The sequence below is a fragment of the Leptidea sinapis genome, chromosome 37 (genome assembly GCF_905404315.1).
Source record: "Leptidea sinapis chromosome 37, ilLepSina1.1, whole genome shotgun sequence".
NCBI classification, from domain to species: Eukaryota; Metazoa; Arthropoda; class Insecta; order Lepidoptera; family Pieridae; genus Leptidea; species Leptidea sinapis.
Genome location: NC_066301.1, coordinates 2,408,528 through 2,552,706, shown reverse-complemented (window position 1 = coordinate 2,552,706; position 144,179 = coordinate 2,408,528). Strand labels below are relative to the sequence as shown.

Here is a 144,179-nt window from a genome sequence, read left to right as displayed (position 1 = left end):
TTTTAAATATTTTTACTTCTTAATAATTAGGTTTCTTTATGATGGATTTAAATAATCTCAAAATTTATTATCAAAATACTCGCGGGTTACGCACGAAATTACACTCACTTTATAATAATATAGAAACAAGCAATTATGATATAATAATTTTAACAGAAAGTTGGCTATGTGATGGAATTTTAAACACGGAAATATGTGACAGTCGTTATGATGTATTCAGATTTGACAGGAAACACAAGAGAAGGGGCGGGGGCGTTTTGATATGTATTAAGAAATTACTTGCTGCGTTTATTTCACAGGACTCAAACTGCGAGCAAGTAGAATGTATATGGCTAACTATTCCGAAGGGTATATATTTAAGCAATCGCTCGCTACGTAGTGACAAGGATTTACATATTATAGCGGCATACATCCCCCCTAACTCGGATGCGAATAATTTATTACGTAACTTTAATAAGACCCTAATATCATTTTACGATAAACATTCGAATGATAATTTTCTCATAATAGGAGATTTTAATTTTTCTTTCATTTCATGGTATGGTAATGATAATAGTTACAGCATTACAAAATACTGTAACCCAGAATTATTAGAATCGGCATTGAGTTTACTAAATACTTACAATCTGATGGGATTAAAACAATATAATTTCAACAAAAATAGCTGTGGTAACATTCTTGATCTTGTCTTATCAAAATATTTACTTACAGTGTAACATATGTAGCGATTCACTTGTAAATATTGACCACTTTCATAGTCCCCTGGTTATCGTCGTAAAAGACCTTTTTATGAAAGCCCTACAACCACATTTTTGCGTGATAAAGAAATTTTTTAAGGGTGACTATGAGACGATAAATTTAAAATTAAAAAATACAAACTGGTCCGACATCCTAAATGGCTCCGTTGAAGAGGCCGTGGATAATTTTTACAGAATTATTCATTCGCTCATAGAATCTCATATACCTGTTATAAAAATCTCCTCACGTCATCAATACCCGAAATGGTATACTCCAGCTCTAATTAATTCAATAAAAGAGAAGTACAAAGTTCACACTAGGTGCAAAAAGTTTAAAAATCCAGGAGACTATGCCATCTTCTCCTTGCTGAGAGCCCGAGTAAAGAGGTTGCAAATCGAATCATATACAAAATATATGAATCGTTGTCAGAGTAATATCAAAACTTCGCCTAAAGAATTCTGGAAATTTATTAAAAATAAACGCACTGATTCTGGTATTCCTCACAACATGTACTACGGAAGTAGTTTACTTACGAATGGACATGATATCTGCAATGCATTTAATGAATACTTTCAAAGTGTATTCCAACCTAGTGACCTAAATGATGAGACCCTGAACGAGGAATCAAATATTTCCGAAAATCTTCACACAATTGAGATCGATGAAAGAATACTTAGGAGGTTGTTTAGTAAATTGGATATCCGAAAGGGCGCCGGTACTGACGGTATAGCAGCTATTTTTATAAAGAAATGTGAATCGGGCCTATTACCTCCGCTACTAACACACTTTAAGCGCTCCATTAATGAAGGGACCTTCCCTAGATGTTGGAAGGAAGCCCGAATAGTACCAATACATAAAAAGGAATCAAAAACAAATATTAGTAACTATAGAGGTATCTCCATTTTGAATATATTTGGTAAAATGTTAGAAAAAATTGTATATGATCATATTTATAGAAATTGCCTACAATGCATCCCTATCAACCAACACGGTTTTATTAAATCTCGTAGTGTCCTTACTAACTTGCTTGAGTTCACTCATACCGTTAAGTGCGACATGAATGATAGATCACAAATAGATGTAATATACACAGATTTTGAAAAGGCTTTTGATAGAGTCAACCACAGTATACTATTAAAGAAGCTTTACGCAGTTGGAATCAGAGGGAACCTTCTTAGATGGACAGAATCGTATATAAGAAATCGCTGTCAGGCCGTCGTCCTCGGTGGTTTTAGATCAGACTTTGTTGAGGTGACTTCTGGTGTACCTCAGGGATCGCACCTGGGTCCTTTGTTATACAATATATATTTATATGACATCAGTAATTGTTTTGCTAGTTCAAACTTCTTGCTGTATGCTGACGACAAAAAGATTTATAAAAAGATTTCACAAATAGACGATTGCTTTATGTTACAAGATGACTTAAATAGACTGTCACAATATTATAAAATAAATAAAATAACAGTTAATATTGCTAAATGTCAAATTATTACATTTTCACGAAAGCATAATAACATAAAATTTGATTATACTTTAAATAACGAAATTATTCCAAAAATTACTCAAATAAGGGATTTAGGTGTGATCCATGATAGCAAACTAACCCATAATAACCACATCGAAATAATAACACAGAAGGCTTATAAAAATCTAGGGTTTATTCTTCGCACTTGCGAACCTTTCAATGACATCTTGTGCCTAAAAGTGCTATATTATGCTTACGTGCGAAGCATCCTTGAATTCGCAAGTCCTATCTGGAGGCCTACATATCAATGTTATATTGACCGCCTTGAAAAAATACAAAAGATATTTATAAAAAAATTGAATTTTAAATCTCAATTCATTCCTATAGACTACAAAGAAGCCTGTAATTATCATAAAATCGATACCTTGGAAGATAGAAGAGATGTAATTGATATGTTACTCCTTTATGATATATTACATAATAAATTTGACTGTCCAGATATCTTAAATAAAATAACATTCCAGGTACCAACATTACGTACTAGGCATACTAATTTATTTAACATTCCCTTTGCCTCTACTAAGTATCTTAAATATTCACCTCTATTTCGAATTCCTGACATATATAATAAGAAATTTTCTTCCGTCGACATTTTCAACTTATCACGTCTGAGGTTCAAAAAACTGATATTAAACTGTTTAAATTGCAGGAGTTAATCATCAGTATATTCAGGATAAATTATTAGTCTCACATCGTAATTTAAACATTATATTCGAACACTCACATTCACTCACACCACTCACATTCACTCACACCAATCACATTCACTCACACCAATCACATTCACTCACACTACTCACATTCACTCACACTACTCACACCACACAACCTACTCACCGTTTCAGTTACTCAATATGGATACGATTTCTTCTTTTCTTTCTATGTAATTTTTTCTTGTAAGTTTTTCTAGTATTTTTCGTTTTTGTCTTAAACTACTTTGTCACATACTTATTGTACTGTTAATAGTATTCCTTTTAATTGGCGTATCTATTCTGTATAATTTTTAATATACTCTTTTCATTTTGTTAGCTGTAAGGAATCATAAATAAATAAATAAATAAAATAAAATAAATAAATAAAAAAGTTCAATTAGAAATCCGTGTCTTTCTGTTATTTAGCGTCAATATTTAGACGTCGCTTAAATAGTTAGACACTCGTTAATGAAACACGTGTCTAAGCCATGTTAAAATTACTTTTTGTAATAGAACCATTAGTGTTTTTATGCTCGTTATTAAACTAATATCCCGAATTCTAAGCGAAAAGTAGCAGAAGAGAGCTGTAGCCAATTTAATATTATGTTAAACAAGTTTGTATGTTAATTTATAAACAAGCTTAAGTTTGTGGCTATGTAAAATAACAATTAATTAAGAGTGAAGTTGAGCACGGGGCAATTTATTCGCCTTTGAAGCTGTGAGTTGTCTACGGTTGAAAACTTTTTATATGAAATCCCACGAGATTCTTTACAAAGAGTTTTGCATTTTGTCGGCAAGAAAAAGAGACAAGGCCACTAAAATAGCGTTTTCCTCGTAATATTAACTTTGAATTTTTATTGTTTATTTTTATGCTTTTGAACACCGGCCAGTGAGAAAAACAACCAATTTTCTTAAAAGAATGACAATTACTTCTCTTTTATTTTAAGATAACATTTATATATGGATAACATATAAAATATATTATCTTTTGATTACATCACAATCACAAGAGTAGATGAATGCGAAATAGTTTCCAGGACGATGGTTGGGCTTTTTGTTCTTCCATTCTCGCTTGTAAACTACAATGTGTATAAAAAAGTAAGGCATTGGTATGATAATATAGGATGTTTTATTATGAAAAGTGAGAGTTCATGCCCCCTGTTTCATAACAGTTATAAAAAAAATCTAATTTTTTATATTGTATAACAAGTACTTGTAATTTAATTAATTGCGTGTAGAGGTAGCCTGTAAATGGGGTATATGATGTGTTAATTTACCATAAGACCATAAAGAGACATAGATGTATACAACATGGGCTGTCCACTAAATAAATAAATAAAAAACATGTTAAGTGGCCACACGTTTTGTCATTCTCATTTATTAAACTAAGTTAGCTTGGCATTTGTTAAATTCGTATTATTAGAACTTAATATTTTTATTTTATTTTTGGCCAATCCGTAAATGAAATAGTTGAAATAAGTAATAAATTAAACAAATTGTGATCAAATTACATACCAATATAAACAAAAATTCGAAAATAAATGTAGATTAAATTAAACAATCAATAATTACAATTAGTAAATCTTATAATGTCGTAATATTATTGTACTATTTTTACTATGACTAGACGATTAAGGTTTTATTAGGCTTAGTAAATATTTCATAATTTGTCTGACATTATTAATGGCAACCGAAAAATTACAAATCGGAATGCAGTTTTTTGTGTTTGAAAGTACTTAATATGGGAAATCATATTATCTATAATCTATCTAGTATAGATAAGATACATTGTTCACGCTAGCATAAAATTTTATGTGGATGTGTAAGAAATACCCAAAAATCTTTATCAGACTATATTTGCTCACACTGTTTCAAATTTCTAACGCCATTTGAATCACAACATGGTTTTATGTCGCGTCACATCCGCGCAACAGATTGATTGATGGTATTTAGAATGACACTTATACGATACAATTTATCAAAGAAAATGAAGCAAATCAGTGAATCAACCGCTTGACAATATTTTGAGCAATTCACGCACACTATCACAAAGTGTCATACTAATCGAAGGTGTATGACGTAGCTTGTCGCGCACACTAATATTCCTGGCCTGTTTTTTATCGGTTGTCTAACATCAAGAGACTCTTAAAATTTTAAAAACAAAATTTTATGAACGATGCGGGACTCGAACCCACGACCTCCGGCGTTCCGTCCCGGTATTCTAACCAACTAAGCTAACCGTTCGAGTGACGTTTCGTCATAAAATCTTGTATGTTAAACTCTCAAATTTGGATTTATTGAAACATAATAATAATGCTAATGAAATGTATGATATGTTATTTAAAATAATTAAAACAGAGTTTGCTTCTATATTTACTTCAAAGACAGTCAAATCAGGTGGTCTCTTGTCATTTAATGATTGGGCAACAGCTGGCATTCATAGGAGCAGACAAAGGCTATATGAACTATATAGTGAGAGATCATTATATAATCTTGATGCATCTTTTCTCGAGTATGTTAAAAAATACTCTAAATTATTTAAAAGTGTTTCTTCTATTGCAAAGTCTATGCATATCAGACAGATAATTAAAAATGCACCGGATAAAATAAAGATGACTTGGAATGTGATTAACTGGGAATCTGGAAGAGTGAAAGACCGCAACATTGAATACAATTTATCAATAAGCAATACTATAATTCAATTTCAGCAGGAAGTTGCTTCTGCTTTTGAGAAATTTTCTGACATTCCAGTTTTTTTTTTTATGGAATAGGAGGACAAACGAGCGTACGGGTCACCTGTTGTTAAGTGATCACCGCCGCCCACACTCTCTTGCAACACCAGAGGAATCACAGGAGCGTTGCCGGCCTTTAAGGAAGGTGTACGCGCTTTTTTTGAAGGTACCCATGTCGTATCGTCCCGGAAACACCGCACAAGGAAGTTCATTCCACAGCTTTTCATTCTTTCTATCACAAGCACTCTTGTCTCCTCAACCAGTGCTGCTGAGTCACTTCTTCTGGAAAATGTTAAAGAATGCCAACAAACTTTCAATTTTAGTTTTGTTAGCCCTGGAGAAATAATTAAAACTTTTAAGTTTCTCGACTTGAAAAAAACTGCTGATATATGGGGCATTTCTGTTAAAATAATAAGTTCAATAATTGATGTCATAGCACCATATCTTGCAATAGTATTTAATAATTGTATTAATCGTGGCGTGTTTCCTGACCTTTTGAAACATTAATTACACCAATATTTAAGTCGGAATGCTCTTCCGACCCGAACAACTATCGTCCTGTGTCGGTTTTGCCGACCCTTAGTAAAATTTTTGAAAAAATAATATTAAGCCAAATGCTTTCTTACTTTGAATCTCATTAGTTACTTCATTTGAAACAATTTGGCTTTACTAGGGGACGTTCAAAAACAGATGCAGGTGTCGAGCTGATCAAGAATATTTTTGATGCCTGGGAGGAATCGCAGAATGCACTTGGCATCTTCTGTGATTTATCTAAGGCTTTTGATTGTGTTCAACATTCAACGCTGGTCAGGAAGCTATACCACTATGGCATAAAAGGAACTGCGCTCGATCTTCTGACTTCATATCTAAACAATAGAATTCAGAGGGTCGACGTGAATGGCAGGAGATCTCCTGGGACTCCTCTCAGTATGGGGGTACCACAAAGGTCTATTCTTGGACCGTTCCTCTTCCTTATCTATAAAAATGATCTTCCTAATCTTATAGAGAAAAAACATAAGGTAGTATTGTTTGCGGATGACACTTCACTGATTTTCAAAGTGAAAAGAAACCAAGCTATGTATGACGAAGTGACCGATATTTTATCTGACATCGTGTACTGGTTTAGCGCTAATAACCTATTGTTAAATAGCAAGAAAACTAAATACATTAAATTTACCGTACCAAATGTCAAAAATGTAAATGCAAATGTTTTGTTAAACGAAGAGGTGATAGAACCGGTGGAATCTGCTATATTTCTTGGCATAACTCTAGATTAAAAATTACAATGGGGCCCCCATATTGAAGGATTGGCGAACAGACTTAGTTGTGCAGCATACGCAGTTAAAAAGATTAGACAATTAATTGACATAGATACGGCGCGACTAGTATACTTTAGTTATTTCCATAGTATTATGTCCTATGGTATATTGCGATGGGGCAACGCTGCCGATATTAATACAATATTTGTGCTGCAGAAGAGGGCTATTCGCGCTATTTATAACCTAGGTCCTAGAGAATCATTGTGAGCAAAATTCAAAGAAATTAACATCTTGACTGTTGCTTCTCAATATATTCTTGATAATGTAATGCATGTTCATATGCACATAAGTGAATTTGCCAGAAACTGTCATAACCATAATGTTAACACCAGGAACAGACATAAACTGATGATGCCTACTACTCGGCTAAGTCGAGTAAGTAAATCTTTTGTGGGGCAATGTATATGCTATTACAACAAGATCCCAGAAAATGTTCAAAACAAAAGTATTACGTTATTCAAAAGAATTGTTAAAAAACGTTTGTGTGGTAAAGGTTACTATAACATAAATGACTTTCTTAATGATACCACAGATTGGGAATGGAGCGACCGCCCTCAGGCTATTAAATAATAAGTTTAATTGTACAATGTTACTTTGTTACTTTGTAAATGTACCTTTAATTATAAAACATATTTTTGATGAAAAAAAAGCCCGCTGAGTTTGTTGCGCCCATTCTTCTAAGGCCTGAGGCATTCATTTTGGAATGGGTGGTAGATTTTTTGACTTTCAATAAGTGATTTCACATCCTCTTTTGAATAAAAATATTTGAATTTGAATATGCTTTGTTCAACTTTTGTGAGTTCGAGTCCCGCATCGGTCATAAAATTTTGTTTTTCAATTTTTATTTGAGTAGTAATCCTAGAAGTGAGGTTTATCACTTTAAAAAACATAAAAAATCAAGAGACTCTATCTAGAAATATAAGTTATGTAAGGCAAACTGTGCATTCAAGCTCCAGAAGAAAATGACAAGAAGATAATAATAATAATATTAATGGAATGAAGTAATCTTGAAAGCATTTCTAATTGTGTTTGTTTCGAAGCTACGGAACTATTAATGTAGAAGCTCTTTAGTGTTATAATGATACTTCTTGCTCTGATTTTTCTATGTTGAAAATTTGTATGTATATCGGGTAGGTCTGAGAATCGGCCAACATATATCTTTCATATGATAAGGGTAAAATATTTTTTTTGACTATTTTTCTTATTTTTATTTTGTTATGATTCAGCATTAAAATACACACAACTTCAAATTGTCACCTGTCTACGATCAACATCTATTTTTGTATCTCGATTTTAATATTATTCTATTCCACCCACAGATACGCAAGATTGCACTAGAATATAACGAATATTGTAGTACGATAAATTTTATGTACTATATATATATATTTCGTTGGTCTGAGAATCGGTCGTCATCTTTATTTTATAACTTAATATGTTTAATAATTGAACTTTTATTACTTTATGTGGCAATACAACGTTTGCTGGGTTAGCTAGTAATATGTATGAATATAACAAAAACTAATTGCCGGTAGTTCAAAATTGCAAAACCCTTAAAACTATTTGCTGTTCATGTTTGATATTATACACGACATTGTATTTTAGACGAAATTTCTTTATTCATAAAGGTAAAATTTTTACTTTTTATGAAAGTAAATTTTGATTCGGTTCAAGAGACCACCAGGAGGCCTTGATCAGAGAAGAACAGGCAAGAAACTTAGCAAGTTGTATGCTCCCTTTACTGTGCTCACAATATGCATACATATTTTTATATGAAAATAAGGGACGAAACGCCCTGCCCATTACAATGCAGTGCTGCTCAGGATTCTTGAAAGACCCAAAAATTCTGAGCGGCACTGCAACTGCGCTCGTCACCTTGAGACACAGGATGTTAAGTCTCATTTGCCCATTAATTTCACTAGCTATGGCGCCCTTCAGACCGAATCAAGTAATGCTTACACATTACTGCTTCACGGCAGAAAAAGGCATCGTTGTGGTACCCATAATCTAACCGGCATCGGCATTGCACAGGCAAAGGAGCCTCCCATTGGTTTCCCATTCCCACTCCCACATTTTGATCGTCTGTATATTTCTGTACTTTATAATACGCTTTCTTCATTGAAGTTTTCGTCATGTTAAAAATGGTGATTAATTAAAACATAATCAGGATCAGAATATTAATCGAGTAATAAGTAACTCCGGGTTACGGCGGGGTTCCTATTGATTCCGATTAATGAGTCCCGTGGCTTACCTCGCCCTGATTAGCAGCGCTACTCAACACCTGTGACCAAACGATCCTCCTAAAATTTTTAATAACTCTCCGTAGCATTATAATATGTAAGAATATTTATTTTATTTGGAGAAATATAGATATAGATTTAGACAGCAGATTAAAAATAACATATTGTGTACTAGTTATGTTCCATGTAGCAACACGGACAGGATTTATTTAAAGTGAAAACGCCTTAGCAGCGTTGAGCACTTTTCTTGGGATGGATATAAAATAATAAATTCGCGTCAGGCTACGTGACCTGATCGAAAATTCGTAAGATATTTTTATTAGACATTTAAATAGATTCGAAACAAAACTGTTCGTTTCTTACTTCAGGTACCATAAAGCTATTGTATCCGTTTAGAGATTGGCGATGACGATGCTGGTAATGAAGATGGTGAAAGAGTCGTTGAAATTATGGATGAAATTTGATTTTTCTTAGAGATAAACATTTTAATGTAAAATAATTGTAATAAGTTCTGAAGTGTTAATTTCTTATGTAATATAAATTGTCGTTTTTGTGGACGATAGCGCAATAAATAAATATTGCACTTAACCACATGAATGCTAGTACTTTCATACTGATAAATAAAGCAATTCGTACAAAATTATTTCCTAAACATTTCAAAATATATACAAAGTTAATGTTCAAGTTTTCACTTCTGCCTACTCACTATCGGAGTGCAACCCGTTATTTTTGTAAATGAAGTAACGTATTCTAGTCACCTGAATTACAATTTAGATAATATCTTAGGGAGAGATCGTTTACTTCGTTATCAAATGCAAACTTTACCTTCAGTTCATTTAGAAATTTATTATTCACTCCATCGTTCAACCAAATTTCATTATATTTCTTCTTTTTTATAATACAATCTTCAAGCGTCTGTCCGACGCTGGGTTTGGCGAATGGTCTAGGTGAGTTTCATTAAAGTGACCCCCTAAACAAGGCCAGTGGACTATCCTTCACGAGGTTGCCGCCCGTTCTTTGGCCAATTACCTTTGTAGAGTCACAAATATTTACGGCAATTGGCTAGACAAAAACCTCTGGCCGCCCCACAACCTTTACCCACCCCTAATCCCTTCCTCCCTCCCTTCCTCCTACACGTCACCTGATGTGGTCGTGAGGTTGAGGGCTCATAACACTAATGGGTAATGGACTTCCGACCATCCACGTGTTTGTGCCGTGCGTGGAGACCCGTACGGAGGGAGCAGGGAGTCCTGGTGGTTGAGCGGATAGCGGGTCGGTCAGTTACCTGCTTGTCGTAACACACCTCTTCGGGTCTGGGCTTCCTCTTAAACGGGCGGTCGAGGGCCAGCCACCCTCGATCAATCGGCTGTGGCTTCCCGTCAGAGGGCTGCCGGCGAGCTACCTAAAATCCATGTGGGTTCCTATGGCCCGGTCGCGGGTGCTGGGGTGAGCGCGGGGGGCTCTCGTCTCCCTTTATGCAGCTCCTGCATTTCTCGACCGTCAGCCGTCAGTCACTCACGGTGATGTTTGCTATATCCCCGCAGTAGTCCAGGCGTCCATGCACATCAGGGTGTATGGCGTGCCCTACTGATGCTCCATGGCGGATGGGGCACTGTCAGGGATGAAATTTACAAAAATCTTAGTATGGACAAAAAGAGAAATACTGACACGCCTATAGATCCAGCTGCTCTCCCGGGAGCGCTTATTCAGGTGACCGCAAAGTTGCCTAAGACCCTAACTTCGGCTGCTCCTACAGCGCCAAAAAAGACTTTAGACCTCTCCACTCTTAAGGAAGCTATACCGGCAACTACCTTCACGGACGATGCCTGGACGCTTCCTATCAGAAAAGAAGAGAGCAAGCCCAGCTACAAAGCACCTAGTAAGGCTGCACGCAACCGTGCGCAAGCTGAAGCTAGGAAGGCGAGGAAAATTGCCGCCAAAGCCAACCTTCCCAAACCCCAAGAGATTAAAGGAGGTGGCGCGGTGGGAGAGAAAGGCAAGCCTCACATCCCGCCAACAGAATCAGACAAAAAAGCACAGAAAAGGCCGCGCGGGAAACACGGGGGCAAACTAGTCCACGAGAGGGCAGAAACTCGAGTTGCTTTCGGGCAGAGATCACACCCTCCCAAAAGCAACAAACGAGCTCGCCCCGATGACACTTTGTCACCACGTGATGACGCAAAGCGCCCGCGTACGAACCCGCGGGCCACTCCCATAAAGGGCCTCATAAATTATGCGGACATATGCAAGTCTAACGACCTGCTGGTCGCTATAATGAATGAGCCCTTTAAGGACATCAAAACGGAGTAAGCCGAGGCAAACCAGATGGCTATAGAGGAAGCGATAGATGCAGACATCTGCGCCGCCACCTCCTCTACATACCCGCTAAGGCTGCCCAGCTTCAGAGGCAGAGCCAACCACGGCGATGGTACCCTCAAGCCTTGGTGCGAGGATACGTACACTGTGGAATGGCTTTAAAAAACGGCCAAAATTAGCTCGCCACTGCCACACACCAGACTGGTTGTTCGGCGCCAAGCCATTTCAAGCAACAGATCTGCGTGGTCGAGTCCAGAGCTGGAAAAGCTGCGAGGCAAAGTAAGGAAGCTGTTCAACAGAGCCAAGAACATCCGGACACCAGACGACTGGGACGCGTACAAGCAAGCCCAGTACCGGTTCAAGAAGCGTATCCGTGATAGAAAGAGGGAAGGATGGAGACGCTTCTGCACCAGTATAGAATCCACTAATCAAGCGGCTAAAGTTCAAAACATACTCTAACGCGACCCAGAGCGTGACCTATGTTGCCTGAAAAAATCTGACGGAACGCATACCAAATCCGACACCGAGACCTGCGAATTGCTCCTGAAAACTCACTTCCCTGGCTGCCGCATCACCAACAACCAGTCGTGGAATGAGGCGTCGCAGAGTAGAAACCGGACCGGACGGATTGGACTACAGCTCACAGGGTGGTAGACACAGATAAGGTAATGTGGGCAATTAATAGCTTTCTTCCATTTAAAACAGATGGCCTTCACGGTATTTTTCCGGGGTTGCTACAATGGGAAGATACCGGGGTGCTGGCCCTGCATCTCACAGCTATATACAGGGCCTATCTAGCATACCGATACGTGCCACTCCAATGGAGGGAGGTGAAAGTAGTATTTATCTCTAAGCCCGGCAATAGTGACTACACGGATCCCAAATCGTTCAGACCAATAAGTCTCACATCCTTTCTGATGAAGACATTAGAAAGACTTTGCGATAGGGATATTAGGGAAAATGCTCTCCTACACAAACCACTACTTATCAACCAACATGCCTATAGTCAAGGCAAATCAACTGAATCTGCCCTTTACTGCGTAGCATCACTTGTAGGTAAAGGTCTATCACGCAAACAATCAACTTTAGGCGCATTTATTGATATTGAAGGCGCCTTTGTCAAAACTCCTTTTACTAGCATAGGCCAAGCGCTAGCTAAACATAATGTCGATCCTACAATTATCGGGTGGATAGACAACATGTTGAGGCACAGAGCGATTCGTTTTACTGTGAACACTAACACAAGATGTGCGGTGGCAACTGGATGCCCACAAGGAGGGGTACTCTCACCACTCCTTTGGAACCTTCTGGTGGACGAACTCATCGTGGAGCTAAACAGAAAAAAATTATACACAGTAGGCTATGCGGACGATCTCGCCATTCTAATAACAGGTCCATTCGAGAATGTCCTATGTAATCTCATGAGATCTGCTTTTAAGATAATCGAAGAAATCAATAAATCGAAGGTGCACATAACATCGGCTAACCGCTAATCTATCAAAGACGGAGCTAATACTTTTCACTAACAAACGCAATTTTGGCCATATTCCATATTCCAATGCGAATGCATAGCCATCAAGGAAGCTGCAAACGCGATACTAAGAAGGAAAATACATGGATATTATATCCGTATTCTATCCGATAGTATGGCTGCGCTGGGGAGCAATACCTATAACTCAGCGCTGTTGTACGAGTGTCACCGATCCTTAGAACGAGCTGCCTCTAACAACTGGGTAACTCTGCAATGGATCAAAGGACGCAGCGGTTCGTTGGGGAACGATGCAGCGGATGAACTTGCAAGGCGGGGGTCGGAAACGCAAGTGGCTGGCCCAGGGCCAGTCCTGCCGCTACCCTTCAGCCAAATGCGGTCATGGATACGCTCTCTCACGAACAACCTACACAGAACCCGATGGACAAATGTCTCAGGCTGTAGACAGTCGAAAGAGGCGATTCCTGCACATCGCCCAAACTGACACGTAGACTTATTAGCCTAAACAGACACGACATCCGAATTATGGTCGGCACCCTAACGGGTCACACATCACTGAACAAACACGTATTTACAGTCGGCGTTACGGACAGTCCTAGGTGCAGGGGCTGTCTAACCGAAGATGAAACGGTTACTCATGTAATCCTGGAATGTGCTGGGGTGGCCAACCAACGGGCACAAACCTTAGTAAATACAAGGTCGCTCCAGGCTATCTACGAACACCCCAGGAGTGTTCTGAACTTCTGGAAGGAGCTGGGCTGGTTGGAATGACTGGCCAACACTGCACGCAAAATGGACCCAATTAAGCGGTCTTATTGCGGAAACAGGAGCCCTTTACCAATACCAATACAAATACAATGGATTTTATCGTCACTATTTCTGATTGAATTTAAATTTATTAAAAAAATATTATTAATTACAAAATTAAAATTAATTGGATCCGTCCCATTTAAATATCGCTATAACCAACAAAGGTATGGTACAAAATATTTTAGATTAAATTTAATGTGATCTTTTTTCTTATGATAATAAGGGACGAGACGAGCTAGACGTTCAGCTGATGGTAATTGATACGCTCTGCCCATTACAATGCAGTGCCGCTCAGTATTCTTGAAAAATCCAGAATCCTGAGCGGCACTACAATTGCGCTCGTCACCTTGAGACATATGATGTTAAGTCTCGTATGTATTCGTATTATATTCCTGATTGTCATCCCATTAGGCTACCGTAATGGAACGGGTATTTAATAAGAGTATTTTAAATGGGTCATTTGGTACCAGGTGTGGAATAGCAGCATTAATCAGACCGAGTGGAGCCACGGTAATCACAAATACAAATTAATGGCAAGTAGTTTTTTTTGTTTGTATAATTTAAAGTAGAGTTTGAATTTTTAAATTATCATATACAATTGATTTGTTCAGCTTGAAATTGTTTGACAAAAGTTATGAAAACAAAAATCTGTTTGGATATAATTAATCAATTATTATGTAATAAAAAACAATAATCTATAAAAAAAAAAACACTTCGTATAAGTATTAACAAAATAAAGATGATTTACCTTTATTAAATAGGTAATACAGTATTATTTATAAAAAAAATATTTCGCATTTACTTTAAATATAGAAATTTCAATGTCAAAACGTTTAGATGGTAGCAATTTGATATGCATAATATATGCAAAATATTTTTTTCAATTTTATAATATTATGCGATGATAAATTAATTTGAACATTGTTCTTGTTTTTTATTAGCATAATATTTAACAACATGGCCTCTAAATGGACTGTCCAAATTCAGGTACAAAAATGAATACTTAGATAATTTATACGTCTAGATAGAGTCTCATGATGCCAACCGTCTCATGAAGACAACCGATGAAATCAGTCCAAGAATATTAGTTTAGTGTGCGTGACAAGCTACGTCTTACGGCCGTTCCCAATACACGATCTACAGATAGAGATAAATTACTACCTTCTACTGTCAGTAATTAGCTGTCAATAATCTGAAGCTATCCCAACATACCCGATAAGTCATTCTTATCGCCTTATATTCGATGCGTGAATTGCAATTTCCATACAAACTTCTATTGCTGGTAAGCTTTACGTCCTCCCATTGACAGACAGCGTGTACAGATAAGGTGAGTTACCGTCGATAAGTTTATTGGGACAGAAAAGTCAACGATAGTTACGATTTTTATCTCAAGTAGGCCGCAACTGGAGATAAACTGAATATTGGGAACTGCCGTAACATTCTCGATTTGTCAGTCTCACTTTGTGTTATTGTGCGTGAATTGCTCATAATAGAGGTTAGTTATAAAGTCTATTTTTTTTCGACGTTTTCACAGCTGTCATAGTCTATCTAGACGTAAATATGATCTAAGAATGACTAAGTTATCTTCATTCAGTTTCATTCTTGGCGATGTGCCGCATGAGATATGCATTTGATATTGAAAAGTGAGTGATACAGAAGTACAATGAGATCAATCATCTGTTGACTTGGCGTGCAGCCAGACAACGGTGGACAGAATCAGTGATGAATAAAGATTTTGCACTGACAACAGGAAAAAATCAGTGTGGGAAATATTGTGCTATATATTTACAGGAATATTGTGCTATAAAACGAAGACTGGACTATCCAGAATTAAAGTAGAATTAATATAAAGATGAATGTTTATAACTTTTTTATGAAAGAGGTACAAACATGCATAAGTATCACCTGTAATCGGGTCATTTCAAATAAATATAATTTGTTGGAATCAAAATTATTGCTTGCGTTAGTAAAGAACAAAGAGATAGAATCTTTTTATGATTGTTAGTTAAATTTTCAACGACGGTCAACTAAATAGTTGGATTTTTCAATAAGATTTCTTAAGACCATAAAATGCTAAGAGTCAAGACCGTAAGATTCATACGAATTACAAATTTTCCAAATTCAAAAATTCTTAAACCCAATTCCGAATTACTTTTAACAATATTATTTATCTCTGTGTTTAAAAAAAATTAATTACTTTACCTCGCAGATTAACAAAATATACACTTTCCTTTGACATTTCGTAACATAGAATTGGCAATAGGATGTGGAAAATGTAAGATATTAAAATTATATTTAATGACCTCGACTTAGTATATGATAATTTTGTTGTATGTTTGCATTTTCATTTTTGATAAAAATGTGAATGATAGATTGCAATAGTTATGCATTTATTTTTATTTATCAGTAAAGCCAGTTGCTTTGATTGGTTTGCTCTGGTTATTTAAACAGATATATCAATTCAGCAATTTAATTGCTCTTCATTGGCAAAGAGAACGAGAGCTGCAGTTGAGCTAAAGAACTATCTCGACTGTGAGTTGAATGTAATAAATAATATACAAAGAAACTGTATTGAGATAATTTTTTGGAGTTTATTGGAGTTTACTCCATAAGAATCGATTTTCATATAAGGCGCCCGGTATGAGAAAAATATGGAGAGTGAATCTGCTCATCAAAATTTGATAGTAACGTTTTTCTCATTAAAATAAAAACAGTCTTTGTCAGCTTACAAATAAGGCAACAATTAGCATTGTATTTTCCTATCGGCCACCTAGCGTTACTTTTGAGTATTATTTTATTTTACAATAAGAAGTGTTGTGACTAGTGAAAGTTAGTTTCCTAAACTTTAATAGATGGCGTTGTACCACAGTCACCCCTAATCTTAGTTCAAATTTAAAAAAACAGATGTGTGGCACTCGGGGACTGCCGCGGTAAAGCTATTGCATAGCATTTTTTATCAATTTATGCAATTATTTATTATTTATTAATTCTTCTTTGATAATAATTCAAGTTTTTTCATTGATACAAGTTGCACTTTTTGAGTGTGGTGACCGATAAGAAAACTTTTGTTTTTCTTTTATTGAATATATGAGAAGTTACTTAATATCGTTTAAAATATTTTTATTATCATACAATACCTACATGTAGGTTATTCAGGAATTTTTATCATTGAAATTATAGGTTTATGGTAACTGAAATAAGAAACCTAAGTTTGAGACTTGATATCCTCTAAATATCTAGAAAATACCGCGTCAACGGTGGTCTCATATTTTGTTGTGGATTCTTATAGCAGTTAGTTATTATTAATTACATTAATAAACAATCTACCAACATAGGTTTTTCGTATTTATGAATCAGTTATTGGGTGATCTGGTCACTAGGCTTGGCTAGAGGTCCTAGGTCTATGTGTTGAATTTAAATAGACATCTATCAGTGAAGGCTTAGGACTGTCTACAGCAAGTAAATATGTTCCTTGGTCTACAGTGTCTTCGCTCAAAATAGTCCCATTTAGCAGCAAAACGTCGTCGTTCCGCCATAATTACAAATAAAAGCTTTTTCTACAGTTATTTGCATATTTTGAAGTTTTTGTACACTGTGATCAATACAATTAGTAATTACTAGCAATAATCAAGTAGAAATGAGAATTAAATTTAATAACCAAAATGTACCTAACAACCAAAAATCAAAAATATTTCCGAACCAATAATGTTCGCTCGACTTGTCACGGCACCGCTATGCAAAAATTATGAAAATTAAGACTAATTGAGATTTTGGTTGCAGTGGCATCGTCAGGTAAACAGTACTAAAGGTGTGTAAAATACCGATGTAAATACATTATACATCAAAGAATAAAGTGCGATTTTTCGGTATTACCTTCAGAATATTATTAAAAATCACGTTATTCATTGTCAGACACTTACCATCGTCGCAACCCCTTGCCAGACACCCGTATGGTCACAAAATTATAATTTTACTCCAAGTTGAATTTAAAAATAAATAGTATTAGCTTATGCGACATCTAGTGTCACTTTCATAAACTATTTCGTATGTCCAAATCGAACGTTCGAGTGCAATACAACATAACAGTTTCCGATAGATGGCGCTGATCACGGAACACTGGGGGGTGTTCGGTTTTAATTTCTTGATTCGGTCGCCGCGACACGACCCGATTTTGTATCATGTAGCGTTTTTACCATCGACACTAGTACAGTCGCATAGTGACTACGCATTCATAATTTAATTTTTAATCTTATCTAAAAAGGATTATAAGACATTATTCGGTTCATCCGATTAAAATGAAAAGAGAATAAGTACTGTGGAGCATTCAATACCTTATTTCCAGACCTACTAAATGATGAAAACAGGTTTTTCACGTACGTTGTGAGACAAAACGACTTGATTGTACCTGGGCGACTGACCGCCCACACCGGTGCGTATGAAAGCTTGTTACATGTTCTATACACCACTGTGTGTCCAGCCGCCGGCTAACCGGTATCCGGCCACCGGGCGCATAGTGGTAGATCCGGCGAGCACGCAAGGTGTGAAAGCAACCGGGACGAAATTACGCGCGGCCAAACGTCGAATATAGAGACGCGTGGTCCCTATATGCCATGCGCGGTGACTCCAGCACTACCGCGCTCTAATGTGCCTCGGGGACAACCGCTAGCTGTCGGGTTTTGAGACTACATTAAAAGAGCTTCTGTCGTTCGCTCGTACTTAGTTGGGACGGTACTAGTTTTAGTAAACTGACTTGCGCGGCAAATACGTAAAAATGGGCAATTGACAATTGAATTGACTGTTTTGAAACTCAAAAAAGGTATTGCTGGCTAGTAAAGGCGTTTCTTCGTTTGTTGGTGTGTGTTATTTTTAATTTGGTTTACAAGAATGAACTGGTCTGTCTGGTCGGGCTATGCAAGCTGTATTAGCTGCCACGCGCGGCAATCACATTCTACATTTTTTTTTTAAATTGACACACTTCAATACAAATTATCTTTCCCAAAATTACGCATAGCCTGTACTATGGGTAGAAGACAACTATATATTTAATATAATATACTTACATAATTAAGCATACATAATTACATATAAACATCCATGACTCGGAAACAAACATCTATATTCATCATATTAATGTTTGCACCTACCGGGATTCGAACCCAGGACCTCTAGCTTTATAGGTAGGGTCGCTAACCACTCGGCTATATAGGCCGTCAAATTTACATCAACATATCGGCTTCCGCGCGTTATTAGTATGTACCCTTAAGCGTACAAAGAACATGGTCTATGAAACCCACTAAGAGGTCTCCTTACTACCTTCTCAGCAAATGATAGCTGGCTAGAAGAGTACCACAGAAGAAGTGTGTTAGCATTATTGTGTTTCTGTTTGAAGGGTGCCGTAACATAACCGGCTAATGAGACTTAAAATCTTATGTCTTAAAGTGACGAGCACAATTGAGATGCTACTCAGAATTTTGATATTTTCAAGAATCAGGAGTGACAGTGCATTCAAATCAAATTAAAGTTACTTTATTCATCTAGGTAAATGAGATGACACGTATGAATATCAATTTTTCTCTTTAGAACTTATCACAACATCAGAAAATTCAATATTTTCTGCTTTAATGAGAAGAAGAGGCAAAAAACTCATTGCCTCTTTTAAATCAATATTTTACAAAATATGTAAAGAGTTACAATAAAAATACTCCAACGTCAAATACTAAATGCCTTACGGCCATTCCCAATATTCAGTCTATCTCCGGTTGTGGCCTACTTGAGATAAAAATCGTAGCTATCGTTGACTTTACTGTCGCAATAAACTTATTGACAGTAACTCACTTTATCAGTACACGCTGTCTGTCGATGGGAAGACGTATAGCTTACCAGTGATAGAAGTTTGTAAAGAAATTGCAATTCACGCGTCCCAATATTATAAGGCGATAAGAATGACTTATCGGGTAAATTGGGATAGCATCAGATTATTGACAGTAGAAGGTAGTAATTTATCTCTATCTATAGTTAGTATATTGGGAACGGCCATTACACGAGTTCGCGGTACTTAAAACGGTCTTTTGCCCAATGTTCAAAGAACTAGCAATTTCGCCAAAGAAACTCACTAGCGCTCAGTGCGTGATAAAAAGTTACGAGCTTTCTTTCCTCTTCCTTCTGGACCTCCAATCAGAACCTGCTTGCTCCTTCCTCCTTTTACATAAAATAAAAACAGATATAACATGTAAAAGTACTAGAAATGAACAATGCTTACAAATATCGTGTCTATAATTAATAACAATAGTCGTTAATATTTTCACTGATAAGAATTCGTTTATTCAGTTGTATTGTTTTGCTACTTCTAAATTAAAGTGAATTGTAAAATGTAAATCAGTCAGTGTCACATAAACTACTCTTGATTAATCCTCATAGTTATATGTATTATATTAAGTAAATAGGTATATAATAGGTAATATAATAGTTATATATATTATACTAAGTAAATAGGGCTAACGTTTATTTCTTTTGCCATTTTTCACCCTTTACATATTTCGACCAAGATTCGTAAAAGATTCAACTCTCACGATCCAATCTTTCCATCTATCCAATGCGAAGGAATTCAAAGCCAATTGACTTCACTTGTCCAATGGTCCTTCCACTCCAATGCTCGAGAATGTAAAATTATAAGCAATTTGTTATTTTTTAAAGTGATAACCCACACTTCTGGCGTTGAGCAGGTTATTAACGGTGAAGTAGATCCTGAAGATGAAGCCCCAACCTGAGAGTTGAACAAGACATGCAATGTTTATCAACGTTACGTCACTCGAACGATTCAGTGGAAGTGTGCTCGCACGGAACGCGAGAGATCGCGGGTTCAAGTCCAGCATCGATCATAAATTTTGTTTTCAAATTTGATTTATGTATATAAAATAATCTTTATATTGTAATAAAAATAAACATACTAGGATTTGCTTTAGTAAAACACTTTTAAACGATTTTTTTTATGGAATAGGAGGACAAACGAGCGTACGGGTCACCTGGTGTTAAGTGATCACCGCCGCCCATATTCTCTTGCAACACCAGAGGAATCACAAGAGCGTTGCCGGCCTTTAAGGAAGATGTACGCGCTTTTCTTGAAGGTACCCATGTCGTATTGAGGTTTGATTGAAGTTTCCTCCTCACGAAACGTTGAGCTAACTAAAATAATAATAAAAATGTAACTTTTACGCGAAATCTAATGTAAAATCATATTTACAATTACACGCGTTTTAGTCCTTTACAAAAATACTATAGAATCTGCTGCTACGTAATACTGACTTGAGTGGTGGGATCGGTATTCAATGTGAGGCCAATGGGGCAAGGCCGGTTACATGGACAGGATCCTAGCCGCTGCCCACTGTTATGAGCATTTAACACGACAGCAAGCAGAACACAGTCTAACAAACACACGGCTTATACCGTTTATTATTATTAATCAATATGAAACATTTAACTTGACAAAGCTTTTACTTCACTTAACAGCTAAAATAGATTACGTAATAGAACATGGCGCTCTAGGGAAGTGCGCGCGACACAACGGCTTCGCTCAGTAGTTCTTACCTGACCGCCTGCTCGGCGCCCGCTCTCGCCCGCTGTCACCCGCTCTCGCCCGTACTCGCCTGCTGTCGCCCGTACTCGCCCGCTGCGCCCAGTCTCACCCGCTCTCGCCCGCTGTCACCCGCTGTCGCCCGCTCTCGTCCGTACTCGCCTGCTGTCGCCCGTACTCGCCCGCTCTCGACCGCTGCGCCCAGTCTCGCCCACTGTCGCCCACTGCACCCAGTCTCGCCCGCTGTCGCCCGCTCTCGCTCGCTGTCGCCCGCTCTCGCCTGCTGTCGCCCACTCTCGACCGCTGCGTACGCTGCGTCCGCTCTCGTCCGCTGTCGCCCGCTCTCGCCCGCTGCGTCCGCTCTCGCCTGCTGTCGCCCGCTGTCGCCTGCTCTCACCCGCTCTCGTCCGCTGTCACCCGCTCTCGCCCGCTGCGTTCGCTCTCGCCCGCTCTCGTCCGCTCTCGCCCGCTGTCGCCCGCTCTCACCCGCTGCGCCCAGTCTCGCCCACTGTCACCCGCTGCGCCCAGTCTCGCCCGCAGTCGCCCACTCTCGCACACTCTCGCCCGCTCTCGCACCGCACGCCAATAACACCCGAGCAAAGATGAATACCGAATCAACTTCATACACGTTTCTTCTTCCTAACTACGACACGGCCATTCTGACCAGTCATTCGCCAACGTATGACGCCTCTGGAACAAATTATAGTATCTCATACATGGGTCTTGCAAAATAAATGATCAACAAAGTACAGAAAAATTTAACAAATCTACTGAATCTACCAGATTTCACATCAAACTACACTACCCTCTGAGTTCTGCAACATACCATTACCTAGTGGAAGCAAATAGACAGTCTTTCCCCACTCTGCCACTATCATTTAACCAGCGATAGCAAGAAAGAAAATAGCGCTTATCCAGCACTCTGCTAATATCACTTCACCAGCGATAGCAAGAAAAGAAACAGCAAAGGTTACCCATCACCAAAAGCATAAAGCAAGGCCAGTCAAATGAGTCAACGGAACATTAGAATAAAATCTTAATAACTCTCAGTAGAGTCCTGCTCTACAGGGTCCACCATATCGTCTTCATACGTGATATGATTCATCAAATGCGTACTTATGCCCCATTTCCAGTAAGAGTTTTGACTTTAATATGACCAATGATTTAACTGATGGCTCTACGGATGACTCTACCAATGACTTTAAAAATGGCTCTACCGATGGCTCTATCGATTGCTCTACAGATGGCTCTACATGTGCCTCAGATGAAGGTTTATGGCTCACTGGGTCAAAAGTTAGAGTATCGTTAGTTCTTTTAACTATCACATCTTAGCTCAAAGTTTCACCAACAACCACAATATCATAGGACGTAATTTTAATTTTCAGGTATCACACCTGGAATTTTATATAAAAATTACGTCATTTAGTTAGCTTATATATCCAAATTTATCTATGTTTCCCACGTTGAACGACTGCCATAATTGCAGTCAACCACAACGAATCTATCTCAAGGAGATCTTCCAGGTAATGATCTCGTCAGTCTCCTGCAAGTATAAATAAACACAGAGGGCGCACGGGAACGCCCTTTACGTTATGAATTTTCAAACTAGAATTATGCTCCTCAGTCTCTTCACTGTCCATGTTGTCATCACAAACCATCAGATTATGCGATCCAAAGCGGGTATGTGCATGTGTCACCGGGATGCACTACTAGCAGAGTCAGTTGTAGATCCAAGTTTGAAACATGCTGGGCCGTGGCCACATCACGTCGACCACTTTCAAAGTCGTACTCTATAATGGCAAAAACTACAGCACAGACCATATCCAAAATAATAAAACAGCTGATAAGGAAATCTTTGGGAAAATACAAAATTGCATTAAAATTTGACACTTGAAAACTAATCGATAGCTGCAATTTTACGATTTTTAGTGAATTTGAAGTACACTAACTAACAGTTTGTCTAAATATGTATAGATATGCAAAAATTTTCAATGCAGCAATGAACGTAAGCGTTTTGCAATTTGATAACAGACAGTTAGAAATTCTGCCACAGATCGCACCCTTACTGTAAGTCGTTAAGGAGTCCCATTTATAATCATATTCGACTACGACAATTACTTGACCATAACTATGTTATGGTAGATGATTTAAATATCTGGATAGCATATAAAGATTCGGCCGAGTATAGTTAATTTGCTCCTAAGAATTTAGGAGTACTTTGTCATGGATTCCGTAATCAGAACGTAACCAAGCTCTCACCAAAGTGTCTTTGAAGAATATAACAACTTATTTCTTGCTTAATTCACGCTATTATAATATTGTAAATTTATGGATATTCTAATGATGACGTCAAAAAATAATATTACATCATATATACTAACGTATAAAAACATTATATCACCTGTGCCATTTAATGTGTTTTAAGTTACTTTGTTTCATGCGAGCGTTACACTTGTGTAAATAATAACCTTAACTGTAGAAGCTGTATGTGAGGAACATAGATTGTGTTTTACGTGTATTTTATTTTTTATTTAACGGTGAGTAAAGTAAAAATCAGAGTACTATGTTTTATTTGTTCTTAAAGTAACAGACCCGGCTTTCCCCCAAAATATCGTATATGTAATTATTATGATTTTATGAATTTCTCATAGACTATTGGAAATATTATGTTTATAAATGCTTGAATATAGAATTTTTTGAGACCCCTTTGATTTTTTCTTGTAAATAATTATATAGTATTTTATCTAATTTGATTAATATTATTGGAATTTATTTCCAGCGCCCTATTCAAATTAAAATTCAAATTCAAAAACACTTTATTCATGTAGGTCACAATAATGACACTTATTAATGTCAAAAAAAAATATATAAATATTGTTTCTTATTGAATTTACCGCTACTTCGTAAAGGGTTGAGCTAATGAGAAGAAGTAGCAAGAAACTCATTGCCACTCTTTTAAGTCAAGATTTACATTTTAGTTGTTTTACAAATCATTTCAATTACAATATATGCAAAGTGACGCAACAAAAATACTCAAAAGTCAAAAACTGAAAGGCTTACATGAGTAAGTCAAAAAAAGTAAATTAATACTTATAAACACAAGAGTTATTGAGTATAGTAGATGCATCAATCCACACATACCGTAAATAAATAGAGGCATTATGTGAGCATTTCATAAAATAAAATATATAATAACTTTAACTTTAAAGGAAATAATAATAATAAAAAAACACATCAAGCAGACCTCCCGGTAACAAGATCATCCAGCCCCCACGAGTAGCACCCGTTCACGAGCATGACGCATGGACCAGCCATAGCCTCCCTCGACCATATTTTAGGGAAGGGAACGACCCGCCCCACGTCGCCGCCACAAGCAGAGGCATTTAAGCGAGCATGACGATACCTGCCACGAGAAATCTACCGAATAACAAAACAATTCAAGTTCATCTACATATTATGCAATACTTACTAAATGCCTCTACTTACAATTTTGTTTCAAATTACATAACTCATGATAATGATTATTAAAATTGATTAAAAAACAGAAACAATATTAATATTTAAATTATATAACTATAATGACATTTATCAAACTAAGACAGACATGTAACAGCCCAGCAGCTCAGTTCCAAGGGTTCTTTAGATCCAGATATTCAGATATTTTATAGTACCCTTTTGTATATAACTTTTTCTTTAGCACTGATTTATATTCATTTAAAGGTAAGTTCTGAATGTCAATAGGGACCTTATTATAAAAACGTATACACAGACCTCTGAATGAAGTTGTGACTTTTTGGAGTCGACTTACATGAACAGCAAGCATATCCCTATTTCTAGTATTGACATTGTGAGACTATTTCTAGTATTGACCTAGTCAAGTCAACAAGTTGAAATACGTGTTGATTCTTGATATAGCTCCTAAAAATATGAACGATGACATCTAGATAAATATATCGAAAGTATGTATTAGCAAATAAAAAATTGCAATTGTTACTAATAAATTGTGATGAAAAAAAGATAACATTTTGTTTTTTTTTAAATGAAGAAAAACTATTAATATTTAGATATTAAAATAAACATTAACGTTAATAAAGAAAAGTATAACTTTTTGAAAAATTTACTTAATTTTTTTTACTGCCACTTCAGTTTCGCAACCGGGTTATCTCGGTGACTGAGTTTCTCCAACATCACAGGGACACTCCGAGCAGCCTTCGTCATTGTCTTCTGAGCGACCATGAGCTTCCTCATAAAGCCCACAGCTATCGAACATGTCACGTTTTCCATCTTAATTTTGTAAACAATTGCAATTGTTATGTGCTAATTCATACTTCCGACACATTTTTCTAGATGTCGTTCGGGGTCGAATGAACCAAAGTTTTTTAATTGGTTCAATAGCCTATAACAGTACGTAGCTGAGCCAAGGCAGGTCAGTGATAACATAATGTTTTATACAATCACAATTAGTAAGGTCTTAGTGATCGGATCCATAAATCATTCGAGTTTTTATGACTTTTTTTAAGACAATAAGGGACGATACGGGCAGGACGTTCAGCTGATGGTAATTGTTACGCCCTGCCATTACACTGCAGTGCCGCTCAGGATTCTTTAAAAATCCAAAAAATCGCTCAGAATTTTTGGATTTTTCTTATGCATTACATTTGCCCTTGAGACATAAGATGTTGTCTCCTTTGCACATTAGATTCAATGACCGAAACATGACTTCTCGATCATGCTGGGAGAGTTTCTTGTGTCGCTTCTTCTCTCTCAGAGCGCCATTTGTTTCCAAAGCGGTAGTAGTATCTAGTATATCAGAAATGACATCAAAAAGTATTGTAAAGGAATCAATTTTGGGAAAATTTTACTGCCTTTTATGTTATGTTTGTTATAATGCTAGTAAATGTATGTAGATGTGCATTCATAATTTAACCGGGTACTCGTAATACAATTTTGTTTTTATTCGAACAATATGTCCCTCTTAATTTATAGTGCAACAGAGTAGGTTAGGATCGATATTTACGTATATAGTATCAACACTTTTAACTTTCCTTATTTTTTTTTTGCGTGGCCTTCTGGCACAGGTGTTACTCACTTAATAGAAGGTCACATCGACTATTATGTTTGTACCATGTTTGTTACTGAAATAAATATTTTTCATTTTTACATATTTCTGTTCAATTCAATGAGACATACAGTTCACACGAAGTCGAGGGAAACTAATACAGTACATGCTCATAAAATATTATACCAAGTATAAAATGTTTATTAATTTCATGGCACGAATTAGTTCATGATCATAAATTGTAAGGCTTATGTCATTTACGAAACATATGTTGTGAAATAATTGGTTTGAATGTGTATTCTTATAATCATTCTTATAATCCTAGGGTGAGTCTTAGCAAGGCAGTATTTAAAGTAATTCTATTGACTTTGTCCGCATGAAAATCAAAATCAATATTAGTAATAATAATAGTAATATATTTTCACGTAGCAACGCTTCGACGTCCATGACGAGAGTTGTCAAACTTCAAGACAATGATAATTTCGACAGCTCCTTCAGCAATACTCGTAGGTCAGCGGAAAAGTGTTTACTTCAGACGCTGTAGACCCGGGTGCGATAGGTACACCGAATAGTGTATAGAACTTTTTGAGTTTTGTAAAGTGAATGGAAAGGTCTAGTAAGTTCATTATCAAATCGAACAGAGAAAATAGGATGGTAAAACTGTAAGCAGGATAAAAATAGTTAAAAGAAATTTCTAGTACAATTTAAATTTAAAGATGGAATGGAAGGGAATCATTTTAAAAATAGCTGTTCTATTCTCTATCCGGGGGTTCTAGTTCAGACTCCAAAGTGAAACGGGAAAATAAAGAGGAGAAGACGAAGTAGTGAAACGTGGAAAGTGATTAAGAAGAAAGAAGAAGAAGTAGATAGAAGAGAACTAGTGTTTGGTGCGGTGTGATCTGCTGAAGGTACCGCCGCCGTCTTGCCGCCGACAAGAGCTGCAGCGGCAGACCGGCGAAGTGCAAGTTCGAAAAGTAAACGCAAATTCAAGACTCGTTCCTTTAAGGGGAGTTATTATTTCCAATTCCTGACCCACTCTATTGTCAATACTTCAGAGATACCTATTTACAACATAGATGAATACAAAAATACATCCATGACTCTGAAACAAACATTCATATTTAATATAAATGTTTGCACCCGGACTCGAATGTGTTTTTTACCGGGACTCGAAACCGGGACATTTAGTTCAGTAGGCAGGGTCACTACCACTTGTCTTTAGCAGTCGCCATATAGTTGTCAAAATCAAATCATTGTATTGCAAACCATATTGTTAACGACAAGGTGTTACAATAAATACAACGAAACTAATATTTTTGTTTAACACTTATTTACCTACCTACTTTATTTATTTTACTTATATTTTGAGATAGGGTGATAAATAAATGCACATTTTATTAATTAACGCCTATTTCTGCCGTGAAGCAGTAATGTGTAAGCATTACTATGTTTCGGTCTGTAGGGTGCTTGATAACTTATATCTCAAGGTGACCAGCGCAGTTGTGTGCCACTCAGAATTTTTGGATTTTTCAATAATTGTAGAGAATGTACAAAGTACTATCTTTGCGCCTCAATAAGGCTATTGGAAACCTAAGTGCTGGCAGCTATTTCGGTCAACCGATCAGCCTAGCTATACAACGCGGAAATGCTGGCAGTATTCTTGATACGCTTCCACGTAATGATAGTTTTAATTTTATGTAGTCATAGTATTGTAAATACGGTTATAAGATTTGTTAAGTTAACACGTGAAGTCATAATAACGTTATTACGAGAATAATATTAGTTAGGATGTGCAGTATTGTAGGTAAATGAAGATTTTATACTGGATGAAAATGAATAAATGATAACATAAGTTTTATTAACGCTCGTATAAAAGCGTAACTCTAAGGCTAGATCTATAGTGAATACTAACCCCCTTATTCATAATGGTCCGCTAACTTATAACAGCTGCTAAAGAGTGTTATTTCTCATTCTAACTTACGTCAATAGAAGAAGACAGAGTGAGAATTAGCAATGCTTTAAGTTAGCAGACTATTATGAATAAGGGGGTAAGACTTTACTCACGTAAAACTTGACTTTTGTATTGGGCGGTCTTAGCTTAAGCTCAGCATAATTTCAGCTTTCAAATGAATTTACGTTAGTACTAGTTGCTTGAGCAGTGCAGGCTAAAGCCTTATTGCTTATTATTAAAGCTAAAGTTTATACATTGGTCAGACTTTACTAACTCAGCTTGAGAGTACTTAGGTGCGCTCTATAGACTGTGGGGAGCGGAGGCGACCTGTGCATAAAGGGCTGACTTTTTTTATGAAAAGGAGAACCAACGAGCGTATGGGTCACCTGGTGTCAAGTGATCACCGCAGCCCACATTCTCTTGCAACACCAGAGGAACCTTTGTAAGCGCTTTTTTTAAATTTACCCATGTCGTTACGTCGCGGAAACACCGCACAAGGAAGCTCATTCCACAGCTTTGTAGTACGTGGAAGAAAGCTCCTTGAAAAGCGCACAGTGGAGGACCGCCACACATCCAGATGGTGGTGACTGATTTCACCATTGAATAAGAACGCGATTAAAACTGTTTGAACTTAGTTTACGGCAGACTTACGGTTTACTGCAGGCCAGTTTATAACTACGATTCGCATCTCACCAACACAAACTAAACGTAGTAATAGCCTAAACGCGTTTAAATGCCGACCACCGATCGGTCTAAAATATTAATTCGGATTGTCTTGTCACATATTTTTGTTAGTATTTCATGTTTGTACTAGTGCACTCAAGTATGAGCTCGAGGCTTCATTGTCTTCACGCATTTATCTCGGAGAGTATACGAAATAATGCTAGAATGTGGTGAAACTATCACCTCATTCTAGCAGCTGAATATAATCATCAAAGACAAGTCACAAATTTAAATATTCTCTTCAGTAACTCTATGTATGGCTCTTTCACAATCAAATTTTTTTTCTTACATCTAGAGAACATAATAATATAGATATTATAATGTTGCCCTCATTTGCATTACAATCTAGCCTTAACTTAGACTAATAAGTTATTCTACTTTAATTTAAACTGCTAGATAGATTTAACCAAGAATGTGTTCATTAACACATTTCTTAATGTCTCTATTAATGGGAAGTCACTTTATACAAATGATTTGAGTTTTCTTTAGTGTTAATTCCGCCAATATTTGTCGATAAACAAATCGACACGTGTTTCGCCTCTACACGAGGCATACTCAGGACGTGTTGTCTCGCCAAAATCTGGCACGAGACTGAATCAAATGAGCCGGAAGCCGCTGTTATATACCCTCGTCCCAAGAAATGACGCGCTGTGATTGGTCGGCTGTTGTGACGTATTACCCCCGGAAGAGATACGTAACAATGGTGATGGGACTAAATTTGTTTGTTCATTCAACAATGTAAACATGCTATTTTTGTGTTTTATTATTTCTAATTGCTCTAACACATTTAAGCGGAATCCTTTTTCACTTGTATGTAAAATATTAAAATTATTATTGTTTCCGAGTGAGTGACCGGTATCAATTAAGTGTTTCGCGAAGTGTGATTTTTCGGGATGATTATTCCTAAATGCGGCAATATGTTCCTTTAATCTAATTTCGAAATTTCGACCTGTTTGACCTATATACTATATATATCTTAGACAAATATTGGCGGAATTAACACTAAAGAAAACTCAAACCATTGGTATCATTATGGATTTCCGCAAAGTAACGCCCACTTCAATAAATTTTCGGAAGTCACTTTGTTCATGTGTCTTTTATTTTATAATCTAATGAATATTATTTTTCTTCATATATCCTACTTTTTTAGATTTGCAGAGAAGTTTGGAAAGGATCAAGTTATTTGTCGAAGGATATGACGAAATTAATTATTAAGCCTGATTATCACATGGGACATATATTACTGGAGTCGATGAGACGACATTCGGACTGTATATGCCAGGTCAGTATTTTTTTTATGGAAGAGGTGGACAAAAGAGCGCTCGTGACACCTAGGGCTGCCAACCCTACTGTCTTACTAATATTATAAAAACTTTGCAATAATATAGCTTACACATCAAAATAACAAATAGGCTATAATATATAAAAATATAGTGTGAATTATCAAAAATATAAGAAGTGTGAAGTAAGTAGAAAAGAAATCTGCAATCTGCAAGCTATTTATGCTTACTCCCCAAATATCACAGGAGTTACAAATATAAATGTTCATCATAAATAATCCTACAAAAACGTGAACCGTAAATACAATAGAAATTATTAATTTATTTGCATGTAAATATTGTCGTACGCGGGCGCCGTGCAGACAGCGATGAAGGTTGTGTCCTTAATGCGAATTTATGTATTGTATGTATTGTAATAGTTTTAAAGGTTTTTTTTGTGTTGTTTTTATTTTAATTACATAGTTTAGTAGCTGTTTTTTTTATTTATATAATTAATTACATAGATTAGTATTTGGTTTTCTTTTTGATATTTATGTCATAAATTTCCTTGTGGTGAATAGTTAAATAAGAATGCGAAAGTTTGTGAGAGTGTGTGTATGTTTGTTACGTCTTCACGCATAAACTATTGAATGGATTTTAATGAAACATTACAATAATATAGCTTAATAATTTTACTCTAAAATCCTACATTAGTAGGATTCTAGATTATATGAATGATAAATAGGAATGTTTGTCCGTGTGTGTGTGTATTTATTACTTCTTCACGCAAAAAGTACTGCAATCTGCGATAAATTCATGTTTAGGTAGGAGTTACAAAAATACATATTACTCGTACTACAAATACTATGTATACTACAACAAACCTATTATAAAATCAAGAATAAGAATACTAATAATCTTACTATAAAATTAAATTATAAGTCATCATTTGATTACATTGTGATGTAAAATTATTTTTAAAAATAATTAATCGAAAACACGAGCCCTATAAATACGGTCACATTGTCGATACTCGAGGCATTCGTGCTCGGACTGTCGTACGGTACGGGCCTCTCTGGGTCGTCGTTACTTTTGCTGTAGAATATACGAAGGTGGTCAAATACTATTGCAGTTTTCTTTCGATGATCCAATTATGAGTGATAACCACCAAGTTGAAAATTGTGACGTCACACTTTCAGAAAACAATACGGAGGCTCTTTCTTCGTCATCGAAGGTATAAAGGGATAAAGGATTCAAATTAACTTAATTTGGTAAGACTTGAATTTACCGATTATTCAATGTTATTTTTGATGGTAGTTTTAAAACAAAAAAAAGTCAAAGCAAAGTACAAAGCCGTGTGATAGCGAAAAAATATATTTCGCCTCCCTAAATACGTACAAATTGAATTAAGTGTTTGAATCTATATGAAATTCATTTTTGTGAACATAAGTTCACGTTACCGTCAATATTTAAGACTTAGCTTTTGCGTTAGTAGGTAATTAAAGGGAGTTGTGATTATATTTTATGTAAATCATAGTTGTAAATTTTCTAATGCGTTAAGCTAATGCTATTGTCTTAAGATATGTCATAAGTTGTGAGTTTTCCGACTAATAAGTACCAGTAAATTTTGGTAATGTACACGAACGAGTGTGCTGCAATGCGTAGCGCAGATCAGCGTGTGATGTCATGTGATGCATTGCATAGTATTCGCATGATATAGCCAGGCTCAAGCGATGGAAGACCACTGACGAATGTCCCTTGGCCGTGAATAATATAGAATAGTTAAATAAATAATAAATGAGTAATATAGAATAAGTAATATTAATGAATAATAATAAATATATATAAACAGTCGGGTACCAAGCTGATGAAGTGTTTCAAAAATTGCACTTGGCTCTATAACTTTATTGTGTAATGCTGAAAATATATAATGCATAAATATATTTCATTTTAATATCAGAAAAATATTTATCATTTCTTACGAAATAGAGGAAACGCAATAAATAACGATTAAAGAATAACGGATTCCGAATAGAAAGCGTATAATTTTCTTCATTTTTAAATTATAATAGAATAATGTTTCTATGGTCAGGCTGCTATTTACTATTGCTGAAGAATTTATTCAATTATTATTCAATTAATATAATTATTCGAATAACATCATCGTGTCGGAAAATAATATCGCTGTGCTCGCGCATCGAAGAAAATTCACTTTCATATTTTTTTTTCGAGCCATAAGAAGTGAAATTTAAAAAAAAAATCATAATTCTTATGTGTGTCGATCATCACATCACGTCAGGTCACGACGTCGTGAGAAATATAACAAAAAATAAATGTTCACACAACACATTATAAAAATTCACACACACACGGTGACACTACCTACGGTGGCGCAACCAGTGGCCGCAAACAAAATATAATACAGCTTTATAGAGAGTTATTCACCTCGTGTCCGTTGGATGGCGCAAGCAGCTCGGAGGCGTCATGACTCTGGTGTCTGTATGGTGTCCAATTTGGTAGCTTATGTACACTAAGATGTGCGACTGGTTGCGCCACCGTGGTGTCCCGGTGAACTATATAACCCTAAAAGAAGCAAAAAATTGATAACCGTCATATTAAAACATATTAACAACAACAGGGGCGTGCATATCATATAAGAAATTAGGGAGTGCCTATCTCTATATACTTCTGAAAAATAGAACTAATACTATCTAAGCTATAATATGAACTCGTTATGAACGTATATAAATACAGAACTAGTGTTAAAGTTAATTTATCAAAATTCTATTGAACACCCACTCATAATTTTTTTAACTAAGCAATCTTTGCTTATTCCAAAGCAAAACTACTTACGACTAGTTAAAACCAAAGTGCCTTCCTTACAATCTATACAATACAATTTTCTTAATCTGATGTTACAATTAGTAGTTCTAAAGTATACAACAATTATGGTGAACATAAAAATTACAAAAAATACTTATAAATTATGAACGTATATAAATACAGAACTAGTGTTAAAGTTAATTTATCAAAATTCTATTGAACACCCACTCATAATTTTTTTAACTAAGCAATCTTTGCTTATTCCAAAGCAAAACTACTTACGACTAGTTAAAACCAAAGTGCCTTCCTTACAATCTATACAATACAATTTTCTTAATCTGATGTTACAATTAGTAGTTCTAAAGTATACAACAATTATGGTGAACATAAAAATTACAAAAAATACTCCCTAATTACTTCTGAAAAATAGAACTAATACTATCTAAGCTATAATAAAAAAAAATGAAAGTACAAATTATAACTTTAACTTATTAAAATAATGAAGACGAATAAAAAAGAAAAACTACTTATTTGACAAATGCAGATTGAGTACCAGCTAAATACTTAACAACACTTTCTTTAAACCTGACCAGCCCTCCTGAATTGGTATCGTTTAACTTATTGTACTCGCGAAGAATTCGAGTTAAAATTGTTAGTTCTATGTAATTAGTAAATTATTAAAAACTTAATTCTTTTTTCAGTTAGATGGAGCAACGGGAGAGGAAGAATCATTTGCATCAGTAGCAAGTCGTTCTGTGAAGTTAGCAAAATATATGCGCAGGTGTGGGCTCTTACCAGGAGACGTACTGGCTTTAGGAGGAAAAAATCATTTAGACTTGATGATACCTTTCATGAGCGCGCTATTTAACGGGCTACCTATCCTTGGAGTCGATCCTAATTTTAAATACAGTAAGAAAAAATATTTTGAACTATTTTAAAATACGATTCATAAGAAAACCAAACCCACTCTTTTAGATGTATATTTACAGCTTCATCGTTGAAATGCATTGATGCAACAAAATGGTGAAAATGTGTAGTTAAAATAAAAAAAGTATATGATATAAATTACCATAAGGGTTATTGAGTACCTACAGGTACTAATTTACACACACTTCAATCAAATAAAGGAATAATGTAAACATGTAGCCTTATATTTTGACAACAAAAGAAGGGGTCTCGATAGCAACATCATCCACGCAGCGCCCGTTTTCAAACATAACTTATTTTCTAAGAACTTTGCAAGTTCGACTAATAAAATCTAGAATTTTCTAGGATTATGTTGTCAATATGGCGAAAAAATGTTTCTTTGTCTATAAGGATGCCAAGATCTAGAAGTAATGTTGATGGTCTAATTTCTATTTTATTTCGAATCAAACATTAGATTTTGATTTTTCTCTTAGCGTCATTCTTAAGGCACTTACAAACAATTAACATTGTTATTTTCATGGCTTAGAATCATAGACGCATAAACAGACAGTGACAAAACATAATTGATCACGGATTACGTATTGAGATGCCTTCTGAAATACGGACCTTACAGTTATTTATTTAAATGGATGGAATTTCTACGGCACGCTATTCGTATAACTGCTAGCATACCCCGTGAGAGATACCTTTCATTCAAAGCTTCATGACCCAAAAATTGTCTTGTGTATTTTTTCAGGTTATATCTCCGATTATAAATTCATTTAGGCCGTTCTCAATATTCAGGCGTAACTGTCGTTGACTTTTCTGTCCCAATTAATTTATCGACGGTAACTCACCTTATCCATACACGCTGTCTGTCAATGGGACGACGTACAGCTTACCAGCGATAGAAGTTTGTATGCAAATTGCAATTTACGCATCCCAATATAAGGCGATAAGAATGACTTATCGGGTATATTGGGACAGCTTTAGATTATTGACAACTAATTACTGACAGTAGAAGGCAGTAATTTATTCTTATCTATATGTTACAGACACTATTATATAATATTCTTGGGAATAAAGTTAAATCAAGTAGGTATATAATTTATTACGTTGTTTAAGGTGAAATTAAGAGATTGTTTCAAATAACTTCTCCGAAAATATCATTTTGTGATGAGGACTCTTACGACATTTATGCAAAAGTATCACAGGACCTGGGCCTTGACATAAGGATAATAACATTTGGCAGCACCAATAGTCTGCTATCTCAGTTGATTAATGACTACGACGACCATGAACCAGAAGAAAACTTTCAGTAAGTATTATTTTCATACTCTTTTAGTACAAAAAGTGTGTTTTCATTTCTCATACTCGAAAGTAATGTTGTTTTGATCTGATTATTGGGTGGAAAGTTCTGCTTCCCTCCATAGAGAGGGAAAAACTCATACAAATTACTTCCCACCTAAGGGCCGGAATGAACTTTAAAAATAGAACTGCTGTCAGCTGTGAAGAATTTTATGTAAAAAAATGCTTCGGCCATGTGACTTTCTAAACAGCCAGTGTGAACTTAGCGCAAACTTCATTGAGCGGAATAAGCCGCAACAATTACGCGGTGAGTTCCATATTTAAAATTTAGAAGGTCGACATAAATTGTTAAGTTGAGAATTTTAAATAGGTACTACTAATATTAATATATATTATCAATAAATAGTTTAGATAAAAAACTAGTTTTAACCTCATATTCCAAATGAAAAGCAGAGTGCTTAACACGGGTAAAAGAATAAATTCCGGACTATAGCCGCCTTCGCTGCGAGCGGGAGTCTAAGTACCTCGGGAATTGATTCTTTCGACCCTCGATCGGTGTCCTTCGGCCGCAACCCGCTCTCGCCTCCTCACGACTCAAGCACATCTCACTTATAACTATGTATGTATTAACAAACCTATCTTGGATGACACCGACTCCAAAAATTTTCAACAATTGTAACTAGAATAAGATTAATAATTTAGATTGTATATATACGCAATTATTTTTATACTTTTATGTGCACATTATATCTATTGTTTTGGAATAGTGTTTTTGAAGGCAGTTGTTTTTTTGTTATTTTTTTTTATTTCATGATTTTTAGTGAATTTGAAGTTATACTAACTAACAATTGGTCTAAATATGGGTAAATATATGTATTAAATTTATCAATGCAGCAATGAACGTAAGTACTTTGCAATTTGATTACAGACAGTGTTCCGTTACTTTGTCATGGATTCCGTTATCAGAACCAAACCAAACTCAAGGGCTTTTTAGAAGTGGGAGAGTCACGCTGCCGTCTTATGACGTCAGCACAATCGGGCCAGACTCGTCCGGGTTAATTACCACACTCGCACAGCATACCGGCGTGCAGTAGCGGCCTATTGCCGCTATGTTCCGCATAGGTTAGTGTCGAGGACCGGTGGCCGTCCCTTACCCCCCCCCCCCCCCCCCAACAAAATATGAGAGCGGTCCATAAAGAGATATTACCCCAGGAGGGTACCGGCTCTACCAGAGCCGGAGAATCCCTCCCCGAGCACTCTCGCTCGGGCTGCCCTTCGTATTCTGGGGTGGGCACAGAATCGCGCATGACCGAGGACAAACGAGGCAGAAACACCACGGCACCCCGTTCCACGCTCAACGTGGACTTTTGCAATATCAGGGGAATTCACTCCAATTTAAACGCCGTCCACCACCACCTTGAGACGGCGCAGCTGGCCTTGTGTTTCCTTACGGAGACGCAGATATCTCGACCTAGCGATACCTCATATTTAACGTACCCCGGGTACTAAATTGAGCACAATTTTTTGCCTCATGCCGGGGTATGTGTGTACGTTAGGGAAGATATCTGCTGTCGCCGTCTCGGCAATTTTGAGGGTAGGGACCTGTCTACTCAATTCCGGAGCCAGAGGGCTCCGCGTAGATTTAGAGGACCGCGTCCATATCTATGCGTGTGTCTACAGGTCCCATAGTGGTAACGCAGAAACCGATCATCTCATGGGCTGCGTTCAAGCGGCAATTGACGACGAGCTTGCACAGATCCCCTCCGCTGAAATCGTAGTCTTAGGTGATTTCAACGGGCACAATGCTGAATGGCTTGGATCACGTACCACAGACTACGCAGGGCGATCTGTGCATAATTTTGCATTGGCGTATGGTCTGTCCCAATTGGTACACATCCCGATGGTTACCAGGTCTTTGTCGACGCCCCTCTCGGAACGTCTGACCATTGCCTGGTCAGAAGTGTAGTGCCTATCCGACGCCAACGTCGCAGACCACCAGCGACCCGCCGCGTTTGGCACTACAAGTCAGCAGATTGGATAGGATGCGTTCCTTTTTTGCATCCTACCCTTGGGCAAGGTTTGTTTCCCTTCGGATGATCCTAGTGCCTGCGCCGTTGCAGTAGCCGATGTGATACTGCAGGGCATGGATATTTTTATACCAAGCTCTGTAGTACCGATCGGTGGCAGATCACAGCCTTGTTTGATGCGTCAGTTAAAGCAGCATCTGACTGCAAAAAACAGGCGTATCGAACTTGGGTTGCGGTGCTGGGCACAAAGGATCCGAACTGCAAAGTTCTTAAGAGGAAATATAACCGTGTCTCCAGATTTTTTAAGCGGCAAATCGCCCGTGCGAAGTCTAAGCACGTCGTCAAAATCGGCGAGCAGCATTCCAGTTACCCGACCGGAACACGCAAGTTCTGGTCGTTGTCGGAAGCTGCTCTTGGTAACTTCAACCAGCCGTCCATGCCGCCGTTGCACATGAGGAATGACACCCTGGCCCATACGGCAAAAGAGAAAGCCGAGCTCCTGTGCGCTCTTTTCGCCTCCAATTCGACTCTTGACGACAACGGAAATACACCACCGACCATCCCGCGGTGTCAGAGCTCTATGCCTGAAGTACAGTTCAGACAGAAAACTGTTAGGTGAGCTCTGTTTTCGTTGGACGTCAGGAAGTCGAGCGGGCCGGATGGCAGTTCTGCAATGGTGCATAGAACGTGTGCCCCTGAGTTGACGCCGGTGCTAACGCGTTTATTCCGGCACTCTTATTCCAAAGGCGTAGTCCCTGACTCATGGAAGTCAGCCCTTCTCCATCCGTTCCAAGAAAAGGAGACAGTTCGGATCCGGCAAACTACAGGCCTATTGCTCTTACCTCCCTGCTCTCCAAAATCACGGAGAGCATAATTAGCCGCCAGCTCTTGGTATATCTAGAGGGGCACCAGTTGATCAACGACCGACAATACGGCTTTCGCCATGGTCGGTCGGCAGGTGATCTTCTGGTATACCTAACACATAGATGGGCGGCGGCTATTGCAAGCAAGGGGGAAGGCCTGGCAGTTAGCCTGGATATAGCGAAGGCCTTTGATCGTGTATGGCACAAGCGCTCCTCTCAAAACTTCCATCATTTGGGCTTCCCGAGAGCTTGTGCAAGTGGACCTCCAGCTTCCTCACTGGGCGTAGCATACAGATCGTTGTCGACGGATATTGCTCGAACCCGAAGCCCGTGAATGCTGGAGTGTCCCAAGGCTGTGTGCTATCTCCTACGCTGTTTCTTCTGCATATCAATGACATGTTGGACACCTCCAACATACATTGCTATGCGGACGACAGCACTGGTGATGCCGTATACACGGGCCATGCAGGTCTCTCTCGGGAAATCGTCGACCAGTGCCGGGAGAAACTTGTGTCTTCTATCGAGTTCTCTCTCGAGAAGGTCGCGGAATGGGGTAAATTGAACCTTGTCCAATTTAACCCCCAGTAGACTCAAGTTTGCGCGTTTACCACAAAAAAAAACCATTTGTCGTATCACCGCTCTTCGAGAACACTTCTCTTAAAGCCGCGCCTAGTATCGGATTACTGGGTCTCGAAATCTCGAGCGATTGCCAATTCCGTGGCCATCTGGAGGGCAAAGCCAAATTGGCTCCGAAGAAGCTGGGCGTCATCAATAGAGCACGGCAATACTTCAAGCCGGCCCACATTCTAGCGCTCTGCAAAGCACAGGTCCGGCCACACATGGAGTATTGCTGTCATCTCTGGTCTGGCGCACCCCAGTATCTGCTCGATCCATTTGACCGCGTGCAACGTAGAGCAGCTCGAATTGTCGGGGACTCAGTGCTCTGTGAACGGCTGGATCACTTGGCGTTGCGTAGAGACGTCGCTTCATTGTGTGTCTTCTACCGCATCTATCACGGGGAGTGTTCCGAAGAGCTGTTTAACCTGATTCCTGCCGCCGAATTCCACCTTCGCACGACACGCCACAAGTTAGGATTTCATCCCCACCATCTGGATGTGTGGCGGTCCTCTACAGTACGGTTTTCAAGGAGCTTTCTCCCTCGTACTACAAAGCTATGGAATGAGCTTCCTTGTGCGGTGTTTCCGGGACAATACGACATGGGTACCTTCAAAAAAAGCGCGTACACCTTCCTTAAAGGCCGGCAACGCTCTTGTGATTCCTCTTGTGATTCCTCTGGTGTTGCAAGAGAATGTGGGCGGCGGTGATCACTTAACACCAGGTGACCCGTACGCTCGTTTGTCCTGCTATTCCATAAAAAAAAAAAAAATCTCTCACCAAATTATCTTTGAAGTATGCCTTCCAATAAAAACAGAATCATCTAAATCTGTCGGCGCTATATTGAGTTATTCGTAAATTTATTATCCACTTTGCTATACGTTTGTATAGCAAAACTTAAGACCTTTTATGGTTTTCTCATGGATTCCAGTGTCAGATCTGGACCAAATTACAATGGGACCATTCGGGAAGCACCAGTTATTGAATAAAAAAGAATTATCAAAATCGGTTCTCACAGTCGAAAGTTTAGAGGTAACAAACATAAAAAAAAATACCGACGATTTGAGAACCTCCTCCTTTTTTGAAGTCAGTTAAAAAGATGATTGCCTCATTCTTTGGTCGGAAAGGTCATTTCGCGACAGTTGTGCTAGAAGATGGAAGGACAGTTACTGCAGACTGGTATGTCAATCGCTGTTTGCCTGTTATCTTGGAAAAAATTCGATAGCAACGCCCTCGAAGCAGGATCCTCCTTCACCACGTCAATGCTTCAGCGCTCTTCGCAAAACGGACTGTTGAATATTTGACTATTGCAGGTGTCGAGATAACGAGTCATCCGCCATACAGTCCTGACCTAGCGCCCTGCGATTCTTATTTATTCCCAAGAACTAAAGATAAAATTCAAGGTATTCGCTTTACGAGTCCCGAAGATGCGGTGAAAGCGTACGAAAATGCTATAGAAGAGACCCCTAAGCAAGAATGAGCCCACTGCTTTTCTCAGTGGTTCCATCGAATGCGATGATATGTAGAGAGGAACGGAGATTACTTCGAAAAACAATAAAAGTATTGGAAAATTTCTACATTAATTTTTCATTTTCTAAATATTTTCAGTGTTACCTGGATATATACTAATTAAGCATATTGATTTTATTTAAAACAAAATTGAACATGAACAAAAATATGAACGATGCGGGACTGAATTGAGAGTTGAACATGACATATATACAAGATTGTCAACGATACGTCACTCGAACGGTTGGCTCAGTGGAAGAACACTCGCACGGAAGGCGAGATGTTGCGAGTTCGAGTCCCACATCGTTTATATTTTTTTTTTATAAATTTAATTTGTGTAATTAGTTCAGAAGCGAGGGTTACCACTTTAAAATAACAAATTGTTTAGATTTGCAGGAGCGACATCTCAAGTCAATTTTCTAATATGAAAAATATTGGGGTTGGGCAGGCTATCAACTGTAAAGTGGATCCTGTATATGAAGCCACAACCTGAGAGTTAAACATAATATTATAAAAGATTTATCAACGATACGTCACTCGAACGTCAGTGGAAGAGCACTCGCACCTGTGCTCGCAAGGAGCGTCACGGTCACGAGTTCGAATCCCGCATCGTTCATAAATTTTGTTTTTAAATTTAATTTGTATGGTATTAATTCTTATCCAAATAAATACGTTATTCATCACAGTATTTAATAATAAATAAAATTGCCCTTTACATTTCAATGAACATCTTAGGAGATGATATTCTAGTTTTAAATTCATAGTGTAGCAAATAATGATCAAGTACTGCGCGTGCATTTATGATGTGCAAAGCCGGCGGGAAGGGCGGTGGCTCCAGTTAGCTCTGCGAGAAAGGAACAGAATTTGTTTTTCCAATATATGTTGCCGTATCGAGATCTGGTTCGGGTGAAAATCAATATCTACTTCTGCCGGAAGAAAACAAATCTAAAAATATAGTGTACGCAACGTCAACTTTTACGTAAACGAGGTCGCGGACTATATGTAGCCTTAACCCGAAGTAACAATTCCACGCCGACGAAGTCGCGAGCTTAAGCTAGTATTACAACATAGTATAAAACAAAGTCGCTTTCTCTGTCCCTATATCCTATGTATGCTTAAATCTTTAAAACTACGCAGCGGATTTCGATGCGGTTTTTTTTTATAGATAGAGTGATTGAAGGGGAAGGCTTATTTGTATAAATAACATCCATTAAATAGTGGAGAAATACTGTTATTTTTGAGGTTTCTTATGTGATGTCGTAAATAATAAAATTTTCTCCGCTTACATTGCAAACGCAGGCTGAGCCCTACGAGATTTATCAAAATAATGTACTAAATAGTTAGTACACTATACAGTGTACTATTGTACACATTAAAAAGGTGTACAGAAGACTTCGCTATGGTATATGTTTATCTCTAATGGATACCCCACAATAACATTTTTTTGTCATTTACTTTTTACGACAAATAATGGCTAATTTTCGAAGCAATTTTAACCAATACAGCATTAATCCTTATCTGATTAAATACCTTAAATACATTGTTGATTTACTATAGATCTATATGGCCCTTTGTAGAATATGATTTAAATGAATATTTTCAAAGATATTACAGATTAAAAAATTGCGAGACGTAGTGTATGCGGTGGTTCCGGCCGGCCGGAGCGGCGGGAGCGTGCCTATAAATAGGCGAACGGACGCGTTTATTATCGGAGCTCTCAGCGCGACAATGTATCAAAAAGTAAATAGGTAAAAATATAGTGTATGAATTTAGATATTCCAAAGATAGCAGGAAATCTTCGTGGTTTAGGGAAAAAATAATTGTTTTACTCTAAATTTATAACGTGCGGGCCATGGGCAGAAATGAATAAATCAAAACTATTGTTTCGATTTTAATCATTTTTTCAGTGAATGACATAGGCAATATATTTTATAGCCGTGCGAAGCCGGAGCGGGCCGCTAGTAATTGATATTATGACGAATTGCTTTTTCAAGACGTATCGTGATAATACAATATATTTTTCAACACACTTGCTTGTAAAATGAGCCTTATTACATCGCTAAGGCCATAAACGTAACTATAACAGATTCTACCGATGTAGTACTATATACTAGTGCATATGAGTATTATTCCTACCAAGTTAAGTTACTACTTTACTTCAAATTATATGAGAGTAAACAAAGTATTTTCAATTAAACCGGATAATATAGTTATTTTTGGTAACAACAAAGAGGTTTTATGTCGCTGAAAATCGATTTAAATTTTTAGAATACATAAGTGTGTCCCTAATTAAGACGAAAAACCATTTATATATAATTCACAATAATTTGTTATAAAATGCATTTTATAAATAAACTAATAGTTTTGAAGTTGACTGTATGGCTGTATGTAATCGATCACCTTATGTTTGTCGCGTGCAAAAAGAAAACTTGGGCGCCATATCCCTTTTTTCATATTTTGTTTGTATCGCATTTGTTGCTGTGTGCTAAATGTTGTACAAATTTAAAAATTTTCTTCAGAAGATGCAGCACAAAATGTAAACGAAATCCTAAATACCTACAGAAAAGTACTTGACTGTTTACGATAATTTTTAACAATGGAAGAGCAATTAAACGATCTATGCAATACAATTGTTTGTTTTTTCCTATCAAATGTGTTGAAAATATCCGTATAAAATTTGGGAGCAACTTACTCAGCACACACTCGGCTGACTTACGCCCTCGACTACGGCTCGGGCTGCAATCCACAATCTCCTGTATAGAGAGCAATTTAGATTACTTGTGTATTAAGAGCACTAGTTTTTGTCATGCTATTATATAACTGTACAATACATTATGAAGTTAAAATAAAATTAATAATTTTAGAGTTTCAGTAATAGATGTGGACACAATTTCTCCATTTCTAATTAGCACCAGTGGTACAGTCACTGACAAAATGAAGGTAGCGGCATTCAAACATCAGACAGTCTTCGATAAATTGCTTGACTTCTCAAATTATAAAAAAATCGATATGTAAGTAATTTTTTTATACATTTTCATAATTTAAGATGTACAATTATTTGAGCATAAATGCCGTATCCAAAGGATTGGATGAAAGCAGCGCAGGACCGATCGTCGTGGAAATCTTTGGGGGAGATCTTCTTCCAGCAATGGACTCTTCCAGCTGATGATGATGAAATGCCGCATAGAGTAGATGATGTCATATGGTGATGCTAAGTGGTATCAGTTACCCATGTACGTCCCACAATAAAACATTAAGGCATAGTTCCTTGAAATGTGACTACTCACACTACCTGAATGGAAACTTTTTTACCGACAAGTAAAAATAACAAGCAAAAACATTTATTATGTATGTAAAATCAAATCAAATCAAAATCACTATATTCATGTAGGTCACGGAATGACACTTATGAATGTCAAAAAAATGGAATCTACCGCTACTTCGTAAAGGGTTGAGCAAATGAGAAGAAGTAGCAAGAAACTTATTGCCACTCTTTTATATCAAGATTTACATTTCCATCGATTTACAAATCATTTCAATTACAATATAATATGTAAAATGATGCAACAAACATACTAAAACGTCAAATAGTCAATGCCTTACACGAGAAAGTCCAAAAAGTAGATGTAAATTATTAGAAAAGTTATTGAGTACAGTAGCTGCATCATCCACACACACCATAAATACATAAAGGTATTCTGTGAGCATTCTTCTGAAACCGAGTCTCCGGCAACAGGATCATCCTGCGACCACAAGCAGCGCACGTTCACGAGCATGACGCCAGCCATCGCCTCCCTCAACCATATTTTAGGGAAGGGGATGACCCATTTCATGTCGCCGCCACAAGCAGAAACCTGTTACGAGAACTCAAGCAAACAACAATAAAATAATCCTAATCTACATATCATGCAATACTATACTGAGTGGCTATATGTACTAGTGACGACCCATTCGTCCCTCGCGTATCTTCTGCCATAGTTGGCACATTCAACCTCATTTAAAATGCAATTGTATAGGAAATGTTCGAACCTAAATAGTTTTTGATCCCGATCATTGCAATTATAGTTGAACATTTTGCTGAAATTTGAAAAAAAAAGCTCAAAGCTGGTGTACCGTATGTGGTACACGGGGAGCGAATCCGACAAGTTCGTGTACACTATGAAGTACATGAGCCCTGTATTTTTCTATGGACTCTGGAACCTTGGACTAATCCAAACTAAGTATGTTGTGACCTTGTGGCCAAGGATCTAATATATTGAAAAAGTCAAAAACATGTCGTATTTTTTTTACTGTTGCCGTATAGCAAGACAAAATAAAACAGTATAGAAAATAATTTTATTGGTGAACTTTATGTTAGAAAAATATCAATACAGTACATTTTTTTATCAAATTAAATTACGTTGATACCCTGCAGGCTTCGGCGACCTTCATCAAGGAGGTGTTGGTACCACGCATTATCTTCGGATAAAACCAGATTATTTTTGCCTAAAGATTAAAAAAATGTGCGTTTTATAGCGACAAGCTTGAACTTAAAGAATTTCGAAGAATTAAGAATTAAGAAGAAGACCTTGGTGATCCTGTATGTGATCCTGGTGTTCTTCCCATGCTGCCATCATCATTTTCAACTTTTTATTGATCCAATGATATCTTCTTCAACATCAGTTTCATTTTATTCATCTTCTAAAATTCTTCTTATGTCTTCGTCTTTATCTCGTCATTTAAACACAACAACAACAAGAGTTTGAGTACAGCGTACTTATATGGGTTACACAATATGCAAAAAGTTATTAATGAATAACATTAAACATACAACATTTTTAAGATGTATTCATCTATTAAGTGCTGGACATCTCTTTATTGTCATTGTGCATCTTAACAATTGCTCTTATGTATTATAAGTATGTATTATATATATAATACAAATAAAATTTGAAAACAAAATTTTATGAATGATGTGGGACTCGAACCCACGACTTCTGGCATTCCGTGCATGTGCTCTAACCAACTTATAAACTATAAAGTAGATCCTGTAGTTGAAGCCACAACCTGGGAGTTGAACAAAGCATACAAGATTTTATGATGATGCGTCACTCGAACGGTTAGCTTAGTTGGTTAGAGCACTGGCACGAAACGCCAGAGGTCGTGGGCTCGAGTCCCTCAGCGTTCACAAAATTTTGTTTACAAATTTTATTTGTGTATTAATCCTAGAAGTGAGGGTTATCACTTTAAAAAAACATAAGTTGTGCTCATATAATGTTCATTATTTCAGAAAAAATTACAAACTACTTCATGTATCTCCTATAAACTGGGTGTCAGGGTTCGGCTTAGTTCTCGGCATGCCAGCATTAGGAGTTTGCATACTGCAAACATCCGTACCTGATAATATAGATATAATTATTGAAATGATCAACAAATATAAGGTAATGTACTTTTGTCTCCTTCTTACTTTTTTACCATCTCAAATTCATAGTTAACTAAGTAGTATTATAACTATAAAATGTATAAAACTTATGAATATTTAGCGTCACGCCCGAGGAAGTACCACTCTCTCATTCAAAACCGTGTGAATAACAGTCGAGTTTAGTAATCTCTGGAATAGGGTAACAAAGGACCATCCCCTCTGTGAGGCACCATGCGACAAGATACCTAAAACACATGCTTTTCATAAAAACTATCGCATATATAGCATATAGGAGAATTAAGAATTTACACAGACGGCTCAAAAATGGCTACTGGAACTGGTGCTGGCATCTTCTCACAGGAACTGGATATACACACTTCCATACCCTTGGGCACACACAGCTCCATCTTTCAATGTGAGTGCGTAGCCATCAAGGAAGCCGCCAGCGCAATATTAAGAAGAAAAGTACATGGCCACAGAATCAGAATTCTTTATGACAGTATGTCGGTACTAACAGCGCTGAAGGGTACCTACAACTCAGCACTAATACACGAGTATCACCAAACCCTTGAACAAGTTGCCTCTTATAACCGGGTAACTCTGCAATGGATCAAGGGACATAGCGGTTCGTTGGGAAATGAGCCACTGCCCTTCAGCCAAATGCGCTCATGGATACGCTCTCTCACCAACGACCTACACAACACCCGATGGGTGAATGTATCAAGCTGTAGACAGTCGAAGGAGGCGATTCCTGCACTATCGCCCAAACTGACACGTAGACTTATCAGCCTCAACAGACATGACATCCGTATAATGGTGGGCACCCCAACGGGTCACACACCACTAAACAAACACCTCTTCACAATCAGCGTAACGGACAGTCCTAAGTGCTGAGGCTGTCTGGACGACGACGAAACGGTCGCTCACGTAATCCTGGAATGTGCGGGGGTGGCCAACCAACGGGCAAAAACCTTAACCAATACGAGGTCGCTCCAGGAAGTCTGCGAACACCCCAGGAATGTTCTGAACTTCTGGAAAGAGCAGGGCTGGTTGGAGTAACATTACTGCTCGCAAAATGGTCCCATGCTAGTGGTCTAATTGCGGAAACAGGAGCCCCTATACCATACCATACCAACAGTCGAGTTTGCCATAAAAAATGGTATTTACAAATTAATGTAATCTAGGACGATATCAGACATAATAGTTCTGGAGAATCCATACCTGGACGTCCAGAATCGCAACACACAATACACACACAGCGTTGTTTTTGAGTTTCCTACTTTGTCTGAACTTAGCGAAAGAGTTCGAGGGGTTGTCATAAGCGTCTATTGCGGAGCTGCCTTATTCCCTTATTCCCGAGAAATTATTAAAATGGATCACTAGCTTTTGAGCTGATCGGAGCATTAAGCTTATTATAGACGACACATGCTCAGACTTAAAACCCATCAACACTGGTCCCTGAAGGCTCCTTTATATCCCCAACACTGTTTATTTTGCATATCAATGATATGGTGCAAATCAACGAAATGGAGTACGAGTTCTTCTAACACCAGGTGGTCCTACATTTTTCAGTATAGCTACGACAATCGGACCAACCTTCTTTCTAAAATCTAGACTGCTATGCAATTGCTATTGCTATGCAACGTTTGCAATGCTGGCTTAACTTAGTCTTGTTAAGCTTAAAGAATAGGTTGTTGTCCTTACTGAAAACTCTCCATTTGTCGAATCTGCATTGACATAGAGTGACATTTAGTTCCGTATTCACATGGAAGGGAAGGCCAAATTAGAGTACTTCAATTCAGGCCACCACCAGCAGTTACTATAACACGCAAATTCAGCCTGATATTTAGTACCATTCTCATCACTGGGTCTGGGCTGACCCAGGGACATCAGCTTCTTCATGGATGTGGCGCTGCGCAGAGATATAGAGATTGTCTGCATCCACAGCAGCATATTTTTCACCACTAGATATTAAGGTAACAATGCGAATTCCATCCGCATCACGTTGATGTCTGGAATTCTACAACTGTACGATCTACTAGAAACTTTTTGCCTTGCAGAGTCATTTTGTTAATCTGCTGGCTACTGTATTATACCTAACCTTACAACTTCTCAAATGCCACCGACGCATATACGACGGATATCAGCACCATATTGATATCTGGTGCTGATATCCATTTGGGGCTGGTTTTTTATTTCTATCGGGTGATCTACGTGCCCGTTTTCCCTTTCTAATAAGAGAAAACATATTATGGAGTTATGGTTCTGAAAAAACACGGTCATGGTTTTCGTAAATTTGTTTAAATACAACTCTAATCATAGAATTATCAAATTGTTTATCTGACTTGCGCGACTTGATGTAGCCCGTAGGGCCTAGAGGCACGGATAATGTACAAAGTTCTATCTTCGCGCCTCAATACGGCTAATGGAAACCCAAGCGCTGGCAGCTATTTCGGTCAACGGATCAGCCTAGCTATCCAATGCGGACTAATCCTGTACCACTGATTTCCAATATCCACTTAATGGGCAAATGGCATCCGCAATCTTTTACAATCCTACTGAGTCTTGAGCTTACTCTTTCGCTTTGCGTTACCAGGACTTAGGGTGCCCAAGTGTCTACATATACAAAAGCTAATTAGCTAATTTTATATTGTAACTAGCTGACCCGACAGACGTTGTTCTGTATATAATAAATATAATGATATTTTTACATGAATTTGTCAATAACATCAAAAATTACTGCGTAAAATATGCACCCTGCTGTCGTAATGAAATTGTTTCACAGAAGAACTGTCAAACCGTGCGTCAATAAATTCTCTCATAGAAATTATGTATGGACACATCAAAGGAAAAACAAATTTGTTGTTTTGTTTAATTTAGCAGCATTTTCCTATTTATTCACCTTTTAAACCTTCTCTGGACTTCCACAAATAATTCAAGACCAAAATTAGCCAAATCGGTCCAGCCGTTCTCGAGTTTTAGCGAGACTAACGAACAGCAATTCATTTTTATATATATAGATTTAAGATTTATTTGTTTTCAGCCAAATAATTGTTTCATAAATCCTACAATAGTGTCAGCACTTCTACGACGAAAAGATGAAGTCGATTTAAGCTGTTTTATTACAGTTATCTGTTCTGGATCAAAACTGCATCCTGACAAATTAATTGAACTTCGGGTATGAAAATCTTTTTTAAAGCTAAGCAAATTTTGCATTATTTAGACTTTTATTAAAGTTTAAAGAGAAATAAATAAATATTGCAAATTGCAAATAAATAAAATTAAAGTAAGTATTTATTAATGACGCTCAAATTATACATGATAAAATTTATAAGATTATGATATTACGATAATACCCATACAGCTAAAATAATATTATTTGGATTTTTTTTTATGGAATAGGAGGACAAACGTGCGTATGGGTCACCTGGTGTTAAGTGATCACTGCCGCCCACATCATCTTGCAACACCAGAGGAATCACGAGAGCGTTGCCGGCCTTTAAGGAAGGTGTACGCGCTCTTTTTGAAGGTACCCCTGTCGTGTCGTCCCGGCAACACCGCACAAGGAAACTCATTGCACAGCTTTGAAGTACGAGGAAGAAAGAACTAGACTAGGTTTTTATTTAAACACATTAGGGTTTACATCCGAAACTTTTTCCCCAACATCCGGCGTTTCTCAAGGATGTCATATAGGTCCTTTTTTATTCATAGTTTTTATAAACGATACATTAGATTATATCAAAAGGAACCACTTAATCTCTACTGGTGTTTTAAAAATATATCGAACAAGTAAATAGCCATCTGATGCTACACTTTTTCAGTCTGATTAAGATTCAATAACAGATTATGTCACAAAAGTCAAATGAGCCTTAATGTAAATAATCATGTTTATCAATTCAATTTACTAGAAAAAATATTCCCTTCGTATACAGCATATCAAATATACCACTGAAAAAAAGAAAGCTTTCACCAGTTGACATGGTGCAAGTTTAGGAGATCTAATGGACAAAAGCTTAGAAGAATATAATTATAGATAGAAATTGCTACCAACTCATGGAAACTTCTAGGATTTTTGATTGATTTTAGGCACATCCTCAAAGTAAAGGTGTTCTTTATAACGTTTTCATTCGTAGTAAATTGGAATATGTATGCGGGCAGCATCTAGTTATCCTTTAAAATAATTGCTTTAAGTGTGTGGAGACGTGTTGAATGATACACAAAATATAGTGTGCGTGAGTGCGTTGTGTAACTGATACAAATACAGATTTTAACTATGTTATTTTAGAGTTGTTTACAAGAAGGTACTGCTATAACTGACGCGTACGGACAAACAGAGTGTCTGGGTGCAGTTGCGATGCCAGTACAGGGAACCCCCGTACCACTGGGCAGCTGTGGTAAATGCCTTCCTGTTTATACTATAAAGGTAACTAATTATTAATTAATACAAAAAGAGCCCATATCACCGTTTGTATTCGAATATAAAATTGTATAAATGATGATATTAATGTCATTTTGATAAAATTAGATAAAATCAAAATAAAAATTTATTTACCTGTATGACTATGCATTTACAATCATTTACGAAACTCTCCTGGTAGATTTAGATAATCGTTCTTAGGAGAGAATCGCTCATTGCAAGTTATACAAAACAAAATTAAAAACTAAAAATATTGAAGTTATTGTCTCTAGTGACTTGGATTATAAACAAACAAAACCAGTTCTAGCCGGCCTGGAACCCCGGCCGATCGCACGCGAAATAAGTCATTGATTTTAAATAATATATTTAAATCAATTATAGTATTTTTTAGTTCAAACTTTTAAATACACCTTGTCAATCATTTTAAGAATGTTGTAAATATAAAAAATAATTGCGTGTGTACAAAGTACAAATGTCAGAAGTGAAACCTGCAGTGTGCATGAACCTCTAAACTGCATATGAAGTCCTGGTACATGATGCTAGGATGACACATGATTTCAACCGCTATGAAAGACTACTATTACTAACACCGCTACCATATTTATGTTCTCCTGGTGTCTATGCAGTTATAAGTCGTGCGTTTGACATAAGAATATATTAAGGTATACCTACTCGCTTTATACATAAAAATACAATAGTATGCATATTTCTCTCATAGTCTCATTCTTTGCCGGCTTCATCCTACACATTTTTGTATTTTTGTCTCTTACCTGTCGTTTTTTCCGTTGCATCCGGTTTGAAATCACAACGATTCTAAATAAGTTTCACTTCAAAAAAATATATTTAGTGAAACACAAAACGAGCAGATGCCCAGCATGAGGTCACGTATGTCTGCTCGTAACAGTAAAACACGATATTGTATATAATAAATATATTTAACAATGATACATCCAAGACTCTTTTAAAAGATTTTTTCACGATCGAAACTGTTAGAATTCCATTTCAATTTCAATGAAATTTTTTCGCTACAGCTTATTGATCCGGACACTGGAAAAGAAATAAAAGAAGCATCTGTTACTGGTGAGATGTGTGTGAAGGGACCTATGTTTGTGGTAAGCTTTAAGATAATAAATATACAGACAACCAAAATCATAATACCTGAAATAAAAAAATAACTACGTTTAAAAAAACCGACTTCAAAAACTGAAAAGTATAAAATAACTTAATAAAGATTTAATTTAATATACCTCGTATGCAAATCTTTAATATTAATAATATATTACCTATTGATAGGGTTTAATTCGGTGCCTGCCCGCTTGGATTGTCTTGTTCTAGTCGAAGCTATCCCGCTCAGTCACGCATGGCGAGTGTAGGTACCTGATATTACATTTGGATTGGCACTGACTTCAAACCTAGCAATAAGTCGTATTTTATTAATATTAAAGGTATCCAGGTTTGCATTAGAGTTTTTGAAGTTGTTTTTTTTAAACGTAGTTTTTTTTTTTTGCTTTTTAGTTTCTGCAACAGGTTGTTTTGTAAACTACAGTCTGCTACTGTCATATTATATTAAATAGATTTTTTTTAATTAACTAATAACTTATACTTGTTTGACATCGCGAAATAAACATCAATTCGAAACTTTTGTACTAATGATATTATAATGAATTGCTTGCCGTGAAATGCAAATTTTAGTAACATTTAACAGTATATTTTGTGAAAATTTTCCATTTATAATACTAATTATTGATAAAAAAATACTTTTTACATTTTAAATTGAGAAAAATTTTAGATTGGTCAAAACGGATGTAGTAACTACATTCCGAATCGGATTCTTTAACCAACCAAAAATTTAGGCAAAAGAGAATAGATATCTTCCAAGAATGATACGTAAAGAAATTGAAGTTGAAAAACATCCAAATTTCGATAGAGGAGACGGGCTAAAATCTAAAACCTGGCATTATTGGATGCTGATGATCTCTAAATTAAAACCCAAAACTACACATACCAAAAAAGGAGAGGACACTGTCAGTAAATTTTGCCAAAAACAATCTGTGTAAGACAAATATCACCTGCGAGGCAGGAAATGGCGCCTAAACTTTACGATGACATCTATGAAAAATACTATGTCGACTCGACAGTATTACTTACAATCTTAAAATACTAAATTGTGTTAATAATTTCAATGTTTTACATTTAAATGCTCAGAGTGTGCCTTCTAGCTACACTGATATGCTTGCTTCATTTGATTGTAATAATATTCATGCAATTCTAGTGTCTGAGAGCTGGCTCAAACCTTGTCTTCCTTCCACTTCCTACTCCTTACCGGGTTTTCAGCTTGTCCGCAATGACCGTACCGGCCGAGTCGGCGGCGGTGTTGCAATATACATACATATATTCGTGAACGATTCTCATATTCTATAATAAGTGTATTTCCTCAGCCACCCCCCGGTGACTCTGCGGAACATCTTGTACTTGAAGTCAGCATATCACACTCCAAAGTACTATTGGGTGTGTTTTACAGTCCATTGTTAGGCGTTGATTATTTTAGTTCATTTGAATCCATTCTTGACTGTCTTACTCCATGTGATCATAATGGGAGATTTCAAAACCTGCATGTACAAAGTTAATCATCGCAGCAGAAAGCTCCAATCAATAATTGACTCCTTCAACTTGCAGTTACTTCCTTTAATGCCTACTCATAACCTACCTAATTGTGAATCATCGTTACTTGATCTAATAATTGTATCAAAAAATAACCTTGTACATAAGCATGGTCAGTTCACCTCAGTGCCTTTTTCATATCACGATCTGGTATTCTTGTCATATAAAGTTCGTTTACCTAAATTAAAACCTCAAACAGTCTGGCTACGTAACTTCAATAATATTAACATGGATCGTCTCAACTATGATGTTAGCAATATCGATTGGACTGTAGTATATAATACTGACTCAATTGAAACCAAAATCAGTTTTTTCAACTCTCTAATTTTACAGCTTTATGACATGCATGCGCCTTTTAGACCTGTTAAAAAGAAACATCTTCCCGCTCCTTGGCTCACAGATGAAATTAGAACATTAATAAATGCAAAAACTCGGGCATTAACAAAGTACAAAATTAGCAATTCTAGTTCCGATCGAGTTAAATATAAAAGTATCCGAAACCGATGCAACAGAATATGTAGGGATGCTCAACAACGTCACATATTTAAATCAGTCGATAATCCCGATCCTGCTATAGTTTGGAAATTTTTAAGATCACTTGGTGTTGGGAAACAGCAACAAACAGTTCTTCCTGCTTCACTTAACGTCGATTCTCTTAATAGGCGCTTTTCAAGGTGTCCTGTTCTTCTTGATCACAATACAAAGCAAACTACACTAAATACTTTCTCTAATTTCATGAAACAAGCTCCTGAAACTTTCTTTTTCGTACCTTTTACTGAAAGTGATGTCAGGAATAACTTACTATCTATTTCCTCAAGAGTCATAGGAAGCGACTGTGTAGGCCGAAACATGATTATTCCAATTATTGACATTCTTCTTCCTATAATAACCCACATCCTTAATTTTTCGATTAAATCTAATACTTTCCCAAAAACATGGAAAGAAGCTCACTTAATTCCTTTACCAAAAATTTCAAACCCTCTGACTTTTCGCGACTATCGCCCAATATCTATACTCCCTTTCCTTTCTTAATTACTGGAACGGTTAGTTTATAAACAACTTAGTTATTTCCTTAATAAATACTGTCTTCTAAGCCCCGTGCAGTCAGGTTTTCGTCCTGGACACAGCACCGAAACCGCTTTGGTCAAAGTTACCGACGATATTCGTCTCGCTATGGATAACCAACAGCTTACTATCTTAACCTTACTTGATTTTAGTAACGCATTTGTTTCTGTCGAGTTCGACATCTTAGTGAAATCTTTATCTTCTTTAAATTTATCAGCAGAGGCCGAGAGTTGGTTCCATAGCTATTTGATAGGGTGACGACATCGTATTAAAGTTGCGGATATACAATCATCCTGGGTTGATGCTTCTGCGGGAGTTCCACAGGGAGGTGTCCTTTCTCCCTTGCTTTTTTCAATATTTATAAACTCCATCACTAGTAATCTAAATTCTTCTTTCCACTTATATGCTTGGCAGACGCAACTGAATGAAGTAAGTAAAAAAGTTTTCTCTGCACATGGATCCCTGCGCCGGTTACGTAATCTTCTCCCAGTACCTAGTAAAATATGTCTTGCGCAGACTTGCCTGCTCTCCATTCTTGATTATGCAGACATTTGCTATCCCAACCTTACCGAGGCTCAGCTGGATAAACTCAAACGCCTACAAAATTTATGTTTTCGCTTCATTTTTAACCTACGTAAATACGATCATGTCTCCTCCTTCCGAAAAAAACTCAACTGGCTTCCTATACGTCTACGTCGCAATTCCCACATTCTACACCTTTGATTTGAGCTACTAGGGTCTCAGCATGAGCTTTCGTTGCGCTATGCTGCGAAACAAATACTAAATGTTCCTTTCCATAAATCTGATAGCTATCACTCTTCTTTCACCATTAATGCCATTACTCTTTGGAATCAACTGCCGCTTACTATCCGTCAAGCACAATCATTAGCATCCTTTAAAAATCAACTAAAAAAACATTATCTGTCCTCTATTTGATAGAATCTATCTGTATGTATCCACCAACATAATTCAACAATTCTGAAATGTTAATTATTGTTCCTACTTTTTACATATTTTACTTTCTTATAAATTTATCTATATTTTAGTATAGTATATATTATGTGTGTCTATATTTTTGACACTTCTTACCCTTTTAATGTACTGCCTTTCTCTTTTATTGTATTACAAATGGTTGCCTGGAAGAGATCACTATATAGTGATAAGACCGCCATTTGCACCATATCATGTAATTATGTATGTTAGTAATTTTTTTTTTTTAATGTGGTGTCAAAAAAGTTTAATAAATAAATAATAAAATAAATTAAATGAAATAATATAACAAAAATTATTAAAATATAAAAAAATTAAAAAAACTGTGCGGCGCGTGATTCCCTGCTAAAAGGATCTGACTCAGTACATAGTTGTCTTAGTTCAGAAGACACCAACACAAAACTGGTTTTCAGCAGCCCCTCGTGACAATTGGAGTTGACAGATTCTGTAGACTTCCCTTCGTAATTATTATTTCTTGGCAAAGGGAATGAATGAATATCCAAATTATGTTGATTTGGTCTTATGTTGAAAATTATAACGAAAGTTATTAAATTATAGTATAATTTGTACGTAAATGTATATAATACCTATATAATAGGTGGCATTAGGCACTATTGTATATAAATGAGTTTTTAACACTCATCGCCAATTTAACATTTTTTTGTTAAATCAGCGATTGTGTGGTAAAGGCTACTATATCACAAAATGAGCTGAGTTTCTTGCGCCCGTTCTTCTCAGGTCTGAGGCATACTACACACATCAAAAAAGTCTAAGCAACATGTAGGTACCTAATAATTTAAATTTTAGGATGGTTTTTTACATTATAACGTTGTATTTTATTTTTAAAATAATATTTCTAGGGTCCTATGATGTAAAAATAACAGCTGCTGTCTTTATTAGTTCTTTTAAAACCAGAAATTAACAATATTATAATATACTGCAGAAACTAAGGTACATAAGCAACTAAACATTTTTTTAACAAAATGAAATTTCTTAAGAAAATGAATTTATTGTGAAAGAATAGGAAAATTTAATACAAAGCATGGCCTCCTCAGTTATTCAGAACTTGTCGGCAACGATTATTCATTGAATTAATGAGACTGTTTATGTCATCTTGCGGTATTCGCTCCCAGTGAAATTGTAGCAAATCCTTCAGCTGCTGGGTTGTTGTCACTCCGTCCAAGTCCTTCAAGACGTTCTCCGTTGCCAAGTATTGACTGGTTCGCCGAGCTGTATGTGAATGCGCATTGTCATGCATTAACGTAAAATCGGAGTCAAAGGTTTGTGCAAATGGATGGACATATGGTCTGAGAATATCCTCAACGTTATTTTCAGCGTTCATGTTTCCATTTACAAAAACAAGCTCAGTTCGCCTGTTCTTCATAAAACCCGCCAATGCCATAACTGATGAGCCGCTGTTTGGATGAACTTCCTGAATGCACCCGAGCCTTTCAGTATTTCCGGTACAATACAATAAGGGTACGGTTGACGGTACACTCGTACCCTTATTGTATCAGGCCTAAAGCCGAATCGCGACTCATCGGAAAAGATAATTTTATCCCAATTTTGCTGGGTCCATGTTACATCAACACCACTTGTATTTTGTAGCCTCAAACTTATCTCTCGAGCGGTTAACATCGGCTGGCGTCTTGCAGTCAGTTCTATCAGTCAGACCAGTACGGTCTTGCCGAGTGGTTGTACTCCTTTTACGGCCTGAATGCTGTTCAGCGGATTCCCTTGTATTATTGTAGCGCTGCCAAAGACGACATATAACACTTCTATGAATGTCAAAATGCTGAAATTGATTACTTCCCGCTTGCAACATCCCTACAGCTCTTTGCATTTCATTTGCCGTCAAATGACGTCGCTCCATGACGTAAAGAATATCTAACTATTCAATTTTATCGCTAACTTTATTTAAATGGTTGCTAAACTTATTAAATCAAGACTAAACGTAGCAACAAAACGCACTTAAATTCAAACAAATTCCCTTTCATTTAATTTTATGAAAAAAAACAAAACCTAATCGAATTTTGTTTTACAACCAGCCAGTTATATGTCACCAATAACAAAAAAGTTTACATACCTTTGCACTTTGAGTGAATAAAGACTTAGAAATTAATTAATATAAATGGTAAATTTGTAATATCATGCATGTTGCTTACTTTTTTGATGTGGGTTTTTCGAATGGGTGGTAGTTTTTGACGTTTAATTATTGATTTTAAATATTATTTTGAATTTGAATATTTAAATTTGAAAGAGTTTCTCGCAATACATGAAAAACATGCATGAACATAATACTTGTACCAACCTGATTTGAATCTATTTATGTTAATACTTAACATATTTTAAGGGATACGTGAATGATCCTGAAGAAACAGCAAAGTCGTTCACACCGGATGGATATTTTAAAACTGGGGATCTGTTCTACAGAGATGTCAATGAATTCCTCTATTATGTGGATAGAGTTAAAACTGTTTTAAAGTACCGAATTTATCAAGTAAGTTTAATTTTATATTACGGTGGTAGGATCTGTTAAAAATTTCTATTAACTGTAGACTAAAACCAAGAGAAAAGTTCTTTGGGTCCAAAAACGTAAAGCAGTTAGAAATTTTTTTCGGAGTTCAAGCCTTCATAGCAATGTTTAATTTATAAGTTCCCACGGAGAATCGAACTACCGTTTACACTTGCGATGATTGATCATCATCATCATCAGCCGGAAAATGTCCACTGCTGGACAAAGGCCTCCTCCAAAGATCTCCACGACGATCGGTCCTGCGCTGCCCTCATCCAACGTATTCCGGCGATCTTGACCAGATCGTCGGTCCATCTTGTGGTGGGCCTACCAACACTACCTCTTTCGGTACGTGGTCGCCATTTGAAGACTTTACTGCCCCTATAGTCGTATGTCCGTCAAACAATGTGCCCTGTCCACTGACTTCAGTTTCGCAATCATTTGGGCTATGTCGGTTTTGGTTCTCCTACGGATCTTCTAATTTCTGATTCGATCTACTCAGGCTTGATTGTGTAACTTTAGCAATAACAAACATATTAAAGTACCTGTAAAGCAAAAAATGTCTTGCACCATTTGACAATTTCCATCATGATGCAAAATTGAAAACCAGATTTTATGACGTTTAATTATTATTAACATTTTATAGGATTAGGATGATAAACAAGCATAAGGGTCACCTGATGGTAAATGTTCACCACTACTCGTATTCTCTTTCAACTCTATAGAAACCAGAGAAGCGCTACCAGCGTTTGGGGTGTACGTACGCAGTAGCGCGCAAGATAACTCCATAGAAAGTTTTTTTTTATGAAAATAAGGGACGAGAGGAGCAGGACGTTCAGCTGATGGTAATTGATGCGTCCTACCCATTACAATGCAGTGCCGCTCAGGATTCTTGAAAAACCCAAAATTTCTGAGCGGCACCACAATTGCACTCACTCACCTTGGGCTTAAGATGTTAAGTCTCGTTTGACCAGAAATCGCACTAGCTAGTGCGCTGTTCAGACCGAAACACAGTAATGTTTACACAATACTGCTTTACGGCAGAAATAGGCGCTGTTGTGGTACCCATAACCTAGCTGTCATCTTGTGTTGGCCAAAGGATCTTTCCACTGGTAATGGTGAACGTGGAAGAACACAACAATTCAGTGTGTTAACCAATGGAAAAATAAAAACTTGATCTTGACTTAAATAATTATTAGATATTACCATCTGAGATTGAAGACTTAATCCGAACAAACGACGCTGTCCAAGACGTGTGTGTACTTGGTGTTGAGGATCCTGATGATGGCGAGCATCCAGTTGCTTGTATAATCAAGAAAGGCAATAGGCAAGTCACTTCCAAGGAAATAAAAGATCTTGTTGCCGGTAAGATATAAATTTAAATCAGTTATTCAGAAAGGGCTCGCAACTTAAACTTCTTAAACAAAATAAAAAAATGCTATACAAAAAAAAAACATTTAAAAGTTCATCAGATAGTATATGTGTAGTAGAATTTAAGAAATTTCTGGACTTCTATCTATTGGCGTGTTGATATATTTATAATTCAAGTAAATAAACAAATATTTAATATTTAAAATTGCAACATTTTTGTAATATCAACGATATTAATGTATTTTTCGTGGCAACTTGGGCTGCTCGCGCTTAGGACAATGTATAGCAAGTATGGAGATAGCAATATGACTGGTATTAGTAAGTTGTTGCTTGAGTTGTGTGATATTTACCTTATATTTATATTCAAATTCAAATATTTTTATTCAAAATAGGATGTGACATCACTTATTGAAAGTCAACAACTACCATCCATTCCAAAAAGAATGCCTCAGACGTGAGAAGAAGCAACAGCGGGCTTTTTTTTCAACACATAATATGTTTACAAAGTAATATTGTACAATTAAACTTATTATTTAATAGCCCGAGCGGTTGCTCCATTCCCAATCGAATCTGGTTGCTTTTGACAATACCACTCATAAAATTATGAGAAAACTAAGAGTGTTATTCAGAAATATTGTATAATTTCTTTCAAAAACTAATAATTTTAACGCACATTTTAGTTAGGTATTTGTGATTTTCTCGTTCTTCTGACTGTCTTATCATCATCAGATTACCTACTTTATAATTAATATAGTTATACACTTAGATTAAGGATTGTTCTCCGCTGCGCTCCAACTAGATACCGCACTAGCTAAGAACAATAGCTTTTTTATTACGGCAACTATTAGATGCTTGTGTGCGTGGCATCTTGACACTCAATAGCATGTTTCTTCTTTTCTTTCTGTTAAAGTAACCTTTACCACACAAACATTTTTTTACAATTCTTTTGAACATTTTTGGGATCTTGTTGTAAAAGCATATACATCGCCCCACAAAATATTTACTAACTCGACTTAGTCTAGTAGTAGGCAGTTTAAGTTTGTCTGTTCCTGGTGTTAAATTGCGGTTATGACAGTCTAGCAAATTCGTTTATTGTCGAAAGTAACTCAAGGTATCAAACTAAGATTGCCTAAATGTTAAGAGAAATTTCTAATAATCTTTCATTTCTATTTATCTATTCTTTGCATTACTCCTAGAAAGTAAAGTTATTTTTATATTATTTATTGCAAAAATCCATGGATCCACTTGCCCGTTTGCTCCGATAATTAAAAAAAATAAAGTAATCATAAAAAAAAAATATCTTACAGCGAAACTATCGAAAAATAAGCAGCTGCGTGGAGGTGTTTTGTTTCTTGACGAACTCCCAACTACTTCTACTGGAAAAGTGAATCGAAGGAAACTTCAAGAAATCGTGCTGAATGCTAAAAGAGAGTAAATATTTACAGAGCAATCAATATTTTGTTTGAACGAATGTACTCGTAGATTAAATGATGATTTAAAAAAATATGAGTGATCTTTGATTATAGTGACCAAAAAAAATTCAATTCATAATATGACACAAACAAATATAAGATAGTTTTACGGCTGTTACAATTTTCAGTCTATCTCTTACTTGAGATGAAAATCGTAACTATCGGTGACTTTTCTGTCCCAATAAACTTATCAACGGTAACTTACCTTAACCGTGCATGCTGTCTGTCAATGGGACGACGTATAGCTTACCAGTGATATAATGTTTGTATGGAAATTGCGATTCACGCGGCCCAATATAAAGCGATAAGAGTGACTTATGTAGGGGTATATTGGGACAGCTTCAGATTATTGACAGCTAATTACTGACAGTAGAAGGTAGTAATTTATCACTATCTGTAGATAGTATTTTGGGAACCGCTGTTAGTTAAACCAAATTACTTTCCTACAATTATTGACGTAGGTATAGGTAAGGTATTTATTTACGGCCATTCCCAATATACTATCTACAGTTAGAAATAAATTACTACCTTCTACTGTCAGTAATCAGCTGTCATTAATCTGAAGCTGTCCCAATATATCCGATAAGTCATTCTTATAAATTAACTTCTATCGCTGGTAAGCTATACGTCCTCCCATTGACAGACAGTAATCGTCGATAAGTTTATTCGGACAGAAAAGTCAACGATAGTTACGATTTTTATGTCAAGTAGGCCACAACCGGAGATAGACTGAATATTGGGAACCGCCATTAAAGATTTTTTCGCAACTTGACGTCTGCTGTACGCCTATCTTAGGTTATAATACCTTGGGTTCTTGTGAGCCTAGTGCCAATTGGCTAATTTTACATACAACTTTTGAAGATTTGCAGGTGTGTGCAGGGTTTGGTCACCATGTTTTCCGTCACCGTAGAAGCGTATAAACGTACATATGAATTCCAATAGCCGATCACATTGGGACGTGGAGAGCGGGAATTGAACAAGCACCTACCGGATTAAAGGTACTGGCGCCAACTAACCATTGCCCCACACTATTATTTTTTGAACTAGGACTTCGTTTTTTTTATGAGAGGGTGTCGTGGATGTACACACCCAATTTAATGCTTCACCATCAGTCTTGACCAGATCGTCGGTCCATCTCGTGGAGGGCTTACCACCACTGCGTCTTCCGGTACGTGATCGCCATTCGAAGGCTTTACTGCCCCAACGGCCAAATGTGCCCTGCCCATTGCCACTGCAGTTTCGAAATAATTCGGGCTAGGTCGGTAACTTTGGTTCTTCTATGGATCACCTCATTTCTAATTCGATCTCGCTGGTAAACTCCGAGAAATGGTTTAATGCTTACTGTCTAATAATTAAAATTATATTTAATTCATAAAAACTTTATTCGTTCTAAATTATGTAAATTAATAGATATCAAATTCAAGTCATTTATTCCACTTGTACCATTTCGCGAGCAAGCTTTGCTAGTTTCGTTCTGTTGACCTTCATTGATGGAGTCATCGGCAGTTGCTTTAAGAACAGAACCCCACCTCTTAATTGTTTTGTATCAGTTAATGAATCTGAAACGTTAGCAAATTTCATGATTATCATATCAGTGATAAAACGTCCACTGACACGCCCTTGATACGCCCTGCCCATTGCAATGCAGTGCAATTCAGGATTCTTGAAATACCCAAAAATTCTGAACGGCACTACAACTGCGCTCGTCACCTTGAGACTTAAGATGTTAAGTTTTATTTGCCCAGTAATTTCACTAGCTACGGCGCCCTTCAGACGGAAACACAGTTATGCTTACCTACACATTACTACATTACTGCTTCACGGCAGAAATAGGCGCCGTTGTGGTACCGATACTCTAACCAGCATCCTGTGCAAAGGAGCCAAATTCGTTATATACGAATTTCGCGCCTACCACATACGAACTTTATTCGCGAGTATTCGGTTTTCATTTATGACAATGCATCTTCTTTTATGTGGCCGCCACACCAGAACTTCAATTGAAAGTAACTTCAACGGCACCCACGATCTGTATCACTGAAGAAACACAAAATGCCGGCCTTAAGTAGGTAAAAACTTATAAAAAAACTCTTATGAAGTTATACATACCTGAATACACCTTGAAAAGAAAATTCATTATTCTTCTTTTTTTGTCGAAGAGAGGACAAACGAGAGTACGGATCACCTGATGGTAAGTGATCAGAGCCGCCCACATTCTCTTGCAATGTACGCGCTTTTTTTGAGGTACCCATGTCGTATCGTCCTGGAAACACAGGAAGCTCATTCCACAGCTTGGTCGTCCGTCGAAAGCAAGGCAAACCGCAATATGGAGGAACGCCACACATCAAGATGGTGGGGATGATATCCTAATTTGTGGCGTGTCGTCCGAAGATGGAATTTGGCGGTAGGAATCAGGTCAAACAGCTCTTCGGAACACTACCCGTGATAAATGCGGTAGGAAACACGCCAAGCTAGCCGTTCACAGAGCACTGGGTCCCCGACAATTCCAGCAGCTCTGCGTTGCACGCGGTTAAATGGTGCGAGCTGATACTGGTCGAGTGATGATGATCTGATCCTCTTCCGTAGAAGAAAGTTTCATGACGATGTATGGCAACACAATCAGGCGATGAAGAGGGTTAAGCTGGTATCTGACTTACTTTTCACCAAGTCCTTAATCTCTTGTTCATCCACGTTACCTCCATCATGGAGCACGACGCATGCTATAGGCAGGTCTCCGTGCTCTTCGTGAGGTATCCCGGTTACAGCGACTTCAAATACTCCGGGATGTTTCTTTATTACTGCCTCTATTTCGGTGGGAGAGATCTATAACACGTACAATTTTGTAATTAAATACAGTATTGAAAATTGAAATGCTTCTATTATGAAGTTGAAATGGTAGCTTATCACCGGTATGATCATAAACATAGCGCATAACCAGGTGTCCGACAAAAAAGAACATCTGTAACGAAGATACAGCAAGATAGAAAAAGCGTAAGCTCCTTATTATTTTGAATCTTAAACTAGCTAACCTATCGCTAACGCACACATTAACAAATTAAAATTTGTTTAAAAAAATATACTTCAAATAAAATCTATCTACTATACAAATTATTTAAGTTTTCTTCAGTGTTAATTCCGCCAATATTTGTCTTTAAAACAATTCGACACGTGTTTCGCCTCTACACGAGGCATCCTCAGGACGTGTTGTCTCGCCATTTGATTTTAAGAAAATTTATTGAATAAGGCGTTACTTTGCGGAAATCCATAATTATACAAATTATTTAAGTTTTCTTCAGTGTTAATTCCGCCAATATTTCGCCAAAATCTGGCACGAGAGAGTCTCGTGCCAGAATTTGGCGAGTCAACATCTCCCTAGGATGCTTCGTGTAGAGGCGAAAGACGTTTCGAATCGATTGAAGACGAATCTTAGGGAATTTACACTCAAGAAGGCTCACAATATTTGAATAATTATGGATTTTGGCAAAATAACTAACTAATTACATACTTATGAAAACAAAGTGCCTAATGGCCGATCCCAATATTCAGTCTATCTCTTACTTGAGATAAAAACGTAACTATCGTTGACTTTTCTGTCCCAATAAACTTTACGACGGTAACTCACCTTATCCGTACACGCTGTCTGTCAATGAGAAGACGTATAACTTACCAGCGATAGAAGTTTGTATGGAAATTTCAATTCACGCGTCCCAATATAAGGCGATAAGAATGACTTATCAAGTATATTGGGACAGCTTTAGATTATTTACAGTAGAAGGTAGTAATTTATTTCTATCTGTAGGTAGTATATTGGAAACGGCCGTAAATCACCTGTGTAGTATTTTCTTTTTATATTCAGCAAGCGGCAAGAATAAATCGATGTCCTGCGATTTGGCCAGTGTGTTAAATGACCTACAGACATGATGAACCTTTAAATAATAAAAGCCTATAATTTGTTTTATTTGTTACATGTACATAAAACACACTGTCTTAGACATTTATAATGATGAAAGAACTCCAATATTTCCCACTCTATATACCGGTTCAAATGTTAGTTTAGCGATGAAATGAATTTATTGTGTCTCACGAAAGCTTTACTAATTTAGTAGGCACTGGCTTGAAAACTCATCAACCAGACAGACAGCGAGATATGAATAAATATGCAATGTTCGCAGCGGAAATGGACTTTATTCATTCTCGCACCGGATTGCTCGAGAGTCAGGATGGCCACTTACGACTAACGGACGCTTCGAATAATAAATAATAATAATATCTTTTATTTGACACACACATTAAATATTACATTGCTACAAAAATAAGAATAAAAAGATAAATTACAACTAAAACTAACCTAACTAAATATAACAGTAATGAAACAATTGTAAGAATAAAGTTTGAGATAAATAAGATTCCATTAACTTTTTATTTTCTCAAATTACAAAAAATATTATTATCTATCTCTACCAGTAGCTGGCGCCTTTTACTACCATCAAGCAGTTAGGCAGGCACCTACTGAAATTATTGGTCTCATCGGTTTAATTAAGAATCTTGAGCAGCACTGCATTGTTATGGGCGGGGCCTATTATCAGAATACAGTAACACTACTTTTAATTTCATACTAGACCGCCCGAATCGACGCACGCACACATACATACGATTTAAATAGCCGCTTAATAATCTCGGGAAGACAAAACTATTGAGTGTATTTTTATGTAAATAAGGGACGAGATGAGCAGGAAGTTCAGCTGATGGCAATTGATACGCCCTGGCAATAGCCAATTGCAATAAATGCAGTGCCGCTCAGGATTGAAAAACCCAAAAATTCTGAGCGCCACTACAACTGCGCTCATCACCTTGAGACATAAGTTGTCAAGTCTCATTTACCCAGTAATTTCATTAGCTACGGCGCCCTTCAGACCGAAACACAGTAATGTTTACACATTACTGCTTCACGGCAGAAATAGGCGCCGTTTTGGTACCCATAATCTAGCCGGCAATGGAGCCTCCCACTGGTGCCACGCCGCACGCCACCGACACTGGTCGCTCAGACACTCTAAACTCGGATAGTTACAAACCTGCGCCGCGCCGTGTCATTAATCTTATTGTGTGTACGAACCCTAACGCTCTGCCTATACGTAGGTATAAATTTCAAGGAGACACTGAGTTCACTCACCAGTGGGAGGCTCCTTTGCACAGGAAACCGGCTAGATTATGGGTACCACAACGGCGCCTATTTCTGCCGTGAAGCAGTAATGTGTTCATGTTACTGTGTTTCGGTCTGAAGGGTGCCGTAGCTAGAGAAATTACTGGGCAAATGAGACTTAACATTTTATGTCTCAAGGTGACGAGCGCAATTGTACAGCCGCTCAGAATTTTTGGGCTTTTCAAGAATCCTGAGCGGCACTGCATCAGCTGAACTTCCTGCTCGTCTCGTCCCTTATTTTCATGATAATAAAAAAAAGAGTTACGTTACTGTTCAATTAATTGTTTTGTGCTATTATTTACACGCTTTTTATTAGCTTCACCTGTATGTATGTTTGTTTTTAACCGACTCATTTGGGCGCGATTTTGACTCACTTTAATTGGCCAGATTTCGTTCAAAATTCTTAGATTTATTGAGGACCGTTGACAAAACATTAATTTGATAAAATTATTCCATTTTTCAATTTGCAAAATAAGATTTTTGTTAATTTATATAATTTTTTCATCCATCATCAATAAGGCAGGAATTGATGTTAATTTTCAATTTCAACCAAGGCGTGTTTTTTCGTTTTTTCAAACTACTTTTATTCTGATAAAAATATAAATTTCTTAAAGAACCTACTTGATGATTTCTGTACTTGAGTAATAACTTGAGCCTCTCCACAAAATAGAAGTACCACTTTTCGTCTCGATACATAATATCTCCCGATCGAAGCCAGCCATCATCAGTCAAAGCGTCCTTGGTTACCTTCGGATTATTGCGATAACACTAGAATAATTAGAGAATTTCGTAAAATTATGAATTATTAGACATTTTCATGTATTATTAATAATAAATTCTTTAACAACAATTTAATCTTTAACAGTAAAATTCGTTGGAGTATCACTCAAATGCGTGCTATTCCTACAAACGCAAAACAACTCGAGTTACAAATAACCAAGTTGAAACGTATATAAAACAATACAATTCTATTAATTTGCATCTATTGTAATATTCATTATTTTATATTATTAACTTATTCCACCTTCGCACGACACGCCACAAATTAGGATATCATCCCCACCATCTGGATGTGTGGCGGTCCTCCACAATGCGGTTTTCAAGGAGCTTTCTTCCACGTAATACAAAGCTGTGGAATGAGCTACCTTGTGCGGTGTTTCCGGGACGATACGACATTGGTACCTTCAAAAAAAGCGCGTACACCTTCCTTAAAGGTTGGCAACGCTCTTGTGATTCCTCTGGTGTTGCAAGAGAATGTGGGCGGTGGTGATCACGTAACACCAGCTGACCCGTACGCTCGTTTGTCCTCCTATTCCATAAAAAAAAATTAACTTATATTTAGATTTCAGAGAAATACAAATTAGTCTAATAACAAATCAGACAAAAGATGAGAAATCATTACATAAACATCTCATTGGAGTGACGTACCTTAAAAATAGAAGGTCCTTTGATCCAGAGTTCTCCCGGTTTATTTGGTTCCGTTATCTCTGCCAAAGTTTCTGGATTTACTAACTGAAATAAAGTTTTTATTGTATGGATGAATTGTCAGTTGAATATTTTTCTAATAATAAGAGAACAAGAAACGAACACACAGACCGATGACCTGATTTTATGTGATTAGGTATACTCTCTGATAAAACTACAGGACTCACAATAGCGTTGCCGACATTATAAAGTGGAATACACGTTCATATTAATTCTGGTATTGGATGCAACCTGTTCAGACACGCTGGCCCCTTCCCATCTACATGGAACCAACAACAGAGGTGGTGTGGCTTGTGAAGCAGCTGAAAACGCTAAAGGATACAAATACAGGGGTCTAGGCTCCGAATATGATTTTGTCCCATTCGATGTCGAGATCCTTAGTCCGTGGGGTCCTAACGCTAAAAGGCTTTTGAACGAAATAGCAAAAAGGTTAGTCGACATCACAGGAGCCGGAAGAGCTGGCAATTACCTGGGACATAGAATTAGTCTAGCTATTCAAAGGGGGACTGCTGCCAGTATCTTCGGAACCTTGCCTGAAGGGAATCCTTTTAAAAATGTTGTATTGTATTTTTTTTTATTCGAAAACCGAAGTTGAATATTTAGCAGAGAGTCACTTTACCATTAAATCCATGCGTATAGTCAAGAGTTCGGCGGGAGTTGGAGGTCTTCAAGGAGGATGCGCTTAGCCCCTATCTTTGTGCCGTGCACCTGGGATGGTTTGGCATCCTGACTAACAAAACGTCACCAAAACAAAGCGGAAAAATAGATAAACATTAATATATTATATAAAGATATACTCTGTCACAAAAGTATCGGGAAAAAAACAATATTACACAAAATGTTAGTAATTCATTTAAATTTATTTTGTCGCCTTTAAAGAATGCTCCTTCAGAAGCGATATATTTAGGCCAACGAAAAATCCACACCATAAAACATTTTTAAACGCTACTTGCCGAATTGAGTTTAGTTCTCGTCGCAAATTCTACTTTATGTCTTCTGCCAAATGAAAACGTGTGTAACGAAGTGGTAATTTGGGTTTACCAATAAGATAGAAATCTGCTGGACCTACACACATCAAAAAAGTCTAAGCAACATGCATTATATTACAAATTTACCATTTATATTAATCAATTTCTAAGTCTTTATTCACTCAAAGTGCATAAGTATGTCAACGTTATTGTTATTGATATACTAGCTGGTTGTAAAAAAAAAACGATTGTTTTGTTTTTTTCATAAAATTAAATGAAAGGAAATTTCTTTGAATTTAAGTGCGTTTTTATTGCTACTTTTAGTCTTGATCTTATTATTTTACCAACCATTTAAATAAAGTTAGCGACAAAATTGAATTGTTAGATATTCTTTACGTCATGAAGCGACGTCATTTGACGGCAAATGAAATGCAAAGAGCTGTAGGGATGTTTCAAGCGGGAAGTAATCAATCTCAGGTATCTTGGCATTGTGGCATTCATAGAAGTGTTATTTGTCACCTTTGGCAGCGCTACAATTATAAAATGGAACCCGCTGAACAGTATTCAGGCCGTAAAAGGAGTACAACCACTCGGCAAAGCGGGTACATACAACTGACTGCAAGACGCCAGCCGATGTTAACCGCTCGAGAGATAGTTTGAGGCTACAACTAGGTGCCCACCGATACGTCACGGGAATCGCGCTCGTCGAAATGAATGGTGTAGAGAACGCAGAACATGAACCCAGGAACAATGGGATAAAATTATGTTTTCCGATGAGTCGCGTTTCGGGGTCAGGCCTGATACAAAAAGGGTGCGAGTGTACCGTCAGCCCGGAATTACTGAAAAGCTCAGGTGCATTCAGGAAGTTCATCCATACAGCGGCTCAACAGTTATGGTATGGGCGGGTATTATGAAGAACAGGCGAACTGAGCTTGTTTTTGTAAATGGAAACATGAACGCTGAAAATAACGTTGAGGATATTCTCAGACCTTATGTCCATCCATTTGCACAAACCTTTGGCTCCGATTTTACGTTAATGCATGACAATGCACGTTCACAAACAGCTCGGCGAACCAGTCAATACTTGGCAACGGAGAACGTCCGGGCATTGCCCTAACCTGCACAATTGCCAGACCTCAACCCCATCGAGCACGCATGGGACATGCTCCAGAGACGTGTTTTGAAGGACTTGGACGGAGTGACAAGAACCTAATAGCTGAAGGATTTGCTACAATTCGATTGGGAGCGAATACCGCAAGATGACATAAACAGTCTCATTAATTCAATGAATAATCGTTGCCGACAAGTTCTGAATAACAGAGGAGGCCATACTTTGCATTAAATTTTACTATTCTTTCACAATAAATTCATTTTCTTTAGAAAGGAGATTGAAACGCTTCCATACATTCCTGGGCCCAGGTGATAACAAGATGAAAGTAGCACCATTTAAAAGATAACATTTAAATAATCCATAATTGAAAATTTAGCAAGATGTGTCAATCTAGGAGCTGAGTAATCGAAGATATAAAGATGAGGTTATGTCTTAAACTATAAGTATGTTGACAGCTCATCTATTCTAGGTTGATTAAATGCCTAGCTGCTAAGGATTTATCACATACTATTATTAGATGAGTACCAACCTTGTTTTTTGTTTTAGATAAAAAATACCTACCTATCTACGTATACCTATCTACTACTGTAACAACATTTTTCTGCATTATAATATAAGACAATTGGTAATTAGATAATATAATATAGCATACCTAAATTAAAAGATAGTTTTATTTGCTCAGATAAGAATAATATATTATACTCATTAGCTCATACATGAACTGTAGAACAGACTGCTAGAGACAATTACTTTCCTTGGAATTCAATTGGGTAGGTAGTTAAGGACGCGTTCTCAAAACAGAGAGGTATCGAATCGCACTACTACACTGACACCGCTCAAACACATACATGTACTTAAAGTTAATTGCGGGAATCAAATGAATTTGATACTTTAGCAAGTTCGAATTTTATTTTTTAATACCTATGATTTTTGATAATTGGTTGATGTATTCGTTTACTAGTTAAATATTAGAATTTTAGATGGCAATTCTGTCGCATAACGTCGTGTGTGTAAAAGCATTTTTTTTTTAATCCAAGATGGCCGCCGCGAAAACTTAAAACTTACTTTCAACAATATGGGTATCGTATCCGACATACTCGAGGGTGCAGAGATCGATTTTGGGATCATTTTTGAAATCCAAGATGGCTGCCGAGTTAAATTATGATTTCAACAATATCGGTATCCGAGGTTCTTGAGAGTGCAGAGAACGATTTTGTGATCATTTTTGAAGTGAAACTTCTTTCCCCGCATGAGGGTAAAATTTTTACGGATGAAACGGAATAAAACGTTTTTATCAAACATTTTTATCCATGAAGAGGGGAGGGAGATTGAGTCTGATTGAGATAGACTGAGAAAATGCTAATGTAGCTTGAAGCAGACGGTACCGATATGAGGTAAAACAACTTCACTACTAGCATTGTATCATGCAGCTTTAGCGCGCGGCCGCTAGTAAGTAGAACATCGTCTCTACTAGCTTTGTATCGTGCAGGTTTAATGAGTAATAATAATTAGTAAGACATCTAATAATTTCTAATATTGGCAAATATGAATTGGTTTAGAGAACAGATTAGGATAATTATTAATATAAACGAGATTTAAAATTTGGTTTTCTCAAATAAGTTTCATTTATGACATGTGTGCCTTGTACGCACGCCATTTTTTGTGTTGTCTGGTGCTTTGGACGTAGCTTCCCCCTAAGGACACCTCCCCTGAAAGTGGAGTTGAAAAAAATACGAGTTACCTTGTGGGGTATCGGTTAGATAGGTCTTTGAAAGATAGATTCAGGTTTGATACATGACATTTCCTTTGGCCTTTTGAAAATAATGCGGGATTAAGGAAGAGATACGTTTAATTTTTGTAATAGCTTATACCTTATGTTTACAATACCTATTGAAATAACTATTCTTAAGATAATATGGTGGTAATAATTGATAAGAAGGTTGGAGCTTCTTGTGGTTAAAAAGGGGATGAAGGGGATTTTTTGTATATATAGGTACATATATAATTTTATTGCCAATATTTATGGTAGCAGTAGACTTGTGGTATTATAAATATATAAATATTTAATTCTCAAAGTCTGTGTCTCGGTATCTAGAGAATACCAGCGTTGAGAAGTAAAATTCTCAACATAATGCTGACTAGACACCATTTTGGTTTTGTAATGTCCATAATATTGTTATTAGTAATAAGATTTCTGTATTTTTGAACCAGATAAAATTTTAAATTTTTATTTATTATAATAAAAAAACCATGAAAATGACACCCATGAAGACAAGTTGGTAAATTTCACAGGTGCCATCTTGGATTTCGATTTTGACCCGATATTCGTTATTGTTGACCCCGAAAACCATGAAAATGACACCCATGAAGAGAAGTTGGTAAATTTCATAGGCGCCATCTTGGATTTCGATTTTGATCCGATATTCGTTATTGTTGTCGTCGAAAACCATGAAAATGACACCCATGAAGAGAAGTTGGTCAATTACATAGGCGTCATCTTGGATTTCGATTTAATAGAGATGAACGTATAAATCACTAATTCTCCAAAAAAAACAGAAACATAATTTATTGAAAATCTGTCTGCGTACAAAATATGTAAAGTATCAAAGACAGTATTGTATAGCTTATAAAAATATTCATGTTCGTACAGCGATCTTTCCGAGTACGAGCTGCTGCTTACAACCGACACAGTGTCTACCCACGACGGCGACCACCCTACCACGACTATAGCATTTCTTACATAATTTTTAAGAGCCAAAATTGTGTAAGTTGTAGCAGAAAACTGATCCTGAATGAAGCCCCATTTCGTCAATTTTGTGTGAAGAGGTAACGGATAATCGTTTTTACGCCATAAAATGTCAAAATTTCAAAGCAAATATTTCCCGCTAATTGGAGATAAAGAAGTAAGCTATTTGTGGCAATTTTTAGTTTTGTTAGACTTAGTTTCATTTCATCACAAATTCTACCGAAAAACATCTTATTTTTGTCGGATTCGTAAACGCGTCCTTAACAAGTCGGTAACTCAACGAATACAACAAAACACGAATTGACAATGACGAAGAAACGAAATTATCTGTCAAGACTGTCAAAGTGAAGTTAGCGTTGAGGAACAAGGATTTCATTAGTATCGACTTTTTGTAAATCGATTTATTGATCGATTTATTTATAGTAAAATAATTGCTCAGCTCTGTTTTCTTCCTAATAAAATCATATATTTTATTCATAATAATTATTCGAACATAAACTGTGCACCTTACTTATATTATTGAAATAAAAAAAAACTGGATCTTAATGTTATTTTAATCGATTAAAATATATTCATTCGATTACGTAATTTTAATCGATTTTCTTTATTTTAATGTTTGTAGATCGCAAAATGAGCTAGTTTTTTGTATTTTACATCAGAAAAATATACCCTTTTTTTTAAAGTATATTTCAACTTGTTAACCATTAGGATCAAAAGTCCCATTTTCCTTTCATTTTGTTAAAAAAATGTGTAGTTGCTTATGTACCTTCGTTTCTGCAGTATATTGTTAATTTCTGTCATTAAAAGAACTTATAAAGACAATAGCTGTTACTTTTACACCATAGGACCCTAAAAATATTATTTTAAAAATAAAATACAACGTTATTATGTGAAAAACGATCCTAAAATTTAAATTAGTACATGTTGCTTAGACTTTTTTGATGTTTGTATAACTGGTGAATAAGGTAGTTGTTTGATGTTATTTTTTAAGTTTTTGGTCAAATATTCACAATGACGGCTTTGCGCTAAGGTATATTTACGAAGTTCAAAAATTCAAGACTTCTACGAATCTGCCCTTTTTAAGCGAATTTGTTCTCCTTAATGCCATATAACGCTCAAATAATATGCTTTATTCACCGTTTGAGCTTCCGGTAAGAACTCTGAGTACACAAAACAGCGATAGTTAAAGAAATCAGGCGACTATAAAGCTTATTGACTATTATGCATGTCTAGCTTAAAAACCCAGGTCACATCAATAGTAACAATGCATTTCATGAATGTTGGTTCGGAATTGACTTGACGGAACTGACGCTCATCTTTTTTTCCAGAAATTCGCGATAGTAAATGATCTTAATTGGAACCTTAAAAAAATCATCTAGTCCCCGATATTTTATAAAAAAGTATAGAAAATAATATTATCGAATAAATAGTAGTACTCACCCTGTGCTTCAGGTACGGAATCGGTCTTCCTATAGATTCAGGTACATACGGATCGGGGAGAAATCCTGGACCAGAACACTCACTCATCCCATACATGTTTACTATAGTAGTATTGGGTATAATATTCTGTTGAAAAAGGAACACTTACATGTTTGCTGTATTAACTTCAATCTAAAAGTATATTGCTGCGATCCGCTTAGGTGTCGTCTATTGACATGAATTATCATATATCGTATAATACACGTGAACCACCATGGTTCGTATTCTGGGGAGACCAAATTGATAACGAATTATCTAACAAAATTCTAAACGCCAATTATAAGTTTCCACTTTCCATCTTTTTAAAGAGTTCAAAAGAAAATGCTACACTTACAGATAATAATTACTATGAAAATAGCAAACAGTTATAAGTAGAAGGTGGAATGTATAAATTTGGTTGGTGCTATTTCTTGCAATCCTTATTAGCTGGAATATGTAATAAATATAAGCTGGACCTAACGAACAACATGAACTTAACAATAGCTCAACCCAGTTTTTCCTTTCGTCCATCCAGGATATCTCCTAGCGAACAGTATATAAAACCTACAATAGTTACACTACCTACCAAATTATAACTACAGAACTTTCCCTAGAATTAGACCTTCCGTGATGATGAGACATTTAACTCATCCTGATAGATTCTGATATCCTTGTAAGTTGGCTTTTTCTGGTTTTTATTATGCTATTGTCAGTATTTAAGGCGATTGATGTTCGTGGATCATGGAACCCTTCTACTAACGCGTTAACTACGTCCGTAACAAAACGACGACCTATATAGCCGAATGGTTAGTGACCCTGACTGCTAAGCTAGAGGTCCCGGGTTCGAATCCCGGTAGGTGCAAACATTTATAAGATGAATATGGATGTTTGTTTCCGAGTCATGGATGTTTATATGTATTTATGTATGTTTAAGTAAGTATATTGATTTAAATATATCGTTGTCTTGTACCCATAGTACAGGCTATGCCTAGTTTGGGGCAATATAATTTGTGTAAGAGTGTGTCAATATTATTATTATTATTAAACAGCTTCGTGAATGTTGTGAACGAGACTGGCTTGGGTACGCCGACTTCAGCGAAGTCTTAGCATATTATACAATTGATAGAATCAAATTTTGGCTCAAGTTGTAATCAAAAGGTATAGGACCTTTTATCTTAGCGTATAATGCTATTGATGGTATTTCGTTAACTTATTCACAATATTAAATAAAAGTTTTTGGTATTATTCTAATTCGTCATTATTTATATTTATTCAGTACCTTCATGTATTGCAACAGTGTTGGGTGCATAGCGCTGCCCCCAATCAATATAACTTCCAAGCTAGAAAAGTTACACTTTTGATGCTGTTCAGGCTTGAATAGTGTAACCCACATACTTGAGCTTGAAGTCGCAAATGTAGGCTGGAAAATAAATAATTTAAAAATTAATTTCGTAGGTTCAAGAAGTAAACATGGATAGTACATTGCTCAGGTAAGATTAATTGATGAAGATGATTATTAAGAGAGAATGTTAATGATTTCTAATGAGGATGGATTATCTAACGTTCTCATAGTGCTTTCATACTTAAACTAAGTATAATTTTCTAATCAATTACAAATATAACTTTTAAAAACTGAACGCAGAATTTTCTATCATATCTTTCGGATAGCCTATAAAGATATTTTTAAAACAGTCTAGATTATGGATACCACATCGGTGCCTATTTCTGCCGTGAAGCAGTAATGTGTAAGCAGTATTGTGTTTCGGTCCGAAGGGCACCGTAGCTAATGAAATTACTGGCCAGACAAAACGTCTTATCTCTCAAGATGACAAGCGCAATTGTAGTGCCGCTGAGAATTTTTGGGTTTTTTCAAGAATCCTGAGCGGCACTGCGTTGTAATGGGCAGAGCGTATCAATTTCCATCCGTTGGACGTCCTGCTCGTCTCGTCCCTAATTATAATAAAAAAAACAGTCAATTGTTTTGTATATAAAATGTAGGCGGCCAGTATCGAAAAAATATTCAATGGCCAATATAATTAAGGAACACTCAGAAATAGATACATAAATATATTAGTGATCATTGCATAGTATGCAGGTATATGTATATTCTTTGTTGTTAGTTGGTTGAGTTCTTATGGCAGGCTTCTTCATGTTCCCTTTAATTTCATTGCTTTTGGCGGTGTCGTTGGTCGGTTCGTTCCCTTCACTAAAATCTAGGTATGCAGCTGGTCCTTGCGTCGCCTTCGGGAAATTTGCTACATGTTGCTAATACTTATTTGAAATTTGTTTGATGCATCTAATGTACTCAAACTCTTGTGGTTCTTTTTATTAATTTACCTTCTTTATATTTATAAATTGTAATTAACATGATATGCAAAACGATGTTAATGTTGATTTAAAAGAGTAGCAATTAGATTCTTGCCACATTTTCTCATAAACAACAGTTACTAAACAGTTTCAACGGTTAGTAAAAGTCAACGATCTGATCTTTGAAAGAAACTGTTTTTTTTTTAAAGTCATATTTATTTATAATTGTATTGTATCTTACTATAATATAATTGTATTATATTGTATCTTAGTATTCTTATGTTGTTAAATTTCAAAAATTATGTATGCTTTACTTGCATGTGGTCGTTGCCTGTAAGTGCAATAACACTTAGACTTATTTATAGGCCGATCGTTTATCTGAGTCCTCGCCTGCACGGTACAGGGGCGCGGGGGTATGACGACAAAGGGAACTGAGACAGGAGGCCTACTCCTAAAATCGATATTCGATAAATCGTGGCATTAGTCGTGTCGAATCCTACTCTTAGTTACGTCGTATTCAATGTCGAAACGATGATTGAACGAACGAAACATTATTCGATAGTATCGGTCCTAACCCTACTCTTAGTTGAAAATGTCAGAGACGAATATTCGAATTTCACAAATAATCAAACGTCACTTTTACGATAATCTCAACGACACCATCTAGGCTGTCGTTGCTATTATCGTTTCAAGTTGTATAGATATATTTGCCATACAATATACATAGTTAATAAATATTATTAAAATAATTATATGTGATTTACTATTCAAGAGGATATTTTTACTACTAAGTTATTTAAGTCATTTTGTTGATCGTTTATGCGTAGAAATAATGCCGCCAATGGCCGCCTGAGAAATAGGAAGTCGACGAGAAGGGTTGAGTTACTTTTTTTTACATTTTATTATCCGCGAGTTTTGTATTATTTATTCAATTTTAAATGGTCATATTATATTCATTACATATTTTTTTAACATTTACATTATGTTTAAATGATACCAAATTGGTGGTGCAGAGTCTGGCATGGTCCTTAGCGCCTAAACTATGTTTTGACTTTTGACACTTCACAGCGATAAAGCACAGATAATGTTTAGGTTTGAACATATTAGGTACATTCACACTAACATCGTGAAAAAATCAAAATATTAGTCTATGGTAACGATAAACGATAAGGAATTCGAACATTTGTTAGAGTAGGTTAGTTGCGATATATTCGGAGTATTATCGTATCGTTCCGAATGTATCGTTGTCGATTTTGCGAGTAGACCTCCAGGTGCGGGCGGCGGGGGGCGGGGCGCTTAGTGAAATGAGCTATTACAAAAATTCGCCCGCCGCCCGCACCTGTATCAGTCCCCTTTGACGTCACACCCCCGCGCCCCTGTACCCCGCAGGCGAGGACTCAGATAAACGGTCGGCCTATAGAATAATATTTAATGTAATTAGTTAGTTATGAGTGTTTTTGTTTATTCTCCATAGTATTTTCCGAACATCTTATGTGTCATTTACTTAATTATAATTAAATATTATTAATAAGAACATATTAAGATTATATCTACTTACCTTATACTTGTTAATTAATTCATACGCGTGCTCTTGAGTGAAAGTCAAAGAGGTTTGGAGTCGGGTCTGTCTGAATAAGGGCGATGACGTCATCACAAATATTGCAGAAAACCATTGAACTGGCGACATTATCAATGGCAATCTTGTAGGATTAGGGAAGTTGTCGAAGAATGACCTAGAAATAAAATTTGAATATGTATTTATATGTTCTTTTTTGTTATTTTTATTAAAGATTTGATTTGGATTGTTATACTATTTCTATATAGTTTCCCTATATTTCGTTTCCTCTTTGTAGAATGGTTCGTAGTGTTCCCACTACCTTCTTAATGATATAATAAGGGCCTGAACAGGGATTGCATACTATCACAATATAATTCAAAGATCAGTAATGTTACTCAGCGGTCTTCTTGAAATTTGGGCGGAGCGCTAGGTTTGGTACATACAAAAAAATTGACGACGCGGACGGCATACGTCGTGGAACTCAATAGTTTGGTCTCCCCAAGATTGCTTAGCGGCCGTGCAAATCGGGCGCTCTATTTGAAGTTTACCAATGGGAGGCTCTTTTGCACAGGATGCCGGCAAGATTATGGGTGTGGTACCCAACGGCGCCTGTTTCTGCCGTGAAGCAGTAATATGTAAGCTAATGTTTACACAGTAATCTGTGTTTCGGTTTAAAGGGCGCCGTAGCTAGTGAAATTACTGGGCAAATGAGACATAACATAACGTTTTTCAAGAATCCTGAGCGGCACTACATTGTAATGGGCAGGACGTATCAATTACCATCAGCTGAACGCTCGTCTCTTAACTTATTTTCATAAAAAAAGTTAAGGTACTGTTTTATTAATGTATTATTATGGAGAATACCCTACTATACGCTGTACTGGAAATATATGAAGAAGTGAGGGAGAGAGAGAGAGAGAGTATATTATTTTGAAGTGACAACTTTAGGCTAGATGTTCACAATTTAATTTGTGGGTTGGTTATTTAATGCTTGTTCAGGATAAGTAGTACCTACACTTGGTATAGTTGTGTTTCGAATTATTTAATTATTCCATTGATAAAGTTTTCATTTATTTATGTGATTATAGGCACACACTGTTGTTTTAATTTAAAATAAAATAATTTTAATTATATTATGCACATGCATACTCTATAATATGTAAAATGTATGTAATAACTCATCGATATAACATAGGAATGATCAGAAAAAAAAATAACAAAAGTAATCGAAATTAAAATTAATAATATTCCCTTTATCTACGGTTGTCTGGATGATATTCCTTGTATCTATTGTAGTTAAGAAAGAATATAAATAAAGTTTCTAAATCTTTTCTAAATTAAGGCCTGCTAAATAGGAAATAGTTAAAGATATTATGATGAAACTTCTACAAACCACAAATAGGTGAAACCTTGGATAAGGTTTCTATGTGTAATTTCGGCTAGCTTCGGAAGTCCAGTAGTTCCGCTGGTAGCAATGAGCATTGACGGGGTCTTTTCAGGGTCGAATTCAGAAGCCCTATAAACAATATTTATGAAGAAACTTTCTATAAAATATGCTCATTTTATTTTTCAGTTAACTGCCTGGTAGTGATTGCTGGTCACAGATAAAAACATCTGTATGTACCTTTGGGCGTTTAATTTTAATTACATAGAAGTTATAGCTAACTTGACGCATAAAAAAAAATAGATTTTTTTAACTAATTATTATACACAATAAATAGTGCTTTTAGATATATAATATTATATCAACCACAACAATAATGAATTCACAAATCAAAATTCAAATTCAAATATTTTTATTCAAAATAGGGTGTGATATCACTCATTGAAAGTCAAAAACTACCCACCCATTCCAAAACGAATGCCTCAGACCCGAGAAGAATGGCCGCAACAAACTAAGCGGGATTTTTTTTAAATATATATTTACAAAGTAATATTGTACTATTAAACTTATTATTTAATAGCCTGAGGGCGGTCGCTCCATTCCCAATCTGTGGTATCATTAAAAAGTCATTTATGTCGTAGTATCCTTTACCACACAAACGTTTTTAACAAGTCTTTTGAATAACGAATTGGTTCACAACGCCAACTACTTAACTGACTGAATTCCTTTTTACCGAAAATCTTGTGCCGAAGTGCCACCACCATGTTTTTCTAGAAAACTGTCAAAATTATCATAATCTGGACCTTTATCGAATGTAACCACTTCGCATGACATCTTCAATGCGTCTAAAGCTTTTTTGACATCTTGTACTCTATCATTCTGACAGAATACTATTTTTGGTTGGCTGTCTCGATAGGTGTCTTGGAGTTCATCTGGAAATTAAATAAAATTTTCAATTAACATCTTCACATTTATTTATCCAATTGTTTTAGACAGGAACCTCAAAATTGCCGAGACGGTGACAGCAGAAATCTTTCCTAACAAACACTCATACCCCGACATGAAGCACCTTGTGGCAGGAGATCAATCAATAAAAAATATTACTGTTTACGAAATATTAAAATGATCACCTAAATTCCCTTTTCGTTTTTAATAGACATTAACATCTGCATATTCATTCTTTTCTAATATATAAAATTCTCGTGTCATGTTGTTAAACATTAAACTCCTCCGAAACGGCTTGACCGATTCTCATGTAATTTTGAGTGCATATTGGGTAGGTCTGAGAATCGGACAACATCTTTTTTTCATCCCCCTAAATGTTAAGGGTGGTCCACACGAATTTTTTTTTATTTTTTTTTTTTTTTAATTTGTATGATTATGAGTCAGGTATAAAAAATACACACAACTTCAAATTTTCACCCACCTACGATCAACAGTTACTTTTGTATCGCGATTTTAATATCGGCAATACAACGTTTGCTGGGTCAGCTAGTATTGTATAGAATGCATTGCAGACTTTACATTCTGAGGGTAATTTACAGTATAATACACATAGTCAGCATGATCGTCAAGCGGCACACGTTCACGTCGCGGTCGGTGTAATGTTATAACTCACATCTTCATTTTAACCGCCCAGCCGCATCAATGTAGCCCAGTGGTTAGTGACCCTGCCTACTGAGGTAGAAGTCTCGGTTTGGAATCCCGGTAGGTGCATACATTTATATGATGAATATTGTTTCCGAATCATGGATGTTTATATGTCTTTTTCTATATTCTACTAAGTATATTGTATTAAATATACCGTTTTACCCATAATTCAAATTCAAATATTTTTATTCAAAATAGGATTTATAATCACTTATTGAACGTCAAAATCTACCACCCATTCAAAAGAGACTGCCTCAGACCTGAGAAGAATGGGCGCAAGAAACTCAGCGGGCTTTTTTTTTTATATATATAAAATATGGATTACAATGTATATTACAAGCTATCCCTAGTGTAAAAGTGTGTCAATTACTATTATTATTTTTGTACTCTTTAAGGATCATACAGGGTAGATCATACAGAATATTGAGCAGTAAACTATACTCACTTACTCCCAGGTACATATCGATACCAGCGACAACAACACCGACATAGAACGCTGCGTACATTGGTATCGAGAGGTGTATGTGGTGAGGGGCCATCAGGATTATCACATCGTTTGGCTGGAGACCAAGTTTCCTAAATGCGTTTGCGCATTTCACCGTTCTCTCAAGTGCTGAACCAAAAGTTTCTGATTCACCAGTCCCTCCATCGATCTAAAAGTAGTATTTAATGCGGGTAATTGAAAGGGCAACATATAGAGACAATCTTATTTAGATTAATACCAAGAACAGACACATTAGAGACATATTTCGAAAAAATATAGATCCGCTCAGCTCATTGCGCCTTTTTTTCTCAGGTCTGGAAGAAGTAAGGAGGCGAGGCACATTAGTACAAGATCCCACGTATTTTTTTTTTATATAACTTAAATGAACGTGTATTATGCAATAATATATTAGCAAGAGGATGCCAAAAAAAAGGTGGGTTACAACGGCGGCTTTTTTCTGCTGTGAAGCATTGTTGTGTTCCTTTTTGAATGGTGGGGTAGCTAGTGATATTACTGGCATAATGAGACTTAGCATCATATGTTTCAAAGTAAGTGAAATAACGCAATTGCATACCGCTCAGAATATTGGGTTCATCAAAAATCCAATAATTGTTACCAACAATATTCATGCACAAATGTAAAAATATCAACAAGGAGACTTAAAACTAAAAGACACATAGAAAAATATCAATAACTGGCATGTACAAAAGACTTAGAGACAAACACAAATAATAGTAATTTTTACAAATTAGCTCCCTTACGCAGGGAGTCAATGACATTACGACGAAAACGGGTTGACGTGGAATTAAATAAATTGAGTTGCTGATTATTTTGAGTACGATTGATGCAGGAGTGGTAAGCTAGGTTAGTACTGCTACGATTATGTCTAAATATGTTGTTGGTACAAACTGTGCGTTTAGGGATTTTACAATTGAAATTTATTTTTGGTAATAATGAAGTATCCGATTGATTATTAATTATTTTTCTTTTTTTTTAATGGAATAGGAGGACAAACGAGCGTACGGGTCACCTGTTGTTAAGTGATCACCGCCGCCCACAATCTCTTGCAACACCAGAGGAATCACAGGAGCGTTGCCGGCCTTTAAGGAAGGTGTACGCGCTTTTTTTGAAGGTACCCATGTCGTATCAACCCGGAAACACCGCACAAGGAAGCTCATTCCACAGCTTTGTAGTACGAGGGAGAAAGCTCCTTGAAAACCGCACTGTGGAGGACCGCCACACATCCAGATGGTGGGGATGATATCCTAACTTGTGGCGTATCGTGCGAAGGTGGAATTCGGCGGCAGGAATCAGGTTAAACAGCTCTTCGGAACACTCCCCGTGATAAATGCGGTAGAATACACACAATGAAGCGACTTCTCTACGCAACGCTAAGTGATCCAGCCGATCACAGAGCACTGAGTCCCCCACAATTCGAGCTGCTCTACGTTGCACGCGGTGAAATGGATCGAGCTGATACTGGGGTGTGCCAGACCAGAGATGACAGCAATACTCCATGTGTGGCCCGACCAGCGCTTTGTAGAGCGCTAGTATGTGGGCCGGCTTAAAGTATTGCCGTACTCTATTAATGACGCCCAGTTTCTTGTTCTTCTCAGATGCAGAAGAAACAGCGTAGGAGATAGCACACAGCCTTGGGGCACTCCAGCATTCACGGGCTTCGGGTTCGAGCAATATCCGTCGACAACAACCTGTATGCTGCACCCAGTGAGAAAGCTGGAGGTCCACTTGCACAAGCTCTCGGGAAGCCCAAATGATGGAAGTTTTGAGAGGAGCGCCTTGTGCCATACACGATCAAAGGCCTTCGCTATATCCAGGCTAACTGCCAGGCCTTCTCCCCTACTTTCAATAGCCGCAGCCCATCTATGTGTTAGGTATACCAGAAGATCACCTGCCGACCGACCATTGTCGGTCGTTGATCAACTGGTGCCCCTCTAGATATACATAGAGCTGGCGGCTAATTATGCTCTCCGTGATTTTGGAGAGCAGGGAGATAAGAGCAATAGGCCTGTAGTTTGCCGGATCCGAACTGTCTCCTTTTTTTTGGATGGACAAGGGCTGACTTCCATGAGTCAGGGACTACGCCTTTGGAATAAGAGTGCCGGAATAAACGCGTTAGCACCGGCGTCAACTCAGGGGCACACGTTCTAAGCACCATTGCAGAAATGCCATCCGGCCCGCTCGACTTCCTGACGTCCAACGAAAACAGAGCTCGCCTAACAGTTTTATGTCTGAACTGTACTTCAGGCATAGAGCTCTGTCACCGCGGGATGGTCGACGGTGTTTTTCCGTTGTCGTCAAGAGTCGAGTTGGAGGCGAAAAGAGCGCACAGGAGATCGGCTTTCTCTTTTGCCGTATGGCCCAGGGTGTCATTCTTCATATGCAACGGCAGCATGGACGGCTGGCTGAAGTTACCAAGTGCAGCTTTCGACAAAGACCAGAACTTGCGTGTTCCGGTCGGGTAACTGGAAAGCTCCTCGCCGAATTTGACGACGTGTTTTGACTTTCTTAAAAAATTTGACGTGCTTAAAAATCTGGAGGCACGGTTGCATTTCCTCTTAAGAACTATGCAGTTCGGATCCTTTGTGCCCAGCGCCGCAATCCAAGTTCGATACGCCTGTTTTTTGCAGTCAGATGCCGCTTTAACTGACGCATCGAACCAGGACTGTGATCTGCCACCAATCGGTACTACAGAGCTTGGTATAAATATACCCATGCCCTGTAGTATCACATCAGCTACTGCAACGGTGCAGGCACTGGGATCATTCGAAGGGAAACAAATAATGCCCCAAGGGTGGGAAGCAAAAAAGTAACGCATCCTATCTCAATCTGCTGACTTGGAGTGCCAAACCCGGCGAGTCGCTAGTGGTCTGCGACGTTGGCATCGGATAGGCACTCCTAATACTCCTGACCAGGCAATGGTCGGACGTTCCGAGAGGGGCGTCGACAAAGACCTGATAACCATCGGGATGTGTAGTCAGTATCCACATCCGGGAGCCGCGTTGGCGACTCAACCAATTGAGACAGACCATACGCCAATGCAAAATTATGCACAGATCGCCCTGCGTAGTCTGTGGTACTTGGTCCAAGCCATTCGGCATTGTGCCCGTTGAAATCACCCAAGACTACGATTTCAGCGGAGGGGAGCAAGCACGTCGTCAATTGCCGCTTGAACGCAGCCCATGAGATGATCGGTTTCTGCGTTACCACTATGGGACCTGTAGGCACACGCATAGATGCGGACGCGGTCCTCTAAATCCACGCGGAGCCAGAGAGTGGACAGGTCCCTACCCTCAAAATTCCCGAGACGGTGACAGCAGATATCCTCCCTAACGTACACACATACCCCGGCATGAGGCAAAAAATTGTGCTCAATTTTGTACCCGGGGTACGTTAAATATGACGTATCGCTAGGTCGAGATATCTGCGTCTCCGTAAGGAAACACAAGGCCGGCTTCGCCGTCTCAAGGTGGTGGTGGACGGCTTTTAAGTTGGAGTGAATTCCCCTGATATTGCAAAAGTCCACGTTGAGTGTGGAACGGGGTGCCGTGGTGTTACTGCCTCGTTTGTCCTTGGTCATGCGCGGTTCTGTGCCCTCTCCAGAATACGAAAGACATCCCGAGCTAGAGTGCTCGGGGAGGGATTCTCCGAATCTGGTAGAGCCTCCTGGGGTACTATCTCTTTAAGGACCGCTTTCATAATCTTTGTTGGGGAAGAGGGGAGTTGCCACCGGTCCTCGTCACTAACACATGCGAAACATAGCGGCACTAGGCCGCTTCTTCACGCCGGTATTCTGTGCGAGTGTGGTAATTAACCCGGACGAGTCTGGCCCGATTGTACTGACGTCAAAAGACGGCAGCGTGACTCTCCCACTTCTAAAAAGCCCTTAGTCGCCTCTTACGAAACACATGGGCCAGGGACTCACCTATTCTTTTTACGCCCCGGGGAAAGTACAGGGCAGTTAATTATTTTATGAAGTAGCATCGTTGCAAGCAGCACACGACGCAAGCATAGAGGATCGAGTCTAAAATATTTAGGTTTATCTTATGTAATGAGCACGGCATAGTACTAATCATCAGATGTACAACAATATGTCTTATCAGTATTTTTTAGAAAAAAAAAATATCTCTCATTAGACCTGTAATTTCACAAGCTACGGTGACATTCAAACTGAAACACAATATTACTTGCACGCAAGGATATCGCCGATAAACACAGTTGGCGTTGTGGTTTATTATACATAAATGATTCTTTAACTAAATTTAAAAGTAATTTGCATTCAAAGTTTTCGTTATAATTATTAGTCTTCCATATTTCATTAATATTTAATCCGTATCCATACTGAGCGATATTGTTTTATCGCAAGCTGTGTTTGCCTGTAATTGGGTCTGAATATCTATTTATAATATGAATGTGAATCGTGGTCGTGACTAAGATATGAACCTGTTGGCAAACCTTATAAATAAACACAAAATAAAAACTTATTTGTATTACTCATGCGGGAAAAGTAGTATCAAGGCGCTCGCTGTTGCGGTTGAAAAAGAGCCGTTTGCCCAATTTAAAGTTACGCGTGAGTTTTTTCGTATATGAAACTGTTGTTTAAGTGCGAATAGTTTACTTGTCGCACGCAAATTATACTTAGCACACGCAAATTTAGATAAAATTGCTAAAATAAATAAAATTATAGGCTTTGCCCCTGGACCCACATAAATCGTCGCATTTGTAATACAAAATAGTCTGTGCAACTCGTGCGACAAATTGTCGATTGCCCACGAAAGTGAAGTTGAACGCACGAGCGAAACGTGCACAATATACTATTTCTTTGCTTTGTAACGAAGTATTAATTTATATGCTTTGAAAATATACAATATGCCTACCTGTGTAAATTTTTATAACGATAATTATAAATAAGCGTTTTATCATGATTTTATTGCATTTCTAAACAGATAACACTTAAAACTTATTAGATATAATATAATATCAGGAATTAAAGTACCAATTGATAACCTAAAAATAATGTTAAATAATTATCTACATCGATATAATATAACTTAGTTACTGCTGGTTCTAGAGATTTCTTAAGCAAATCCAGACTGTTAATATATTAATAACGAGTTGACCCGACAGACGTTGTTCTATATACAGGATGGGCCAAAAGAAGTCATCCGATGTTGTTTGGCTCTCTTTTTTTTCTAAATGAAAAACTTCGATTCTGTTTTTTGATTATAATTATTTGAACCTTTAGAATTGTAGTGGTCAAGTCGAGAAGATGATATCGGCCATATGGGCGCCGGCACAATTGATTTCCAAGTGGGCTCGTTTTATGGCATTTTTCATCATTTCAGAACTTCGGGCGACAGATTCTCGCACTCGTGTCAAATGTTGTCCTTGAGGGCTTCCAGAGTATCGGGCTTGTTCACGATAACACGGGACTTCAAAAAACCCCACAAATAAAGTCTGAAACGGTTAAATCGGGCGATCTTGCGGGCCAGTGCAAATCGCAAAAATGAGAGATGAGGCGACCCGGGAACACCGCCTTCATAATATCGGTTGTGGCTCGTGCAGTGTGTGCCGTTGCTCCGTCCTATTGAAACCACATGTCCTGCAGTCCTAATTCGTCCAATTGCGGCAGAAAAAACTCGGTCAACATGGCCCTATAGCGCGCACCGTCCACTGTTGTCGTTTGGCTAGCGGCGTTCTCGAAAAAAATGGCGCTATGACTCCTCCAGCGTGCACAGCGCACCATGCAGTCACTTTGAGCGGGTGTAATGGCTCTTCGTGCATCACTCGTAGATTTTCGGTTCCCCTGAAGCGATAGTTTTGCTTGTTCACGTACAGGCGGAGGTGTCGAAAAATCGTCCACTTCTTCTTCGAGATTGAGGCTGGCTTGGGCGTAGGTTACGCAGCTTTGGCTGTCGGCAGGCATCAGCTGATGCACGGACTGGACTTTGTACGGGAACATGCGCAGGTCTTTGACCAAAATTCGCCTTAGGGACGTCCGACTGATGGCGAATTGCGTGGCACGGCGTCTGGTCTATTTTTCCGGCGACTGCACGACATCCTCGGCAACAGCGGTGATATTCTCGGCAGAACAGGCGCTCCGGGGCCGCCCACTCTTGGAAACGTCTCGTGTGGTCCCATACTCTTCAAGGTTGGTGGCCAAACGGCGCAGTGTTTGCGCAGTCGGTGTCAGACGGCCGGGGAATCGGCGACGAAATTCGCGATGCGCCAACACCACAGACGAATTGTTACACAAAAAAATAGACACAATTATTCCACGTTCTTGGGGAGTGTACTGCTCCATGGCTTGTTGATGTTTGACATTGGCAGCCATTTGCAAAAATGAGAGCATCTTCCAATAGGGTGATTTCTTTTGGCCCACCTTGTATAATAAATAAAATAATGTTTTTTTATGATTTTGTCAATAATATATCACAACATCAAGAATTATTACGAAAGATATGCTCCTTGCTATTATAATAGAAATATGTGACCGTGCGTCAATTAAATCTCTCATAGAAAATATGTCCATACAAAACAAATATTGGACATAAGAATAATTGCTTTAGATTACAAATTTTCACCCACAATGACAACAGCCACTTCGTCAGTGGTGGGTGTATTAAAACTCCTTGTGTGTTCACCGGCAGGTGTCTTATCAGTTCGATTGATAATATTATGGCTGTTTGATGTGCACGAACTCGTTGCATTCTAAGCCTATGTACTACATTGTCACTCAATAAGGAACGCAATTCTGACATAGCAATACGACTATTTTCTTATTTGTCTCTCTCTGGTCATCATTGCGGTTAGCACATGAGGTAGCTCTTCACACATTTGATTGACTGCGACGACCTAAGTCAGGTCTTCTTCTCCTCGGCATCGTTAATTATTGTGATTAATCAAAGTGAGAAAAGTTCTCGCGCACTTAGCAGTAAAGTCACATTCACAAAAGATCAGAAAAATTTAAAAATTGTCTTTGGTATTCGAAAATTGCCTAATATTAAAGAAATAAAAGCTAATATTAAGGTTATTTTTTACCTCCTGAGAAAGTTAGAAAGATATAAAAATTCTAATTAGTTATTCATTTTAAAATATTCTTTCAAATTTGATTTTTGAACGACGGGGACACATCAAAGGAAAAACAGAACTGTTGTTTTTATTAAAATTCCGAGCATTTTCATATTTATTCACCTTTTAAACCTTCTCTGGACTTCTACAAATAATTCAAGATCAAAATTTGCCAAATTGGTCCAGCCGTTCTCGAGTTTTAGCGAGACTAACGAACAGCAATTAATTTTTATGTAATATATAGATGATCATAACATAAACATTCATTGACCTTTTCATAAAAAAACTTCCTAGTTTGCAACGAGTAAGTATGTTATGTGTACGTTTTATCTTATCTGTCTGTTCCTTTGTTTCTCACTCGGTAAATGACAACCCTAACCTTTACTCTTTGAGCCCATGAAGAATGATAGACACTAACCAAATAAATATCATTACTTACAATTTATAGTTCCTTTTGGGTTTTTTAGTATCTATAAATGATACGAGGCGGTTTAAATGAGTCAAGATAGTATTTATTATAGTTGTCATTATGAAGTTTAGCGCCATTTATTGCCTCGGATGTGGTATTTATGTTATATATTATTTATTTATATATGTTGTGGGTTTTAATTTAGAGATTAATGGATCCCAGGTGATAGATAATTTTAGACCGTCCTCTCTATTGAAATTTAGGTTTTTCACGTACTTGAGTCTTGGAAGAAATCTATTCTCTAGAAAAAAACTTTTGCTTGGTCGAAGCGGATGTAGTGGTATAGACGGTCTGTTATGTGTTCACATACAGCTGACGTCTGTGTTTGATATCAGCAATGTGTTCTATAAGTCGGCTTAATCCTTTAAAAAGTGTTTCAATTATACCTGCCATTAATGAAGGGTACGATACTTGGAGAGTTTTCCCGGTTATTTATCCAAAGTTTTTATTTATTTTCTTTATTTATACTATTAATCATTTACAGAAAGAATCTTGAAAGCTAACATAGTCCCGCAAATCTCTTTGGGCAGTTTGTCTGCAGGATCAAATCTCTTGTAATACATTAATTCTTATTAGAACATTGATTTTATATCAATAAATATTTCTTAAGTTTAGTTTTAAATTTTCTTATACTGGTTTCTAGTCGGATGTCCTCAGGCAAGCTGTTTAATAGATAAGGTAGGCGTTTTTTCAAAGTCCTATCTCCGTAGTAGTTCTTGATTCTAGGAACTTCGAACTTACCAGCGGACATCAACCGAGTATCGTGGTTGTGCATAACTGGGTTATGTTCTTAATTGCCATGATTGTTAATGGCTAATAAGTACTTATGTTTTAATCTTACTGGCAATACTTAACACATTTTAAATAATTTTCTATAATTATTTTTACAATTATTTTTAATTTTTTTGGTGACGAGAAATTTTAAAAATCGCATTTGATTCGAGTCTATCGATATATGTTTTCAAAGTAACCCCATAGCTATCAAGCGCATTATCAATTATGGATTCTACCAAAGAAAAGTATAAGCACTTTAGGGTACTAATGGGTATCCTACAACTAAGGTGGTAAAATTTTCCTAGTATAATTCTTAATTTGCTACAAATAAAGTCAACATGGTGGTTTATCAGAGTAACTCGCCATTGACAATAAAACAAGTACTAGAGATGCTTGTGAATTAAAAATGCAGCTTCAAATGGCTAGTAGAATCAATTAAAAGGCTAAAATAGCCACGACACACGAGAAACTTTGTTCGAAAGAATTCCATTGTACTTAAGGCACGTACCGTACGTTGCAACCGGCTATATTATTGGTATAAATAACAGAATGATGATAATAAAACATTTATAATGGATTGCAGAAGTTTGAGTTCAATCAAGAACCTTGAGCAGCACAGCGTTGCAATTGGAAGGGCCTTTGACTTAACATCTCGTGAACGTCTTCCTTGTAACGGAATTTTATATCATAAATTAAAAAAATACAAAATATCGTCAAATAGTTTTCATCAATAATACAAAAATCTAGTGTTCTATGTAATAGGTACAGTGTTGTGCAATGTAATAGACTTTCTAATATTGAATTGTTTCGTAATATTGTATAAAAACCGTATCTGTATCTGTAAATTAAAAATTAAAAACAAAAACGATTTTACACGTTCTAATAATGAAAATGAGGCCAAAAAAAAAAGTTCTTAGATTTTTTGCCCGTGAAGGCAAACACTATTTGAATACAATTTTCAGAGACGTATAATTGTAGCTACCTCCCTTTAACATTTAGTATTTGTTTCATTCCAATCCTTCCACAAGCAAACAGTGTAAGATAAATTTTTTAAATCTACGCGTACAAAACTGCCAAAACCTTATAAGTGACCTCCTGAATTAAATGAAAGCTTCTGGGATTAATGTTTTTTTTAAATTAAATACTAAAAATAGAGGATTCTAATTTCGAACCCGTGTTCCTGGATTTCATAATATATATAGAACGTTATTGACATAAGATTTGTTCAGCTCCCTTTGTTGTGGCGCCATTTACATAGAAACAGACATATTATCCGCGTCATTTTGGAATTTATTAATATTTGTAGACTACACGAGGCATCTGGTCTAATAATGATAATAAATCTGGTCTCTATATTTTTACGGCATAATATTTACTCATAAATCTACGAACTGTCTCGGACTATTGCGTATTCTTAATAGCCTAAACACATGATCGGATTTGGTACGGCCGAACCATAGGATGCGATCTGGTAGCGGACCATATTCGAAAGACAATATTAAGAGGAAGCGACATACGCATTGTCCTTCGCACAAAATTATTATTATTATCGTCCGGACCGTACCCAGTACGACGCTAGGCCAATTGGTGCGAGGCGCCAACCTACGCCCTCCGGACCGTCCGATGGTTCGGCCATACCAAATCCGACCATGTGTTCAAGCTATAAGTATTATAAGGTACATTTACGATGGCGATAAAAGCACGTTTATTGTTCAATGCCATATAAAATGAATCCTTTTCCTTGTCATGAGACAATTAGCAATACCTAATTATTTGTTTAGTACGGACACAAATGATCACGTGTCACCAATGACGCGCGTCACGGCTAGATTATCATCGAAATACCTCTGCCGTCTACCTTCACTTAAAATACAATTCCTCTAAATGCTGGAATAATTTGCCGACAACTATTATAAATCGTAAAGTAAGTATGTTTTAAGTCACTTTTAAGTCGTATACAAAAGGGTTTGTGTTGTTGAAATCGGGGTTAATGCTAATAATTCTAAATATGCTGAGATGGTTTGCTTTTTGTACAGTATACATTTTATTTTGTTAATTTTACGTTTTCAACATGTTATAAAAGTTATCTCTTATAAGTATATACTAAGCATATTGCACCGCAAACAGCGACACTCTAAATGGTTATGTGTACCGGTGTTATCACAACAACGTGATCCATTAATTTATCTTATGAGTTAACACTTAGAAACAAAATATATGATAATATAATCATGAAAAAATGAAATACGTGTGTATCTTATACAAAAAAAGAAAATGTAACATTAGCTACATTCAAATCAAATATTTTTCTTCAAAATATGATATAAAATACCTTATTGAAAGTAAAAAATTACATATTCGAAGAATTAAATCGATCTAGCTAGGTTTCAATTAAAAAAATGTAGTTTTATCTGTGTTTTAATGAGAAAAAGCTACAATAACATTAGAATACAAAGGTAAAGTTTGCCACTGTATAAGACTGTAATAGGTGGGACATTGGGTGATCCGGAAAGCAGAAGACCCCGGTTCGAATCCAAATGTCCTATTAGTTATTTTTTGTTCAAGTTTTGTACATTCTTAAAAATCCGAGCAAGGCTTAGTCGTCCGGATATATATTACTATATTAATTGTGGTATCATCAAAAATAACATGTAACAAATATATAAAAAATTGTCATTGCTATGACAAATGATGCCAAATTTTGACTGCAAACGTAAAAGGCTATTACTTACTCCGAAACGTGTGGCAACTCATTGATAAACTTAAGTTGGTATAAACGCTTGAAAATATTGCAACTTAACATAAAATAACTTAATATAAAAATAAGGACTCCGTGTCACCTTACATAACAGTGTTGCACCAAATCAAGCCAATTAACGTGTAAATAAATAGCCCCACGCACACACTTACACTACTACAGGCCGTTAGGCGGCCATTATGAGAATTGTCATCGTCTGTGACAGATCAGTTTGCGTCTCAATAAAAATTTAAAAATGCCGTCGTGCGTTGTGAAAAAGTGTAAAAACGATACTATATAAGTATTTGTGGCCATATATGATTATTTAAGGGAGAACAAATTGTATAACTAGCATCCCCCGTAACCGCACACACACTAGCATAACGGTGCTTCACTTGCTAATATCACGGCGCGGAGTACTTCTTTTTTTACTCGTCCGTGCATAACATGATAAAATTATTTTGTACATCTTAAGAGATCGATTTGAATAAATTTAATATTATTCTCATACATAAAGTCAAATAAACTTTATTCTGTTAGGCTAAGCGCCTGTGAATAGTCACTATACATATTTCTTTTAAATTGCAAAATTTACCATATTATGTTCGGAAAAAGTTGAACTCGTGAGGAGAACATACAAGAAACTGAACGGCCACTCTTTTCAATCAAATAGAGTATTATACAATGGTTGTAATATGCGAATTAGTTTATAAGGTGCTGCATCCAATATATGAATTTTGTTTAAATAATATAAATTTATTTTATTTGTTTATTAATTGGTTCCCAAACGACATACATGTATTAATCATTACAAAATAACGCTAGTTTAAGTAAACCATGATGGAAACGCTTATGATGGCGTGATATTTAACGAAAATAAATATAGAGTTATATAGATAATTTGATGTTACTATAAGTTATATACGGCCGTTCCCAATATTCAGTCTATCTCTTACTTTAGATAAAAATTGTAACTATCGTTGACTTTTCTGTTCCAATAACCTTATCAATGGTAACTCACCTTATCCATACACGCTGTGTGTCGATGGGATGACGTATAGCTTACCAACAATAGAAGTTTGTATGGAAATTGCAATTCACGCGTCCCAATATAAGGCGTTAAGAATGACTTATACTTTATATTGGGACAGCTTCAGATTATTGACAGCTAATTACTGAAGGTAGAAGGTAGTAATTTATCTCTATCTGTATATAGTATAATGGGAACGGCCGTTGGGCAAATACATGTATACAAATACACGGATAAAGTAAATCAAAAAATAATTCATTTAACTACCCTCCAATAATTGACTGTTAATTTAATTTTTAAATAATACTAGCTGCAACGACAGACGTTGTTCTGTTCATAATAAAAAAACGATAAATGATATTTGTATAATCCGTTCTCAGCTGACCTCTACTCGTCGAAAGGAATATTCCTACCAAATTTCAAGTCTCTACGCCTTATGGTTCCAGAGATATGAATGCGTGATGAATGGACCAGTGGGAGGCTCCTTTGCACAGGACATCGGCTACATGATGGGTACCACAATGGCACCTATTTTTGCCATGAAGCAGTAATGTGTAAGCTTCACTGTGTTTCGGTCTGAAGGGCGCCGTAGCTAGTGGATTAATGGGCAAATGCGACTTAACAACTTATGTCTCAAGGCAACTGCATTGTAATGGGCAGGGCGTATCTTAATTATATAATTACGATCAGCTGAACGTCCTGCTCGTCTCGTCCCGTATTTTCATAAAAAAATATATCGGTGGAAATCTCTTATGCATATATTGAAGATAAGTATAAATAAAGTAACACACACTAAAATCATAAAGCACTCTTAGCATACCTGCAAAACAGTTTCGGGCGTATCTCTGAAAGCCTCTAACGTAAGCTTCCCAAGATGATATCTATCTGATGGTATCCCAGTCTTTGCCACCAACGAGCACTGAATCTCATTTAAATACAAATGTACAGCATCACTAGCTCCTCTATACTTTGCCATTATAACCTTATCTTTGGTTGTTTAGTTTAAAATTTTATTTAATTCACATTGGAAAGGTTCGTGTCTTCGCTTCGTTCACTGTGACAGACAAGACAACACTGAGTGCCGCCGGGTATGATAATCTGTAATAGTTTTATAATCACAACACTTGGATCCGCCCATGAAGTTTTGTTTCCGTGGCAATGTAACCAATGTCGATATCTTTTATGCTTGTAACTTTCATATGTCCGTTGTTTATAGCCCGATTGCAATGGGTAAAATCTCATTGTTAAAGCATTAATGATAGAAAAATCTATAAGTTATTAACTATTTTATAGCTATATCTACTAATATTATATAGCATTTATCGCTTTTCTGCCAAGTCCAGCAAAAACAAGCGGCACCGCCGCTGACCGGACTAAGCTATAAAAACTGGCTGCTCCAATGAAAAATGAAAAACATACCACTTTAATTGATAAAAAAAAATAAGAGTTGCACACCAGGAGTGACGGCTGCAGTAAAAATTTGATCATTAACTTTGTGCATTTTTTAATATTTTGGAATAGTTAGGGAATAATTTGGCACGACATTATCGTACACAAAATGATAATTTATATTACATTAAAAATTTAACACTTCAGACCTATTACAATTATTTTACATTAAAAAGTTTATCTCTCAGAATAAACAACTGTCTTACGAATATATACATATAACATTTTATACCCATCCCAAGAAAAGTGCTGAACACGCAAACAATTAATTTTGTAGTTGATTCGTCTCATTTAGTCAAATTTTGTTCACTAGTAAGGTCGAGAGCGTAAAAGCCGTGACTGCTGTACATGATACATTAAAATTAGTTTACTTACACTAATCCGCAGTCCTAACTTATAATACCTTCACTGGACCCATCTAGTGTTTGAATATCGAAAATATTGAATTGCGGCGCTAGTGAAATTACTGGGCTAATGACAATTAAGATCTTATGTCTCAATATGACGAGCGCAGTTGCGATGTCGCTCAGAATTTCAAAAACATTTAACATAAAAAATTCTTAAGGGAAATCATATTGGATGTACAGACAGTACCAAACGACCATTCGGCATATACATAATATATAATAATTATCAAGTGAATGTAATCAAAAGGCAATTGTTTTCATAACATTAATTAATAATCTCTTAACAGATAAGTTTAATTACATACTTACTATTCATTTTGAAGTGATAAAGGATGTGTGAGTCTATTTTATATTTAATAACGGTTTGTTTTTTTCCACTAAATATTCATAAAGCTACAATAAGGGTTGTCAACAAGTTCAAAAATGTGTTAGTTCTTGATAAAGCTCCTAAAAATATGAGAGATGATGAAGATTCGACTCGGAATAACATGTAGATAAGTGTAGCGAAACTATGCACATAAAAATTGGCAATTGTAATTAACAAATTAGGATTAAAAAATAAACTATTCGTCAATAACTCAAAATCTATTAATATTTAAGGAGTTTGGAAAAATATTCTTGATTAGGAGGAAATAATCTATTTGCAAACTTGTTTTTGGCGTTGAATTAATAAGAGAGATAGAGTTCCAAGAGACCAAACTTTTTGGAAATTTCCTCCTGCTTATATTTTTTCATACTTTCGCTATATTTATTTAGATGTCATTCCGAGTGGAATGAGCCATCGCTCATATATTTAGAAGCTTTATCATGAATTAGCACGTTTTTTAACTTTTTGACAACCCTAATAGGATATATGAGGGTATATGCATGTAACTTATATTTAGTTCAATTGTTCATTTAAATCTTTAATTAAATAGTTTTATCTTGTTAAATTTTAGCCGAATAGTAAATATTAAATAAAAAAGTATATATTAAATAAACATAAGTGCAATAAATACGCACAGAAAATAAAACATTGAAACGCAATGCATTATTGGTTGAAGCGCAGTGTGACGTCAAAGTGTAAATAAACATAAACAATGGTATGGTACCTAGATATTATTATCGGTGGTTTGCAATTTATTTAATTTTATGTTGGTTTTTTATTATTCAATGATCAGTATAACTTTTATTTACAATGACAAAAAAGTGGATTTGTTAAAACGCAGTCAGATAATCTTCCAAAAATAGACGCGTTTATGATGCTAGTTGATGACGCGTTTTTGTGTTTCAAACCCAGATTTTATTTCTGCTGAATTTAAATGAGTACAAGGTAATAATTTAGAAAATACTTATAAGCAAGTTTTTTGCATTGGTCAATTATTTTATAAATCACAAAATGTAATCAAATTTAATACGTTTCACCAGAATCCTCACAATATTGTTTATACAAGACAAGTGCTGACCGGCAAAACCCTCGCCCGCTTATTGTATGAATTATCATATTGTAATGAAATAACTTGTAACTAATTCTAGTAGGCTTCATAAGATACATAATAGCTTTAAGGGTAAATGTATACACTTCTATAATAAAGTCCCAGCCACTGTTCAGGCATTATCTATAAATAAATTTAAATGTTTTATAAAAAAATGGCTCCGTCGTAAATCCTATTACTCCACTACTGAATATCTAAATGATCGGACAGCCTGGGACTAGATTATGATTTCTTTATAGCGATAGAAATGACTGTACAATATTGTATATTTTTATTGAAAAGAGCGCAAAAAAAGAATGCTGGGAGAGTTTCTTGCGCCGCTTCTTCTCTCTCAGAGAGTGATTTGTTTCCGAAGCGGTAGTAATATCTAGTAGTTATTAGAAATTACATCAAAAAGAATTCTAGAGGAATCAATTTTGAGAAAATAAGTGCCTTTTATGCCTTCATATCATATACTCAAACCTTCTCCGAAACACCCCATGCATCTTATGGTACATGTATTATCCCGATCGGTTCCGTAGTTTTCGCAATATAACCGAAAGAAACAATCGGCCTTACATTACTATAATATAGATTAATAATATGGACTCTGACGTCACAGAATCTATAATATATTGCCCGAAAAGAATATTTATCTTTTAATTCAATAAGAATGTTTTTATCAATATACAAACATAAACTTGTTATGCCTACTACTCGGTTGGGTCGAGTTAGATGTATATGCTTCTACAATATGATCCCAGAAAATGTACAAAACAAATGTGTTACGAAATTGAAAAGAATTGTTAAAAAACGTTTGTGTGGGAAAGGTTACTATAGCATAAACGATTTTCTTAATGACACCACGGACTGGGAATAAACCGAACACCCTCAGGCTCCTTAATTATAAATGTTTATTGTACGATATCACATTGTAATCCATATATTTATATAAAAAAAAAGCCCGCTGAGTTTCTTGCGCCTAATTATTTTCAGGTCTAAGGCAGTCTCTCTTGAATCAGTAGTAGTTTTTGACGTTCAATAAGTGATTTTGATTTTATTCTATTTTGAATAAAAATATTTGAATTTTGAACTTGAACTTGAAATAATTTGATGTGTTTGGTAACCTTTAGGATGTAAATAATCAAATTCAAGTATTTTTAAAATCACGCATATTGTAACTTTATGAATATTTAGTGGAAAAAATTAACCGTTATTATATATAAAATAAATTAAACTTACACATCTCTCATCACTTCAAATTGTTATTATAATTATTTTATTTATAAATATTTTTAAAGTGACGTCGCCAACTTCATGGGCATCTTACCTGCGGACTGTGACCATAATGATGTAGTATACTACTTATAATAAGGTATTTAGCATTAGTCGTTTCAGTTAGGTTGTGATTTAACAAAATACATTAATTTATTGATATTTTAATGAATAAAAATGATTAACAAAGCTCATGAGAGTTTCATTCTACGTTTACTTTTTCACGAACTAGTCTTGCCAGTTTTTTTCTATCAACCTTCATCGATGGAGTCATCGGAAGTTCTTTCATGAAGAGCACACCGCCTCGTAGCTGTTTTGAATCTGTTAAAGAACCTGTAACATAAAAAAAATTAACAAAAAATAACCAACTTCAAAAACACTATTGAATTTTTTTTTTAACAAAACAACAACTGACTTCAAAAAACTATTCCAAAGCAATAGATATAATGTGCATTAAAAAGTATAAAAATAATTGCGTATTTTTATACAATCTAATTAATAAATCTTATTCTAGTTACGTTTATTGTTATTTTTGGAATCGGTGTTCTTCCGCCGCAACCCGCTAGTGTTTTTGAAGTCGGTTGTTCTTTTTGTTATTTTTTTTTTATTTTATGATTTCTAGTGAATTTGAATTACACTAACTAACAATTTGTCTAAATATGTGTAGATATACTAAATTTTTCAATTTGTGTGCTTTGAAATTTTATTACAGACAGTTAGAAATTCTCCCACAGATAGCACCCTTACTGTAAGTCGTTAAGGAGTCCCATTGATCATCATATTCGACTACGACACTTGCTTGACCATAACTATGTTATGGTAGATGACTTAAATATCCGGATAGCATAAAAAAGATTTGGCCGAGTATCGTTAATTTGCTCCTAAGAATTGAAGAGTTCCGTTACTTTGTCATGGATTCCGTTATCAGAACCTAACTCACCAAACTATTTTTGAAGTATATCCTTTCCAATAAAAAAAGAATCATCGAAATCAGTTGGCGCGATATTGAGTTATTCGTAAATTATCATCCACTTTGCTATACGTATGTATAGCAAATTTAAGACTTATGGTTTTCTCATGGATGCCATTGTCAGATCTGAAGTACCAGATCCACACGGTAAGTACCAGCTTTCAATTAAAAAAAGAATTATCAAAATCGGTTCACCCAGAATTGAGAATCTCCTCCATTTTTGGAGTCGGTTAAAAAATCAAAACGTCAATTTCACTTTTCATATTTTATAGGTGCCATGATTTTATTCAACAATCATTATCAAGTTGTTTCAAGGCACATTGCTTCACGACACCCAATGTATAAATTACTTTGTCGCCTTTTCATTAGACGAAAACTAGTTGTTGACTCTATAAGGATATTTTGCTATTGTAAAAAAGACTTTATTATAAAATTATATACATTTACCGAAACTGGAAAGGCAAAGTAAACAACCCACTGCCCTTTTATAAGGGTCTGACCGAAAAAAAAATATTGTCCCATGCGCATTTGTCATTGTTTTGTTTTGACACGACCGTCGTACTACTGAATACTTTGGTTTTCATCTTAGAACAATTTTGATATCACCGATATGTTTTCCCCAGCAACAGGGTGAAATATAATATAAAAGACTTAACAAAATGTATTTTAATTTATAAAAATATGATGAATAACATTTATGGCCGTTTAAGACGCATATCATTCATTTTAAAAACATGTTACCAATATTGAAACCTACTTTACTTTAAATCCATAGACAATGTTGGTTCTCTCTAATCTGCCTCCTGACAACTTAACCTCCTCTTTGTTCAGTCAGTTGTCAAACCAGTCAAAATCAAAGTATAGTTACTAGACAAATTGATAGCTTCCGTCTCACTCACACGAGAAAAAGAAAAACTTATGCGAGTCGTATGTAAAAAATGAGATAGAGGGATTAGATTTTTTGTTTCGCCATGCGTGCCGGTTTTTTCAAGGTCAGCACACCCGGTGTGCGAAACAAACTTGACAGTGCTGCACAGAAAACTTGTGAAACGTGTGAAATATCCACTATTTATTCAACATCAGTGACAATTTTAAGTAGAATCGAAGGAAATATGGTGCGATGTTGTGTTTTACAATGTAAAAGTGACAGTGAAAGAACAGTTATTTTATATTATGTACCTATTGCACCTACATATATAGGATATTATCTGTCTCATGTTGGCCACCCAAACCGATGTCTAGTTACTATACTTGGTCTATGTGTTTAACACAAACGATCAGCAAGATCTTCAACAGTTGATCAGTATGGTTGCCTTCAAATACCATATTCGTACATTGCATTAAATAATAAAGGGAAGTAATTGTAAATTCTAATAAAGCGCTGATTGTGAAGACGCCGTTTTATTCTACGATATAAAACAAAATAGCTGAATACGCCTAGACGAGCCGAGAGTTTTCAACCCAAAAAGGATGATTACTGTGCATTGTTGACCAGTAAACTTACTCTTAACCATTTCTTTGATCTCTTCAGCGTCCACTCTGAAACCCTCATGCAGCACAACGCATGCTACCGGCAGGTCTCCATGCTCTAGATGCGGTATGCCGGTCACAGCCACTTCAAATACTCCAGGATGCTTCTGAATAACTCCTTCTATTTCTACTGGAGATATCTACGAGAGAAATTTCGAATATTACTATCCGTAATAAATTGACCTATATTCCGAACAAAAGTACTTGTACTATAATATATTCTTTGACAAAAGACTTTAAATAAAAAAAAAATGACACGTCAAGAACTCAAATTCAAAAGTTATAAATTCCAATTCAAATGGTCGATAAATGACGCTTATAAATGTCAAAGGTTTAACCATCTATTGCGACTTTTGAAGTTAGTCAAAAAAATTTTTGTTTAAAAAAAAATATTGAAAGTCCGTGTACGGGCCAACGCACGTACATTTGTTATTTCAGTACTTTTCAGCCACATGCATTAATTTAGGCCATTTAGACAGTTAGTTCGTCAATGGTAGGTAATCAATCACGCCGCATATCATTTTAGAATTTATCAGTTTATTTTATCTTTTTATCAATAATTTTTACAACTATCAAAGACTTTTACTTCTCTCAGACTTATCATTAAAGGTGTAACTCATACATCTTTTTGGTCCTTCGAAAGGACCTCGCCAGTGACTTAATATACACTATATTCGGTGTACGTGAATCTTGTGTTACAAGTGAGGATTTACACTGCAGTTATCGGAGCCAAAATCAATATCAATCAGATTGTATTATATAGCGAGATATTATTTAATCAAACAAAAAAATCCCCTGAGATAATAATAATAAAAAATCTTAGTTGTTTATTCACATGAATAATATTCACGATTATAGTTATTAAAGTACTTTCATTTATAATTTATTGACGTATACTTGTAAGTGAACAGATAATAAGAGAACAGTTTATGTTTCATTATTAATTAATAATTGCTATAGATTATATTAATAGCACAAATAAATTATTAAAAGGCATGCGACTGAGACACTGCGTAGATTTCTGTCTCTTATTTCAACTAATATAACTTTCTTGTTAGTAAACCGTTTAGAATGAACCAAGGTTTAGAACATTACGGGGAGTATGCCACGGTGAAAACCGCATTAACTTGGTACTGCCGTATTGATATTAGCGACCTTAGCAAAAGAGACAAAATTCTAGAAACAGTTTTTTAGCTACATTTTCGAACTCACACACTTCAAACCGTAAGAGGAAGAAGAAGGTGTGTCAATATGTTATCTGAAGTCAACGGTGTTTTGTCACTTTTTTTTGCAACACCAGAGGAATCACAAGAGCGTTGCCGGCCCTTAAGGAAGGTGTACGCGCTTTTTTTGAAGGTACCAATGTCGTATCGTCCCGGAAACACCGCACAAGGAAACTCATTCCACAGGGTTGTAGTACGCAGAAGAAAGCTCCTTGAAAACCGCACTGTGGAGGATTGCCACACATCCAGATGGTGGGGATGATATGATATATCACTGTCTATACATTATTAGTACTGTGCGTAAAGAAGACAAAGTACACTTATACGCATTGAGATAATTTAATCTGTAAGTTGGACTTAACTTCAGTGTCTTCGCAGCTGATAGAATCTTAAAAGGTGGAATCTCAATTTTAATGGAGTCAGAACTTTGAGGAGCCCAATAAAATTGCCTTCTACAGAGCAATAGAACATACAAAGGTGAGAGGGCGGTGTTGGCCTCCTCTTATATAAAAAAAAATAGATTAGCCAACTAAATCACTAAAATTTGTACACTTAATTATTAGGCTCGTAAAGTATAATCTAAGTCTGTGGCACATACACTATGTTTGTAATGTTCGTGAATAAAAAAGATATTACTTACCTGATGGTTTCTATACTTGAGTAAAAGCTTCCACCTGTCCACGTAATAGAAGTACCATTTATCATCTCTGTACATAATATCACCTGTTAGAAGCCAACCATCCTCGGTCAAAGTACTCCGTGTAGCGTCTGGTCTGTTTCGATAACCCTAAAAGTAAGTCAAGTTAGAAATCCTCAATGCTCAAGGCAAATTCTGCAGGAAAGCACAGAAAAAAAGGAAAGAATGGGTTAAAATTCAACGTCCGTAAGTTGTATAGTTTATTTTCTTATAATTTGTTTTATAACAAATAAATAAATACATTGGGGTTCCCAGAGGGGAAATTTTTAAATGAATACTGGTGTTAGCCATTGCGGGACAATGTCGTAACCAATATTATATTCTAAAACATAAATAAATCAGAAATATAATAGGCTGTCCATACAGAGAAGGAATGGATTGTAAGGCTGTCCATACAGAAACACAGTAATGCTTACACATTACCACATCACGGCAGAAATAGGCGCCGTTCTGGTACCCATAATTTAGCCGGCATCCGGAGCAACGGAGCATCCCAATGGTAAAAGTAACCAAATTCTCTCTTCTATTGTCTAACAAAATAAGATATTACCTTAAAAACACTCGGTCCCTTAAGCCACAGTTCTCCAGACACGTTCGGAACGTTTATCTCTTCTTCTGTTTCTGGATTGACCAACTGAAAACAATAATAGCACTAGAAACAGTTGCTTCCGTAATGATTTTTTTTACTGTTACTGAGGTAAAATTGTAATAGTGACATAATAGTAGCGACATGGGTCACTTGGTGTTCAGTGGCAATATTTGGCCATTAAGGTGACCAGGTAACTTAATTAAAACAAGACGAGTTAAGGAAGCTTTGTATGATGCGATACAGTCTTGATTACCTTAAGGCGACACTAAATGCCGGCGACCTTGAGCGATATGAGTTCACGGCTCCTATGTAACGAAGCCAATATTTTAAAAAAGTTGCGTCGAAAATGTAACATTTTAACAGGCGCAAACAGTTTAATTGCTTACAATCCTCATTATTGATTACTAATCTGAATAAATGTACCTACACAAAAAAGTAAAAGCTATAAAAACAACTTTTATGAGAGCAGTATACTAAACAAATGCATCATGCCGAGAAAAAACTTGTTTAACTGCAAAGAAAACTGGTAGTTCATAATAGTTCTGGAGTGTTAACTTTAACCAACAGCAAGCATACGCAACTTACAAGTAAGGCTTAAGGGTATGTGTGACAGGATAAAGTAGTGTGCATAGCTCCAAATGCTATATTTTCACCACAGAACTTGTCTAAAAACACCTTGATATCGTGTTTTCTGTCCACCCTTCGCCTTAAACTGCGTCATTACCCTGCCACTAAAATATTATTTCTATCATTTTGTATAATGCATATCGCGCTAGAGCGGTGTCGAACTGCACGTTGCCTCCGAGAGAATATTTTGATACGCAGTGTAGCGACGCGCAGTACGACACAGGAAGCGGTGAATCGCTTCATACATCGTCACCGCATACTATTAATTGTTAAGATTATAGAATTTGACTTTGACAATCTGAAATAAGTGTGAAATCGTGCAGAGTCCTTAAGAGAGTGAGGAATTAGTGATATTCGCCTTCTAAATAGCGTGACCTTGGTATTCAGCATGTATTTCTTCGTATTTCTTTTTCTCTTCCATAAATCGTTTGTTTACTGCATACAATAAAGAAGTAATGACCAAATTGCCCATCAAGTAATGTTGCTCGCACGCAAACTGGTATAGAGATGACGCGAGCTGCCGCAGTCAACTCACAGACAAACTGACAAAAATTAAAAAATAACTATTTCTTGGCTTTATTAGAAAAAATATTTAAAGTTATATATAAATAGAATTCCTATAATTAGATAAACAAGTTAATTTACAGCTTACCCTGGCCTTCAAGTATGGAACTGGTCTTCCGAGGGACTTAGGAAAGTAAGGATCGAAGATCATTCCCAGACCACCCAGCTCACTTTGACCATACACATTAAGTATGAAAGTATCAGGAATTGTTTTCTGTTAAGTGATTATTCAATTAAATTAATTTCCTTATCAAGAATCAGACTAATGAAATAAGACTAAAAGCGCTTTCGCACTACGTCCGATCAGAGTCCTTTTCGTACCCATTACTATTATTATGATTTGGGGATTTCAATGCACTTAAATCCTAGGAACTATTGTGCCCACTTCTTGCGCTAGCGCGCCTGCTCTCAAACTTAAAAGTTAAGGAAGAGAATCGAGGCTACTAACTAGGATGCGTGTCACTGTACCGAGGTTTAAACTATATCCTCGAGACCTATTGCTTTGAGAAATCGTAGGATACTCAGAGGGTCTAGGTAGGGCACGTCGTCTGCTTTGAGCGAAGGTGTTTTATGATACCCCAGCCTGATTCTAACCTTTCTTACCCATGGAAAAATGGTCCGAAGTAGTCGTAGAACTATTTCTACGGGTGACGGATTAAAATCGGATGACGAAAGCCGGATCTAGTTCGTAAACTACCATAGAAATAGTTTTAGGACTACTCCGCACCGTGTATTCACGGATACGGATCGGACTCTTTTTTTATGGAATAGGAGGACAAACGAGCGTACGGGTCACCTGGTGTAAAGTGATCACCGCCGCCCACATTCTCTTGCAACCAGAGGAATCACAAGAGCGTTGCCGGCCTTTTTTTGAAGGTACCCATGGCAACAATTTAATAAACAAATTATTTATTGCCGTATGTTCTATATTACGACATAACAAAACAGTCTAAAATGTCGCCTTAGTTATTCAAATGGTAGAAATAATACCTCTTGGGATAAGTTTTCACATGTAATTAGTTAAAATGTTCTCCATTAGAAAATTAAAATATTCTCTTTACTGTACAAAATAAATAAATAAATATTGACACATATTTACACAAATTATCTTGCCCCAAAGCAGGCATAGCCTGTACTATGGGTACAAAACAACGATATCATTAATACAATATACGTCCTTAAACATACATTCATATTCATCATATAAATGTTTACACCTACCGGGATTCGAACCCAGGACGTCTAGCTCAGTAGGCAGGGTCACTAATCACTGGGCTATAGGGGTCGTCAAAAGCTTACAGCTTCGGCATTTATCAAAATACTTCTATATTTCATTTATGGAGTTTCACCCTTCCATTTACAATACAGTGCCGCAGAGTTCTTGATTGAACTAAATCCCAAAATTATCAGCGGCATCGCAACGGCGCGTAACATTGAGACATAAGATGTTCCATTAGCCCAATAACATCAGCAGCTAAGGCGCCGTTGAAACCAAAATAGATTAATGCTTGCACATTGCTTTTCATAGAAAAACAGCGCTGCTGAGGTGATGAAATGATGGAGTGCAAAGAAACCTCCCACTAGTAAAAACGTTTTCTTACATTTCTGCTATAATCATCATACACCTTACTTACCTTATTCTACACCTTAATCTGAGGTAAACTTCAGTCTACCGTGCCCAAGAACATCAGGATTAATAAATATATAATTGTGTTCCAATTTTATATTTTTTTAAATAAAAAAAATGAAATTGAAATAGATTTTCATAAAAATAACAATTATTATTGGATGTTCTCTCTCCAAAGACCGTTACTATGTGCTTAGTCTCTTTAAAGTATCTCTAATTTTAAGAAACTCTCAATATACCGATAGGTACTAGATGGACACTTACCCCCTTATTCATAATAGCCTGCTAACTTAAAGCATTGCTAATTCTCACTCTGTCTTCTTCTATTGAACTAAGTCAGAATGAGAAAAACACTCCTTAGCGGCTGTTTTAAGTTAGCGGACCATTATGAATAAGGGGGTGTATCTTTAAAGTTTTTTCTCAAAATACGGATATAATATGTGAACTGTCTCTTTAAAGTTTTTCAAATTGAAGAGATACGGGAACTTGAAAAAAATACAAAATTTCATCTAGAACTTGTCGATTGCGAATAACCCACCTTCATTTCCTCAAATAGACTTGGATGCATAGCGCTGCCGCCAATGAATATAACTTCAAAACAAGAAAAGTCACATTTTCCTTCGTGCCCAGGCTTAAACAAAGTTGTCCACATGTTAGGACTTGAAAATGCGAAAGTAGGCTGAAAGTTAAAATATTAAAGTATTTTTAATTCTGACATGACTTGAGCATTGGGTACAAAGACACATTTGTTTTAATTTGAGACATTCTCAAAAGCCATTGACTACATTGAGTTTATTGATTGCAACAAATGACTGAGCACGAAGTGCTTAAAAAATGGTTGTTTCTTAAATTTTTAATAACTCTATATTAAATGAAGATATTATCGCAATATTATATTTTTTAGATAAGGGCGAAGTGTCTAAGGTATAAAACTTGGAAGACTTGTTTGAAATCTAAACTACTGAATAGTAGTTTTTCCGTGATGCGCGCACAAGAGAGAAACCTCTATCATTTTATTTATATATAAATTTTTTATATAAATTTTCACTTCGTCTAATTAGAATTAATGATATAATAACTGTTCCGTAGCTAATCGTCTTTCAGTATACTTAAAAATTGTAACTATAGATTTTTTAAACATTTTTGTCAAAATGTATTTTTGGTTAGATTTGCACGTTCTCTCTCGTACTTGGTACTATTGTTTTTAAGCTTACTCACAATAAAAATATTAAATATGATATAAAAATAATATTTAAAATAAAAAATTACTTAAAATTAATTTTACATACAATTCATTGAACTATAAGTCATAATTAAAGCAAGATTACATAACACACATGACCGTGGCTTCACATTAAATGTTTTTTTTTAATGAAAATAAGGGACGAGACGAGCGGGACCTACAGCTGATGGTTATTGATACCCCCTGCCCATTATAATGCAGTGCCCTTCAAGATTATTGTAAACGCAAAAATTCTGAGCGGCACTACAACTGCGCTAGTCACCATGAGACATAAGATGTTAAGTCTCATTTGCCCAGCAATTTCACTAGCTACGGCGCCCTTCAGACCGAAACACAGTAATGCTTACACATTCCTGCTTCACGGCAGAAATAGGCGCCTTTGTGGTACCCATAATCTAGCCGGCATGCGGTGCAAAGAAGCCACCCACTGGTCTTACCTCAATTACCATAGAGTGCTCAACGAACTTAAAGGTAATAATATTATGTTCACTTCACGTTCACAAAAAATGCTTTTCTAACGAAATAAGACTTATAGTATTATGATGATTATCCTCACCTTATATTTGTTAATTAAATCATACGCAAGTTCCTGTGTCATAGTGAGTGATGATTGAAGCCTGGTTAGTCTGAACATGGGTGTTGTCGCGTAGAAGAATATCGCAGAGAACCATTGTATCGGGGATACTATTATTGGTAATCTGGTTGGTTTAGGGAATTCTTCGAAGTTTGCCCTGAAATAATGTTATTTTTGTAGTTAAGGTGCATTGACACTAATTCACTTTGTTACATATTTGTTTTTTATGACAAAAAACAAGCAAAACGTTCACCTTATGGTAAATAAAACGCTTGACCCAATACAATGCAATGATGCTTAGAATTATTCTTCATTGAACCCAAAATTATGAACGGTCGTGACGTTTAATCATAAGATAGGTACACTAGGTACAATGCCTATCAAACTTATATTATTATTTATACGATTTGTTACATTTTTATAGTGATTGTGAAGTGATCACTCACTTCTGGGATTAATTACACATATAAAACTGAAAATAAAATTTTATGAACGATGGAAATATTTTTTGTAGTTGAGCAGGTTATCAACTGTAAAGTAGATCCTGCAGACGAAGCTACAATCTGAGAGTTGAACAAAGCATACAAGATTTTATAAACGATACGTCACCCGAACGGTTAGCTCAGTTGGAAAGAGTACTCAGACGGAACACGAGAGGTCGCGGGTTTGAGTACCGCAACTTGTATAAAATTTTGTTTTCAGTTTTATTTGTGTAATTTATACGTCTAGATAAACTGTGACAGCTGTCGAAAGAATTAGTAGCGAACTGTTAACCTCTATTTTTACGCACACTAAAACAATGTGACATACGTATCGCGAGTATAAGACGTAGCTTGTCACACTAAAGCTATAAACCTGGTCTGCTTTTGTGCATTACCTATCATCAAGCGGCTCTATCGAGACGTAAAAATTATCTGAGCTTGAATATAACAGGACAGAAAAAGGCACCGGTGTGTTGCCCACCTAGTGCACATCCAGTGGAAGCAAACTTCCTACTAGTAAAAACGTTCTCTAACAATTTGCCATACAACTACCAAACTATGGTGAAACGTTACTTGAATCTTGACATTTTCTGAAATGAAGATGTGCTCAATAGAAGATATTATTATTCTTTGTGTGAAAATGATCTCCGCCATAATACTCTCTTGCAGCACAAAAGACTTGCTGGTAGTTTAGGTGAATCTATGAAGTTTTTTGAAGGTAAAGTAAGGTGAAGATAAAGCAGGTAGAGCGAAGTATATTGGAGATCCAAATTTTGAGGATGACATTCAAGACTAGTGGTTTTGGTGTTTTAATCACGTTTTTTTTTCTCGCACTAGTTCTTTGGAACACTGCCCGTGATGAAGTGATTGAACGACGAATGATATTCGATAAAGCGACGACTCTACGCTTTGAAATAAAACTGGGACCAAACCAGATATACCTTTCTATGGTTAACACATTGAGGTAAATGATGATCCATTTGTATAAACTCTCATTACTGCGTAGTCTTAGAGTGAATAATGCCTGAATAAAGGTAATAAGTATACACTTACCACATGTATGAGATACCATGCATCATATTCTTGTGTGTTACTTCAGCTGTTTTTGGCAGACCAGTAGTGCCACTCGTAGCAATGAGAAATAACGTTGTATCAACTGGATCAAAATCTGAAGCCCTGTAAAGGTTGCTCATGTCAATATCAACATAATGGTTTCGACGCATTGAAGTCGCGTGCTTGGATCACCAGACTTGTTTTCAATGAGACAAGCATGCTGGCTGTCTCGCAGGCACGTGCTCAGTTACCCTTCTTTGTCTCATAGTGACGAAGTTATTTTTATTTCAATTCCAATATATAGCCCATTCATGTTAACAAGCGAACATATATCCGAAAATCAGACAACCTATGAGGTCGTATTAACTTCGTGCACGAAGCCACGACTCTTGTTCTCTCTGGCAAAGCTGTTGAGATCATAAACATATAGCATTCTTTGACTTTAGTATAAATTAGCTTAAATTGATTGCGAGATATTCCCAATACAAGTGTCCTAAGACAACTTACTGGGAAGTCTCAACCACTAAAAAATGTATATGTAATCTTTGAAATAAACGAAATTTATTTATTTATTTATTTTTAATTGATCTCTTGCAATAAATTTTATTATATCTACCTGAATTCTTGTGGTGATGGTCCATGCCCATGTTTATTAAGAAAATCATCAAAACCTTCATAATCAGGTCCTTTATCAAATGTAACAACTTTACAGGTCAAATTTAATGCGCTCAAAGCTTTCTTTACATCTTCTGCTCTATCATTTTGACAGAATACCACTTTGGGTTCAGTGTCTTTGAAATTATCTTCAAGTTCGTCTGAAATCATAATTTTATTGTTCTAGTCACATTACCTGAGGCCTTTCTCAGATGAAAATGATTCTAAATCAATATTCTACTGCACTAATATAGACGATGAAATAACCAGTGCGTTAATAAAAATAAACTAAAGTAAATTATCACTCAATAATCAGGGCTACGTTCTTGGTAATTTTAAGGACATCAAAGTAATCTAGCACTCACAGAAACAAAAATATCAAAATATTATCAAATCAGACAAAAAGTCTCATAAGTTTATCACAATTATATTAAGTCAAGGCTTTCTTTTTCTTTTAAGACAAACAAAACAAGACAAACACACATATTAGCATAACCTATTAACGATTAGTGTATCGTAAAGACAACCAAAGCTCTATAAAATAATATTGGCAAAACTGAAACACAAATATACTTACTAACTAGCAAATACATATCGATTCCAGCAACACTAACTCCGAGATAGAACGCTGCGTACATTGGTATTGAGAGGTGTATGTGGTTGGGAGCCATCAGTATTATCACATCGTTTCGATGGAGACCAAGATTTCTGAATGCGTTTGCGCATTTCACTGTTCTCTCTAGTACGGAATTATAACTTTCCGTTTCTTCCGTCACTCCATCTATCTAAAAAATTTATTTTATTTATTTATTTGGGTAGGTACCATAACACTTAAGTGGTGGAAATGGCACGCCTTGCTATTACCAAGGTCCCAAATTATATTAACGAAGAAAGACACCGACTCTTAATCATGGACGATCACAATCGATATAATCTATAAATATGTTTTGTAGAAAAGTAAAATAATTTGTTGGACGAGGTATAGTTCAGGTGAATGTTGATGAATATATTGTTTTTGATTAAGTAATAAGAATCTGACGTGGTTTTAAATAAAAGCATAAAGTATCAATGTTCGATAAATGTGGCAAACCTAGCAGAGATGTGAACGGAAAACTGTCAGTGTCGACCATTATATTAAAGTCGAAGTCAAATAAATATTATTCAATTAGGCTTAAACTAAGCGCTTTCTTATCGTCAGTGTAAATATTTGTTTTAAATTACTGAATCTACCAAAAGTACTGAAAAAGTAGAGCTCGTGAGACTAACATATAAGAAACTCAACGGCCAATTCAATCAAATAGAGTATTTTACAATGGCTGTAATAATAAAGAATAAACTGTATAAATATAAATTATCGTATATTGAATGCATCAATCTTTAGAGCTTGAATTCATTGTTTGTGTAAGTATGCTTCGTGAACATGATGATCGTTATTAATGTAATAATTAATTATTTCATCCAATAAATACAATGATTTATTAACTATAATAGGCCAACCTGGCACCACAAGCAGCACCCGTTCACGAGGTGACGCATGGACCAATTTATTAAAGGCAATAGATATCTTATCCGCTGGTACTGGGCATGTCCTTGGGTATTTTTACTTTCCATATAAAAATACTATGATTTGGCGTGAACAAACGTCATAAGCATTCATATTATGAATATTTAAATATTGTTAGTAATCTTAAATATTTAGCCCCACCGCACGGCTTAGGCTGGAGCAATACTGCTAACTTAGACTTTTCTCAGACTTTACTTACGTATAACTTAGCTGACTTCAATGTAGGTTTGTTTGTTACGCTTTCGCGTCTAAACCACTCAACCGATTTTGATAAAATTTAGAACAAAAATAGACTAGAGCTTAGGACCGAGTTTAGGACTTTTTATTGGTATAAAATAAATGGAGGGGTTGAGATGGGGGATGGAAGTTTGTATAGAAGTTCGTCATTATCGAAGATAACACCATGAAACTTTGTATGTAGACAATTGATAAGAAGTAATTTATACGTATTTGTTCGAGCATTTTTAAAACTTTGGCCTACACGGGGACGAAATAGGAGATTAAAGTTCGCAGGGAAATACTATTAAAGAGACTGTCCTCGTTGACCACCGATATCCGCTGTACTGTAGAAGAGCGCCGCCAGCAGCGGAAGAGCAGTTTGTATCTGACCCGTGTATTATTTGCAAACTATTCCAAAAAATAAAGAATTCTGGCAAAAGTAACTATTTCACGTGGACAAAGTCGCGGGAAAAAGCTAGTACGTATAATCAGCCCACACTGAACGCCGTACCTTGTTTATTTCTTAATTTAGTATGATTATGGCAATTAAATAAGTATGTATTCATATTACAAATGTCTTTCAAATCAGATTTTTTTTTTTGAAAATAAGGGGCGAAACGAGCAGGACGTTCAGCTGCTGGTTCATTGATAACTCCCTGCCCATTGCAATGCCGTGCCTCTCGGGATGATTGAAAAACCCAAGAAATCTCAGCGGCACTACAACTGCGCTCGTCACCTTGAGATATTTATTTATTTATTTCTTATTAACAAATAACATATTATAGGTAACACAATTATTGTACATACATAAACTCATTTGAGTTTTACCGTGTACAATAAGGTCGTCGGAAGACATATAATATTATTTAAATTTAAAGTGTAATACTTAATTAACTACTTAAATTAAATTACTTATTTTTAAAGAAAAATGAAACAACTTAAAACTACTTACAAATATTTATTATACAGAAGAAAAAAACAAAACAAGGGCATAAACATTTAGGTGCTAAGAAATTTTATGAACAACATTACTAACTAAATAACTTACAAATACCCTCAATATTAACACTACAAGTATTGTTGTGTATATATCGATATAAGATGTTAAGTCATACTTGCCCAGTAATTTCACTAGCTACGGAGCCCTTCAGACCGAAACACGGTAATGCTTACACATTACTGCTTCACGGCAGAAATAGGCGCCGTTGTAGTTGTTGCCAGATGTATGCGAGCTGTTCGAATAAAACAATTTCATACCTGCAATATAGTTTCGGGCGCATCTCTGAGAGCCTCCAAGGTAAGTTTCCCAAAATGATATCTATCTGATGGTATACCAGTCTTCGCCACCAACGAGCACTGAATCTCATTTATATACAAATGTACTGCATCACTCACACCTCTGTATTTTTCCATTATCACCTAAGTAGTTAGTAAGTTCAAACAATATGAATGCACAAATACGTGTTTGATGGACATTAATAACATTTCAAAATAATACATACATAACTATAATCTTAGATAATTTATACGTCTAGATAGAGTCCCTTGCTATTAGAGAAGCGATGAAAACAGGCCAGGTTTGTTACTTAAGTGACAAGCTACGTCTTTCACTCGCGATTTATATTTCACGTTGTGTAAGTGCATTGCTCAGAATAAAATCTAACAGTCAGCCTTATTTTTTTCCAACGTTTTCACAGCTGTCATTGTCTATATAGATGTATAAATGATCTAAGCTGAATATAGCTAAAGTCTTAAATAAACCTTTTCAATTAAATTACTGGTGCATATTTTACAAAATATTGTTTTTCATACGATTAAATGAAGTTTCGTTGGCAGTTTTTCCATGTCGATACAATATGAGCGAAAAAGTCAAACAAGGTTTACCTAAAAGGCCATAAACGCTCCTGTGATTCCTCTGGTTCTTAATATTTGTATTTGTAACCCTCTCTTTAGCAGATACAAATATAATTAATCACAACTACTTTAATGTTATAGCATTATTCTTCATAATATACCTTCTTTCTCTTCAATTTGAGTAATATTATACAGAACAAAATATATTTATATGCTACAACAGAGGAATCACAGGAATGTGTACGGTCTTTTTTTTAATATATCCATCTCGTATAATGAACGAGGTGATGATTCAGTAGATTGGCAAAAATTTTATTGCAACGCGTGGTCGTAAAAAATGGAATCTACAAAGATATTACGTTTTATGCAATTGACTAACATTTATAACCTTTGAAAAGTATACTTATCAGAATCTGTAGTATGATTGAATTTTCCTATTTTCCTATGCATTGATCACAATAACCACCATTAGGTAACAATATAAGGAAAACAATAATATATTCAATATAAATCATATTGTTCTCTCAAAACGAGCTCTTTCCTTAAATTTTTCTTATGCCGTTCCTAACCATTTACGAACTGATAGGCATTGAGAGATAAGTAATTTAAATACCAAAAAAATGTATCTTTCTTATACTCACGTTTTGCTTATTTAAAACTAATAGCACTTACAACAACTTTAAGCTTTTAAACTTTATTATATTAATGAGACATCAACATCTTGAATAGAATTACTAAAAATTATTATCTTTTGTAAAGTGTGTATTTATATCATACACGCACTCTAGAAACTGCGTTTAATTGAATGGCAATGTATCCCACATTGACATAAACAATAACAAGTTATTAATAATATCACACAACAACATTCTAGCCGTGCCCTCTACATTCTCAATGTGAACTTTTGCGTCGACTTTTATCTTACTTTGTATGATCATTCGTAATGACAATTTACACCATTGTTATGAGGATTCTATGGACATTAAACGAAAATTGTTTGTTCGGTAGTATGACAAATAACTACATTGTTTTCATGTTTGTTAAGAGGATTCTATAGTACATTAAATGAAAATTCTTATATTTCTTAAAACTTCAAATAAAAATTAAGTTCCATGAAGTATGTACCTAATATGAAAAAAACATTAAATATGTTTAAAACTAGATAATATGTAAAAACAGAAGCAGTATTTTTAAAATTCAGTATTTTTTCATCGTACAAAACAGCGAACTGGATTTCATGCTGGATAATGATTTTAATATAATAAAAAATAATGCATGGGAAATTTAATTTTCTAGACACTAAAGCAACATTGTTTGATAATAACAAATTGTGATAATTTTTAACCAACTTCAAAAAGGAGGAGGAATTCGTCGGTATGTTCTTTTTTTTATGTTTGTTACCTCAAAACTTTCGTCTGGGTGAACAGATTTTGATAATTCTTTTTTTTATTTGAATGCTGGTGCTTCCCGTGTTTGTTTGGTCCAGATCTGACAATGGCATCCATGAGAAAACCATAACAGTCTTAAATTTGCTATACATACGTATAGCAAAGTGGATGATAAATTTACGAATAACTCAATATCGCGCCAACCGATTTCGATGATTCTTTTTTTATTGGAAAGGACAAACTTCAAAGATAGTTTGGCGAGAGTTTGCTTAGGTTCTAATTACGGAACTCTTCAATTCTTAGGAGCAAATTAACGAAACTCGGCCGAATCTTTTTATGGTATCCGGATATTTAAGTCATCTACCATAACATAGTTATGGTCAAGTAATTGACGTAGTTGAATATGATGATCAATGGGACTCCTTAACGACTGTCTGTAATCAAATTGCAAAGCACTTACGTTCATTGCTGCATTGAAAAATTTAGTATATCTACACATATTTAGGCAAATTATTAGTTAGTGTACTTCAAATTCACTAAAAATCATAAAATAAAAAAAAAAACCGACTTCAAAAACACTATTCAAAAACAATAGTTATAATGTGCACTAAAAAGACTAAAAATAATCGCGTATTTTTATACAATCTAATTAATTAATCTAATTCTAGATACGATTATTGTAGTTTTTGGAGTCGGTGTCATCCAAGACAGGTTTGTTACAATATACATAGTTATAGGTGAGTTGTGCTTGAGTCGTGAGGAGGCGGGTCGCGGCGGAAGAACACCGATTCCAAAAATAATTATAATCGTAACAAGAATTAGATTAATTAATAAGATTGTATAAAAATACGCGATTATTTTATACTTTTTAATGCACATTATAACTATTGTTTTGTAATAGTGTTTTTGTAGTCGGTTGCTTTTTTGTTAAAAATTTTTTTAGAAAATAAAAACCACAAAATAAACTAAATAACTGCGCTCGATTGCCCAATGCCAAGCTCATCTATATGAAAGTAAATTGCATTTTTGTTTTGCCATAATATAAATACTCCGTGTGCTGTAAAAAATGCTAATGTACCTTTATTAATGTTAATGTACATCAAAATAGAATTCAATTTTCAGGAATCTATATCAAGTATCTGAATGATATCATATTACTTAATCAAAATTTTAACTAATATTTCTATAAAAAAATCATTGTATGTGATACACTGTCTTCAGCGTTAGTGCCCCCATGTAGTTACGGCTGGGTGGAGCCCCATTTTCAGCGTTAAATTAGAATAATAGTTCTGGGATTCAAGACATTTTTATTGGACATTTTAAGAATCAAAATTCTTAAAATGATAATAGTTTTTGAAATTTTAAGTATTTATGTGCTAATAAACACTTTCGATACATTTTTCTCTCTTTCTTTTAAAGATAAATATATTAAATTTCACTTGATGCATAAACTATTGTTATGGTTATTATTAGTATATTTCCGTTGCCACTTCTTCTCATCCAGTGGTCAATTGTTACACGTGACTTTGAAATTTATAAGTGTCGTTTTCCACCTAAATTAATAAATTTTTATTTGAATCAAATCAAATTAAAAATCATGAAACTTCGGCATTTGACACAAGTGCCATATTAGAGGTAAAACTGTCAAAATCATTTCTATAATATTCATTAAGTATTGAAAGGTATGTCATGTCTATAGTATTGCACACGTCTTCTCAAATCCATGGTTTGAAAAAGGAATTTCATACTTGACATAATACTTGCATAATCTAATTGAAGAGCCGTAGCTTGTGAAATTACTGGGCAAATGAGACTTTTTTTTATGGAATAGGAGGACAAACGAGCGTACGGGTCACCTGGTGTTAAGTGATCACCGCCGCCCACATTCTCTTGCAACACCAGAGGAATCACAAGAGCGTTGCCGGCCTTTAAGGAAGGTGTACGCGCTTTTTTTGAAGGTACCCATGTCGTATCGTCCCGGAAACAACGCACAAGGGAGCTCATTCCACAGCTTTGTAGTACGAGGAAGAAAGGTCCTTGAAAACCGCACTGTGGAGGACCGCCACACATCCAGATGGTGGGGATGATATCCTAACTTGTGGCGTGTCGTGCGAAGGTGGAATTCGGTGGCAGGAATCAGGTTAAACAGCTCTTCGGAACACTCCCCATGATAAATGCGGTAGAAGACATACAATGAAGCGAAGTCTCTACGCAACGCCAAGTGATCCAGCCGTTCACAGAGCACTGGGTCCCCGACAATTCGAGCTGCTCTGCGTTGCACGCGGTCAAATGGATCGAGCTGATACTGGAGTGCGCCAGACCATAGATGACAGCAATACTCCATGTGTGGCCGGACTTGCGCTTTGTAGAGCGCTAGAATTATTGCCGGCTTGAAGTATTGCCGTGCTCTATTGATGACGCCCAGACTTAACATCTTACGTCTCAAGGTGACGAGCGCAATTGTATACCAGTGGGAGGCTCCTTTGCACAGGAAGCCGGCTAGATTATGGGAACTACATCGGCACCTATTTTTGCGTTGATTGATTGTTAATTATAATAGCCCATTAATTATGATAACACGATGACTTACTATCTCGTCGACTATCACAATGTTATTTATTACCCTATTATGTTATCAGTAATATTTCTTACTAATTATTATTTATTTATTATTCAAACAAAACAAATCTTATAACTATATTTACAATACTACGACTACATAAAATTAAAACTATCATTACGTGGAAGCGTACCAAGAATACCGAAAAGCATTACCGGGTTGGATAGCAAGGCTGATCCGTTGACCGAAATAGCTGCCAGCGCTTGGGTTTCCAGTAGCCTTATTGAGGCGCGAAGATAGTAATAATAACCCATCTAATACCCTGCGTAGCATGTATTTTTGTGACCAAAGCTACACCCTATATGTTGATCTTGACTAAGCCTTACCTTAGTTTATTTTTGTTCTTGATGTATTTGAGATTTTTTTTAAATTAGAATAAGGGACGAGACGAGCAGAAAGTTCAGTTGATGATAACTGACATGCCTTGCCCATTACAATGCAAAATTATTAATGCAGCTGCTTCACGTGCGCGTCTCGACAGTTCCTATCGCGACACTCTTAAGGTGAAGAGTAAGCATAAAACACGCAAACATGGTGTTTTTAGTCAAGTTTTTGAGGTGAAATTATAGCATTTCGAGCTATGAACACTATTTTATCCTGTTACACATATCCTTAAGTCTTATTTGTAGGTTGCTAATGCTTGCTGTTGGTTAAAGTTAACACTGCCGAGCCTTTTTCAACTACCACTTTTCTTTGAAGTTTAACAAGTTTTTTGGCATGGCGTGACGCATTTTTTGGTACTTCTCTCAGAAAAGTTATTCTTATAACTTGTACTTTTTTGTGTAGGTTCATTTATTCAGAATAGTAGTAAATAACGAGAATTGTAAGCATATAAACTGTTTTCCGCGCAAGAATTTTGAATATATTGGCTTTGTTACATAGATGGCGGGCCGGCAGCCGTGAACTCATATCGCTCAAGGTCCCTGGCATTTAGTGTCGCCTTAAGCTCTCGTGTGTAAACACCTCCGCGATGGGTTGCGATAGTAGGTATAATCCTCGAGCTTCTCGCTAGACATTTATAGCAGAAATAAGTTGCAGAAATTAGTAAGATATGTAAACAATATTGCAAGAACTTATACAAGACTTCCGCGAGTTTGCTTGCAGGTGGATACGCGGCCTAACATTGTCACAGCAAGCAAAAGATCTATCTAAATATGGTTTATTTTCTAGATCTTTAAAAATAGCGTCATAGTTGGCCTTATAAAAACTTTTCAGCATGCCTATGTTTAACATTATCAAAGGTAATTGATTCCTGAACCTGAGATTTGAAAGATTAGTGTTCGCGGGCGTGCTATCTTTCTTAGATATTTTCTTTGTGTTAATTTTTACAGCCTTGAGCTAATTCGTCGGCAAATATATAATTATGTTTTATTGCCTTTAATTTTTCTGTAGGGGCTCAAACAAAGACCTCATCTTCTGATGAGGGTAAAAGCAAAAAGTTTAATGAAGCGGGGTTCGGGTTCGTAATAATTTTGTCCAGTTATGTGGCGAAAATGTTTATTTAAACTATCTCGTGTGTTGAAATGTTAATTAAAATGACGGAATCAATTATCTTTTCACTTGCAAGTAGAGAGGATCAAAGTATAAAAATGTGAGTAAAATTTTAAAGTTTTATTATGTTTTGTATGTTTATTTATGTTTCGTACTTACACAGATTTCTTTTCACATTTACACACAGATAACGTTCACACATAAAATTTAGAACTATAGTAACAAATTGAAATTATAATTGTTACACAAATTTAACGAATTTACGGAGAAAAAATGTACGGAGCTAGTTTGCGACTGTTGTACGACTTTCAACGTTGATGAAGGTGTTCCATTGATGATTGGCCCATTGCCATTGTAATTTATTACAATTATAATGGCAACAGGCCAGTGTATCTTTTGTTATTTTATTTATTATTTAGTAATAATAATATATCTATTTTCCTCATAAAAGATCGTACTTAGTGTTTCTTACAGTAGATATATGTGTGTTACAGTTTGAACAGTTGGTATTTGTTAGGAGCTGATGTCTGTAGTAGGTTTACATGAGTTTACTTGTTTCGTTTAAAAGTAAATAATTTAAGTTAATAAAACTTGAGTCTAAAAGACTAATTTAAGTTGAGTCTTTTATTCCTTTTTTGTTCGATGTATATGCTTTTAAATAATCCCAGAAAATATACAAAACAAATGTGTTACGCAGTTCAAAATAATTGTTAAAAAAAATATATGGTAAAGGTTATTATAACATAAATAACTTTCTTAATGATACAACAGATTAGGAATGACGCGACCGCCCTCAGGCTATTTAAATAATATTTTTTTTAATAAAATTTTATTGTAAAAGAAAGAAGCCCGCTGAATTGTTTGCGCATTCTTCTCAGGTCTAAGGCGTTGTCGGATGGGTGGTAGTTTTTGACGTTTATAAGACGTGATCTTAAATCCTACTTTGAATAACGATAGTTGAAATTGAAATCTATACTCATATATATTATATAATAATCGCAGCTAACACTTAAATTTATAAATGTATACTTGTTTGGAAAGCCAGAAGGTAGGGCTATTATTCATATCTAATATCAATACTTATCGGATTATAAATATATCAATTTATCAATTTTTATGTCTAATAATCCTTTTGTAAACTGTTATAAAATACTAGTTGTACCCGCTTCTTTGCTAGCGTGGACTTAAATCTTTCTGGAATGGTGAGATAAGATTAATAATGCAACATGACTTTATTTGTCGGTTAGTATGGTAAGTTAAACCATCGTTTTTATGTTTTGTTATTTGTACATGTTGTTTTGTTTAATGGAAGAGCAGAACAAACGAGCATTCTGGTCATCTGATGGTATGTGATCACGGAAACACACCAGAGGAGCCACAGGAGCGTTGCTGACCTTATAAAACGTCTCATAAACGTACATATGTATTCGAAAAATAAACACATTGATACGTGGCTCTAGTAACATTTAACTGAATTTCCAAGATAGTGCGTATAGAAACGATTCACGCGAAGCACGAAAAAAACTCTAGGAGAGTATGGTTGAATAAAACGCCCACGAGCATTGTTATGCATAACATAAGCTCATAAAAAAACTACTCCGACTTCAAAAACTGAAAATTTTCATAAAATGAAAACTATTGGGCCAAGCTATGTAAAATTTTTATGGGACCAAATGGCATCTATTCCGCATCGAACTAAAGAAGAATTAATTATTAGAAATACCGATCGAATTGAGAACCTCCTCCTTTTTGAAGTCAGTTAAAAACTGTACACGTTTTAAATAAAATTAATTGGTAAAACTAGTCGTAAATTTAAAAAAAAACAGTTTTGAGAAATTAGGTATATGATTGATTCTTATATAACAAAATTATAAAATAAAAAAGCCCAAAATTCAATTTTTCTACTTTAGTTTAGTAGTTGTGTTTTGGATACATTTACTACTCATAATATAATTGCATATACAAATGACAAAAGATTTAAAGACAGAATTAGAATACTCTGGATCAGGCAAAAATCCGGAAAATTTGAAATCACAAACCCACATCCACATGGAAAAATGTAAACAAATGACTAATGCTTCCCCCGCAAAAGAATTAAAAATTTTAATGTTATAATTACCTTAAGGTGTAACAACGTCAGCGATACTACGGTAGTAAATACCTACAATATAATTAATCTGTAGCATTCAACTCCAATTTTAAATTAATATCTGCCTCTATGTGTGTCCTTAATCGTAGGATTGATGTCAGTCAGTCATTAAACGGATACATATCAGGAATTTAAAAAAGTAAAAGTTAATAAGTAGTTACAGACAGAGCCTACAGATTTATATATGGTAGTATAGATTTTGTTTTATAGCAAACGTCGATAAAATTTAATATTTGTTTAAAATCTGCCTTATTATCATTTATTCCTAAGCACTCTACACTACAAATTCTATAGGAAAGTTTTGTAAGACTGGAAATAACCGAAATAAAAAAGAAAATTAGCCCTTTTTCTACTCACTTGTTTTTTATTTAACACTAATAACATTTATATGCACATTTCAATAAGTCTTAAGCAATAAATATAAACATATTAACTCAAAACTTTACCTTTTGTAACGTTTTAAATGATCAGTAGGAATATAAGCATTCGAGCACTGCTCTCAACCGCGATCAATTGAATGACTAGATTATAAATGATAATAACAAGATAATTTTATAGTACATAAACCCTCTAAACACAATAAGGCTGCATACAAACATCAATTTCCGGTAAGTTTGATGAAACGTTCTTTACTGGCTTTTGGGTGAGAGTTGACCTTAGAAATCTAAATAAGAAAGTACCAGGAGTGACATAGCCGCTTTAAACGTGTCGCTTCACAAGTGACTAATAGACGGCGAGTAGTGATTTAGTATTATTCGGAACGGCGTATACGAAACAATGTGTACATAATATGCTGTCTTTTAGTAGAATATCTAACTGTGGAAGCTCTATGACAACTTGCAACTATACTACCTATATATTTCATCTTATCATTAACTTGCCTGCTGTTTTTTTAAATAAAGTATAACAATACTAATATAACAAATAATAATTTGACAATTATTTTTAATTAAGACGTGATTCTTGATACTACACTGGCCTGCAAAAGTAAGTATCACACTTTTCAAATTAATTTAAGATCAAAAACGTTTTGTTGCAAATTTTATAGGCTTTAATTCTTAGAAACTAAAATTATACTTTAGTAAAATTTTTAACTTAAAAAAGATAAAACAATGAAAATAGACATTTTTAGTTTAGTGTTAAAAAAATTCAACTAAAATGTATTACATGTTATTTAATTTTTAATAACTGGTATTGCCTCCTTGAGCTCTGATTACAGCTTCGAGCCGGTTTGGCATACTGAACACTAGGTTTCGGAGCCGATGTTGGGGAATATTCTCCCATTCTTCTACCAGGGCCTGCTTTAGTGCCCTGAGGGTAGTAGGTGGTGGTCTGCGATTTCTGACTAGCCTCCCAAGCTCAACCCAGGCGTGTTCAATCGGGTTGAGATCAGGACTTCTTCATGGCCAAGCCATCACGCTGATACCGACCTCCTGAATATACACTTGTACGATATGAGCCGTGTGTGGCCGGGCATTATCATGCATCAGCATCGATCCATCACCCATATTTGCTAAATACGGCCCTGCATACTCATTGACAATCTCTTGAGCATATCTTTGCCCAGTGAGGGTGCCATTTTCTATGGCTAATAGCTCTGTGCGACCTTCTGAAGATATGCCAGCCCATACATGTACACTGCCTCCACCGTATTGGACTCTTTCTGAGATGCAGGCTTGAAGGTATCGCTCACCAGGTCGCCTGTAAACACTTCGCCTTCCATCAGAAGTGTAAAGGGAGAATCGAGACTCATCTGCAAATAAAATTCTTGACCATTCTTCTTCATCCCACTGCATGTGTTCACGGGCGTATCGCAGTCTCGCTACTCGATGCTGTCTCTCGAGTTTTGGGCCACTCGCTGGTCTTTGGGGTTTCAAATTTGCTTCAGCAAGTCTTCTTCTCACTGTACTGTCACTAATGTAGTCCCTCCGGGTCTGAAGTAGCTGTTGCTGGACTTCAACTGCATTTTGGTGGCGATTTCTTAACACAGTGGAATTAATATAACGATCTTCTCGGGCACTGGTACACCTGGGTCTGCCATTATAAGGTCTCCTCAGATGGTGTCCAGTCTCTTCGTACCTTCGCTTTACCTTCTGGACCGTTCGTACCGTCACACCCACCATTCTTGCAGTGCGACGCATACTGATGCCTAGTTCCAGAAAAGCCATGATCCTAGCACATTCTTCAGCTGAAAGAGGCATGATAAATAAATGTTATGTGCTTTTTAGCATAAATTTTTAAAACAAGACCCATCGATCTTGAAAAAAATTTAAAACAGAAAGAAAAATGTGAAGGGTAAAATTGTAATTCGGAAACGTCCACTTTGAAAAAGGGATGGTTTTGTTTTTGAAGTTTTTTTTCAGCCAATTCTTAAAGGAAGGTTACCGACTATAAAGTTTTTATGCACAAAATTAAATTCTCTTTGGAGTCCTTTTTATTTCGAAAGTATATCTTGTAAACTTAAAACGTTATCCCAATTTTAAAAGTGTGATACTTACTTTTGAAGGCCAGTGTATATTAGTGTGGTCAACATTTTGCACGCCATTGCTGCTGAACAATTGCCACCCTCAGATTCAGTATAAATAAAAATAAAATATTTTCAAAGTTACTAACTACATTTAGCATAAACGCAGGCCTTTAATCGGTCTGGCCACGAATTTATGGCTAACACACTCGATATCGGCGTGTCGAACAGAGCAGTCCATGTCCTCTTATTAATAATTCATAATTTGTAGTCCAAGGGGTTTAAATCTGGGTCCAGCCCAGTGCAGCGGCCAGTCTTCAACTCTTCAAAAGTCCGGAATGTTGATTTCGAGCCAATCTTGGATATTTCGTTCTTGTGACCAGGTGTAGTAGAAACTCCAAGGTAAATTTTTAAAATCCGTATTGCTAAGAGGTTTCGCAATACGATATAAGCGGTCTCTTGATACATTTTCTTAAAGTATTTACTCCTTTTTGACACCTCCCACCAAACCATAACTGACGCAGGATGATGAACATGTTAAACTTTTTCCGAGTTCCTTCCTTTTAGTACTTCGAACTTTTATCAAAATTTTATGAAAATCTTTAAAAGTATGTTTAGTTACTATTTAAAGCGTTTTCGCGTGATTTTGATACTCTGTTACATGATCAACTAATTAACGAGCTAGAATTTGTGGAATTCGTGGTCTAGTGCCCGTTTCAGTCGCCTAAGACTACGCTTTCAGCGGAGATAATCTCTGCAAGCACGTAGTCGATTGCCGATTGGAGACCCCATGAGACGATCTGTCGCTGTGTTACCTCTGTGGGATATGTTGACACACGTGTATAATATGCAGATGCCGTTATCGAAATCTACGCGCAAACATAGTGTAAACAGGTCCCTACCCTAAAAAATTTATCCTCAGCGATAAGCAGTACTGTGCGCCACCGAAAATACGACGGGCAGCCTAAGCAATAATACTAGGGAAAAACACTCCAACTCTGGTGAGGAGAGGCTAGAGCCGGTACCGTCCTAGAGTAAAATATCTTAAAGACCACTTTTTTATTGTGGTGGAAAGATGGAGTAATGGGTAGTAACCTTCCACGCTAGCCTATACCAGTTGCACTATTGCAAGCGTGGTACTGATCTGGTCGAATCCAGCCCGTTCGTGCTATCACCGTAGGACAGCAACGTGACTCTCCCACATCTAAAAGCCCTTAGTATATTCTTACGTCAACCTTAAGTCTAGGATTTCCCAATTTTATTCACACCCCGGGGGAGCACCAGGTCATCTTATGGAAGATAAAGGTCCATCCAAGGTGTCCATGACGCCATCGCTACCAATGATATTTTAGTCGCTACCTTGAACTATATACCATAGAGTCTTTAATCTTCACAACTCCTGGTTTGCAAACCACCTTTTATTCAATTATCAGATAAGGGTAAATGCTAGAAGTCTGTGCGTTATCATAATCAATTATTATTTGTGTTCGAGTTACGCGCACAACGCATGCGAGGCAATAAGTAAATTATTTTCACCTTCGCACGACACGCCACAAGTTAGGATATCATTCCCACCATCTGGATGTGTGGCGGTCCTCCACAGTGCGGTTTTCAAGAAGCTTTCTCCCTCGTACTACAAAGCTGTGGAATGAGCTTCCTTGTGCGGTGTTTCCGGGACGATACGACATGGGTACCTTCAAAAAAAGCGCGTACACCTTCCTTAAAGTCCGGCAACGCTCTTGTGATTCCTCTGGTGTTGCAAGAGAATGTGGGCGGCGGTGATCACTTAACACCAGGTGACCCGTACGCTCGTTTGTCCTCCTATTCCATAAAAAAAAAACGTATTAACACATCTCTTGTTGCCTATTTCACGGATGTACAAGGGCGGTTGTGTCAGCACTTATCCTCACCGTTTATCCCTTCTATATATAAAAAAAAGTATTTTTGAGAACAAAACAATGCTTATAACTTATATTAACAACACGAGACGAAAATTTTATGTCTTTACTAAGTAACTGCATAAGAAATTTTTAAACGTCCCTGAGTGCGGCAGTTAGTATGATTACATTAAATAAAACTATCATTACGAGGAAGTGTACCAAGAATACTGGCAGTATTTATTACCGCGTGCGTGGATAGCTAGGTTGACAAAAATAGCTGCCTGCGCTTGGTTTTCCAGTAATCCTATAGAGGCGCGTAGTTAGTAGGAATTTTGTACTTTCTCCGCGTTTTAAAATTATAGTGTAAGTTGAGTTCTAATAGATGTGATCTGTTATACGACATCGCACGACACACCATAAATTTTATTAGGATATCATCCCCACCATCTGGATGTGTGGCGGTCCTCCACAGTGCGGTTTTCAAGTAACTTTCTTCCACGTACTAGCTGTGGAATGAGCTTCCTTGTGCGGTGTTTCCGAGACGATATGACATGGGTACCTTCATAAACAGCGCGTATACCTTCCTTAAAGGCCGGCAAAGCTGCTGTGATTCCTCTGGTGTTGCAAGCGAATGTAGGCCGCGGTGATCACTTAACAACCGGTGACCCGTACGCTCGTTTGTCCTCCTTTTTCCATAAAAAAAATATTCATTGCTTCTAACTAAATTTGGTGAACGCTAAATCCAATTTAGTCGAGATTAGATAACACAGTATAATAATGCTATATTAAATTTTAATCTACGGACCATTCGAGCAGTTGCGTGACGATAAGTGGTTGGAAATTTAAGCAACGTGGCATTATAATAATAATATCATAAATTATGTGGCTCTGGCATTGTAAGTCGCACATCTATTATTAACCTAATAGAAGCACGCCACATTGTTATTTAAAATAACAGAAAAAATCATCAGGTGGACATAATAGTATATATAATAGTTAGACAGTCAACTGCTGCATGTGTACTTCTGCATTGTTCAGGTGTAGCACCTTACCGGGCTCAACATCTTGGTACCCCAAACACACTCCCAGAAGTGTTTAGGAAGGAGAAGACGTTGCTCTGTCTCGGGAGGAATTGGGGTGGCAGGAATAACAAATATATCCCGGGAACACACGCAAAAGAGGTGCGCAGTCGTCGAGTTGCGAAAATTAGCCCGATTATAGCATACCATACCATAGTTAGTCAGTCCAAACTCAACCGAAGATGATGCTATTTGAAGATAATACATAATTAATTGGTTTTTATAGTAGACCGAAAAACAATCGACTTGGACGACGTGAATAACGCTTTACTTCAAGTCCATAATTGGTTTACAGTAAATATTTTAGAACTTAACGGAAAGAAAACTAAATATATACGATTTAAAGGTATTAAATGAGGAAAATATTTAGTTTGTTAAACAAACTGTTTTCATGGGAACCACGCTAGACGAAAAACTGCAGTAGGACCGCACTCTTGCGAGATGGCTCTGCTCAGCTGCTTATGCTGTCTAATATTTCTGACAGCATAAGCAGCTCAGCACAGCCGTCTCGCAAGAGTGCGGTCCTGCTGCAGTTTTTCGTCTAGCAGAAGCTTGTCATAAAAGATGCTTAATGCAAAAAAAGGCCGGCAACGCTCTTGTGATTCCTCTGCTGTTGCAAGAGAATGTAGACGTGTTTCTGTTGTATAACAAAAGTTTAATTATGGTGGAAACAAAGGTACAGATTTGGTACAAGTATCATTTTCTAATGTCTGTACAGTGCTCGAACCAAGTATCTCTCTAAAAAGGATCAGAAGTGCAAATACCTGGGTTTTATTAAAAATTTAAAGTTTTTAAAAAGAGAATTTCGGGATTTGCTGATAAAGAAATCGGAAACCTTGTCCAAAACGTAAAACATTATCTTGGGGACGGTACCTCTGAATATGTCATAAAACCATTCAAACACTTATATGTCATTTATGGAGACATCGGCAGAACAAAGTGAGAAAATTCATGTGGTGCCGTTCGGGTACACCCCCCTTCACCATAGTCTCAACCCAATAAGACGTCCCAGACACGTAACGGTAGACCCGGATGACGACATCACCATCGCGAACGCGACACCCACACAAACACCGACACAGACACGCACACACCGCCTTCGCAGGCGTAGGCGCGGTCAACCACCGCAAACCACTGGCACTCGTCACTCTGACGATGGCCAGCGGCCCGCACCCTAGATACACCACACATTGTTTTGATACCCGACGAGACGTAAGTCCTCGTCCTGTAATCGCTTCATTACACTCACTCACACACGGACTGACTGACGGACTGACATACACCACTTACACAATCACAAACACACTCCACAAACAGACACAAACACAAACATACATGCACACAAACATTTACACTACGTACATACATACAAACACACATACATACAATCATAAACACATACATACACACTTACATACATTACACAAAACATCACCACACTCGCCGGCGAGTGTGTTCTTATCACCTTTTCATCTTTCATCTTCATTTCACCTTCATTTTCATTCTCTCTCCTTCCCACAAGCACACAGCCGGTCTGAGGTTCGAGTCTCCTTAGCAGACGCCCCGCGACTGTTGTTGCGTAGTCTTTGCGGCCTCCACGGCCCACGTCCTACTTCGCTGTGAAAGCCAGGGCTGCTAACAGCACAGAGGAGGTTTTAGTCGGTATGGGGTGTCCGCTTACGCGGACACTCGAGTCCGACATATTACGCCCCGTTCCGGGGCGTAAATACGTAACCGTATTTCCTCCTCTCAAAAAAATAAAAAATAAAAGTGGTGCCGTTAATTTATGTCTTACTTATGGATAAAAAGCAATCAACATTTAATAATAATAATAATATTAAATTTTTATTACTAGATTTAAGATACATACAAAGTGATTAAAGTTAACACACTTTAAAATAATTGTGGATATTTGAGTACCTTGTACGTTATATGTACTGAGTGTTGGCTCTGCACTAAGCAAGGTGCTTGTGACACAGAAGCCGGGAAACACAGTTACTAAAGAAAGTTACTTCTATTTGACTCGCGGAACATAGCATGGTAGAAAAATAATAGTAAATTAGTAATTTACAACGATGTTTCAACTTATTCAATCTCAAGATCCTAATTGAGATCCGATTACTTTCAGATCGGACTTTGAAAGAGCAAGCATAAATGGTTTGCATGTTGTAGTTCCTAAAACAGTATCCAAGGGTTGTTACTTTCATTTTACGAAGGCATTGTTGAAGAAAGCCACGGAACTCCATTTATATAAGAAGAAAATGTAGAGAAAGGTGAAAGCATATCACTCTATGTTTTGCATTAGCTTTACTACCACCACAATATAAATCGGATGGCTGGTTTAAAAATGAAAACATTGCAAAGACTACATTACTTGCATTCAATGGCTCCTTAAAATCATCTTGGCTTGACAACAATTATATGCGAAAAATGGGTTCTATGAGTATATATATCGAACAGATAATCCTGCAGAAGGCTCTAATGCCAGACTTAATAGATAGCAGGTAAATTAAATATTTTTTAGTAAGCCTTAAATTTTATTTTTTTACTTGTATAGCGTTCTATATTAGGTGATATGAATGCTAATTTTAAATTGTTGATAGAATAGTTAATAGAACTGTGATTTATTATTAAATATTCTTTATTTTATGATGATTAGACAATTTTATATATACTTAAAATCTTGTTAAAATCTATCTAAAACTTTTATCTACTGCTTTCTCCACCTTCATCTTGATGGACTTCGGAATAAAGAAAATTTTACTATGCACTTAGTCTGTTTATGATATATGTTTGCCAAGTTTTACTGTTCTAATTTTGAGGATACCTGAGATAACTGTGCTGCAATCTGCAGGAACATATCCTGTAATAGATTTATGAACACCTTTCATGCATTGTTTGGTCTTGGGAAAGCTATTTCTCAAGCTTAAAACTTAGTAAAATTCATGCAAGGCAAGAATGCTCCATAGGACAATTTGGACAAAACTACTTCATCATTAACATCATCATTTCACCCGTATGACGTCCACTGCTGGACAAAGGCCTCCCCCAAAGATTGCCATGACGATCGGTTCTGCGCTGCTCTCATCAACCTATTCCGGCGATTTTGACCATAATGTCGGTTGATCTTGTGGGGGGGCCTACCAACACTACGTCTTCCGGTACATTGTCGCCATTCGAGTACTTTACCTACTGCCCCAAAGACCATCTGTCCGTCGAGCTATGTGCCCTGCCCACTGTCACTTCAGTTTCGCATCCATCTAATTAGTTGCTAATATTTCATTTTATTTGATGAGTCCCTATACAACTCATGCATTATTGTCAATGATTTACTAATGTCTGATGTTCAAAAGTGCTTATCTTGACCTAATTAAAATTAATTATTTTTGAATCTTTGAAATCGCCTTTCAAATCTATTTATTCACTACCAGCCGCGGCTCAACAAAATAAAAATTACTTTACTAGTACTCTTTGCCATCAAAATTATTACAGGCGCTAAGGTCGAAGGCAAGTTTTAAGTCGAACAAACAGTTCATATCACTTAATTTTCCCTGCGATATTTGTCCTTACAAGATTTCCCGATTTATGATCCAGGGGTTCCTCAAAAAATACTTGTGGTGGTGACGTGGGAAGGGTCATCCTCTTCCCTAAAATATGGTCGAGGGAGGCGATGGCTGGCCCATGCGCCGTGCTCGTAAACTGATGCCGCTTGTGGTGGCAGGATGATCCTGCAGGTTACCAGAAACTCTGTTTCAAATTCTTAAAATTAAAGTAATTATATATTTTTTATAATCGCTAGTAAAATGCTTGCAAAATACCTTTATTTATTTACGGTGTGTGTGGATCATGTAACTAACTGTATGTACTAAATAACCTTAGTTGTGTATTAATTACATTTACTGTTTTAGCCGACTTCAAAAAAGGAAGAGGTTCTCAATTCGTCGATATTTTTTTTTACCTTTGTTACCGGTTTGATACCTGAAAACTTTCGACTGGATGAACCGATTTTGATAATTCTTTTTTTATTTGAAAGTTGGTGCTTCCCGTGTAATTTAGTCCAGATCTGACTATGGCATCCATGTGAAAACCCTAAGTCTTAAATTTGCTATACATACGTATAAGCAAAGTGGATGATAAATTTACGAATAACTTAATATCGCACCGACCGATTTTGATGATTCTTTTTTTATTGGGAAGGATATACTTCAAAGATAGTTTGGTGAGAGTTTGGTTAGGTTCTGATTATGGAATCCATGAGACAAAGTAACGGAACTCTTCAAATCTTAGGAGCAAATTAACGATAATCGAGCGAATCTTTTTATGGTATCCAGTTATTTAAGTCATCTACCATAACATAGTTATGGTCAAGTAATTGTCGTATTCGAATATGATGATCAATGGGATTCCTTAACGACTTACAGTAAGGTGCGATCTGTGACAGAATTTCTTACTGTCTGTTATCAAATTGCAAAGCGCTTATGTTCATTGCTGCATTGAAAAATTTAGCATATCTACACATATTTAGACAAATTCACTAAAAATTAAAAAATTAAATAAAATTGAACAAAATAATAACCGACTTATAAAACACTATATCAAAACAATAGATATAATATGCACTAAAAAGTTTAAAAATAATTGCGTATTTTTATACTTATTAATTAATCTAATTCTAGTTACGATAATGGTAATTGTTGGAGTCGTGTGAAGATTAGTAGTCTAACTATATTATAAGCAAGTTGAATAATGTAAATGCTTGATTTGTAAACATTCGTTTAAAAGTCTTGTGGAATTGGATCGAGGTTAATGTGTGCTGGAGGTACGACCTCAAGCGAAGTTGAGGTTAATAATTAATTTATTTTAATGAGATTTCCAAGCGTCAGGCATTTTCTAGTCTTTTTTAGTGTTTTTTTTAATCGAAGCTTATGTATCCATTCCACCAGTGAAGGCTACTTTGCATTGGATGCCGGCTAGATTATGGGTTACCACAACGGCAACTTTTTCTGGAGTGAACCAGTAATGTGTCAGCATTATTGTGTTTCGGTCCGAGGGGCGCCGTAGCTAGTGTAATTACTGGGCAAATAAGACTTAAGATCTTATGTCTCAAGGTGACGAACGCAATTGAAGTGCTGCTCACAAATTAGGATATCATCCCCACGACCTGGATGTGTGGCGGTCCTCCACAGTGCGGTTTTTAAGGAACTTTCTTCCACGTACTACAAAGCTGTGGAATGAGCTTCCTTGTGCGGTGTTTCCGAGACGATACGACATGGGTACCTTCAAAAAAAGCGCGTATAACTTCCTTAAAGGCCGGCAAAGCTCCTGTAATTCCTCTGGAGTTGCAAGAGAATGTGGGCGGCGGTGACCCCTTAACAACGAGTGAGCCGTACGCTCGTTCGTCCTTCCTTTCCATAAATAAATTCAGTTTGAGTTTTTCTATAACACCAAAAGACTCACCTTCAACAATAATACGTACACCTTTTAGAAAAGTGGTACCCATGTCGATTTGTGAATGGCAGTTAATCATTCGTCTGTGAATTCAAATTTGAGTATTTTAAGTGTCCAAGAATATTATCACTTACATCTTGTTCGTCTCTCGTCACTTCTAATCATAAAGTAACTGAATCATCATTTTACCAGTGAGAGGCTCCTTTGCACAGGATGCCGGCTGGATTATGGGTTACCACAACGGCACCAGTTTCTGGAGTGAACCAATAATGAGTAAGCATTATTGTCTTTCGGTCCGAAGGGCGCCGTAGCTAGTGAAATGACTGGGCAAATAAGACTTAACATCTTATGTCTCAAGGTGACGAGCGCAATTATAGTGTCACTCAGAATTTTTGGGGTTTTTCAATAATCCTGAGCGGCACTCATACCATCAGCTGAACGTCTTGCTCGTCTCGTCCCTTATTTTAATTAAAAAAAAAACACGAGAAGATTTCTTTACCTTCTTACGGAATCAAATTAATTTAAAAAATAATAATTAATGCAATATCATGTAACAACATTATACGTATGTAATATGTATCTATCCCCACTCTGTGATACAATTGTGTTGTTGAAAATGAAAGGTGTTTTTAAGACAATTACTTTGAGAGTAAAATATTACGCAACCATTATTTAATTGAATAATTTTATCCTTAATAATTTACACTATTTTTTATTGTAATTAGTAAATACAAATTTTATATTATGTTTAAAATATTTTACTTAGTTATTAGTTTAAATTTTGTTCTTAATTAAGTGCCTGTATATTTTGACGAATGGCTTTATAAAAAAACATTATTTGAATTGCTTCCGTTTGCCAAATAATTTATAACATTATCCTCAATTTTTCATTAGATTGTTCTCTCAGTATATGAGATAAATGAATCGCTAATATTACACATAAAAAGATTATTACAATCGCAATATTGCAAGAAATTCGTTCCATATAATAATATAAGTTATTTTATACGAGATTGCCTTGAACTAAGGACGTGTTGTGGAATTATTGTTGGCTTGTACTCGGAATAATATAATGGACGCATATCTAGGAAAACATTACAAGTTGAAAACTTCCGAAAATTTTGATGATTATTTGAAGTTAATCGGTGAGTACCATTTTATAATAAAATGTAAAACATTTTAAGAACACATTGTCTATTTATCTATGTAACATATTTTTGTAATCTCGATTTCTTATTGAATTACTGTTTCTTTAAACACGTCCTTTTGTTAATAATCATGGTTTTTAACACACTAACAAGAGCTTACCCACTTGAGAGTAGATTTCCTTCCAATAATAAACCGCTGATTGAGTTTATTTTCGGCTAATTTCTATTTCTGAAATCTGTCCTTGCTTAATTTGTTTATCAACAACCGAACGTTTGGATCGCATTGGTTATCTCTTTATTCGATCCATATTTTAATATATATATTTTTTAATATTGTCACACTTTTAACACAAATTATCTTGCCCCAAACTAAGCAAAGCCTGTACTATTGGTACAAAACAACGATATATTTAATACAATATAATTACATAAATATAGATAAATACATATAAACATGCATGGCTCGGTAACAAACATCCATATACATCATATAAATGATTGCACCTACCGGGATTCGAACCCGGGACCTCTAGCTTAGTAGTCAGGGTCACTAACCATTCGGCTATACGGGTCGTCAAATGTTTGGGATGACTTATTGGTATCTTTAGCTTGTTCTTTATTATTTGAATTTGGATATTAAGATTGACATAAGTAAAATCTGAATTCTACAGAATGTATAATTAGTGTCAACAAATTTCTACTATCCCCCATCGCTTCATATAGTTTTTTTTTAAATTCCTATTAGCATAATTTTTCTTATGGAATTGTTATACCAGGACGGTCCGAATATAACTCGATTCAAACAGATCTTATGCGATTGAACCATAATGTAACCGCCCTGCGCCCGTCACTCTTCGACTTATAATCAAATGTTTTATGTGATTCTAATAATAACTACAAAGTAATCATCTCAGGTATATTATACGCTATATTTCTTAGATCTAGTATTACATAACTACTTATTATTTTTAAGCAGTAGATAGATATTTGTAAACGAAATATTTGTTTCAACGCTCCTTAAATTTTATTCGTTTTTTTATTCATTCTATTTGTTAATAAATCATTTTTAATTAATTGTTGACATAACTAAAGACAAATTTTTGTATCTGATGGTATGTGCACCGGATCACCGCCTTGCTATTGCAAGATAATATTAGTGGAGGGATCACAGGAGTGGCAGTCGTGGTAAGGACTTTTTTTACGAATGTCGCATGTCGTATCGTCCTGGAAATGCCACGCAAGTATGTTTGGTAGCGGTGAAAGAAAATTCTTTGAAAACAATGTAACCTTTGGCTGCTAAGTTAAATTATGTCCAAGGATACTGCATTTTGGATCTTTTGGATGCATTGCCTATCCATGTTACAGCATCACCCCCTACCCTACTGTTTCTATGAAGCTTATAATATACCTGGAGGCGATGGGCTTACTATCGAAGGGAGGGGATGTGACCAGGACTCATGCCCAATGTCATATTCATACAGAGGTTTGTTGTCTCTGTATGTTAAAAGGCATAAAAGGCATTTATTTTCTCAAAATGTATTCCTTTAGAATTCTAATATACTAGATACTACTACCGCTTCGGAAACAAATGGCAAAATAATCATAATCTAGTCCCAGGCTGTTGAATCACTTAGATATTTAGCTGTGGAGTAGGTAATAGTATTTACGACAGAGCCATTTTTTTTATAAAACATTTACCTTACCTTATGTATGTATCGGATCTTATGAAGCCTACTAGAATTTGTTACAAGCAATCCCTTATTTCAAGTTTTATAATAATGAAAATCACTATTATGAGCAAAAACGTGACGATTTTTGTGAACGTATAATAAATTTTCATAAATGTACTGACAAGTCATAATATTTGTTTCTTTAAATTTTTCTTTGAGAGATTGTCTATAACCAAGCTGATATATATAGCACGGACAGCTCTGTTTTGGTATCTTCCCCTTCCCCCTAGACAGCTGCTTCTCATAGTATTTTGATTATCAGAAAGACAGAAATAATAGTATTTTGTTATGTATTTTTCAAATGTTTTAAATTTCATTTATTTAATATAAATTATACAACGATTCACTATTTTTGACATCGATTAGTAATTACCATTTCGAAAACAATTAGCGCTATGAGAGAAGAAAATGGCGCAAGAATCTCTCCTAGCTGTATTGTTTACGTTACAGGTATTGTTTTAATACAATCTTTATCTCGTCTCAAGTAGTCTGTTCGTTTAGATAATCTACAGTTGAGTTGACATACTTACGAGATATGAATCAAGATATAGCAGACAATTTAAAAACCTTTTAAAAATATTAGACACAAATTAAAGTTTTCCATGATAAGTGCTTCTAATAATTAATTAAAATAATTTATATTACTTTAGTTGTCACTAGCATAAAACTAGACCGGGCATGTATTTTAATACTAGTTACTTCCAGAGACATTGAATATGACATTATTTATTTATTTATTTTGGTTTTATATTGTAATCAAATAATTCAAAATTCTAGGGTCCCTATTCCAGAAAGCGTTTCAATCCGTGATCCAAACGTACAATGCACACACTTCCTTAGAGGCCGGCAACGCTCCTGTGTTTCCTCTGTAGTTACAAGAGAGTGTGGGCGACTTGACGGTGATCACTTAACACCAGGTGAACCGTTGCTAGTTTGTCCTCATTTTCCATTAAAAAAAAATCCACAGGGAAGTCTTTTTCATCACTGTCTTCAAAACTGAGCATATACGAGACAAAACACGCTTGATCACGGATTAAGTATTGAAAAACCTTTTGACATACGGGTCTAGAATTAGTCACAAGCAATTATAATTTTTTTGTATTGTTTGAAGGTTTATTAGATTTTCGTAGATATACTGAGGAAATCATAACAAATCTTATTTTAATATTATTTATTTCTTCAAGAAGTTAGGTGACTCTATAATGAAGTTAACATTAATATGTTAATTGTATAAATTATGGCTCGAACAGTTTCACTTCTGCAGATGGAAAATACTTGTTGACAACACGACGTAATACCGTCATGATTTTGTTTGTATTAAACAACAGTTACAATAATAAAAGTAAAACTGCAAACAGTAAATTGAACGTTGGGTAATTACTAGCATAGAGCACTGCTTGTTCTTTGTTTTTTTAATAAATGCATGAAGTATGCAAGACAAGTATAAGCGACGCAAAAAATATGAATACAAGTAATATTGTTTATGTATTATGATTTTTACTATCTCATATAAATAATTAAGCATATAAACTTTTGAAATACTTGCTCACAGCATTTTTATATCCCTAATAAGATTATAAATGTGAATGTATCTCAACTCACTCAACCGATTCAAATGAAATTTAGTACAAAGGTAGAATAGAGCTTTGAAAAGGACATAGGCTATTTTTTGTTGCGAAAAAACTATTGGAGGAGTTGAAATACGGGATGAAAGTTTGTATGGAAGTTATGAAGAAGTAAATTAATATTAAATTAAGCGTTTTTAAAATTTCGAATGGTGTAGGGACGAAATAAGAGATCAAAATTCGTATGTATATGGAAGACCAAAAAAGTCACGCTTTAACGCCCAACTACGAATTCAATTTTGATTATATTTGGTACAAAAATAAACTAGACCTTGGGAAAGGACATAAGCTACCATTTCTTGTTAAAAAAAGGCATCAACGGGTTGAAATAAGGAATAAAAGTTTGCATGGGAATTCGTCATTTTCGGAGATAAAGCCATAAAACATTGTAGGCACTTAATTAGAAGTTATTTATAAACATTTGTTCGAGCATTTTTGAAACTTAGACCTACATGGGGATGAAATAGGAGATTTAAGTTCGCAGGGAAAGACTGTTAAAGAGACTGTCCACAATGACAAGGGATATCCGCTGCATCATAGAAGAGCGCAGAGCGGGCGTAAATACCAGTTTGTATAAGTGTATTATTTGCAAAGTATCCTGACGAATAAAAAATGCTGCCCATAGCAACTATGACACGTGGACGAAGTATACTAACAGACAATTCCAAATTTCACGAGTGGCTGAAAACCAGTGTTGTGTTGGTGTCTTCTGATCTAACAACAATGTACTGAGTCAGATCCTTTTAGCTGAGAATCACGTGCCGCACAGTTCTTATTACACGCTTTATATTATTCTTGACTGTGGTAATGCAATCGCGAATAGTAAAGTTGGATATTATTTGTTCTGTCACTAAAACGTCACCATCATGAAAAATTAATAGGTATGCGGATCAATTTGGATGTGTTAGCCGGTATTATATCTCCATTAAGATTACAATTTCGTGAATCATACATGCATAACTGGTTGGTCGACTTACGTGTAACTAAGACTTTATTTTTTTAAATCTATGCTAGACTCTAATTTTTCTAATAAATCTAAGCTAATTAAACCATCAAAATAGTTATGAAATTTATATATAAAAAGAGTAATTTCACTATCTTCGTTAAACTCAGAAAAACACGGTATGGTAATTGAATAATTATTCCTAGTGGTCGCATGAATATTAGTTACCTCAAAGGGTTCATAATTACACGGAACATTTGAAAAAAAAATTGACAGCTTCAGGGCTAATAAGGGACTGATTCGCGCCTGTATCAATTAATAATTTTAAGTGTGGATCTGCTATTTGAATAAATGGAAGTTGTCTCTGAGTTTGTAGATTAACGTAAACGGGAGTTTGAGCACTATACGCTTGCATATAGTACATTGGCTCATAATGTAAAGGTTCTGAGTACGTCTGTTCGTAATAGTCATAGTCATATTCAGGGTATTCGTAATAATTGTAATAGTCAACGTCGTTTAAGTTTATTTCACGTGTCTTGAAAGTATTAGATGGGGGTGGATTCCCATGTTGTCTCCAGTCACGTCCTATCAAGGGTCTAGGCAACGGCTTAGTAACGTAGTGGCTTACGCCACTCATAGGTGTAGGACCGTTATTATTAGGTGTGTGTCCTAACCTTTGCTGAGGAACTCTAAACACGTTGCTCTGCGGTCTGTAATTAGGTGGAGGTGCGCTGAAAATTTGTTGTGTACGCGTAGGGCGTTAGGCGGTGCTTGGGGTTGCCAGACTTGCAATGGCCCCGGTGGCTGAAAATTATGCTTTGGAGTTCCTGGTGCGACATTAAATGAATTAAAAGTAAAAGGCCGCGAGGGTGGCAAATTAAAAGGCTTAATATTATATAATTTTGTTGCGTCATATGAAGACGTAGACTGCACTCTGCATTCACCTGGTAATTGGTCATTGCGCTGCTGTAAATATAAGGTGTTGATTTCTTCTTGAACGAACTCTAATGCCTTCTCTATTGTATCCGGTCGCATGCACCGAATACGTGAACCTAATGGGTCTTTCAGACCTCGTACAAACGCTTGTAGGGTTAACTTTTTATACGCTAAATGTACGCTTTGCTTCTACGGTAGTGGTAATCGTTTCATGAAGTGTAACATAGGTCATTATTGTACTAAACAGACTCTGACATTTTCCATAAAATTCTTGAGGTGATGAATTTTTCTGGGTTAAAAGTGCTAAATCATTATACAAAGCGGTCTCATCTCGCTAGTCAGCAAAATTAATAGTTAAGGCATTTCTAATACCCTGCCAATTTTCGGGGATGCCATTTGAATTTATTGTGCGGGCGGCATGTCCGGTATTTTTATTAAGGATACCATTTAATAACGAAAGGTTACTGAGTTCATATCCTGGTTCCGCTCTAATAAATTGGGCTACCAGTTGATCACACAAATGTACGAACCGCGTAAGTTCGTTCGGATTTCCATCGAACTCGGGTAACAAGCGTAAGGCCTTGAAAACTTGGTCTACTAAATCTACACTCATTTTTGAATTAATATTATAATGCAAATTAAATAAACTAGAAAATTCTATGCTATAGCTACTTTCTAATATATCCTCTAAAGTCCTAATTGCATCAATTTGCGAGATTCTTCTAATACTAATTGACCTAGTGGTTCTCGATTTCCGTGGATGGATTTTTTTTTAAATTAAATAGGTACACAGAGGAAATTACACTGGAAAACAAAAGGAAAGAAAAAAAATCACAGGAAAATTACAATTAAAAAGGGTGAGCAACTCTAGTAAGAGACTTACCAAATCATCTGCATTTCTCTGCTGTATCGATTTTCGGATACTCTGCCTCGCCGCAACTCAAGTAGGTTCTAATAGCCCTTATGGGTGATCGATTCACTGACTCTATTATTTTAGAATATCCTACCGACTGCGCCAATTACGTTGGTTGCAACCAGGAGATGCAAAAAAATGCAAATTTACTTCAACTTATTTATTAAAGGAAAGTTATAACTAATTACAATTAATTATCCTAATGTCTACTGATCGATGCTAGATCAAGTAATGAACACAATTATATTTCCCAAGATCGGGTAAACGCCGTCATGATATCACCTAAGTCACGTTTCTGCTGCGCTTGCGCCTTGTGTCTCGAGTGCCGTGTGCAACGTTTATGGGACTATGCTTATGCGGCGGTTCGCTAGGGTTAGCTATGCGTAACACCTCCCCGCGTAAAACAGCGACTATTGCAGGACTTCTCCGAGATGGTCGCTGGTAGGCATCCATGGTCAACTTTTATTTGGTTAGGGTTGATTTTCCTGGGTACCGGAACAGCATATGTTGCATCAGGGGTGCCGCTGCAGGTCTTCGTGATTCCGTTGGTTTCGTTTCTTCGATGTAATTGGAGATAAATAATAAAGTTCCAATAAGTGCACATGTACCCAATAGTATAAGGTACATGGGTATTGTCGTGTGATAGATTACTGGATCGGTGAAGCTTTCTTGATGTATCAATGATTGAGTTGCTATATCATTTTTAAAAGTATGGAGCTTGTGTAGACTTTGTGAATTGATTCGTTTCCTATGGTCTTGTGAATACTGCTGAAGTAGATGTTCAGTTAAGTCAATGTCAATTGGGTCACGCGGGTCAAAATGTCCTGTTATCAAGTCCAAAGGCCTACACCTCGTGAAACTATGGATGGAGCTATTGTATGCTAAGATAGCATAAGGCATGAGATTAACAGCTGGTTCATTCCGTTTCTCAAGTTTCAGTATCCTGAGATGTTCAAGGATAGTGGAATGAAATCGTTCTACTATACCATTGTCGTTTGGTGAATGTGCTAGTATTTTATGATGTTGCATCTTATGGATCCGGATGAATTCTGCAAATAACTGTACTACGAAGCTGTGGAATGAGCTTCCTTGTGCGGTGTTTCCGGGACGATACGACATGGGTACCTTCAAGAAAAGCGCGTACACCTTCCTTAAAAAAAGTGTGGGCGGCGGTGATCACTTAACACCAGGTGACCCGTACGCTCGTTTGTCCTCCTATTCCATAAAAAAAACAGACTGGTAAACTCAGGTCCACCATCTGTCACTACTGTCAATGGGACACCGTGATGTGTGCAAAATATTAATAATGCTTGTACGACACTTAGAGCAGTACTATCTCTTAAGTGGTAGGCTTGCACGTATTTAGAAAACGCATCTACAATTGTTAAAAATTTTTCGTTTTGAGCAGCTGTAAAAAGATCAAGATGAATTATCTGAAACGGTTTTGAAGGAGGGGGAAAACTTAAAAATCTCTGTTTAATTGGATTTTGGTCATATTTAGCCTGTCCACAAATGCTACATTCATTTATATATTTACTTATACATTCTTTCATCCTAGGTATTTAGATGATAAGGCCAAGTAACATTTAGTGATACCACGATGGTTTGTTTTACCCTCTGGATATTTTTTTATGATGTCCTGTTGTCGCAAATATTCTTTAACGTTTTCTTATTCGATTTTTGTCAAAATGAAATTTCAGCAAAGAGCTTTTTAAAGTTATCTTGTATAATGGGAATAATCTTATACATAGCGAGAGGGGGATGGATTATTATACCTGTTCTTACTTTTGGATTAATATATTCTTTAACTGCGTTAACAACGTCATTAGTCAAGTTAGATTCGGAAAGTTGTATAGTAGTCCGGGAGTGAGTTTCAAAGGGTTTAGTCACTACTGGTCTTTTCAAACAAATCTGTCTACTGAATTTATTTAGTGGTTCATCTGAAATTGGGACTTCAAGGATTGGAATTTCGTTACTGGTGTGAACAGTCACTGTGTCTGAATTAATCGGTAATCTGGAGGGAGCCGATAGAGTTTCAGAACCCGCAACTGATTCAGGGTTTTCAGATACATTAACTACTAAAGAACTAGTGTCTTCATTATTTAATTCAACACGAGACAAAGCGTCTGCATTGGTGTTATGTTTGCCTTGCTTATAAACTGCGGTGAAATTATATTCACTCAACTTAAGTCTCCAACGGGTGAGTCTAGAGCCAGGCTCCTTAAGGCTCATAACCCGTTGTAGAGGTCTATGGTCCGTGACTATTTTGAACTTTCCACCGAATAAATATGGACGATAGTATTTTGTTGCCCAAACGATGGCTAGCAGTTCCTTTTCAATTGTAGTTAGTCTCACTCGAGTTTAAAGTCCTGGATGCGTAAGCTATTGGTTTGTCGTTACTTATTGGTCCTTGAGAAAGAACAGCACCTATCGCAAAGTTAGAAGCGTCAGTTGTTAGTACAAAGTCTTTAGTGAAGTCCGGATATTGTAGTATAGGGCCGTTGGTCAATAGTATCTTACATTTCTCAAAACAGTCAATGTATTTAAGATCGTTGTAGGTGATTTTTAATTTTTTTTTAGACATTGCGTCATGGGTTTAGTTATACGAGCAAAGTCTGGAATAAACTTCCTATTCCCTTAATCTTTTAAAACCTTTTTCTAAATTATGTCACCTAAGTCACGTTTCTGCTGCGCTTGCGCCTCGTGCCTCGAATGCCGTGTGCAACGTTTATAGGACTATGCTTATGCGGCGGTTCGCTAGGGTTAGCTATGCATAACAGCTTCACTTGTATGTTTGTAACCGACTTCTTTGGGCGAGATTTTGACCCACTTTAAACGACTAGATTTCGTTCAAACTTTGTAGATTTATCGAGGACCGATGACATTACACTAATTTGATAAAATTATTCAATTTATCATTTGCAAAATATGATTTTTGTTAATTTATATAATTTTTAAATAAATAAATCCCTAATAAGCGCCATCTAGTAATTTATTGTAAACTACAAAGGAAACGCGCGACATGTCAAGACAGTTCCACAAAATTAAAGTATCTAATTCGTTTAGAAGCGAATAGATGGCGGTGAAATTATATTTCCATCATAAATTATTAATGCGTGATTTAACTGAGGTAATTATTATAAGAGCTAGTTCAGGGATCTCGGGCTAGCTGAATTAAGTGATCATTCAATATAACTAAAATATTTTTATTCGCCAATATTAAAATCCCTTCATTCAATCTAAAAAAATTAACTAAAAAATGAAAAATAAATAATAGTTAAAAAAAAACTAAAGAACCCGCTTTATATAAAATTCAACTAAAAAATAGAAAATAAATTTAAAATGAAAATAATGTAAATAAATTATATATATTTTATTATTAAAAAAGCGCGTTTTTAAGATATTAGTAAAATAATAATTCTTCTACATCCCACGCTTTTTTTATAATGAAATATATAATATTTTTTTACACTATTTTCAATTTAAATTTATTTTCTATTTTTTAGTTGAATTTTATATAAAGCGTGTTCTTTAGTTTTTTTTTTAACTATTATTTTTTAATATTGTGAATTGAAGGTGTTGTGTGTATTTTGTTGCTAGTAAAGTTTTTTCTATTTCATTCTATTTTTTGTAACATCTGGTCAGGTGATATATTAGATACATGATGATTGCGTAAATTACCTTTGGACCTTGGTTTTTGTTTATGTTTAACCGACTTCAAAAAAGGAGGAGGTTCTCAATTCGACTTTATTGTTACCTCAAAACTTTCTTCTGTGTGAACCGATTTTGTTGATTCTTTTTTATTTGAAAGCTGGTGCTTCCCGTGTGGTCCCATTGCAATTTGGTCTGAGTTCTGACTACGAAGAAACTAGCGATCAAAATTTATCTTCGCTTCTCGATTCCTTCACTTTGATAGGCGTTTGTTCGTTTTGAAACAGCCAAACTGTCGACTGACGCTTTATTACGAGATAATAAGTACGTTACGTATTAATAAGTATAGGATTCGTCACCTGTCACATTAATGTAAACGCGCCGCGACAAGCCTACTTCAAATTTATTGATCAAATCACGGCATCATTCCACATGGGCCAGCTTATGAGCTTCGGTGAGGTTGTGTGGCATCCAGCGCGAAACTACCCATCTCACGCGAAGGTACCCGTGTAAAATCTTGTGAACGCTTCCCGATCCAATCTACAATATATGCTGAATTTCTTCATACTAGTATATAATTCGTTTTTTTTCTTGAATTAAATTATTTTACTGCTGGCTGAATGACTCGCCTGATTTAAGGCCACATTTGAAATCATAAAAAACCATAACACCTAAATGTTCCCGACGCAGACCCAAGACGCGATAATTCTATTTAGCTGTCAAAAAATAGGGAGGGATACTTGAAAATTGAACGATGTACGCGTAAATAATCACATATTTTAAAATAATTGAAATTAACCAGGGATTCATATATAAAAAAGTTGTTTTTTTCAATATTTTCTGAGTAGCATTTATTATGAGATTTCATGTGGATCCCTCTCAAGTATAACATCTTTACGAATCTGTAACCAGATACCGTTCCACATAATTTCAAATTTAAATAATATTTAATTTAAAAGTGTATTTTAGAACCAACATGTATATTTGACTTTGACTTTCAAAAACAAGAAATTATTTGTAATCTAACCAAAATATAATAATACTCTTTAATCGCATCCAAAACTAATATGAGGTAAAAACAATGAATTTTAATTGCTTCATCGAAATAACGCCGATTGAAGCAATAGCTATTCTAATATAAATATTCATTCTGATCAAAGTAAACTGTGTTTACGTAATTGATTATAATATTGAGTATCAATTGTACAAGTCATGCTCGACGTAGAGGTCTGACATAACCTTGTATAATTGTAGAGGAATAATTATTTCTGGTTAATTATCAAGTGGTTACGGCCACTGTTATCTGCAAGTCGCTCTTGTGCAAATAGGAACTATACATTGATTAGTTAATGAGCCCACTTCGTTTCTTTTATAACATTGAAGAGGATTCTACACAAAAATTCACGAACGTTTCATAAAGACAAGCGCGCGGCATTGAGCAATCGATCGCAGTTATTTAGTGAATTTTGTAGTTTTTAAATTTTATACCAATGTAAATATCGAGTATCTCTATACTGGAATAATTAATGCCCCAATTGCCACTTGCATTATGATGGTTTGCAGTTTATCATTGCCAAACGTTGTACGTTGTGTGTAGTTAATCGTTGCACGATAAAGGACGTATTTGAAAAAATAATAGTTTAAAAAAAAACTAAAGAACACGCTTTATATAAAATTCAACTAAAAAATAAAAAATTAAATTTAAAAACAAAATAGTGTAAAAAATATTATATATTTCATTATAAAAAAAGCGTGGGATGGTGAAGAATTATTTTAATAATATCTTAAAAAGCACCCCACGCTTTTTTTATAATGAAATATATAATCTTTTTTACACTATTTTCAA

The 144,179-nt window shown here is 36.2% G+C and overlaps 3 protein-coding genes across 6 annotated transcripts; 1 reads left to right on the top strand and 2 right to left on the bottom strand.

Moving 5' to 3' along the window:
- The first annotated feature begins 23,855 nt into the window (after positions 1-23,855).
- On the top strand, positions 23,856-60,400 carry LOC126975674 (luciferin 4-monooxygenase-like). Of its 2 annotated transcripts, XM_050823670.1 has the most exons (12): positions 23,856-23,968; positions 30,315-30,446; positions 33,948-34,155; positions 35,278-35,470; positions 43,339-43,485; positions 45,744-45,894; positions 48,919-49,053; positions 50,161-50,298; positions 51,324-51,404; positions 57,362-57,508; positions 58,723-58,888; positions 60,202-60,400. In XM_050823670.1, the coding sequence occupies exons 2-12, from the start codon at positions 30,360-30,362 to the stop codon at positions 60,327-60,329; spliced, it is 1,581 nt and encodes a 526-aa protein (XP_050679627.1). In that variant the 5' UTR covers positions 23,856-23,968; positions 30,315-30,359; the 3' UTR covers positions 60,330-60,400. The 2 variants fall into 2 exon arrangements, with proteins under 2 accessions (XP_050679627.1, XP_050679628.1); XM_050823671.1 differs by lacking the exon at positions 23,856-23,968 and having other exon boundaries at positions 30,327-30,446; positions 33,952-34,155.
- A 1,324-nt stretch (positions 60,401-61,724) lies between these two features.
- LOC126975669 (luciferin 4-monooxygenase-like) lies at positions 61,725-93,884 on the bottom strand. The gene is made up of 11 exons (XM_050823661.1): positions 93,634-93,884; positions 80,676-80,883; positions 79,314-79,512; positions 78,590-78,712; positions 77,197-77,371; positions 74,611-74,751; positions 73,314-73,439; positions 66,992-67,075; positions 66,185-66,331; positions 63,021-63,186; positions 61,725-61,925 (listed from the first exon to the last, which is right to left on the bottom strand). The coding sequence occupies exons 1-11, from the start codon at positions 93,787-93,789 to the stop codon at positions 61,795-61,797; spliced, it is 1,656 nt and encodes a 551-aa protein (XP_050679618.1). The 5' UTR covers positions 93,790-93,884; the 3' UTR covers positions 61,725-61,794.
- Positions 93,885-97,546: 3,662 nt separating this feature from the next.
- LOC126975670 (uncharacterized) lies at positions 97,547-138,927 on the bottom strand. Of its 3 annotated transcripts, none has more exons than XM_050823662.1 (12): positions 138,653-138,927; positions 112,272-112,433; positions 109,809-110,016; positions 109,194-109,392; positions 108,578-108,700; positions 107,025-107,199; positions 105,764-105,904; positions 103,687-103,812; positions 102,369-102,452; positions 101,762-101,908; positions 99,873-100,038; positions 97,547-97,731 (listed from the first exon to the last, which is right to left on the bottom strand). In XM_050823662.1, the coding sequence occupies exons 2-12, from the start codon at positions 112,425-112,427 to the stop codon at positions 97,601-97,603; spliced, it is 1,656 nt and encodes a 551-aa protein (XP_050679619.1). In that variant the 5' UTR covers positions 112,428-112,433; positions 138,653-138,927; the 3' UTR covers positions 97,547-97,600. The 3 variants fall into 3 exon arrangements, with proteins under 3 accessions (XP_050679619.1, XP_050679621.1, XP_050679622.1); XM_050823664.1 differs by lacking the exon at positions 138,653-138,927 and adding an exon at positions 120,963-121,033; XM_050823665.1 differs by lacking the exon at positions 112,272-112,433 and having other exon boundaries at positions 138,653-138,925.
- Between the last annotated feature and the right edge of the window lie 5,252 nt (positions 138,928-144,179).

Coding starts and splice junctions, on each gene's coding strand:
- LOC126975670 (XM_050823662.1), bottom strand. CDS start 112,427: ATGGAAAAATACAGAGGTGTGAGTGATGCAGTACATTTGTATATAAAT. Junction 109,393..109,808: donor CGATATGTATTTGCTAGTTA/GTAAGTATATTT, acceptor TTATGATTTCAG/ACGAACTTGAAGATAATTTC. Junction 102,453..103,686: donor TTCCATACTTGAAGGCCAGG/GTAAGCTGTAAA, acceptor TATTGTTTTCAG/TTGGTCAATCCAGAAACAGA.
- LOC126975669 (XM_050823661.1), bottom strand. CDS start 93,789: ATGGCAAAGTATAGAGGAGCTAGTGATGCTGTACATTTGTATTTAAAT. Junction 78,713..79,313: donor ACTTCGGCACAAGATTTTCG/GTAAAAAGGAAT, acceptor TATTGTTTATAG/GGCTTCTGAATTCGACCCTG. Junction 61,926..63,020: donor GATTAAGGACTTGGTGAAAA/GTAAGTCAGATA, acceptor CTAACGTTTCAG/ATTCATTAACTGATACAAAA.
- LOC126975674 (XM_050823670.1), top strand. CDS start 30,360: ATGACGAAATTAATTATTAAGCCTGATTATCACATGGGACATATATTA. Junction 30,447..33,947: donor ATTCGGACTGTATATGCCAG/GTCAGTATTTTT, acceptor TTCTTTTTTCAG/TTAGATGGAGCAACGGGAGA. Junction 34,156..35,277: donor CGATCCTAATTTTAAATACA/GTAAGAAAAAAT, acceptor ACGTTGTTTAAG/GTGAAATTAAGAGATTGTTT.